A 144,179-nucleotide genomic window follows, 5' to 3' on the forward strand; every position below is an offset into this window, starting at 1 on the left:
CTGCAGACAGATTCCTGATTTACATAATTGGAGCGGAGAGTTTTGTTTTCCCCTTTCCAGCAGAAAGTTTTGTTGTTTTTTTCCTCCCATGGGAATTCAGTGCATGAGTTTAACAACATCAGCCTGGTAGATTGAAATGTGCCTTTTAACTTGGTCTTAAGAGAAAACCTAGAGGAAAAACGTGAAAGAAAAACAACTCTAAATGAAAAGTGCAAGGTAACTGCTACTCCACAGTGGATCATTGGCAGAATATTGTTAAGGTCTGTCGGCATCAGCAAGGCTTGTAATGAAACAAATTGTCAGGGCCTTCAGATAGTTTGTTGTAATGAGGAGAAGTCCTCTGTGGACAAGTCTCTTGACTCTACTTGTTTTTATCCATTTACTGGCAGGGTGTGTTTTGTAGATGAACCATTATTGGCAGATGGCAGACAAGCACATGTGCACTCAGCTGGACACCCAGGAGCCTCAGTAAATTGTGAGATATCCATAAGACCAAAGGAAGTATTGTCTAGGTAAATTTTGGCCATAGGGAAATCTGGTAAAACAACAGTCTCTCACATCCAGGGCCTTGACAAATACTGTGTACATGGGAGCTGATACCTTTATGTTCTCTGTTTTTCTGAGCCTGAGATGTCCCTTGCATTGTTAAAATTCCTAGGGGCATTCTGAGTTACCAGCAAAAGAAAAGAAGCCTCATGGATGTATCCACATTTCCACATTTCTCTTTATGCTGGGAAACCAACAGAATTCAGTTTCTAGCTTATAATCAATAACTCCAATACTACAGTGGGAGAAGGAGCATTTAAATGATTATAGAAATGTAATTTCATAAATGCAATTTGTCTTAGATATCAACTTACACCGTGTGCTTCAATTTCACAAAGTCAGTGCAGTAGGACAGAGGCATCTGGGAATCTCTCCCACTGTGCCCAAGCGCTGTACAGAGGCTTTGTTCTTTTCCAGTTCTCAGAAGTGCAACTCTTACTCTATGCAAGAAAGAGAAGAACATTCTTTGGTGTTTTCAGCTTGTATAGTGCCTCCTTGACTGGCTTGATGCTCTTACAGTAAGAGAAAAAATTAAATTATTTGGTTAAAAAGTTGTCCATCTCTTCCCTCTGCTTTTGAAGCATCCAAAACATGTGCCAGGGAGGAAAATTACAGGGAGTTACAGAAAGATAAAATGGATATGTAATAAAACAGCTTAAAAGATGGCATGGAAGAGTAAGAAAAAGCTGCTCTCTCTGTCTGCAGCCAGAACTTTTCTCCTGGGTTTTCTGAGTTGAAAACACACTTAGATGCAAATTCTTTTGTGTTGGACAGTAGATGATAATAAGGCTGTTGAGATGGATTGCAGACCAACAGTGAGCATGAAACTTATTGGTTCAGAATGGAAATGAAGAGGGTTTTTTTTTTTGTCTTGAGAGTACAGATGGGCAAAGTGCATTGAATTGATTTGGAATTGAGCAGATCCCTAAGGAAAACAGCCCGCAAAAGAGGGCAAACTGAGTGGCTTCCAGTAGGCTCAGCCCCTTGCTGCCAAGCTTGCATGCATATCCAACCCCAGAGTCAGCCATCTGCTGCAGAATGAATATCACCTCCACCAGCAGGAACATCCAGACTTAAATGATTGAAAGTCCCCAGTTTTCATCAAGCCACCCCGTGGTGGCTTTAGAAATCAGAATTTCTGGTGATCTGACTTAGTAGTACCCCCAGTAGTTATTAGGATCAAATTCACCCTCTGAGCATTTCATTTCAGTGCACTGGCACAGGCTGCCTAGAGAAGCTGTGGATGCCCCATCCCTGGAAGTGTTTAAGGACAGGTTGGAAGGAATAGTGGAATAGTGAAAGGTGTCCATGCTCATGGCAAGGGAGGGTTGGAACTAGATGACCCTTAGGGTCTTTTCCAACCCAAACCATTCCATGATTTTATAATCCTTTTATAATATTTCATGGAGAAAATTTCTTAAAGATTAACGGTGATCTCAAGGAAAAAGAAGTTTCTGAGAAGTTACACTAACACCCACAGTAATATGGAACCACTATACTACCATTTCTTATAAAAACGTAAACAAATATCCAAAAAAAGTGTATAAAAATGGGATTTCTAGTAGAAGTACTGCAAGCAAATTTCTAATCAGTTCTGATTCTTAAAATAACAGAGGATCAGAACTACATAACAACAAATTAACTACATGACAAATATAAAAGGAAAAATAAGACAAATCTGGATTATTTTTATTGATGGTTTGCATTCTATACTTGCTAAGTTATTATTTTTTATAATAGCCAATATTACTTTAATTTTCAGGGTCTGTGATAATGCAAATGCACTTTTTAAAAAATAAAAAGTAGATCCCATTGTTCCCTTGTGACAATTTTAGGCAGGATAACTTCAGCTTGCTTAAATGGGTTCACTGGAATGATAAATTGCAGCATTTACAAAAGTAGCCATTGCACCCAAAGGCAGGTGCTGTCCTTTACTACACTGAAGTATTTTGTAAAAACATGATGAACAGTAATCAAATATTATTATAAAAATGATATAAGTTGCATGTTTGTTTATCAAAAAGAGTCTATTTCACATTCTGCCAGAATCCTGGCAGAAACACTGCTAGAGCCATTTAGGAGCATATAAACAAATTAGTAATTTGGAAGACAAGCTCAGATCAATACATGTTAGATCAGCTGGATCTCTCAAAAAAAAAAATTGGATGGAAGGCACAACACAGATGGGCCTCTTAATGGATTGAAAAGGTGAAAGTGATTAGAGGTAAGATTATTCTGCACTCTGATAAGATGTGATCAATGTCTTCGTGACAGGTGATTACTGGTATGGGATAGAAGAGAATTATATTTCCAGTTATTTCTAGAATATCTGCTGGTATAAGAGTTTGTGGAAAGATGTGTGAGCATCTACATGCCAAACATCACCCCACACACACTTTCAACAAGATAATGTTGCAGAAAATGTTGGATTCAGTTTACAGATTCCTGGATTGTATTCACTGTGGTATTGTCAGAGAGATGGGTGACCTTGCATCAAACGCTGTTACTTCTCTATACCTCAATTTCTTCATTTCCAATATTATGACAATCACACTGACTTTGTCATGGACTGTATTGAGATCTGGTGATGAAAAATATTTCATGTTAATGGACTGAAAATCACTTACAGCTATTTCTCACTAGTGTGAGTTGGTTAAAATAAGAGCCATGGGTTTGATTTGTGTCAGTGCCAAGGTTTTTACCTGCTTCTCAGCACACTGCTTTTCACTGAACTTATCTTTTCTTTCCTATGGCATTGTGTTACAATTTAGGAGCCTTATCAGATCACAGCACTTGCACAGAGAACACAGAAAGGTTTCATTACCCCAAAGAACTCAGAGATCCATAATGGGAGTTTTCAGTGCATTTTTGTCAGACACATTTGTACCCTTTAGCATTGATTTCTCCACAACACTTCCAATATTCCAAACTTTCATGTTTTTCCCTGTGAGTCTCAGAAACACAAGGGGAAGGAAGAAAGAAGAGAAACTCTGTGTCTAAGAGCCTGTTCACTGATTCCTTTTCACACTCCCAGTCCAGCAGGCCCTGAACAGCTACCTGCCTGACTGGCCTCAGGATCTTCATGCCCATCAAAAGCTTTATTGTAGGATGGTTATTTGGTACCTTTTTAAATGTTTCCATGTGCCTTTCTCAAAGCAAAAAACAATCTGAATTACACCTGACAGCCAACATATGCACAGTCTGTAGACACAAAAACATTTTCAAATTCTGCTACTAACAACGCAACTATGATCAATAACTTTTCTTATTAGCAAGATATGGAATAGAAAAAGAGTGAGATGAGAATATATGCATGAAGTGGACCTTCTTTCCAATACTCAATTTTTTACTCTTTCCAATAATCAGTTCAGGATGAGATGTGTGAGTTCCTCAGGTTTTTTCTGTATCCCCTCTAAGTGCCATGTTGCATGGGTTTAATGGAAGAAAAAAGAGCCACAAAAAGAACAAATTCCATGACAGCATTACTGTCACCTGTGCAAAGAAAGTATTTCAGTGGCACCTTGCAATGTTGTATCTAGTTTATTGTTTTTTTTGAAGAACCATATTCAAATACTAGGGAAGAATATGCTTATTTTACCTTGTCTGCAGTCTGGAATTTGCAGTAAAGGCTCTTCTCAAGAGTTTCTGAGCTTTATGCTTTAACCTGTACCACAGAGTAAAGGAGGTGAAAACAGAGGTAGAAATGTCAGAACAAACTGTCTGGGACCATTGGGCAGAGGGCATGGAGATAATGCTGGGGAAAAGATGCTTAACTGGTATTAAATTCAAGGATAATTTATGAGCAGCACCAAAATTATTTTTTCCAAATAAAGCTTTCTTAATTCAATTATTTTTCTTCTTTTTCTACTTTTTCTTATTTTTCTTTTTTTCTTCTTTTACTTCTTTTACTTCTTTTACTTCTTTTTCTTCTTTTTCTTCTTTTTCTATGGGCCGTCTTATTTGAGGTGGAATGGGACTTTGAAAATCATTTAGATTGTCCTGAGGCATTTACCTCATAAATAATATACTGCATGCAAAATATTTATATAGTACACAAAAAAAAATTAGGGAGTACTAGGAATGAGAAGACCTTTTCAGTTGTGCTTCTTTCCTTTGTGCAGTTCTGCTCCTACATAGTCACTTAAGCTTTCATTTCATGCTTGCAACTGTTTTTCTCAGCAGGAACCTTTCCTCAAACAAAGAAGTCTCAAGCCTCTCTGGAGAGTGTGTTTAAGCACTCCTGCCTGAGGTCCAGGCCATCAGCTCAATAGACCATTCCAAATGATCTTGTTTTATGTGTTGCTGCACATCAAGAGCCTTACCAGGGCCATGTGGCATGACACAGATGTGCTTTTCCAGCTGTTTTAGACAGAAGGAAAATGAAACTTTTGAAACAGCAAAATAAAATATTGAAATGAAGAAAAAAAAAGATACACATCTGGTAAAATCTAAACAAAAGGAGAGTGTCTAGTGAGGCCTCATTGACTCCAGGGTATACTGATGCAAAGGGCTCTGATTGTTACAGCTCAGAAGATGCATTTCATGTAGTGCACCCTGCTCCACATGGAAGTGTGTTTTTTCTTTCTATAACTGCTTCTTACCAAGGTTTCTCAGCTAGCACATTGCTGCTGCTCAGGGATCACACTTCCTCATGTCCCTGAGCAATGCCAGCACAAATTTTTACTGTAGGAGCTCATCTGATATCAGGCCTTTTAGGGGCCAGTTCAAGAAGACATGAAGGAAGAACAGTTTGATTCCCTTTCTCCTTTTATCTCCTTAAGATATGACAGTACACTGTGCAAAACTCCCTGAGTACAGAACCAGCTCCAGCTATAGCTTAACACTTCAGTTCTTTGGGGTTTTTTTTTACCTTAAGCTTTGACATAATTCTTTTCGTGCCTTAGCAGATGTAACTACAATAATTAGAGGCAGCTCCTGGAATGAGCTTCAAGGATAATTGCCTGGGTACTTGTGAAATAAGGGACAAAAAGGGGAAAAGAATATTTTCTTCTTGGCTTTGCTAAACAGAATCAGTAGCTTCAACATTATATTTGTTTACCTGTGCACTTCCACATAAAGTCATCCTCAGATGTACAGTGAATTTTTATCAGGCTTTTGACTCTTATGTGCATATTAAACAAAAAGGGTGCAGGAAACTGTCCTGCACTTAGGTTATGTAACAGGTGAACAGGGAACTGAGCCAAAGATTTGCTATAATGTTACAAATTAGCCTCTGTTTCTTCCGGCTATTTCATTCAGGATCTAGGAAATGTTTCCCTTTACTATAACTGGGAAATATCCTGGGTTAAATTTACATTGCATAGAGGGTTAAATTAAATTCTCAGTGGGGAAGGAATGGTTACTAAGGCAACAGGAGCATGCATTTGATACCTGTTATTCATTCTGCAACCTCATGCTCATTACCTATCACATTGTTTTTTCCATAGTCACTCTAAAATGGATGTTGCCAGAACCACCTCACTTTGACCTAAGTAGCAGGACATGAACTAATGTGAAAAGAACTTGCACCTACTATCAGTATATTAAAATACTTCTTGAGAAGTAGAGATCTTTTTATCTGAAGAACAACTTTTACTTCCACGGAATAAAAAATATCCAAAAAGCATTTGTAAACACAGTTCTGAAGGAGTTCTGAGATAGAAAACAGCCGACCATATCGTGATTTCCTGAAAAAAACTGTGAGATTAGCAAAACTGAAATAGTCACTACCCCTTAGTAGAGACTGAGCACTGACAGGTCAGAACTGCCTGCAGGAGAAGATGAAGAGCATCTGGCTGTACACATTGTTGAAGACCATGAGCAATATGAAATGTTTGAGATTAAAGTGGAGCACTTGTGTCTCTCTATGTTTTTCTCCCATGTTAAATGAGAATAATACATTTATTATGAGAATATATTATCAGAATGAGAATGTATATGCTAGTTGTGGTTTATAGTAGTTAACAGAGGTCAGGAATGTTATGACAAGAACTTGCAAGAAGCAGTACACATTGTACAACACAATAGCACTTCACAAAGCTCTTAGGACACCCTTGTGTAGCCTCCCATAAGATTACAGAATCAAATACACATAGCAATTCATCTCTAAGCTTATTCAAAACTCTCTCATTCAGAAATTAAATGTCAATATAAACAGATGCTTTAACTTGAACAAAAAAACATATATACTTTGAAAATGCTTCCTTGAGAATGAATTTCTTTTCCCTTCATAATCATCAGATTGTGTTATTTCATTTAATTTAGACTTTTAAACCATTCTAATATAAGCACGTGGTATTATACAAAATGTACATGACACATATGAACACAGTATTTTAATAGCATATAAATTTGACAGTGCAATTAACAATGTCTGTTCATGGAAAGTGTGATCTTTCCTCACTGTTTCTCAACACACTACCAGAAAAAAGTAAGAATCAGCTGGGTAATCTCAGTTTTCTACTTCAGTAACCTTTCAGAAGGCAAGATATTAAGTTAGCCCTCTTGTAAATTAAGCCTTAAATGCCCAATGCTTTCCATAATTTGGAGTCAGGCCTCTAAGTCTGTCACATTTCCTCATCCATGGAATTTACACCTTTGCAGCCTGAATGTTCCCAAGTATAACAGAGACATATCTATCATCCATCTAAAAGAATTGTGCTATTGAAGTAAAGGATCTCATTGTCTGCATCTAAATGAGCCTATGAAAAAGGGAGTACTCAGTTACTGAAACAGAAGGAAATTTCGTGTTCTGAATTACATATTACAGACAAGTACAAAGCACAGATTTGATCTTACTAGATTAATCAATCTGCTTTAAAAAAATCAATACATATTTTGCTTAAGCTAAAATCTCACATCTTATAATATTCTTGACTTTAGATGTATGAAATCACAGTGATTTGAATGCTCCCTGTAACACCACATTGGCCTTAACAGAAGAATCATTAAATCAGTTCAAAAAGTCATTGCAGGAAAAATTAAGGACTTAGTATGGTTCCAGACTTTTTCTTTTGCTTTTATTAAATTCTTGTAAATATTCCATTCTCTAAAAGCAGCTGTCACATGAAGCATGGGTTTTAGTAGCATTTGAAATTCTAAGTCCTTGTTGAGGTCTTTAAATTATTTAGCCCAAACCCCAAAGCCTGCAAAAAAGGGCAAACTGAGTGGCCCTCCTTGACCCTCAAGGAGAAGGCTTGAGATGCTCTGGAGCTGTAAATTCTCAATAGAAATCTCACAGCAGTCAGGGGCAGGGCTGAAAAGAGCATTCATAGAAGTTGTGCTCCCCAGATTTACTATATTGTCTTGTCTTGTACAGTTCTGGAAACTTGGAAAGTGGCAGCACAAAATTTCTAGGTAATTTGGTAACTGGGAGCATTTGAACTCTGATTGCTTGCCAGTGAGTATGACAGTCATCAAAGACAAACAGAAAGTGAGTGAATACCAAATAACTGTAATCAAGTAAGTGAGGTTCCTCAATTCTGTGATGTGTGCAGCTTATTATTTGCACTGAAGACTAAAAAGAAATGTGGACAGGGCTCAGCAGAAAGCAACCAGAAAGTGTAGATTTTCTTGTGTCAGAGATTAAATGAATATTTAGAGCCACAGTCCTGCAAAGGCATGACATCTGTGACTTGTCACCTGTACTTCTCACTGCATACCTGAATTTGCTTCAAAACAAGAGTCCTGGGCAATTTTTTAAATATTTTCTTTTTGACATTGCTACTGTAAGGAGAACAGGTCACTCTTTAGTTGATCTCTACATTAATTCAGATTATTTTAATTAACTGAAGCAATGATGTCTAAGAAAATACCAACAGGTAGAGTTCAAGGGGCTTGGGATTTTAGGGGTGATAGGTTGGTTTTGTTTTGTTTTGTTTTCATAAAAAGCAGAGCAAACAATCTCATGGTAGAAAGAGGAGAGCTAATTAAAATCTGGACAGATAATCTTATTCTTTTTGAAGGGTTGCTTTTTAAAGTGCAACACCACAATTAGATTATTCCACCAAGTTTAATGAAGTGGGTCAGTTAAACCAGTGCCTCTCTGTCTCTTATCTAGTGAAAATCTGGAGTGACTTTTGGAAGGAAAAAAAGTGTCTGAAACAACTTTTAATAGATATTAACTAATTCTGGAATAAAAAAAAATTGAAAGATGTTGATAACGTTTTTGATAATTTGAAAATATTTCTTGCATTCTTGCTTGGCAAAAGAGCACCACCTACTGATCATCACTCTAAAATTCCTGTATGATGTTTCCTTTGCATGTGTTTTATTTGTGTGCAACATCATGAACTTAACTCCAGAAGTTCTGGATGACCCTTGAACACATGAAAGAAAGCTTGTGTACCTTCAGCCATCAGCTGATCCCACTGTGATGTTTGATTGTTTTAGCAGCCAGCAGCACCTTAGCAGCAGGCAGCAAGCTCAGCTTCAGATCCAAGGCACAGAGGGCCCCAGGGAGGATTCTCCCAGCCTTATCTCGCAACCCAGGGGTGGCAGCCAAGGCTGGAGATTCTGTGTGTGCACTCAGGGCCTTAACTGCAGCAAGAAAGCTTAGCTACAAATAGGCTTTCTTTGCTCATTTTTCTGTACTTTTGATAGGATTTGAGTTCTTAAAAAGCACTAGTGGTGTTCTGAGAAACAATTTCAGAAATCTGGTGTGCTGGTGATTGCTGTCATCCTATGAGTGATGGGACTATTTCACCCGTGTCTCACACCTGATGTGATTGTGATGATTGTCTCTAAACCAGAATGTGAGGAGCTGAACCAAGAGCTCCCACAGCTGCCTGCACAGCTACAGCTGGAAATGCCAGCTAGATCTGCATGACTGGCACCCTTGCCCTCTATGGGTCTGGCACAGAGTGGAATTCATTTCATATCTATTATGTGCTCATGCAATTATGCCTCTCTGTGAGTCACTGGAGAATTATATATTCCTCATACATCATCTATTTCTCATGTATTGTCCTTGTCAGGCCACAGCACAGCAGCTAGAGCTGAAAGGTATCATTATTCAATAATTTCTTGCTTGACTCAGCCTCCAATTTTTGAATTTCTAGTCCCAGGGACATGTATTCATGGGAACATCTCAATTGGCTGGGGGAGGAGTTGTTTAAAGAACATTTCTAGATGTTGTAGCTCCAGGGTAAAAACTTAAAGTCATGACTCATTTGCAGTCAAGATACTCCACTACCCTGCCTATAAATAAAATCATCAGTCTTTTGGGTTTGAGGGTTTTTTAAATTATACACTGGAACTTTTATTGAACAGGTTTCCATTTCTCCCGGCAGGGAGATGATTGTTTCTTTATTCCTGTATGCAAAGACTGAAAAATCTCTTTCCTCCATTAAAAGAAAAGCAAAAACCTAAAAGATGGATATGGCACAGCCTCTCTGACCTGCACCATCATCTGACTGCTCTCATGATGAAACAGTTGAAAGCTGAGTCCAAGTCAAATATAAGTTGCTTGTATATATAAATATACTGAAGGAGTGGAGAAAAAAGAATAAAGCAGAGCCATTTACATGGGTAAAACCAGAGGCTCTATGATATGTGATCAGATATTAAGCAGATAAATTACAGCCATCTGTAGGCTTATATATATCACTGTGTGAGATAATTCCAAGGTATATGATAAATGCATAGACAGGGCTTGCAGATCACCTTTTGTTGAAATACAGGATTAAGTTGCAATGCTAGGATGGAATCAATGGCTAAATGGGTCAGGAAATGCAGTTTCATCCATCTACAAGTAAAAGAAAGTGTGGTTGAATTATCTTTTTATTTTTTAATTTAAAGTATTTCAAATTTCCATGGTTAGTTTGTTGGTGGAACATCCCATCATTATTTTGCACATAAAGAGAATTTTGCTTTTATTTTATGTTTTCTAGCTAGCCCTCAATGTCTCTGATTCCCTCTCCTTGTGCCAAGGGTCTTGTGGAGTTACTCTAGAGAGGAGCAAGCCACAGATGTTTAGATTCATATATTTAATTAGAACATCCACCATCAGACCATGCCACAAGAGTAAGGACCACTTTCTCATTTTATTGGAAATGCAGAAACAATCTTCACTGAAGTGGGGCCAGAGTCCTGCACCAGAAGGTGACAGATCCCTCAACTCCAGCCTGTGATTCATTCTGTCCTTCAGCCCTGCTGCTCAGAGACATTCTGTAGGTTTATCTCTTCTGCTTCTCCTGGGGCTCACCTTCCTCATGCTTTAAAGTTTCCTTCTTTCTGCTGAGGAGCACTTTTAGGAGAAGAGGGTGCTCTGGAGTGCACTCTGGAGTTCAGTCTGAGCCCAGTAGTGCCTGACATCTCCCCGATCCAGCTGCTGTTGCAATATGGGGTCAATATGAAACACTATAAGCCAACCACTTCTTCTAGTCATAGCTACATTTGAAAATTTGGCCTTAAATAATCTGACTTACATGGTGAGTCAGGGATGCTTTCTGTTTTTCTGTCCAAAATGTAGTAGCCTATTGATCTGAGAAGTCCAGAGGGCCTTTGGGATACAGCCACCAAGAGGAGACAGAAAGCACTGGAAATTATTATGGAAAAGATATTTTCAACAACTTTAATTAACAATAAACTGCACCACCACCAGGAAAAATTTGAGATGAAAGGCTATCTTTTTTTTTTTTTTTTTTGAGGTAAGCAATTACATTTGAAAGGTCATAAGTCCTACTAAATTTTTGGCAAGCTTACTGCCCTGCAGTTCTGATTTCTTATTACATATTGTTCAATACATGTCAAGTACAGAATACATTGTGTATCTATTGTGTGCTATAATAGTGCATGTCTCCATGGCAAGACAAAAGAGCACTGGATAATTACAACTTCTCAGAAACCTTGAAACCACATCACAGATTATAAAAGATATTTTACTAAAATAAAGCAAAGAAAATGGGCAGAACTAAAACCAAAATTCTCAGATTAAACACAATGAAATTTTTACAGACGTTTTAGTAGATGGTTTTCTGGCTCCATCTGGTGTTTGTTTTACAAAATTTCTATCTCAAGGCAGAAGACTTTCCCTTTCCAGCTGCACGTGGGAAATAAAGAGAGGTATTAAAAAGACAGTTAAACAGACCTATTCTGAGGACTTACATTCAAAGTTGTATATTATTTATTGTGAAAGTAAAAAAAGAATACTTTTTAAAATTAGTTTTTATATCCTGTGACTTAAATAATTTTAATCTCTGAGAAAGGTCTTCTATAGCAAACTTATCATTTCTCCTTAGGATACTGGTTAGAATGCCAAAACACTATTCCTCCCTACCAACCTTGCTTTGCTTGCATGTCATGATGGCTAAATCGATACTACTCCTTTACTCAAATAAACTCTCAGATATTTGCAACACAATTATCATAAGTTTTCACATCAAACATTTTATTGGTGCTGTTTTCAGATCTGACAATCAGATATTTACTGCCTGTACAGAAAAATCAGCTACTTCACTTGCTTTGTAATAGTTTCTAGGAGGAGTTGATCCATCCCTGTCCCAGGGGTTGAAGCCACACTAATGAGTCTTTAGTTTCCTGGGCCTTCTTTTGGGCTCTTCTTGGAGATGTCTGGCATTTGCCCTCTTCCAGTCATTAAAGACATCCTCTGATCTCTATAACTTTTAATTATAAATTTTAATATTATCCACAGTGGCCCTGCAGCAATGTCAGCCACTTCTCTCACTGGGGCAAATTTTGTCCAGGCACATAGACTCATGGGGATATCAGAATATAAACTCTTCTTTGTTAGTAATTTTCACAATATTATGACAGAACATCCTTCTTTTCCACTGGGCCTAACATATAAAACATCCTTGTCCTAGTATGTTCATAACCCAGCAAACTCATTGTAAAAGTGGGGTAAATGAAATGTTACCCTTTAAATAAGATATTCTCAGTTTCCATAGAGTTAAGTATATATGTACTGCACATGCTCTATAAAAATATTAAATCAACATGAATGCATCTTCAAATATGATTTAGCAATTGAGAATAATGCTGAGTAGCCAGTACTTCCTGACAAACAAGCTTTCTGCGTGCCTCAGGGACTTGATTGGACTTGCAGAATACCAGAGTATAGTAGATAACATTGAGAAAGTCTACCTTAGCAGCAAAAAAAAGTTGGTTTGGGTTGTTTTTTTTTTGGTTTAGCTTCTCCCCCCCTGCCGCCCCAGCCCCATTTATAAAAGCATAATTGTTGCATTTATAACTACCAGGCTGAGCTCTTCCTTCCACTAAGTTATGCCATCCACAGCACCACCTTCTACACTCTCTGACCCAAAATGATTCAGCATTGGCTGATGCAAATGGAATAGTTTTACTTTAAAGGAAAAAAATAAAATTGGCAGTCCTCTAAATGTCACAGAGGAAATTTATGGCATGTAGGAAAATAACCATGTAGAGTAATGTTGAGCCAAGACTCAACACATGTTGTATTCATTATAGCCTAAGCATAATAACAACATTTTTAATGAACCTTGTCTCCCTGTGATGATACTGTGGAGGCATTATAACTACTAAATGCCTTGTTTGCCCCATCTGGTTTCTGACATGTGCTTAGGCTGAGTCTAATATTATCTCAGTGCTCTGATCCTGCAGGCATGGAGAAGGCTTCAGTATTAGGAAAATAATTTTTAGCAGCTCATTTGTTCTTCTTTTCAGAACAAAATTCATTTATGAGACCCCAGTAGAGTCAGTCATTCCAGAGGAATGACAAGGAAGCCCAGCCCTGGCTCTTGTGCCACATCCATTCAAATCTTTGTGTCACTTGCAGCTGTCAGCTCTCTCTCAGGGAGGGAAGAACACTACAGCTTTGGGACACCCTGAAATTCAGGAGAAAGTGGTCTGAAGTCCAGGTCCTTACCAGAACAACAACAAAAAAAGGTGTCACTTAGTATCTTTCTGTGCTTTTTTTCCTGAAGTGGGCAGGAGATACTTTACTTCACCAAGGTACCTCCATCAGAAAGGAAGATGCTACAAATTTTCTGTTAGACGGAGAATTGGAGCTATCTGGGAGCTGAGATGTACTGTGAGTTAACTTGCTTTCAGAGTAGTTTCCCAATAGATCAAAAATATACATATCTCATGGGGGGGGGGGGTTGTTTAGTTTTGGGTTTTTTTGTTTGTGGTGTTTTTTTTGTTTTGTTTGAGATGAGGATTAGTGGGATTCCTAAGAGGGATGGGCTTGAAAATTGGTGAAAGAAGCTTTGGGGTTTTGTTTGGTTTTTTGAGGGGGGGTTTGTTTGTTTTGGATTTTTCTTGTTCTTTTTTTTTGTGAGTGGTTTTTTTGAGAGTTTTTTATTGGGTTTTTTGTTTGGGCGTTTTTATTTGTTTTTAGGGGGTTTGTCTGAAATTTGCAGGGGAGGGGGTCGGGGAAAGAGTTTTGAAATAAATTGCGATAAAGCCTGCGATCGCTTACTGACTCGCAGCTAGAGAACTCTTTCTAACTGACATTTACTGCTCAAAACTCAATGAATTAGGTGTAGCCATTAAAAGAAGCTGAACCCAAAGCGATTCACATAGAACAAATACTCATGCGGCTTTAAAAACCCAAAAAAACCAAAAACAACCTAAAACCAAGCAACAACCACCGTTCGGCACGCCCGCGCAGCCCCTCAGGAGGGGCCGGAATGGCGCGGTCGCGGCTTCCCCTCACGCCGGGGCGCGGCGGGGCCGGGTCGGAGCCTTCCCCCAGCCATGGCGGCGAGGGCGGGCCCGGAAGAGGAGCAGCCGCCGCCCGCCTCACTTCCCCGGCTGTCGGGCGGGGCGGCAGCGCGGGCAGCGGGCGGGCACCATGCTGCAGTTCTTGGTAAGGCTCTGGGCTCCGAGGCGCGGCGCCGCGACGCCGCCACAGCACGGCACGGCGGGGCCGCTGCCCGGCTGAGGGGAAAGGGCGCGGTGTCCGGCCACGCACGGCCCCGTGTCCGGCCACCCTGGGCCCCTGTCACCGGGGCGGCTGCGCTCGGTGTTTGCTCCCCGGCAGCGCCCCATCCTTGGGCGGCTTCCCTTCTCCTCCTCCTTCTCCTCCTCCTTCCCACCCGTCCCCCTTGTTCTCGCAGAACGGTGCCGTAAAGCTGCTCTGAAAATGGAGTTCCACCGCTTGTTTTTCCTCCATGCTGTGCTCTTATTTGCCTTGGAGATTGTGCTTGCTCACGGTGATGCTCCCCCTTGCTGCTCAAATTTCTTTGTGTAAGCAGAAATGCCTCTCTCCTTTAGAGTGAGAGCAGCCCATGCCGTTTTGTACACCCTTAAAAGTGTACCGCTGGAGATGTGGGGTTTTATATATGGAAATTAAAGCAAGGAATCGCGTTTCATTACTGCCCCAAAGAACAGCAGAATTATCAGACTGAATATTAGACTTCATCTTGCGTTGGGGTGAGATAATGCAGCAGGCCAGTGAGTTTCATAGCAGGTGTTGATAACAGAGCAAGAAATGATGGCCTGTTGTAAAATGGGATAGTCTTGCCTGGTTTTATATATTAAATAAATAAATGAGGCCTATTTCTCATCTCAGCTTTATAATAACAAGTATGAAAGGCTCAGTCATTTCTGTAGCTGTTTGTAAACCCCTGTGCACCCAATGGAAACCTTCAGTAAGGCTAAATATGGTTAGCCTCTCTCAAAGTTTGTGTTTATCAGCTCTACTGCTTTCTGCTAATGGGGATTTTGTTTTGTTTTGTTTTTTGTTTTTTGTTTTTTGCTAGCTGAAAATACTTTACAATTACAGCTTCTCATGAGTGCATAACCGTTAGACAAAAGTTATACTAATTCTGGGTTTGTTCCCTGCTTGGGTGTAGATTGGATGTTTGACTCTTGCTCTCCCTGGTTAGGGCTGTAGCAGAGAGATAAAGGAATAATCTCACAAACCTTTCGTTTTTGCAGGCCAGAGTTAAGCTTTAAATAAGCTATTTGTTTACAAAGCACCTTGAAATGCTGGGTGGAAACTGGAAGAGCCTGAACTCTCATCAGTCCTGTTGTTTTTAGTGAATATGCACATTTTCATTGGCTGTGTGTTTTGCTTTCCATATAATTGAAGTCTTAAGTAGTGATTTTTTTCCCCCACTGCTGGAGTTGTCAGCTCTTAAAATAAATGTAGCTGGGTGGATGCAGTGCTGGACTTTCCAATAAAGGAGTGCTCTTTAAGGGAGCACTGATCTCAGTATTATCTCAACTGAGTAAGGGCTGTCTCTCAACAGAATATAACATATTGAAGAGGTTCTGGGTTAAAAGCCTAGAACACTGCTAATAAACAAGAATCTGGTTTGTGCTTGCAGGTGGCTTCCCTGACCCTGCTAAAGATACAGGAAATTCTCCTCTTTTAGAGTGATACTCTGAATTAAGAGGAATCACAGGTCTGGTTTTCACCAGTGCATTATTTGTTAGTATCTCCCACAGTACCTACTTAGCTGATAATTGAAACTGCAAGAGCATATGATAACAGGACAGTACACACGAGAATAATTCTTCCCAAATTGTTAAAGCTAAGTTTAAAAAGGTAATTATAGGAATATAAGGACATAATAAATATAAGGAATAAGACCAAAAATGGGTTTAAGAAAATACAGAAGTAATTTGCAGTCAGAGTTCCTTTGACAGCTCTCAGCCAATTTTAGTTCTCTATAGATAGATTTTCCCCAGTGCTGCTTATGGAATGTGGATCACAGAAAGGATGAGCTGTGCTGCTTTGGGCCTGGAAAAGATGTCTGGTCAGTAAATGCTGGCAAAGTTGTTTTGTGGACTGTGGTTTTATTTTCCTTAAATAGTCTTATTTTGACAGCAGTGACCATGAGCAATAACAGTTTTTTTAAGATAGAACTATCCTCAGCTGTTACAAAGAGTGGTTTGTCTGCTGACAATGAAGAAAAGCACAATATTAGTAGTGTCCCCTTTCAAAATAGTTAAATGAGCTTTCATGGTATAGGGCAGATTTATTTTGAAGTGTAAAAACAAAAATAAAATGTAGGATACTGAGCAAGTGCTGAATGGAAATCTCATCACCTGCCTTTGGAGAGAGGAATTTTTTTCACTCTAGAAGTTCTTATGCTTGAGGACTTTCCTCAGCTGTCAGACAGGGTCTGGGCCAGAAACTGTGCTTGTGTTTTACTCTTGCTCTGCTTCCAGGGTGCATTTTTATGGACACCCTTCATCACTATAAATTCACAGTTATCAGAAGAGTTGTGCCCAGCTTCCAGCCAACTGTACTGCCTTGGAGGAGCCCCTAGGTCAGAGTGGATTTGGCTGAGAACTAATTTCGTGGGCTCAGAGGGGTTTGTCTGGAAGAGGCCCAGCTGTTGCTACAGAAGAGAAGAAGCAGGTTTACATCAGTTTAAGTTCATGTTGTGAAGTTTTGGTTTTTCTTTTACTTCATACTAAGACGTTTATGTCCCTTTCCAGTGCTGAGCACTGTTCTAGTGGGGTGTTGCTTTAGGCTTTCCCATCATGGACCAAGAGCTCTGGGATGTGTAGGTCTCTGCTGCTGTCTCCCCTGTTTTTTTAGGAATTACTGCCTTTGTGGGTGTGCAGAGAACCTTACAAGGATGAACACAGCTTGATCCATATAGTCTTGGAGATGTGGATTAATTAACAAAACTGTGTGGTGTTTTGGAAATGATGACAAGGTGTTTCTGGTGAGGAAGATGAGGAAAATTGCACCTCTCTGGATGAAAGATGAGAAATTTCGTAGAAGTAGAGTTGAAACTCATTAAATAACTTGCAATATCCCTTTTTTTTTAATTTTAGCCAATAAGCTTTTGATGCAAGGATGTTAACTCTTCTCCCTTTCTTCCTTTTTAGCTTGGTTTTACTCTTGGCAACGTGGTTGGGATGTATCTGGCACAGAACTATGATGTGAGTATCTTGCAGTTCTCAGAGGTAGACCTGTCCTGAACTGAAAATACATGACTATTTACCCTCAATTAGAATTGAACCAGTCTTTATTTTGATAGTTTATATTATTTGAACAGAATGCAGATCATGCTCACGTGAGTTATAGGAGAACTGAGACTTCTTCAGGAAGAATTGCCTCACTGAAAGAGTGGTCAGCCATTGGAACAGGCTGCACAGGGAAGTGATGGAATCACCATCCCTGGAGGTGTTCAGGGAATGACTGGACATGGCACTTAATGCTCTGGTCTAGTTAACAAAGTGCAGATTGTTCAAAGGTTGGACTCTCTGATCTTGTAGGACTTTTCCAACCTTAATTGCAAAAAAAAAAAAAAAAAAAAAAAAATGTAACCAGAACATCATCTGTGGTAGTGTTGTGCTTAAATCCTAAACTTCTGTTCAGTCCTAGAGCCCAGCCTTCTACAGGCAAAGACAGGAGAAACAGAAAAGGTTTATCAATTGCTCATGGATTTTACCAGCACAAAATACTGGTTTCCTGTCTCAGCCTGTCTTCTTACAGTGTTCTCCACTTAGTATAACTGTTAATAAAAATCCTCAAAGTATGTGAAATGTCTTTCTTCTGGACTCATAATGAAAATAAGTTTTGCCAGCTTTTTTTTGTAAATGTGATACTTTCTCCTACTTCAAAAGTGTATTGACCTGCAATTTTTATTTCCTTCTTTTCTCACAGTGAGAAAAGAAAGAGAACTTTGTTTTTTCAGTTCTCAGTTAACAGTTTTCAATGTGAGAGGGCAGAGGAAAAAGATTTCAAGCTGAGCCTTCAAAACATGCTTTTACTTTCTGCCAAGTCAGCAGAATCCCCTGTAAGAGCAGTGCCACTTTACTTACTGGCTAGAGGAGTTCATAACATTTAACATAGAAATATTTTTAAATTCTTAGGCAATCTGTATTAGCCTTAATAAAAGAAACAAAGTTTTTGAGGCATCATTGGTGTTTATGTTCTGCTTTCTTCTCATCTTCAGTATTGAAGTAATCTTGCGTAGGAAAAAAAAGCTTATATTTTCCTTTGTTTATGCACAAAGTTTGGTGATTTTTTTTTCTGTCAGTCAGTCCTGTAAAAGGACTAATGACAGGCTGTTTCTGTCCAATACATGTTTTACAGTGTTACAAAAATGTAGTCGTAAGAATATATTTGGATGTATCAATATGTATCACAAGCATTGAATGGTGCCTTGCTGGCAGCACTGCTGAAGTATTGCCACAAGAGGGGGACTCAGGCTTTTGATTTGCTGGAAGTAGCTCCCTGGCAATGCAACACTGATTTGCTGCATGAACATGGAAATTTTACTGCTGGTGTTGAAGATGATTGGTTTGAGGTGACATTTAATATAAGCTTGTCATAATGAGGTCCTAATTCTGCAGCTGTGCACACAATGTGCTTAGCAATAAGTACATGGAGGGTTCTGCTGACAGTGGTGGAGTTCTCTTGGTTTAGTTTAAATGTCAAACATGTTACACGCTGGGCTCTTAATTTCATTTGCTCAAACAGATTCATTCTGAAAAGGAAGGTAAGAGGAACTTGTTACCAATTTTGTGAGCCTCAGACCATTTAAAGAGAGAACTGCATTCTGTTTGGATTAACTTCTGCTCTGTGGTCAAGTTACATATGAAGTAAAATCCCAGGATTTTTTTTTTTCACAGCTAAGAGTGGAAAATTTGCTTTAATTTTGTTTTAATCATACATTATTTTGTAAAATCATACATTATCACTTCCCAGTTTTAGATAGTCATAATATTTTCTTTGCTATTAATAACTTCAGCTTTTTTTCCCTTTCAAGTGATCAAAATTTACTGTTGGATTATTTTATCAAAATTATTTTATTTGTAAGAGAAAGCTGAAGATTTGGAGCTCACAAGCAGTAAATTGAATTTTCATTTAAGTGTGAAACTGCAAAAAGGTGCCAATTTGCAATGCAGTAGAATTCCCCAGTGAGGAATTTGGTTTCCCACAAGATGAACCAGAAGAAATATTTCTTAATAAATTTCTTGAGAACATATTTGATGCTCTTGAACATCTCTTTTCTCTTGGGATATGACCAGTATAGTGCAATCTAATTTCCCCTTTGAAATCCTGTGCATCAGGGTTTAAATCTGCTTATTCTTGGCAGTTTGTCTTTTTTCAGTCAGGAAGCCAGACTGGTCATGCTAAATTTCCTGTAAGGTGATCCTTTTTCCTTCCTCCTGTTCTCATCACTGACTTATAGCCTTAATAATCTAAGTATTTCCTGAAGCCTCATGTGAGGTGCTCTCATCTGCTGTTTGCCTGACACTGCTTAGATTTAATCTCTGTGCAAGGCAACAGATACTGGAAATATCTCTTAAAAACCAGTTTAAACTTTATGGAGTTTCTTGCTTTGTGTATGGTATTGTCTTTCCTGATGAAACTCATGTAGCCAGAGATTTTTTATAGTGTGGGGTTTGATTGTTTTGTTTTCTCTTTAAAGATTCCTAACATTGCAAAGAAGCTGGAAGATTTTAAGAAGGATGTGGAAGCCAAGAAGAAACCTCCCAATGACAAGTCCTGAAAGAGAAATGTTCCCCAGGTCAACTCTGTGTGTGCAGCAAGGATGCAATTTTTACCTTTCAGGCAGCAAAGGTCAAGTAGAGGGTTGGCATGGGAGGTTGCTCCACTCTTAGTCTCCTAGAACTGGAATATCCTTTTGAAAGGGTGGCTGTGAACTTTTCCTGGGACTGATTTTCAAGGGTTTCAGAATTTGGATTTGCAACTGATGCGTGACTGGATGGTATCATTTGTATTTTTCAGTATTTCTTTTCCTAATATTTTGTAACCTGTTTTTACCTGATCCAACTGGAGTGCTTTTGGTCCTGTTACAATTGTAACCTCACACTTGATAATACCCTAGCTCTTAGAACAGCACAAAGGAAATTAAATGCATCAAGGAGTAACTTTGAGAGTTTCTTGTCATTTGTTGTGAGCAGTGGTTCTTCACTGTCCTTAAGTCACACACAAGCAAAGCAAAAAAAACAGCCATTAAAACCCCTAGTGTGTAAGAAAACTTATCCATTGTAGAGCTCTTGTCTTCTGTTTGAAACCATAATTCTGCAAAAATCCTGTTGTAAATCCTGAAAGAAAAATTGCAATGATTTGAATAGATGTCAATTTTATTAATTCAAGAATCTATCAAATAATTTTTTTCCCTTAAAATGGAAGAAGTCTATCAACTCTGTAACATGGCTTAGATGACTGAGTGCCCTTGACAGTTTTTTGCAGGACATGAAGAACACAGAAAAGTGCTAGGAAGATATCTGAACTGCTCTTATTGAGAATGCCTGATGATGAAGGGCTGCAGACAAGCACAGAGAATGACCTCCATTTGTTCAGGCTCTAGATTAAAGCATACCTAGAGTGCTTCTCCATTAATGTTTTAATTAGGATGGGTATTGTGGCTTCAAAGTTGTTTGTCCTTTTACTATGTTTTCATTCTCATCATAGTAAACCCACATGGAGCACATGGTCAGCATTCCTCTCAGAAGAGACTAAATCAGAAGATGTGCTTCGATCTCTAATGGGTGTTTAGTCCATTAGACAGGTCTAGGAGTACTCAGAAGGAGAAGAACCCAAGCTCTGGGCACTAATTGCTTTGCTTTGTCAGTGAAATGTGCTGTTTGATATAAACATAGCATCAAAGCTTTAAAGTACAGAACTCTGTGTACCCATTGTAATTTTCACTCTCTACCCCAAAGCCTTTAATTTTTGTTACATCTGAGTGACTCCCAAGTTCAGGAGTTCTCACTGTATCAGTAAAGACACATTTACAGAGTACCATACACCAAACACTTGCATCCTTTGCCAAAGTTTGGTGGTGACAGAGTTCTTCCACAATGCATTCCTGAAACAGAGGAAAGTATTCCTCATGCAAAGATTCTCCTCCTTAAGCAATATAAATATGTATAAGGAATATTTCACCTGTAATTTTAAATCCTTCCTTTCACCTCTGCCCTGAAATGTGTAGCTGACATAAAAGCTTTCAGTATTTGCAGAGAATTACTTGAGAAGTTTAAAAGCCAACTCAAGTCAGACAAACTTAGTAGTGATGCAGCCAATTTTCTCCACAGGAAACACTCCAAGAAACTGACAGGGAGAAATGGTTGTACCACCTGAACCTAGCTATCAGAAGCCCTGTGGTAGCAGCATGTGTGGAAGATACCCAGAGAGATTTCCATTACCTTCAGACTTCAGACCTGACTGAAGGGATTTTCTTCCATGCCCAAAAGTGTTTCCCTAGAGTGATAGTGCTGCACAGCTGTTTAGATGTTTTCATGAGCATGATGAACTTAGGTTTCCCCCAACTTCCTCTCTCTCCCCTCCCTTTCCTATTCTTGAGCATTGAAAAATACTGTCTCTAACCCATTCATTTTTCTTTGCTTGTCATGTAAAATTTTATTAGTGTTTAAAATTGGATTATTTCTTTGCTCAAACATATTTTATGTTCTTCCCTTTCTTTACATGAGGATGAGAAGTGAGATAATGTTCAAAATCTCTGTATTTGTTGCCAAACAGGCCAGTTACTCTAAAAGTGTTTTTGGAGCTGACTCTTCAGCTAAGCATTCCAAGCAGATGTTAGAATTCTTTTTTTTTTATCCCTATCATATTAGTAAGTGAAAAGCTGCAGCTGTAGTACTGTGGAAACAATATCTGCTCATTAATATTAAAGACAAGATTTTTGAGGTGTTTCACACTATTGGCAACACTTTCCATTTTAGCTCAAGCTGGGTTTTTTGCTCCCACATAGTAAACTGTAAATCTGCATAACATAACACAGCTGATGTGGACTTTGCAAATTCTGTATAACACATTTTACCTAGCCTGAGGTTCTCCTAGATGATACTAAAATTTCACCTTACCTTTCAGAGGGCAGAGGGTGAGCACAGATAATGAGTGCTTGATGCAGGACTTGCATCTGGTGGCTCAGAATGCTTTGGATGCACTGGTGTCATAGCAGGGCACAGAAGATGGATGCTCCATGTAGTTACTTATGAGCAAGTTTCCCATTTAACATGGACTCTGTGAATGTCCCTTTCAAATGCCTATGTGGATAGCTAAAGTTGCCAGCTAAAATATGCAGGCTTCCTTCCTTTCCTAAAAACAGTTTTGTTTGTTTATTGATTGTTTTGAGACATATTCTGGAGCTGAAGGTTCAAGGCAAAATGGGAAGAAAGGAACTGACAGACTTCCAAAACATTTACTATGGGTTGAGAGTATTATCCTGTGTTGGAAAATGCTGCCCTAAGGCCCTTCTGCCATTAAACAGTCAAGGGTTAATAACCAAAATATAAACAAAAAGCCAGACAACAAAGCTTATTATTAGCTTATTGGGTGCCAGAACCCAAATAAAGTTGGTGGATGCACCTCACAGAACTTCACTAACATGAATGTTCATTGGTTTTACATCCCAAAACCACAGCCCACTGCCTCATGCATCTGCTTGGTGGGACATGGCAGTGACAAGTGCCAGCAGCTGTGAATGTGGAAGTGTGCCAAGAGCACCAAAACAGGAGAAACAGTCTGTTGGGGAAAGTCCTTGCCTGAGTCCACTCCAAATGCCTCTGTACCAATCTTGTGAGATACAAGCTATGCCAGAGCCTCCTGGAAATGTTTCTGAAGAAATATTGTTTGAGATGTGCAAGAGCTATTTCATTTGCCTCCTGCTATTGCTGTTCTCACTGAAGAGCATTGCTGGGCACCCTGTTTGATTTGTGAGTAATCCCAGGTCTCCCTAAGGCTGGCTGGAATGCCAGCTGCTGGTCTCTCACAAATAAGAATATCCGATGTTTGTATCCCCTGGGAAATCTCTGGGATAGCAAGGTGTGGTGGGAGCTGAGCAGAGCTGAGAAATCAGCATTAGGAAGGCAGAGAGTGATTTGTTGCTGAGCAGCAAAGCAATTGGAAGATGCTGGTGGATGAAGCATGAAGTGAAAAGGATTAGAAGATGAGTGCAAGTGAAAGGTGCAAAGCAGCTAAAAAGCCCTGGGAAGAAATCAAGCCAGAAAATTTATTTCTGGCCCGGGGAGAATGATCAAAAGTAACTTTAGGCACTGTGAACAAAGAGGTTCTGCTTGCTGAGTGTAGGGACAACACTGTTGGCATTGCAAACATGCCCACTCACTGTAGTGCTTGTCCTGGAGGAAGTTGCCTCCAGGTGCCAAATGCTGGTGAACAGACATTGCAGCCCCTTTCTCTCCTGCTCCTGGGGCTTCAGGATGGAGTTCCTGTCAGGGGAGCCCAGAGTGCCTCTGCCTTGAGCACCATTTTGGGGTCCGTGTTCAGAGCAGAATCCTGCTGGGGAGCAGGGAAACACCCAGAGCAGGGAGGGGAGCAGAAAGGATGAGGGGGCTCTGCATGGCATACCGAGGCTGCCCTGAGCTTTGTGTGCTGGAGTGCAGCAGAGCAGCAGGCTCAGGGTGAGGGGAACACAGGAACAGGTGAGCTGGGAGAAGAGTTGGAAAAGTGAGGCCAAGGTCTTGTTTTATGCATCAGGGATGGTTTAAGTGACTGATGCAGAGAAACACTTTGCTATTCAAAAAGAAATTTACAGGAACTACCAGGAATAGCAATTGTTTTGCTAAAGGATGCAGCTTCCTGCTTTTGGAACCATGGCTAAGACATGCTTTTTGTTTTTTTCCTGTATTTCTTTCTCACTTCTGCCAGCCTATGACCTTTTATTGTACCTGTTTATTTTCAAGATGAGTCTGTGGGATCCCTCTGTTTTGACAGACGCAGTAAACCAAAACCTCCTGCTGTCTCAACACTGCTTCTCTAAGGTTTTGGTGGGTTATGGGTGAAATATATCCAATTTGTATGCTCATGGAGCACCAGAATGTGCAGTAGTGAATAATTTATTTTATTGACATTTTATTTTTGCAGGATACATTCACATCTAGAGAGCCTAGATTAAAAGTGGAAAGCATAAAAATTCATTAAAGTGTATGTGTGATTACATGAGATTCAGTCATTATAATATACAGCTTAAATGTATTGACATTAAAGAAATTATTAAAAACTGGACATAATACACGAGAAGACTTAATGAGTGTCACAGAGATCCAGTGAGGAAAGCAGGGCATTCACTTTATTGATAAGAGATAAAGAGATTGGCCTTTTGGCTTAGTAGTTATTTACTTCATGCCACAGTTTCCTACATTTGAAGTTCCTGCTCTCTGGGCTGCTAGAGAGCAGGGTGTGTGAGATTCAAGTGAATGCACAGGATGGGGAGATACACCAGCACCACTCCACTTCAGCCCTCTCCCTTCTTACTCATGGAGCAGCACTGAGTGCCATCAGGAGTGAGACTTTCTCAGTCAGGGGAATCATAAGTGCATAATTAAACAGCAGCCAAAGAGACAGGAGAGTGATAGGGGCTGTTGGCCTGATATGGTTTTGCTGGTCACAGCTTCCCCTGCTGAAAGAGCTCCCACCGCAGTAATGATGAAGAAGGTCTTGAACAAAACTTTCTGTTCCTGAAACTCTTCCTTCCAAAGCTGAGACTGCAAGTACTGCAATATTAGAAATTTATACTAGTGCTGTGTGGGAAAAAAACCCCATATTCTCCTTCCAAGGAGATTTCTCCTTCCTCTCTGGAGGTTTCTATTATCCCTTTGAAGCGCTGTAGCTGGTAGTTGGTAGCTGGATTTCTGTCCAGGTCATACGAGTTAGGTGGAAAAATGGTTTTTGCAAAACAGTGATAAGTCACCTCAAAAAACCAAGAATAATTTGCCTTCAAAAGAAGTAGGCTTATAAAACTCCTCTGGATTTGAGAATAAGGCTCAGCCTACATTCAGTGTAGGAGTCAATAGTAGGACTGAGTCTGCTGCTGCTGAGTACAGCAGTGTCTGTGTACTTGTCTTCTGCCACTGGAGTCCTGCATACAAGTCCTGCATAACTGCTCTAAGGCATGAAAAAGCTATAGGGAAATAACTTCGTGGATTTTTTCTGAGTTATGGTATCCCAGAGAAAGCAACAATAGAGCAAAGCTAATCTCTCCTTTTAACTCACACTGATTTTCAGAATGGAAAAGCTGTTGCCGAAGATCTCCTAGTGGATTTTCTTCATGGTTTTACAATGGATCCTGGTTCAAGCTTCCTTCTTTCTTTCATATGTGAAATGTAGGTTCAATATTTTGTCCTAACTTGCTTTGGTCTTGCACTTTTGCTCTTTTTTTCATTGAAGATTACGTTTGGCTTGTGATGTTGCTGGCTGCTGCCCATTCTGGAAAGGTGTTCAGCTGGAAGAGCCTAATTCCCCACGTGTTGATGGCCACCATGACAACAGCCAGGCCAATCAGATTTACACCCAGGCCAGCTTTCACCTGCAAAAGCAAAAAGCAAAACAGAGCAACTTAATGAAAAAAATGGGTTCTTTTAACATAGGAAAAAAAAGCAGTTTGTACAATTTATACTGACTCATATGTAGTGTGATAATTTATGTGTAGTGATTTCTAGAGCAAAAAAAAAGCATAAATGAGAGCATATGTGTCAGGGTATATGTTGGAGTATTCAGGAATGAATATTCAGGTTAGAGACTGATGCAGTTCATTGTGAACTCCTCTGTCACTTGGACTTCTCAATCAGATAATCAGAATGGGGAGTTAAACCACACATAACAGAGTGATACACGACTTGCTGTGGTGCTATGTGATAAATCTAATTTCTTATGCTCTCTTGTGCTTGTCTTAGTAGGCCAGTGCAAAAAAGATTCCATACTCCTAAAGCTCTTTAGACCATTACATTCATTAAAAAAATACAAATAAGAAATGTGTGCATCCTACAGATCTGTGTTCTTAACCTGACAGCTCTATTGTGTAAGAGCAGTTCAGATATCACTACTTAATATTAGCAGCAATATTATTTTTATTATTATTATTGGTCTTGTTGTTTTAACATTATTATTATTATTATTATTATTATTATTATTATTATTATTATTTGCTTGATGTGGGAGGATACAGCCAGTGCCAAGACTCACCATATCTTTGATCTGGCAGTGCCCATAGCTGAAGACAATGGCATTTGGAGGGTTACCCACGGGCAGCATCACCGCAAATGAGATGCACATGGTGACAGGAATCAGGGTGTATAAAGGGTTGATAAGCAGGGTTTCTGACTGGAAGAACAGAGGGAGAGAAGTGTTTCACCTGATCAATAAAAGTCACAGCTGATAATGGCTATGAAAGGACCCTCTCTGCTGTGAATCACACCTGCCTAATTTCTAAACTGAAGCATGACAGTATTTTTTAGTTGCTTGGGTTTTTTTAGACCAATGCTATAATTTTGAGCTGGTCATGCTCCAGGAATCTCTCTTGAGACATTTCACACTGAGGGAGGGTGGAGCTTGCTACTATTAGGACACATTTGCTCTTTCTCCCTCTTTTTCTCTGTGACATTCTGTTTAACACTGACTGCTGCTTCAGTCTTCATCCACAAGAAGTCACAACAGGTTAACACAAAGAACTTGCTTCTTCTAGTTGCTGAATATGCTGAGACCGTTATGTGATGTCCTCCTGAATACTGGTTAGGAGAACCAGGTGTTCATGGTCCAAATTTGCATGGTGAGAAGGCAGAGCTGATGGAATATATTTTACAGTGGGCTAAAGAATGAAGTTTTCAGTGGTGGTGAAATTTTCCATTTTCATATGCATTGCTTTGGCCCAGTTTTATATGAGAGGGAAAGGGAATGATAAACAAGGCTGCAATCATTTGGGGGAGGGAAGTGTCTGAAGGTTAATTTTGCAATCTGAAAAGAGAGTCTGCCTTAAGATGGCAGTTCACACTACAAGTAGATTACTGCTCTAAATATTTTTCAGGAGAATCTCTTTCTGCACAGAGCAGAAGCAAATCTGAACTCCTAAGCCACAGAAACACAATTGCATCTTGTGATCTGACCACATCTTAATATTAACTCAGAACTGTTCACATAGTATGCTTTGGGACAATCCCATAAAATAGTTATAATGGGGAAAGATGATTAATGACCTCCATTCTTGGACAGAAAAGTTTCACATTATATTAAAAAGAAAAGGAAATTTTCTGTAACTGCTATTCCAATATAAAATTAATTTACTCTCTCTTTCTTCTACCTTTGCCAATAGCATCCTGATTTTTTTCTGCCCCTTACAAACATCTCTGCTTTCCATGGTGGAAGACAGTATGCTTTACCAGATCAACCCCTTGAACACTTCTAAATCTGGAATAAAATTCAGCACTCCATTCTTTTCTCACAAGTAGGGAGCAGGTGACTTCTAAGTAATGAACAACACATTTAAAATAACACTAACAAAAGCATTTCAAGCTTAATGTGAAATTCAACTAATTTGTTAATTCCATAATCACCTTTTCTTGTACCTGGCATATGAATCCTCAGTGCTTTTTGTCTGAGAAGTATTATAAATTCCATGATGCTAAAATATTCTTCTGGCTGCTCAATTATGGTTTTTTCCTAGTTTCAAGACTACAGAACAGAAGCTTGGGAACTGAGAGTGAGTTTCATGTGGACAGAGTGCCAAGACCCTGACATCCTGAAAAATTCCCACAAGCCTGTGAGGAAACAACAGACTAAAAATGTCACTGGTTTAACTCACCATGCTGCATAAAATAGGCAGAAAGATGGTTATGGTTGCTGGATTACTAACAAATTCTGTTACCATGGACACCAAAATGCAAGCCAGCAGAGTTACAGCCCAGGAGGGAAGGCTGCTCAGGGAGAGCATCTGACGTCCAATCCATGTAGAGAGACCAGAGGTCTGGGGAAAGGACAGAAGCGCAAGAATTACTAAATATTTGGTATGTTTGTCAAACAGATTCTTCTTTCTGTGGCAGTTTACATCAGAGAATCCCACCAGCAAATAAACAAAGTTCAGGTCAATGATTTCTGCATTTCCTTTTGCTCAGTAAACTAGATTTCACTGCAGTGAAAGACATATATTAAGTGCAGGCAGTGCTGCCTACTGCATTATGTACAATCTTTAAAGTATCCACATCATAAATCCAAATTGGGAACCATGCAAAGGAATAAAAGAGCAAGTTGATAATATGTTTAGGAAGGAGGATTTAAAAAAATCTACACCAGTACCTTGCATCCAGCAGCTAAGGCATAACCTCCACCAACCAACACTACAATCTCCCAGGGCATGGTCTTCTGAAAGTCCTTCCAGGTAATGATGGGCTCCAGTGTGGTAATTTCTGGTGACTTTTCACCATCTCCTATATGAAATAAAGTGTGTGACCAGTATTATACTGCCCTTTTAGCAAAGACCTTCACATTTTTCACAAGAATAGAAATGATTGAAGATGCATGGGACTACCTGAGAGAGAGGCAAAGAGGCAGTGCATAGGCTTTTTCTCTGGATAGCCTGGCCTCACAAAATGCAGTATATCAATTCCAAACATCCTGACTTTCCCTTGGCTGCAGTGTTAGTGTAAATAGTTGTAAACCCCTGTGTTCTCATGTTACAGCTTTTTGAGGGACTGTGTGCTGTGTTGTGATATGCATGTGCATATATCTGTAGAGCACAGAGATGGTGTTACAATGGGATTATATTATCAAAGAAGGGCTATGAAGTAGGTCATGATGCTTGATAAAGTGCATTTAGGCCCCTAGATTTTTTCTGAGGACATTAGGGGTTTTTTTTCAGTACCTGAATATTTTCTTAAAGGAGGAGTTAGAGAGTGTCATATTTTCCTAAAACCTGTACAATATATGACAGCATAAAAATATATGTTTCTATAATCTTTACATAAGACTGTGCAGACAATTCTACTTTCATACAGCACTGCTGAAATATATCAGCAAACTGATCAAACCACTGAGTGCTACCCAAACAGAAATGTGAAATAATCTCATTATCAAGAAGACTATGAGAGAAGCATTGCACAAAATTGAAACGTTGTCTGGCACTATGACCTGTTTTATGTTTATCTTAAGACATTACAGTGATTTCCATTGTATAAGTGATGAGTAATTTTTTTGCTGGGGCTTATCTTGAGCTGATTTTGCATTCCAAAATAGAGAACTCCATCTAAACCTTTCCCAAAGCTCAGTCCTGAAGTCTAATAACTGCTAGCACAGAAGAAGTGTCAGTCTCAGATTGAAGTTTGTCATCTTCTGGAGGAGACAATTTGAATTACAGCAAAGGAAAAGGGGGTCTAATGTAAGTAGGGCTGGTATTCTTGACTTGCCAACATAAAACTATCTTCTTGGAACTTTTTACAGACAAAAAAAACTCAAAAAATCATTAGACATTGAAAAATGTACCCTTTCTCTTTCTTACTGTCTTCTCCTCACCTTTTCTCCTTTTTCCAAAACATGGCTTTTTTGCTGGAATCAGGAAAAGGAGAAACCCAAGAAATACAGAGACAGTAGCATCAGTCCGGTAACCTTTCCTAGGAAAAAAAATAGCAACTTTTTCATAAAAACAGAAACATTTCCAAACCAGGTACATAGCTCCAAGTACATTTTTGCAGGTGCAGTTGTATTCCCACATCTGAAGTCATACTAACAGCCTCCTAGAAAAATATGCCTGCTTATCAAGGGTACAAATTGGATTTTTTCCCATTTATTAAACTGAATCTGGTACGCAACTTCAATCACAGCTCAACAATTTTCAATATTCTGGTTGAAAAACAAATAATCCCTTTTGGTTTACAAATCTATTAACTTGGAGGTACAAAAAATACTGTGTTTACTGTAGTGTAAGAAACAGTAAACACATTCTGGGGAAAAGCCAAACCCAGGTGATCCTTTAGAAATGAACTGTAGATTGATTTTAAATTAAATGTTTAAAAGGCTTTCTGTAAAAGTATTCTGAGGAGTACCAAATTCCAGTGATCATCAGAAAATCACACTATTAGAAATTGTTTTTCTGTCAAAATTGGAATGGAAAATTAAAGTAATTTTATACAGTAGCAAGATAAAGAAAACTTACATGCAAATCACTTTTCTTTGATGTGCATAGTGTGTTATAGTAAGATTTAGTATAACTTGTTTCAATATTATTTAAAATAAAAGAAAAATTATTTGCTTATTTGTTTTAGTCACCATTCTCAGCAATATTTAATTGAATGGACATTTTCTTGATAAAACACTTTTTGTCAAAAAATTTAATTTTAATTATAGTTGCAATATATTATAGTGAAAACTTCTTTATGAATGCACTAAAATGTTTTAACCTCAAAATCTGACCCTCCTATTCTTTTACATTTGAAATGGTTTAATTTACTTTCTCTACTTAACATACTTTGAATACTGAGAAAGAATGGAATTTTTCACTATAGAAAAATACATAATTTAAGAAAAAAATCATAATTTTTGAATAAAGACTCCATTTTCTCTGCTTCGTTAAATGTGTCTGACTATGTCTTAGGGGGAAAAAAATTGTAGAAAGTCAAAAGAAGCAAAGTTGTATTCCTGTGCAGTAGTTATGGGGATTTTACTCACTTCTCAAAAAAAGATGACCATCCTGGCACAAAGCCAGGCTCACGAGTGAACCACAGCAAGGTCATCAGGATGAAGAAGAATCCGGTCACCATCTCGGGGTAGCTAGAAATAAAAAAACAGAGAAAGCAAGGAAGTAATTCCAGGTCTGTCTGAAAACTCCAGAAGATATAAGAAAGTAGAAACTGGCTTTAAAAAAGGATAAAAAAATATATGAAAAATAGCAAGGGAGATTAGTTTGAATGAAAGAATTCTAGATTTGGCTCCCAGCTGGGAATCATCTAAACCCTGTAAGAAATAGGCTAAAAATATCCATCTGTATTTGCAATGCTATCATTCATGGGCAAGACCTGAAGGAAAATATTTCTAAATGCTCGTTGTGTATTTGCATTATTATCTGATTAAATGTGTTAACAAGGTGAAGTTCATATTAGCATTCCACTGTAAACACATTCTCCTGCATTTTTTAGAAGGATAGAAAGCCTAAGAGCAAATGACAATGTAAATTAGCACAGATGGTGCACACAAGGTGACTTGAGGATACTTGAGGTGGCTTGAGGATTTTTAATTTAGCATAGATTTACATTAAGAGTGATTTCATATTTAGGCACAGCCTGAACAACAGTTTAGTTTCAGAGTTTATCGTATTCAGTCAGTTGATCTGTCAATATTTCAGTTAAACAGCACAAAAATGTTTTGTGAAGAAGGAATTCTGTGCCATATCAGCCCTTTGAAAATGAAAATGTTGCCAAATAATCTTTTCAAGATACATTTCTTGCCATTGTGCATAAATATTATGGGCAACTGAGAAAGCTGGATGACCCATGGCATAGGAAAAAGCCTTTTTAGAACTTATATCCACTAAAATAAGTATGTGCATGAATTAGGAGAAGGGATCCTTTAGAATTCAAAGACAAACCTGGACTCAGATGACCTTTGAACTCTGGAATAAACTTGAAGGTTTCCTTTCTTTTCCATTTTTCCTCAGAAATAAATGAGTTGCATGTTAGCACTCATGCTTGTAACAAAGTCTTTGATTTTAGTTCATTTTTGCATTTTAATCTATTTCCATACTGGAGGGAAGGAAAAAGAGCTGAGAATTTTAGAATAAGCTACAAGACCCCAAGGCAACATGGAGAGAATAGGAGACAATGAGAGACAAATGCCCAAGGAAGGCAGGTCTGGTTTACCTAACATTTCCCAGTTTCTTGTATTCCTCTTGAATTCTTCTTTCTGACATTTCTTCCCGTTTGGTCTTCTTCTTCTTGCTCACAGAGCAAGTCTCTTTAAAACTGAGACAGCATGAGAAAATTAGGCAAGAGCATAAAGAGGGAGGGAAGAAGTAATTAAAAAAATCTCCAGCAATGGGGTAGACTGAAAATTCTGGTATCAGGGGCTGTTGGGAGAAGATGTGACTGAGGCAAGGCCTGATGGCAGCTGAAAAGGAAATTACTGTGCATGCTATTTGATTAATCTGATTTCAAGTTCTTTTAAGATTCAACTCTAGACATAGTTGGAAGGTTCCCAGGGTGCTCTGACTAGGGCTGATTGGTATCACTGAGCCATCTTGAGCCATGGCTGGGCTCCCTCTGCGTAGGCTTCCTCAAGGAGCTGCCAGAAACCTCCCAAAGCTACAGCTAGAATCTATCGTCACGTGGAGAGATTGTGACAGAGTTCAGCTATCAATAGAAGTTTTTCATGGCCTAACTATGCTTTCCTGGGTTATCCAACATATTTGGGGTCTGCTCTGGCTTTTGAGACCATGTTTGCCTTGAGTAGTCAGGATTCATAATGAGGGAAAGCTGTGCTTGGGATCCCATTAGCTGCCACGACCTGTCTGCTTCTGCTTATACTGTCATAGTAACATTTGTTTATAAATCAGGCACAGCCAGAAAAGCACCACAGAGGCCAGGGGAGTCACCCTGGTGTTTTGCCCAGGTGAAAAATGCCTGTACTTCTGCCAGGGACATGAAAACACATTTCCTAGCTGGATATATTGAGCCCCCTATACACTTGTATGGATGTTAAGTGAATCCCTTAGTTTATTCAGTTTTCCTTCATTCTGTAAGAAAGCATGGACATTCTTAATTGAAATTAAGATGCTTTCAAGCTCATTTTAACCCTCTCCTTTTCTTCTTTCCAGAAGTGTTACCTAGCTGTGCTTTGAGCCACAGATCCCTCCTTTTTCCCTCCAGCTGTACCCTCTGTCACACAGAGGTGTAACAGGATCTAAGCCAGTCTAAAAGAGGCAGCAGCAGTGACTCAGGCACCATGGAAGCGCAACTTTTATGGCTCTTTAAGGTGATAATAGATGCTTTTATGGTCCTTGCTATTTTAATTTCTCATTGAGTACCTCATTAGGCACCAAGCTGTAGCGCTGACCAAACCATGGACTGCAATCTCCCTCAATGTATCTGCTTAAGGCCAGATCCTCAAATTCCTTTGCATTGCTCAAGATCCAGACAGGCCCTGTCTAGTCAACAGAAGGGCTTAACCAGGGCTTGCATTTCACATGTAATATGAAATATGTAACACAATTTTTTAGCTCACATAGCATTGCTCTTCATCTATAGGTATTTTAAATTTCCTTGCAAATCTTGCTGTTAGACTTTAGTAAAATCTACCAGCAGGGAGAGACGAGGCTGGAAGAGCCCTCCAGGCTGGAAGAGAACAGCTCTATGGTTTATAAAGGACAGTTCTGTAGTAATTTCCACCCTTAGCTCTTCTCTTCTGGCAATGATCCTTTGATGAGTCCACCCTTGACCTGGTCTAGGGCCCTAAAGTCTGGAATGCTGTTCCAGCTAAGCCAGGCAATAACACATTGATAGCACAGGGCTTCCTAGGAAAATAACATTATGGGAATTCATTAAACATTTATGAAAAAGCATTAGGCAGCTGTTTCAACAGGTTCCAAGTGTTTCCAGGCTCAGGGGGATGTGAAGGCAGAGAATTGAAGCCCAGCTCCCAGCATAATATATTCTTTAATGAAGTGCAGTGAATAAAGTCAGAGATTAAGGAGCCTTGGAATCTACTACTTCTCAAGAAGTCAATAATGCTTCAGTCCCTGGTATTATTTAGAAAAACATTAATCAGCATGAAGTCTTGGATGCAATGTGGAATTTCAATTTTTGTTTTAAAACCAAATTAATTGAGGGTCATGTTAGGACCTGTTTCTCCTCAAGATTAAAAGAAAAAAGTGGCAGAGGGAATTTATATTAGCCTTTTAATTTGGAGCTATAAGACTCAGAGGCTGACTAAGAGGGGCATGGAGCCATTCACCTCTAAATTACTTCTTCAAATCTAGTCAAGGTCAGCAGCAAGCAGAACTCATTATCAATTTATTCATTGTCCTGGGTGAAATAGTGATGTCAATTCAGTTTACTTTTAAGAGTGAACTAAATCAAATTAAGGCAAATTTAATTCAGAGTAAATGTGTCTGCATCACAATTCAATGCAGATTAACAAATCCATTCTAAATGCACACATTTGGCTGTTTTCATTAACTTTGTAAAGACAATATGTGGTACAAATGACCTAGAAGACTGAAACTTTTTCTTATTTTGGGGCTTAGGGACTGGTATTAAATGTATTTGTCTCTTAGGCTGTGAGTCCCTTCCACTTTAAAGAGAAATATATATGGAGTCTATTTACCTTTAATTTTAATTGGTTTTATGTTTATTTCATTGAGATGGAGGCAGATCTGAAAAGTAACTTTTTCACTTGCAGTTTTTTTTCTATTAATCTTTTAAACTGTGCTTTTCCAAAAGGACTTATAACAATATATTTGAGCCATGAGGGAATCGTGGCTCAAAATTGTCATAAGAGTGAAAAAAAACCCAAATCAGTTGAATGCTTAGTATGGATTTCTGTCAGCAATACCTGGGCACTTCAATCTCAAGCAGCAACACTCTGCACTGCTGTCAGTGCAGGGCAGTTAAGTGAGATTTCCTCTAGTAATTTTTCTGGCAACAAGAAGAAAATTGGGCTTTAAATTCTATTTCCCAGTCAAAACTTCTTTGTGAGACACATTTGAGAGGAGCTGCAGATGCCCTGCTTTTGTAATCTGTGTATCTTGAACAACTTTCACTCACTTGCAGCCCAAGAACAGCCAGTGCAGCCAGAACCAAGTCAGCACCAACATGATGAGGGAGATGGGGAAACTGAACAGAAACCAGGTTCCAAAATTCACCACTTCAGCTTTTGGGTACTGGCTGTAAATTAGAAAAGAGGATGCATGAGAAGTTAGAACAGTACAGGGAGAGGAACCTCTAACAGACATAACTGCAAACACATCTATGGGCATATTTTTCTGTCATGGGGTGAGAGAAAAGTTCCATCAGTTTGCATTTAAAAACAGCTGCATTACCTGTGCAGAGTGAAACCAACAGACAAACAGTGCAGCTCTCCAAACTTTTAATAACAGATGGTCTGGATTGTCTGGCCAGCTTCACAAACACTTGGAGATACCTGAAGTGAAACTGCATCCCTGCCTGTGGTTTATATTAAAGCTTCTTTTAGGGTTGGCAGTCTTCAGAATGATTTCACCAGAACCTCTTTCTATGTTTTCTTATGGGCCACACAAATATTGACTGCATTCTGCTGTGCTCTGACAAAGACGCTGGATGTGTGCATTTGGTGAAACTGTCATAGATCTTGGAAAATTCTGTAAAATCCAAATTTTAAACATGGATTAAACATGACTTCTGAACTTGGTCTTCCGTGATACCACCATTTAAGAGAGAGAAATGAGAGATATCAAGGCAGTAGTGGTAGCAGTAGATGGTCAGAATCAGATCTGAGCTTGGATGTGTTTCTGTGCATGAGAATTGCCACCAGTCTCCTGACAGAAAAACATTCCTGTTTCTGACATTGAAACATTCATGCCTTTGAGAGCCCTGGGCCTGTGATAAAGGAGATACTTAGGTGATCACAGAGCTGCTTCTCATCTTCTCTGAAGCAAATGCATAAGGCCACATATCTAAGTTGGTTGTTTGGGTTTTTTTGTATTACAAGTTGAGCAGCTGTTTTTATGACATTTCTTCTTTTGTGAGTATTTCTTTGTCTTCTTTGCTCTATCTTCATAGCTTTAGTGTTTACTTTTCTAGAGTGCCTGCTGCTTTTCATGAAAACCACTATGTCAAATCAAAAGAAGTTCCTGGAGAAACTTCAGTGTTACCACACTGAGGAGTTTTTACTTTGCACGAGAGAAAGACACGGCTACGCAGCAACCTTCAAACATTAACCATTGGTAATAACATTAGAGTAGAGGAAGAAGCAAATTTTCCTTGAGGTAGGAAGTGACCCACAAGGATGATGATGACTCTCACCAAACCCCAGTGCCACTTACTTGTTGAAGTGCTCGAGGAAGATGAGGCTGGTGGAGGTGCCGATGATGGTGGTCAGCCCGCCGATGGTGGCTGCGTAGGAGATGCTCAGCGAGAGGCATTTGCACACCATGTGGTCATGCCTGCTCTGGTACCTGCTGCTCAGCTCCGAGGGCTCAGGGGGCAGCACCAGGATCTGAGCCTGTGGGGGGACACAGTCACAAGCAGAGCAGGTGATCACAACAGCAGCCCAGCTTGCTCTAATGCCAGAGTGACACGGTGTTGCCACATTTCTCTTCACAGAGAAAAGCAAGTACAATTCTGACCAAGGATCTCTGAGATTCACATTCTCTGAACCTCAGAGAAAGGCAAAACACAATTCTTATCACTTGTTGTGCCAGAGTAGAATGCAACATGGAGATTGTTTATCCAAAGTGAGGATGTTTTGTTTCCTTATGTGTCGGGACTGTCGGGTGACAGTCACGAGATTCAGGGCAGTGTGAGCAGTTGTGTGCAGAGTTGAGTGCTTGGCAGATTCAGTTTAGATGAAATATATATAGTATAGTATAATAAAGTAATTAATTATTCTTCTGATATCCATGGAATCAGATGCAACATTCTCCCTCCCCTTTGTCAGAGTCGCCTTTGATTTGCTATAATATGGGTCCCAGAGAAGCAACAGGTTTTAGAGAAGCCAGGTTTTTCTTTACAGGGATTAACTGGGATCAGTCCTGGAAACTTGTCGCAGGGCCTAAAATGGCCTGGTATGTGACAAAAATGTAGGACAAGCAGTAATTAGGCTTCTGGCTAAGGTTTGGGCCCACTCCAGGTCTGACTGGGATATCAGTGGGATACCAAAATCCTTTGAGGGTTACAGGGATGGGATTCCAGCACTGAGCAGAAAGAATCCATAATCCTTGAGGCTTAGGAGCAGCCACCACACAAAGGCTTGGTGAACTTTTCACACTTAAACGAGCTCAGGGCCTCTAATTAGGGATGGAGTGCTGGGGATCTCAAAATGGAATGGAAAAGGCTGAGCAATGAGAATATGGAAGGAAAAGATGCCAGAAAATTTTGCTCCAAAAGAAGCTTTCATATCAGTGACAGGAAAATGTCTATGTTGGTAGATCAAGTCCTTATACTAGGAAAAAAGATAGAATGAGGAAAAAGATAGCAAGTGGTTCAGAAATGTTTGTTACATTTACTAATTTTTGTTTTGATTTATTTTTGAACTGTGAACACAAATTCATGTGTTGATTTTAGCCTATTTTTTCATGCCATTAAGGCATTACAAAATTGTCATCCAAACAGCAATTTCTTCTTGGATCCACTCAAGAGAAGTAGAAATACTGCAATGAATTGATTTAATGGAGGATTTTGAGGCTGGATATTTTGGAAGACAAAAAGGAAGTGGATACTAAGAGTACCCAACAAAGTGGATGAACAGATTAATGGTCTGCTTTTTTCATTCTGAGTAGGGTTTTTTGTGCCAGAGGCTGTTATTTTTGAGTTGGGCTATTTTCCAAGGAGGATATGCAGAAACAAAGTGGCTATTACAGTCAAATAATAAAGGAAACTCGTGATCACGTTACTGGATGTAAAGCTAAATGAATTGTGCCAGCCATTGGGGAAGGGTCTTGTCAACAAACCTGTGATGGGTTCATCTAAATGCGAGCAAGAACTGGCAAAGGGCCAAGCTGGGGCTGTGCTGAGGTGATGGACAATGATTCCTTTCAAGGAAATATTAGGGAGCAGGTGATGTTCACACCTGATTTTTGCCTCACCCCCAGGTCTAACATTTCCTTACCTGAGGCAGGTGCTGCCCATTGCTGGTGGAATTCATTGTTCCAATAGGGTTGGCTATCATGTGCACACCATTCATAGTCTGCAAGGAGGAAAATGCCTTTGGATTAGCCTTTCTTGTGTTCCATGGGGCACTTGTGAATTTGTGATGCTTTGTAAAGGTGACTGGGAGGCAGGCTTTGGGGGCAAAAAAGGAAAAAGTAAAAAAGTTTCCAAAACTACAAGAAAATTCAATGCACTTAAATCAACTGTTAATTTTAAATTGGAGAATAAAAAATAAACTCCCAGCTTTTTTTAATTTTTAAGTGATTTTAAAGTCAAATTATAATGAGATTAGGTCTTCCTCTGGCCTGTCTGAGACTCTAACAGGTCCCTTGAGCCTGTGACTTTGTGATGTGTACAAGCTGCTGCAGCAACTTGAGAATTCTCAGCTTCAGAATCCGGCAATACTGGAACAACAAAAGATCATATCTGGATTTGCTAGAAACCATTTGGAATTGTTTGTTCTCTGACTGGATCTCAGGATCTCCAGCAAGGAGTACAACAGGCTTCTATTGTTTTGTAATTCTCTCTTTGCTGCTTTGGAGCTAATGTTCCCCAATTGATTTGTGCAAGCAAACTGACAGATTAAATACAAAGCAGGACATTCTGCAGTACCTAATATTTGCCAACAACCACCACACATTTGAAATAAAGGGACCAGCAGGTTTTTTTCAGAGCTGTGTGCATTTTGATCTGCTGGTTCCTGCACTAGATGACAGGGTAACACAGAAGATACCACCTATGACAATACCTTTGAGTGCACCAACGAGCTCAAGTCAGTAGTAGTAGCACTAAAAACAAAGAAAGGAAAATATGCTTTAAAAATGTCTGTTCATTCAGCTTCTGCAAGAGGGACACATCATGGGTAGGAGGGGAGAACTAGAATATGAAATGCTGAATACTACTTATTAGAACCTCTTATATGGGCTCTTGGCGAAAAAGTAAGTTATTATTATGTTTCATAGCTCAATCTCTAGCTGTGTAACAGTGGAGTTCCACCTCCATGCAACAAAAAATTGTTTCTTGGTATCATTTACCCCATTCTAGGAGAGGACCCCATTCTCTGTGGAGTGGATCACCAGGCAATCCAGCACCACTGCTGTCTGTTCTAGTCAAGTTCTTCCTCTGCCAACTTTTCCAATGCTGTTTCTGACTCCCCACCTGTACCACATTAAAGCCTTTCCTAAAACCTGCCCTGTGTGTCATGTGGATCATGCAAACAATCCACTGAACTTACTTCCAGAAAATGTGCTACTTTTCCTGCCAAATTTAAAGCTCTTTTTCAAGTAATCCTATTTTAATAATAGTTCTGTTTGAAATATCCCACACATGCTCTTCAACGGGGGTTAAAGGGATTAATGGCACAATGCCAATCTGAAGATTTGATTCTATATAGAAAATATGGCTGGATAAAAAAAGATAAGAGAGAGAATATTGGAGAACCCAAATAGTCTCTAGACTGATGAGAAAATTATTTCGATCTTGCCAGTTAACTTAAAGCCATCAACCTGTACTATTTGAATTATAATATTTGTTTTAAAGCAAATTAAAATTTAAAGAAACTTGTTTCTCTTTTGCTTTGAGCAGTTGCAAACAATGCAGAAGGAGCTCAAAAAGGGACTGTGCAAATTTGTTCTCACACTTCATAAGATGCTCCTCAGAATTGGCCTATAATAAATTTTTAGAACATTGGCTTTGTATACTGTCTTGTATATCTTGAACTGATGCTTAATTAGATCTTTTGACAAAGAAATTATTCTTGTACTTGATTTACCCTTTCCCCTTACTAGATTCTTCCCCAAACAGAAACTGCTGGTGTTTGAAAACTGTGAAGAAATTAATCTACATTTAAAGAGATCTTCTGCAAATTTTGTAGGGGAGGAGGGGTGGTTTTTTGTGGGTTCTCCCTCCCCCCATGTTCCCCTGCCCTCCACTCCCATCTCTCTTGAATGCAGGCAGTTCAGGCTTCCTCCAGGAATGGTCTGTAAGTGATGTCCCTCTGGATATGTCCTGTGGGCAGTTTGTGCTGTACTTGGATCCTCTTCATCACTGTTCCTTCAGGGGAACAGAATAAAAACCTGTGGACAGCCCTTTCTTACACAGCACAAACACAGTTTCCAAAGAGCTTTCAAACCCCTAGAAATATTTTCCTTCTCCCTAAAATATCCATAGTGTTAAAAAATAAATGAATGCTGCAAAGTTTTAGTGAGATCCAGAGCATTGCATTAACCCCATTTATCATGTAAGCCTTCCTTGTCAGTCACATGTGACACATTCACTTGTAAGGTTCTGCTTGCCCTTCCTGGCTCTACTCCTGCGTTCATCTCATTGCAACCTGTGCAGGGCTCAAATGTCCAGTCCTGGTGTACAGGGGTCATTCTTACTCCTCATTGATGAAGATAAGCTCCAGGGAAGGCTGCCCGTGCTTTTCACCGAGACCTGCAACAGAGGAACAGAGAGAGCCCTTGGGGGAACAACTGAGCTCAGCCCCTGGCTCACACCCCTGCACCTGGAGGAGCTCCTGTAAAAATAAAATCTTTATCCAAACACTCTCAGGTGCTCTCTTGTTGTGGCATTTTATTATTTTGTGTTGTACTGATCATGTGCATCTGGCAATTAAAAGACTGTGATACCTACGTGTAATAGACAAGGTTGGACGAAATAATTTTCAGCCTGGAAAACGTAAAGTAAGAGAAAAGAGAGATTCTTTTCTTTCTAAGCCTTCTTCTTCTGGGAAGGAATGAACAAAATGAACCTTAGAGCTTTTATCAATTTTTTATTGTGGGGATTGTCAAGAGAAAACTTCTGAGCCTCTTCTAAATTTCCTGGGCTTTATTCCCAAAGGTTTCCTTCTACCCTGTAAAATCCTACTGCCAAGAGTTTATGACACACAGCTACAGCAGATGCCCTGATTCAGTATAAATAATTTCCCAACTCCTATTCTTCCATCACTTCTAAAATTTCCTTTGAAAGGAATATCAGAGTACAAAAAGGAATATCAGAGTACAAAGAGTACATATCAATGGTTTTGGGAGTATAAGACAGAGAGATCTGACCTGCACAGAATTTCAGTAATATGTATCAACAAGTGAGGTCACTGACAAACAAATGAGCAAAGAGTGAATGCCAATACTGACAAATACCTATGGGCTTGCTTTCCTCAGCAGTGGTGCTGCCTGCAGCCGTGATGGCCTCGCACTCCTCCTCAGCATTCACCAGCTCCTGGAGCACTGCCTCCACGATGGGCATCACCATGGCTGTGCTGGAGGTGTTGGAGAGCCACATGGAGAGCACCGTGGTGCAGCACATAAAGCAGAGCAGCAACCTGGAGTGCAGGGCAGGGAAACACGGGGAGTTGGAGGCGGCAGAAAAAATAGGGGGAGATTTGTAAGCTGTCAGACTCTGAAAGATGGGTATTAAAATGCCCCAAACCAAGGAGCTTTTGCCCATGGATGGGAAGATCAGAGTGGATTCAAGCTGCTGCTCCCAGCCTCAGCCTGCCCCAAAGCCAAGGGTTCACTCACATGCCTGGCTTGGCTCCAGCCATCATCACCATGCGCAGGGCGATTCGCTTGTGGAGATTCCACTTTTCCACAGAAGCTGCCACACAAATCACACCCATGAGGAGCAGAGTTGTGTTCTTGAAATATTCAGCAGCCACCTGCATTAAGGGCCAGGGGGGAAGCAGACAGTTAAAAAAGCAGTAAACACACAGAAATCATCCTGAATGAGAAGAAATATAGCATAGTGCATTTTTGCGCCCTCGAGTAAGAATGACAGGGAGCTGGAGAAAATGAAGAATTCATAAATCAAAATATTCTCTTTAATATTTTTCTTGTTGTGTTTACAAATAAGGCTCTATCCCCTGTTGTTTATAGGCCTCTGAGTTTTGAAGAGATCAAGAGAAATGTTATATTTGCAAGCAGGACGTTCAGTGCCTGCAGTGAGTCAGTCATGCTTAGCTAGGCTCAGATGGAAACAAGCACAGACAAAAGTGGACTGAAGGCAGCTTATTCATGTGCTTCTCTGTTTTTTTCCTTCTGCAGGTACTGTTTATCTTGCCTATCTTTATTCTGTCTTGTTCAGCTTTTGGGAAAAATGTGGCATCCCTAGAACTTACCACATCAGAATAAAAGTCCTTTGGGACTTGCTCTTTGAATGCAATAAAAAAAATGTTGGTATATTTCTGCAGTGATTCACAAATCCTGTATCAAAACTTGTCACATTGGAAATCCATTTCCATTTTATCAGGAAAAGAGGGAAAAGTTTCAAGACTAAGAACTTTTATTTAAAGACAATGAGCAAAAACCGTCACTGGCTCAGGAAAATATTCAGACACCACCTCCAAACAGGAATTGTGGATGTGAGTCTTGCTAAAATATGAGAAAATATTCTGTGATGAGAAGATATTCTGCAAAAATGGCAAATTAGGCAACCCATAAAGTTCTTACTCAAACATACACACATACTTTTGTAAAAACAAACAAAATGGGAGAAAATAAAAATTACAAAGAGATGCTTGGGGTCTAGCAAAATTTTTCATTTCATTTTTATGAAAACCTTCCTAGGCTGTTGCTGGAATATTTTTCAAAAAATGTAATTTCTTCAGTTTAAAACTAGTTCTCTAATGAAATGTAGCTGCCAGCATTTTAAAACTATTAAAATCAGAGGAAGCAATAATTTTTTTCCATTGTCCTCAGTTATACTGATGCTCCTCCATAAAATACAAGAATGACAATAATGTTATTTTGTGAAATTTGCAACAAGTTATATATCTAATGACATTTATTTAATAAATCCCTATGGTGACTTAATAGACTTGGCCATCATAATTGTGTGCCAGAACTTTTAAATATCACTTTTTTTGCTTTCTTCTACTGGTTTCTTTCTCATTAGCTTTCTTTATTTTCCTGCTACCTTTTTGAAAAATAATGAGGTGAAGGAAGGAAATCCATCAATCCAGCAGCATGAAGAATCTGGGTTTTTTTTCTTCTTTATTCCTTTCATAGACATTTTGGAGAAATAAGTGAATGCTAACTTAATACCAGCATACATATATATATGACACACTGGTTCATGCTCTTAAGCCCCTGTGAGTAATTTTGAGCTTAAATAGCAGTAATTTTCTAGCAAGAGTCAATCCAGAACAGCAGATTGGAAATAATGCTCCAGAGTTGTTTACTTTTGCATGCAGGGATTTATTTCAGCTCCTAAAGCAAATAATACATTCCATGCAGTAGTCTTACTGTCACTTTATTTTCTATTGCGTTGAATTTCTCTCAGGCTGACATTAAATTTCCTTCTCCAATGTGCTGCCAAATTTTTAATGAAAATGCCCAACTACTTTACCTTTATGTTAGGAAAAAAAGATTGTGAAAATACTGAATTCTGTTGGTATGAAAATGCATCTCATTTTATTACAAAACTTGGGGGAATAAGCAGTCATTAAACTCTCGGCTCATGCTTTTTCTATCCATTTATGGGTATTCCCAGAGCTAGATTGTGAGAGAAATCCAACAATTTTATGTTTGCTACATATTCCTCTGCATTCTTATCTGTATTACTCATCCTTAAATCAAATGTGCTGTCCCCTCACTCCCCCAAAAAGAGATAGAAAAAGGCAGGGGGAAAAAAGTTGCAGAGAAAATAAAATAAATTCTTGGCATATAATGAAAGAAATTAACATTCAAAAAAACCTCAAGTAAGCAAATTCAGGACTGATGATAGAAACTTTTCTGTACAGCTACTCCTTTGCCTAAAAACTTTTGGCTGCAGTGCAGCAGTACGTTACAGCTTTGAGAAAAGGCTAGACATCCACCTTGATAACAAAATTATCCAGCCTTTTCCAGTAAATGGTAACTTGTTTTAGCATATGTAGCCTCTTGCCTTATATGGCATCCACAATAAATAAAATTGCAAGGAATCTTGACAGTGAATCCTTTGGCTGCTGCTCACATGGATTTGAGGAGGGCAGATGTGACAGTGTTCACAGGGGTCTGATGATGAGGGACGAGATGAGAATGCGACTCCATGTCTTAGAAGGCTTGATTTATTATTTTATGATAGATATTATGTTAGAACTATACTAAAAGAATAGAAAAAAGGATTTCATCAGAAGGCTAGCTAAGAATAGAAAAGCAAGAATGATAACAAAGGTTTGTGTCTCGGACAGACAGTCTGAGCCAGCTGGACTGTGATTGGCCATTAATTAGAAGCAACAACATGAGACCAATCACAGATGCACCTGTTGCATTCCACAGCAGCAGATAATCAATGTTTACATTTTGTTTCTGAGGCATCTCAGCTTCTCAGGAGAAAAAATCCTAAGGAAAGAATTTTTCATAAAATGTGTCTGTGACAGGCAGAGGTGGGATCCTGTGGTGCAATAGGTGTTGGTAATTGTTGGTGATGCAGGAGCTGAAAGGATGGACACCTCTCCTGGCTATTGTAGCCTCTCTCACATCCTACATCTATCATCAGATGAAGAAAGGGCTGGTGGGACCCAGTTGCACCTTACAGGATGAACACTTCTGCCTCCCATGCCTCCAAGTCTTGCTGCTGCACTAAGATCACCCTTGTTCACATAATTAGCTGAGAGCAAGAACATAAAACGATAAAAACACACAATGGTCTGACCTCACTGGACTTCATGACCCCAAAGAGAGGATACAGGAAGGCAGGAACCAAGGCTGCTGCCCCAAGGGGTACTGCTTCAGAGACCCAGTACACAGCTGTCACCACGAGCACGTAGGCACACGAGGCTTCCTGCAGGGACAAGCACAGAGGACGAGTGTTACTGCCCCACCACATGCTCTGGGGAGCCCTGAGAATTTACCCTTAGGATTCTTCAGATTGTGGGTACCCTGGTTTAAAAAAAAAAAACAAAACAAAAAGGAGTGCATTGGGTCCTCCAACGGAGCAGTTGTTTGGGTGTGAAATCTTGGCTACCTTCTGAAAGGAGAGAGTCAGAAGACGATGCTAATGAAAGTTTTCACATATAATCCAAAGCAAAGAGTTGGGATAAACCCATTTATCAGCAAAACAATGACATAAAGTGCATTTGCAAATTTGTTTGTTTTCCATAATCCAGTATTTACCAGGCACTTAATCATGACTCCTCAAATTAGACCTTGTGACCTGTTATCTCAGGATATTTGTCCCTCCAGTCCTGGACAAAGACAGGAACTGGTAGTTTTCAGGACTGTGGCGGTGTTCACAGGGGTTCTTGGATGAGGGAAGAGATGAGGATCTGACTCCATGTTTCAGAAGGCTGATTTATTATTTTATGATATATATTACATTAAAACTCTACTAAAAGAATAGAAGAAAGTATTTCATCAGGAGGCTAGCTCAGAATAGAATAGGAAGGAATGATAACAAAGGTTTGTGGCTCGGGCTCTCTGTCTGAGCCAGCTCACTGTGATTGGCCATTAATTACAAACATCCAACATGGTTTGGATACCCCTTGGATCTTAAATCTGGAATGCTCTAAAATGAAAAATCATTGATTCTTCTTTAATTAGAAGTTATTTTTCTCCTCTGGCAACTGCTGAATCCGATACAGAGCCCATGCAAATATTAGCAGAAGCTAATGAGTTAAAAATTAAAAATATGTTGGAGTCACTAAGTCACAAAAAAGGCCCAATGCTCTGCTTTCTGGGAATGCACCTGTTGCATTCCACAGCAGCAGATAATCAATGTGTACATTTTGTTCCTGAGGCCTCTCAGTTTCTCAGGAGGAAAAATCCTAAAGAAAAGATTTTCCATAAAAGATGTCTGTGACACAGGACCAGATGAGAGCATTCATATTTACCATAAAACTGCCTTGTAATTATTTTGGGAAATGCTCTGGAAACTTGGGGTTGGGGGTTTTTCGTTGTTTTTTTAGTTTGTTCGGGTTTTTTTAGGCAATGTGCAAACACTTTTGTCAGCTGATTTTATTTGCTCAGGTAATTCCTACAGACCTTTGGAAGAAGACCACAGGCCTGAGGGGTTGGAGGCAATGGAGTTAATCAAACAAATTTGCTGCTGTCCAAGGTTCTGGTTGAAAAAGGCAGGAGAGCATCATGGTGAGCAGTGATGGGGAGCTGGGATATGACAGAGAAAAGTGCTATCTGCTGAATATTCTTACAGGAAAATACATCTAGTGAATGAAAGTATTCTGGGCCTTTTCTTTAGAAATGTCTTTATTTATGGCTTTCATTGGAGCTCTCCTTAAGCTCAGTTTCTTATACGTAGCAATAGTTTCTTTACTTAGAGACCTAGAGATGTCTGCTGGTAATAATTACAGAAATTATCCTCAAGAAAAGGTTTTTCCTTTTTTTTCCCCTTCTCAAATTTGAAGCCAAGTCCTGTACTTGCCTTAACCTACTGTTCTATGGCAGTTAATAGGTCTGCACTGATTTTTTCCAGCTATAAATTTATCTGTTCTTCATTTTGCACCAGATGTTCCATGTGAACTTATCAGGCCATATGGAGTCACAGCTCACAATTGTCTATTGTTTAGAAAATTCACCTTTCACAAATGCTATTTGAGTCTCTTAAAATAAAATTTTATATATTATACATCCATGCTGGCTGGATGACTTCTAAATACAGCAGCTTTCAAGAGGTCTCACAAGCGATTCTCACAGATCTTTGTGCAAATCAAAGAGGATGTTTTACATTTCACTGTTTTCAATCAGTTTGGTGAACAAGGTGGTAAAGCCTATTGAAATTATACAAGGATGTGGGTTCAATGGAATTAATCAATAGCTTGTATTTAAATTCATCTTTAGAGATGTCATTTTTTCATTACCTCTAAAAAAGAGCCACAATCAGATGTTTTTGGGTTTTTTTTGAAGTACAGCTTACAGTAACAAGAGGCACAACACAGCCCCGAGAGGAAATTAAGATAGATTGATATGTAGTATTTCCTTTACTTGTGCAAGAATTGTAGCCAAAGTTACTCAGAAGCTTGGATTTAAATTAGCTGCCAGTTCTTGCTCTGACTCCTGCTTCAGAAAAGTGTAACATTAAACAGTTATAATTCAACAAAGCTAGGGTGGGTTTATATTGGATATTGGGGAAAATGTCTTTAGTTGTAGGGTGAAATTTAGCTCTGAATTAGCCAACTTGCTGCTCAGTCACGTTTAACTACATTATACCTCAAGGTTAATATTGCACAGAAAGCAGAGCATGGGGCCTCTTTTGTGACCTAGTGACTCCAACACATTTTTAATTTTTAACTCATTAGTTTCTGCTAATGTTTGCATGGGCTCTGTATCAGATTCAGCAGTTGCCAGAGGAGAAAAATAACTTCTAATTAAAGAAGAATCAATGATTTTTTAATTTTAGAGCAGTCCAGATCTAAGATCCTAGGGGTATCCAAACCATTTTCTCACTCCAAAAATGTACTTCTCTCTAATTTATTTGAGCAATTATGTCATTTTCTATTACCCCTCTGTGTGTGGCAAAAACAGTAGGTTGGTAGTGAAAATGGAATAGGACGGAGGGAATTTGCATCTCTACCAAAACCTTACTGGGATGGGCACTAAGTCTTTGTGTTTCCTATACACAAGGCTCTACCCATTTTCCAAAAGAAAAAACCCAAATAAATTGCATTTTTAAATGGTACAAAACTGTAAGCAAGTACTGGGAAAGCCAAGCTTGCTAATCTCCGCTAAAAACTTAATCGGCTTGTCTGGCAACTTTATTTATTTTCTCTGCTGGTTTCCAAGAGAAACCATATTAATCTCTTCTATTTAATTAAACTGAGTTTATATATTTAATTAATGGTTACCAGAGCTACTAAGTGTTGCACTGAAGCAGTGGCAGTGTAATTTTAACTGTTTCACCCTCCTCATTTGTTGTTTTACAGCTGAAAAATTCTGTTAAACCCACCTCAGAGCTTGAAGCAGGAAAAGGGAAACGTGATGGTTTAGGGACTATCATCTAATTATCTCTCTTCAGTCAGCCCCTTGGGTTAAAATAAGAGCTGAAAGGAATCCATGGCTAAAAACTCCACACTAAGGGTCATGCATAAAACTTCTGTAACTAAAATATCCAAGGATCTCAGAATGATTAAAAGGAAGAATAAATTCTATATGTTGGAAATTTGCCCACTTATTTGCCCATTGCATATCTTGCATGCGGACATGTGGTTAAGCTCTGCAAACAGGTAGTCCAGCCTCTGGGATAACATCTTTGATTTTATGGGACCAGCTGAAATTCCATCCTTCAGCTTGTGTAAATAAAACCAAAGGTGAATGAAAATGAGTCAGCTGTGGCTCTCCAGAGCATGTTCTGTGCTTTAGGGTCCATTCTGCTGATTTGGCACATCAAGGTGCCACCATCCCCTAATACTACATTCTCAGAGCTCTGCCAGCAGGTGACTTTCAGGAGTCATCCAAATGTCCTTGACTGGATGCAGGGTGGCTACAACAACAGTGGGCACAGAAAGCCTGTCCCCAGCTGACTGAAATCATGTGGCATTCCTTGTGGTATCTCTGGTGGCTTCATGGCAAAAAAAAAAAAAAAAAAAAGTGGATAAAGACTACAAAAAAGAAGCAAAAATACTCACATGTCACTGTAAACAATGAAGGAAACAAGGACAGAATAAAGAAGATCCTCAGTTTGGAAAGCACACACTTTTTTTTTTTTACCTGAAAGGCATTTATGTATGTCCAAACATGTGGGACAAGTAAATCATAACTCCAGATGGGGAAAAAGAATTTGAGCAAGTTTTCTCAAATTCATTCTTCACCCATTTCTTTTTACAAAATAATATAAAAGAAGCTGTGGACTTTATTCTCATTAGCAGCATCTACCACCACTCCTTGTGCTCTCTTTGATCTCTTTTGCCACTACACATGTAATGGTCCTTTGACTTTTCCAGAGATGTGCTGGTATCATCAAAGAAACTGCAAGCTGATTCCCTGCAGAAATGCAAATATAAATGACCTGGTAATTTCAATCTCTATAAAAAAGATAAAAAGCGTAATATAATTGTAAAAATACAAGCATGCGAGCAGGCATCAAATTTAATCTTTATATTTAAAAAGTAATCATAGTCAGTGGGTTGTAACAAAATAAAATCTACACAAAAGCACTTGGATAGTGTACTCTTGGCTGAGTTTAAATGGTGTGGATGTTTTCTTAATAGCACTATAAATATTTGTCCAGCTCTTGCTAAGGTTGCCAGCTGTGCTTTACTCTCTGTGGTCACTCACATATCTACAAAGTGGATGTAAATCTCCCCTGGATGGATTTTCACATCACTTTGCAGCAAAGCAGCACCACGAGGTGCAGAGGAACAGTGCAGAGCAGCTTGTACTGTACAATAGCAACTCCTGCAGCAATCCTGTCAGTGAACTCTTGCTTCAGCAGCTATAAGGTGCTTTACAGTCCCCTGGCTGAGCATGCCAGGGAGCATCTCTTCCCATGTCACCCTTCCAGTGGCGTCAGGGGAGATTAAACCCCTCTGCAGAACAAGCCTCTGTGAGAGGGTGAGCCTTTCTGTTCCCTGAAGAGCACAATTGTCTGTTATTCATCCCCTCTCTTGAGATAAAAGAGATGAAAAAGCACTGTAAGAGAACAGCCAAGACCCATGGAAGTTCAAAGCAGGAAAACTCAAAGTGCAAACACACAGAGTTCAGTGGTGCAGGAATATTTCCTTGTTATGAATTCTGGTTTATTTTCCAAGCAAAATGTTACGGTTTTGTTTTTGAAATCATCTATGCAATTTCTAGTCCTTTGCATTTCTATTGGGTAAAGCACCAGCATTCATAAATTCCCTGGTACTTTAAGGAAGAATGAATCTTTAGTAGGGTAGAGGGTGGAATTGGATATTGCTGCACTTTTTGGACAGATTTATGTCTAGGTCTATGAGGAAGAACAAGCTGCAGATTTTTAATACATTGCAGATTTTGATAAATTAAACATCACCACCTCTCTAAGGCAGAAAAATGTTGCTATGGGACACAAAATAAAATATGGACACTGGAACCTCCAAGGTAAAAAAAGGGAAGTTTAATTTCTGACTCCAACATTTATAGATTGTCAAAAGTGACAGAGGATTGGAGGATGACAGTGTCACCTCTCCAATGACACTGGACAAACTAACAGTCCATCAAATTTCTCCTCCTCCAGAAGAGAATGTAAACCAATAATTATTTACAATTATTATTTACAAAACTGTGTGAGGAAGTTCATTACAAGAATGTAAACATCAGAGGGCTTAGAAGAACTGAGAAGAACAGGGCAACAGAAAAACATTGCTATTTTATGAGTTAGAAAGAGATCCAACATTTCTGCTTCAAAGCAGTGCTTTTCTAGCTTCACCTGGCTCTGCTTGTGGCACAAATCAAGGTAGCTCTAGCTCTTAGAGATGGTTTCTCAGTGACCCTCACAGTCCTTCAAAGATGAGTCTTTGATTTTTCTAAGATCTGTGTTTCTTGACATCTTTGTCTTTCCTTCTGCACGCTGCAAACTTAATCAGCAGGACTGCCTGCTGCACCCAGAGGCTTTGTTAAAAAGAAAATGAAAATGTACTTACACTGCTGGGGTATATGAGTGGCAGGGGAAGCAGCAGAAGTGGAATGAGAACAACGAGCAGGAGATTTCTGGATCGGAGGATCTCCTTCATCACTGCCATGCTCCTTCTGGTGCCTTTCTCCTCCTTCAGGTTCTTCTCCGGATCCTCAGATATTCCAATTTTCATGCCACGTTTTCCTTTACCTGTGCCTGGATTTCCCCCAGAAAACTCTCACAACCTCATCTACTGTCCCCACAGCCACCTAAAATATCTTTCTTCCTTTATTTATTCTTCAATCTGTTGTTTTGAAAAGGTTTTTCAATTAAAAATACATTCAGTTTAGGTAGGGCTCACCAGCACATCCGAATTATTATCACACCATAGCATGCAGGGGTTTGCAAGTTGGAGCATAGTGATCTTTTGACAAATTTTCTTTTTAATACAGACTCACAGTTGTAGATGTGTTGTATCCTTATTCCCATGTCTTATAAAGTTTTTTCTTCCATCATCTAGTGGTGTTATTTCCTTTTTCATAAATCAGGCAAGATATGTTTTGAGCTGCTGCTTTTCCTCTTGTTTGACAGTCTGAAAATCTCAAACACAGTTTCTTTTCTTCTGGACGATTACTGAACCAAACAATTTATTTTCCAATGCATAGAAGTAAATTTTCAGGTACTTCTTCTTTAAAGAAAAGACCAAACCCCCCCTCCATTTGCAGGTCCTTCAGATTTTATTTCTTTGCTTCTATTTTGTATCTACCTTTACCCTACTTTTGCCCTGAGCTTGGAATTCACAGGGCAGTAATTCCAACATGGATTATACTTGATCTCAAGACAAACATTTGTTAAAAAGCTACAGGCAACTCTAACTCACCAATGAGGACTGCAGAAGGTAGAAGTTGCTCCACCCATTGTCCCAAACCCAGTCAGAACATTTGAGAAAATCAACAGCCTTCTGACATTTCTACAAATATATAAAAAGACCCTTTTTTAGGTTGCAGAACAGTTTGTTATTGTTGCAAGGTCTCTGTACTGATGATAAATAAATAATTGTTGTTTTCTGAACAGTATCTTTTGTCTTCGTGTTTCTTCCATCACAACCCTTGAATGTCACTAATTCAAAAGGCATGGGCTGATCTCTGTACTGACTCCTTGCCTTGAGTAACCACAGGGTTCCAAATCAAATTGAGAATTTTTAGACTTTCTGCTCTTGTCTTCTAGGGGAAAAGAAACATTTCTCCAACTCTTCTGTTATTAATGCTTTTTTTTTGTGGGGCAGAAAGCACTGGAGATTTAGGTTACATGCACCATCTGTAGACAGACAAATGTATATTTGCCCTGTATCTCATAGGAAGAACACATCTAGGATTTTCCATGCCCCCCAAACTTGCTTGCCTGTCCTCTGCCAGAAATCTAAGATGCAATTATTAGTTTCAGGGAGAATTCACCCTGCACATCAAACTGCTCTGCAAGGCTGCATTTGCCAGGTTTCCAGGACTCAGGGTCACAGAGGCATCACAGTCCAGTCTGGGGAGCTCAGTTTTTCACTGGAAACCCAGCAAATGCAGCCTTGCAGAGGAGTTTGATGTGCAGGGTGAATTCTTCCTGAAATTAGTAATTGCATCTTAGAGTTCTATACCTCAAACCTTCCATCAAGCAACAGAACCTTGAGACCTTTCAGGTAAATTTAACAACTAGATCTGGAAAGAAAGATATACTTAATGTGAAGATTTTGGGTTGGCCAATACAGCTCAGGATCTCTTTTTTTCAATAGTTTCAGAGAAACTAAGTAAATAACAACAAAAAAAGTCTAAAGTGTTTATATAATGAAAATTTGTTTTATTTTAAATGGAAAAAATATAATCTTATTTCGTATTTTTATGACCCATAAGGTCAAAGGGTGGATAAAATGTGCCATTTAGGGGCAATGGTTTTCTAACCTGCCCATAAAGAAGATTCAGTCCAAAGTGATAAGACAAAAATTAAGATAGGGAGAAGACAACCTACAGCTGCATCTTAAGCAATACTGAGGCAGGGAAGTGCCCTAAGCCCAGGGAACTTCCTGAAGGCAGAGTGCTCTTTTCCACTTGAAGCCTGAAAAAAGGAGGCACCCTCATTTCTGTTTATTATCTCCTTCAGAGGGAAGGGCTGTTCCCTCTTCTCTCCAGTACCATTGTTCTCATGTAGAGTTTCACAGTCTGAAATAAGCAATTACTCACGCTGAAGTTGCAAAATAGTAAATCTACTGCTGGAATCAATACAATGCAAAGGCAAGGACTTTTATGTAGAATGTTTTTATTATTACATTGAGAGTTCTCTGTTAAATTAACCTGGGCAGTCCAAGCACTTTCCCAAGGAATAAATCTTTTTCTTACATTACACACAGTAAAAGAAGAAGGGAAACAAACTCATAAAACCTTTATTTTCTGTTGAGGACATAAATGTTTCAGTTACCAATTTGTAAGTATGGTAAGGGATGTATGCCATAGGGAATTATAAAATATTTAAAAATATCTGTAATTCTTTTTTATGGGATATTTTTTGGTTAGTAAACTGTGCTGAGCAGTCCTGTTGTGGGGTGAGAAGCAGGGCTGGGAGGTATTTTTCTGATTGGTGAGACAGCAAGTAATATTTGCTCTAGTTGTCTGATAGCAATTAATACTTGCTCTAGTTCTTGTGATTTTTGCAGATGTGGAGTAGCTGGCTATGAGGCATTTATGAATTGCCCTGGTTCCATTTATGAATTGCCCTGGTTCCACCACTGCTCTTCCAGCAAGTGGTGTTTCAGGGCGCCAAGAAGCAGAGCTGTAAAGGCAGTGTTGCACTCTGTGGCATTTTCCCTTCATGTGTTCACAAAGCATGGAGGGGGGAATAAATCACAACCAGATCATCAGGGTTAAAGCTGAGGGCTCAGAGGGCACGTGGGCAGGAAAGCAAGGCTGCTCTGGGGCTGCTGAGCTCTGTGTGTGCAAGCAAAGGAGACACAGAGGTTTGGGGCACACAGCTTTGTGCCTGAGGTTTGCAGTTTCCTTTGCCATCTGCCAGACAGGCTTTGAGGATGGCCAACAAAATTCTCCAGGTAAAAAAGTGCACTTCTATATTTGTGTGTCTAAGTTAATGTGTACTCTCATACACACAAATCCAGAAACTCCTGGGGGAAACAAGACTGAGTCTGTCTTTTATAAGCCCTTTGTCCAGCTGCTAATGCCATGGCCAGACTGCCCCAAGGCTGCTGTGCCTCCCCAAACCCACAAAATGGGTTTGTTTGCCAAACCCAGGGCTCTGACTGCTTGCACTGTGCTCTGGGTGGATTTTTTCAGCTCCAATCCTTGCGAAACCCCTGTTAAGGGATGCAGAAAAATTAATTCCTTTTGCTCAAGTGATGCAAAAGCAGTTCAACATGATTCAGAACTTGGGCTGGAATCCTTAGGTATGTTTTAGTCTCGGGAATTTGTGATTTGGACCTGCATCCTTAATATATTATGCAATAGAAAAATAGAGAATGATGATATGAAAGGATGAAATAAATGTTCAGCTATTTTCCCATGGTCTGGAAGCAGAAGCACCTCTAATATCAATAGAAAAACAGAGTTTGTGTCTCCTGTGTACAAACATTCAGAGGTTTGATTTAGAAGAGTTTGGATTTTTGATAGCTAGTCACTCTTCTGACAAAATAGATCTCCTTTTTCTGTGCATTTTCCTTTCATGACTTTTTTGAGAGTTCATTATAATTGGTTGCAGTGTTTCTACAGTTTTTCCTTTGCTGGTCCCAAACTCATAATTTGCACCACTGAATTTGTAAATAACCTTTTCTGCCAAGTGGTCAGATGCAATTGTTCACTGACTGAACAATTTGGGATTTTTCTACGTACTGAGTACTCATGTGCACACACATGCATGAACACAGACACACACACACACAAACACAAGGATACTGAAATGAATATACATTTTACTGTTAAAAAAAGAGAGCCACAGTGCCAAATTCAGCACCAGGTATGTTTTAATGCACCTTCCTCCCTTGCCTCCGTGGGATTCTGGAGCATAGGTTTAGATGACCTACATTCAAGTGATAGAACCAGGAAAAATGTGTCATTATTAAATTAAATAGGGCTTTTGTCTTGCCTTGGATTCCACTGAAAATACATGTTTCTTCAAAAAAAACAAAACCAAAAAAAAAAAAAAACAACCAAAAAAAACAAGCAGCAGAAGCAAGTCATGTGCAAATAATGAAAGAATCATTGCAGACTGTTTGGGAGGACAGCTCCAGGAAGCAGGGAATACGTTCACAGGCATTGTTTGCTGCTGGTCTTCACAATGCCCTTTGTCTTCTGAAAATGTTATTGCAATTAAACACTGGCTCAGCCAAATAAAGTGAATCAGAGGGTGCTTATTTATGAGAACATTTGGAATGGATAATATGTGGCATAATTTTTGAAGGCTGAAGGTTATGAAACCTCTTCCTTTTGCAGCAGGCCTTCATCTCTGTGTCATATTCTCTTACTGGCCAGCCAAAACATGAACTTGTTTCCCCAGCTAGGAAAGCAGAACTCTCCAGCATTTACACACCAGCATGTGAGCACAAGCACAGTATATTTATGTATTGCTTATAGGAAACCCAAAGGATGAATCAAGGGTTTGCCTGATCTGTCTGGATGTACACCAAACTGCCTCCTTTTCCTGTCACAGAAGGCGCCTCCAAACCAGCACAAAAATCGAATTCTCAGGACTGAAGACGTTTTTCACCGTTTAGCATGGAACTAGAAAGAGGACTCCACAAGAGGGAGCCAGAAAACGAACAATCTCTCACGAAGCAGGCTATGAAACTCTTTACAGAATAAAGTGGTGGGCGTGCTACGAGGTGTCCTTCACCAGCCAGGGCAGGTGGCTGAGCTGCTGCTCCCCTCCCACTACGAGGGCTGCTTGCCGTATGACAGCATCAAGTCGTTCTTCAGGGCTTTGTAGAGGTTGACAAAGGACTCAGCCCAAGTGTCCTTCTGGTGCCCCTGGGACTGGGCAGCTCTGTAGGCCGTGTAGACCATGGTCAGCACTGTCCTCTCAAAGTCCTCCTTCTTGAGGACCCTGGGGTAGGAGGACAGCCTGCTGCTCAGCCTGCGGATCTCCGGGATGCTCTTGGGGATGATCTCGTTGCAGATGGTGTCAAACTCAGCAGCCTTCCTCAGGGAAGCCAGCTCCTCATCCTTGATGGAGATCCTCTGACCTTTGTCGATGTCGAGCTCAGCTAAAAGAAACTGGTACAAAATCAGAACACAGAAAGCTATTTATTTTCTCCAAGAGACTCTAGACAGAGTACATGTCAACATGTCCTTGGGTCTTTAATTTTTGTCAAATGGGGACAGCTGCACTGTCTGGAGGTGGGGGAAACCAGAAAGTTGCTGTGTGCTCCCACCTTTCTAGTGAACTATCACACAGCCTTGGGTTTACTGCTGGGATGAATAAAAGTGACACAAAGTCAGATAATGGATAACCCAATTATGGGCAGTACCCCCAGTCCTGGTTAAGGTTTAAGGAACCATATACTGAACCTCATAAAGCAGGACCACATCTTCCATCGAGTTCTGTAACACGGGGTTCAGAAAGGCAGCTGAGGACCTCTTGAATCTCTGAGAAGCTGGGAAAAGCACAGCTGGAAAACAGCAATGGGAAAAGAGAGGTTCCATAAGGTGCCAGACACTGACAAGAAGCAGCACTTTTCAACAGCAGAATCAAATAAAAAAATGCCTCTTGCAAAATCTTTCTGTACAGAACGGCCTTTGGCTGTAAATGAAATGTCTGGCAGGAATTGCTTTGGCCTTGCTGACCAAGGATGGAGGTTAGCTGGATCCACAGGGTGCCTAACACAGGGTGCTTTGTTATCCAAGCCTGGGACTCTGAGCTGCACCATCAGAGGTGAAAGGAATAATGATAATTGCAGCATTAACATTGTCTGAAATACAGGCCCTTTTCCTGGATCTGAAGGGGGAAATCAGTACTGATACTCCACAAAAATGACTTTATTTGGTCCATTCTTGTGGCGGTGTTCACAGGGGTCTTAGGATGAGGGAAGAGCCACAGATCTGATTCCATGTTTCAGAAGGCTTGATTTGTTATTTTATGATATATATTACATTAAAACTATACTAAAAGAATAGAAGAAAAGATTTCATCAGAAGGTTACCTAAACTAAGAATATAAAGGAATGATAATAAAGGCAGCTGTCTCACACTCTTTGTCCGAGCCAGCTGGGCTGTGATTGGCCATTAATTATAAACATCTAAGATAGGCCAATCACAGATGCACCTGTTGCATTCCACAGCAGCAGATAATCATTGTTTACATTTTGTTTCTGAGGCCTCTCAGCTTCTCAGGAGGAAAAATCCTAAAGAAAGGATATTTCATGAAAAGATGTCTGCGACCCTTTCTTCTACTGTCATTCTTCTGAGAGTCTACATTTCTCCTGGTTTCAATTGCCTAAAAGTTGATCTCTCCTTATTTATTAGAGTCAGATCCACCAGAGAGTAACCAGCTCATCTGTCCTGGGTATTTGCACTTGGAAGGAGTGACTCACCCAGATGTCTGTGTCACTTCACTGAGCCTGTTACCAGCTTAGACAAGGCAGCTACATCCAGTGAGGTGAATCCCAGCTTAGCGTGTCTTTAGTACTCTGCAGTGTAACTGGAGTACTAACTGGAAAAAACCAGAGCTTGCTACCATCAGGTATCTGTTCAGCACTGTGAAGTGCACTGCACTGTCACAGGGAAATGAGACAGGAAACAGATGTACAGTCCCTGAACTCAGCACCCCAGTGAAATACAGCATGTGTGGAATCAGTGACCTGGACAGTCCAGGGTACAGAAAACATCTGATGCTGCTTTAGAGAAGACCTAAATGCTTTGAGTTATTAACTAGGTTACAAACCATCCATGTTCTGTTAAAAAGTCTAAATTACTTTCAGAGCAGAAGGGAAAAAAATCTCTGTTTAATATTTCATTTGTATATTATTATTTGTATATTATTTAGATTTTGATGTTTGGGTAATCATAATTTGAATTTGTTGGATTTTTTTCTAATATTCAGGAGTAGGAAGGGTTTGGTTTTGTAACTTGCGCTTATGTGACAGTTGGTATGTTTCCCAAAAACTTCACTTTTCAACTTTAACTCTGTTTGCCAATAGATAAATTTGGAAACCAGTCTAAGTAAAAAAGGAAACAAATTCCCCAAATTCTGATAGGCATTATTCCCCTGTCAAAATTCAGATTTTTTAGAGTTATGAGTAACACGTAATGTAACATGCAGCTTACTTTGAATTTTTGGAAGGTTTTAACCCACCCTTCCTCTACCAGATTTTTTTTCCATGAAATATTTTTACTGAATCAATTTTGCCTGGTTTTGCCAAAGTTCTTGTGATGGATTTTGCACGCTGCCTGTAAAAAACCTGAACATCATTTAAAGCTCTCTCTTCTAGGAAAGAGAAGAGGAGAGGAGAGGAGAGGAGAGGAGAGGAGAGGAGAGGAAGAGGAGAGGAGAGGAGAGGAGAGGGAAGGGAGGAGAGGAGAGGAGAGGAGAGGAGAGGAGAGGAGAGGAGAGGAGAGGAGAGGAGAGGAGAGGAGAGGAGAGAGAGAGGAGAGGAGAGGAGAGGAGAGGAGAGGAGAGGAGAGGAGAGGAGAGGAGAGGAGAGGAGAGGAGAGGAGAGGAGAGAGAGGAGAGGAGAGGAGAGGAGAGGAGAGGAGAGGAGGAGAGGAAGAGAGAGAAGGAAGAGAGAGAAGGAAGAGAAGAGAAGAGAAGAGAAGAGAAGAGAAGAGAAGAGAAGAGAAGAGAAGAAGAGAAGAGAAGAGAAGAGAAGAAAGAGAAGAGAAGAGAAGAGAAGAGAGAGAAAGAGAAGAGAAGAGAAGAGAAAAGAAGAGAAGAGAAGAGAAAAGAAGAGAAGGAAAGAGAAGAGAAAGAGAAGGAAAGAGAAGGAAAGGAAAGGAAAGGAAAGGAAAGGAAAGGAAAGGAAAGGAAAGGAAGAAAGGAAAGGAAAGAAAAAGGAAAGAGAAAGGAAAGGAAAGGAAAGAAAGGAAAGGAAAGGAAAGGAAAGGAAAGGAAAGGAAAGGAAAGGAAAGGAAAGGAAAGGAAAGGAAAGGAAAGGAAAGGAAAGGAAAGGAAAGGAAAGGAAGAAAAAAAGACTGGAGCAACTGTAATTACTTTATGGAAAAGCTGTCCCAACTCTCTGACTACATGGTTCATCAGACAATTTGCCTCTTTGGGGCTACCCAAGAAGATCATATATATGAATTTGAATTCCTCTTAATGCAGCCCTGCTTCCTGCACCATTGGCAACTGCTGACTTTGTTATAGTTTGGCTTGTTAATGATATTTAAATTCTAGTAGAGCAAGAAGAGAGAAACCAGAGCCTCAGGACCTTTATTATCCTGTATATGGAAAATGAATCATGATAATGCTAGGTATGAAGCAATTCCTACTTGATGATACAAAGGGTATTTTGGCCATAAATTAGCTAGGGAAAAAGTATTTTGTTGAATTTCAATGAACATTCTGTAGTTAGATAGAGTAGTTAGGATGGGTTTCAGGCATAGCTGCTCCATCCCTGGTGTTTCCTTCTCTTGCTCAGAGCTTTGCTCAGGCACACTGGAGCTGCTCCATTTTTCACTCTTGACAATTCAAGGATGCAACTGAGTGCGTGTGAAGCACTTGAAACTTCAAGCACTAATTGCTGAGTAATTAAAAACTTTTATTACTGGGCAATTAAAACTCTAATTACTTAGCAGCTGGCAGAAATCCAGTCCATAATGATGACTATTCATTTTTATCCCTTTTAGCTTTTAGATGCCCTTTTGGTGAAAAACAGCCTCAGAGCATGGAGTACCTCTACATCTGCAGATGGTTTACATCTCTAATATCCCCTGAGCCATGGGAAAAGTGTCTGTGGCACCTTGTTTCAGTGCTGTCATGCTTCTTGTCATCACACTGATTGCTTTTAAGCTTCAATCCAAGAAGAGATTCCCACCGTGGAGCTGAGCTGGGGGACACCAGCTTCAGCCCATCACCACTCGCCCTGAAAACCTCAGCAAAGGTCTCACACAAAAATGAAAGCCATGCTATTGACTTGCTGAGTCACAAGTAACACCTCAGGAAGAAGAAGCGTTTGTTAGGAGATTCAAAGGGACAAGGGCTTGGGGTACTCTGTGGTGGGAAGGGATTTTTATGCACATCAGAAGCACGCCAGCCTCTGTAGCACTGACTCCCTCGTCTCATTATCTTGTTCCCAAAACATATTAAAGTTTGTTACAGTTCTTAGAGACTCTAGTCAGAAAGTCTTTCAGAGCTCGTTTGTATTTGTCATGGTTATCTGATTTTCCTGATCTGCATTTTATTCAGTCCTTCCCTCTCTCTTCCTTCCTGCTCAGTAGTCAAATCCTTCCACCGTCACTCCCTCCGCAGTCCTCTCCATGAATTCAGGAGTTCCTCCAAGTCTGTATGAACACCACTCTGATTTTCATTGTACTGACTTAACACGTGTGTCAGATAAGTACAAAAGCTGAGATACAGAAAGATTCTCAGTCAGTTTCTGCATTTAATGATTGCAGATTCCACTTGAAGCTTTTTTGCTGACTTTTACTTCTTCCTGCATTTACTTCCATCTCTGACATGAGTAGTCGGGGGACATCAAAGAACAGTAGCAGAGTTTACAACCCTTCACGAATTTCTTTTTCAAGGCACTTCTCTATAAAGCTCTTAAGAAACTGGAGATGCAGAATTTATGTTGTTGCATGATTTTATGTTCATATTGCAGCCAATTCATTTCAATGGAATGAACATCTAAGGAGCAGAGATTCCCAATTAGTATTGACAGATAAAGGCAGTGAAGTCAATGGAGAGTCTCCAGTTGATTTATTGGTTTTTTTTCTCTTACAAATGTGTTAAGACATCTCCAATGTAGATATGGGCGCTTCTGTCTCAAGGGCTGATCTGTCATGTAACAAAAACTTACAATTTACAGAGACAAGTTAGGAAAAATAAGCTTTTCTTTGTCCTTACTGAAAACATTTCTATTGTATATCTATATATAACTGCTCATCCTCTTCCAAATCCCTTCTGCAGAGGGGCCCTGGGAGTTCTGCCTTGCTGCCTGCTCAGGGCTCAGGGCTGGATCAGAGAGAGCAGCATATCTGAGCACATCCATCCCCTCCAGGCCCTCCTGCCTGGCCCTGCATGGCCTGGAGTGCATCACCATTGCCTCTCCTGGGGACTGCAGGCAGCCCACACCTCTCCTGATAAGGATGGTTAAAAGTGCCCTTCAAAACTGGCACAGAAATGTCCATTTTCTTCTGGCTGCAGGAGCCCATCCAGCCTCCTACTGCTCTGTTGACTCAATTCCACAATTCCACTCTCTGACTCAATTCCACTCTCCTTCCAGACTACCCAGGCTCTTAAAAAAAAAACCAAAACATATTTGCCAACTCATTGACCTGCTTCTAACCACTTAGCTAAAGCATCTTTATGGCTTAAACAAAACATCACATTTGAGGCTGACAATAGCCTCATTTTAAAGATGTTTTCATCTCTCTTAAGAGATTCTGCCAGAATCTCCTGCACTTCATTAGCTGTGTGGTAAATATTTGTGATCCTCTCCCAGGTTTTCCCTGCAGTTTGATTGGTGAGGGTACAGATGTTTAGTTTTGCTTTCCAGTCCGTGCATCTGTTCACTATTTCCCAGTTGTTTCCTGTGCTGTGTTTGCTCAATAAGCACAGAGCATAGCTGCAGGAGTTCTCAGTTATTTGTGCATCATCAATGCCCTTTCCTTCCCCTATGAAAAGGTGTGAAACACAATTTGGGACCGGTGCAGACCATTGCTCCAAAGCAAGTACAACTCCCCCGGGCTCTATGGCCTGAACAGTTTAATTGGGGTTAAGACTCAGAAGGAATGATTCTGATTGCTTTATCTCATTTCTTTAGAAGGACACCTTTCATGAAGGACAGGAGGAGCACAGGAGCAAGAAGGATTTGATTCTTCAAGATGGATTCAAGTTTTTGCCAAAAAAAGAAGCAAAACTCAGCATTGTCCATAAAGTGATTGTATAGGCAGATACATCAGCCATTATAATAAATGCCATGCATTTATTAAATGATGAGTGGTCCAGGCTGACTGAATCTATTTTGTTGCAGAGACTGCTGGGCAGTTCCTAGAAGCTGTTCTGGATTTTAGGGCAAATGCCTGAAATGCTCACAAGAGGATTCTTTACTGTGTGGGTGACTGCACACTGGAGCAGATTGTCCAGAGGGGCTGTGAAATCTCCTGCACTGGAGATATTTAAAATTGTCTGAACACAATCCCATGCCATGTGCCAGAGAGGTGGCACCAGGTGATCCACTGGCCCTCCCAACCTGGCCATGGATCTTTCTGGAATCATCTTTCTGGATGATTCTATAACTGCGTGTGGGAAGCAAAGGTTTGAGCTCTCCTTGACCAGGCTGTGCAGAAGACAAGAGGACATGAGTGTCAAAGTTTGCATACACTTGAAAAAATCTTTTGTCTTATGTTTCTCTTTGATAACCTTGCTTCTGAGGGCTTGCACACAGACCAGAAGTATCTTTTATACATAAAGAATTTTATTTCTGTCTAATGACACTTTGGTGAGTCCATGATGAGTTACTTCATTTGAATTGTTACTCGAGTGGGAGTAACAACTCACTATTCCCCATTTGCTGCCTCAGGCTAACAGGGAATTACCCTTGAAAATACCTTGAAAATGGTACGTTTACCCTTCTGCAGTGGTGTCAAAAGCTTCACTTACACCAGGGTGGGGTGATGTTAACCTGTGACAGGTGTGTCAGGCAGTGAAAGTGGTAATGTAAATCACAAAAAGGGCAGGATTGTTAAAGTATTAATGTGTTCTATGCATTTTATTCCTTGTCCTGTGCTTGGCTCATCCCCAGAAGGATGCATCTTCCCCATCTGCAAGATGTTTGCCCTGTCCTGGGCCTGCAGCTGTTGCCAGGACAGAACATGAGCTTTGGCAACACTCCCTCATTTTCTGTATCAAAACACTCCTTTTCTGTATCAAAACGGCTATATTAGAAATCATCGAACATTTTGTCCCAGTGCAGGAGAAATTGGCAGACTGGGGATTTGGAGGAAGAATAAAGGGAATAAAATAGGGGGAATTACATACAAAATCCTAGAAAGACAAGGAACAAAAATGATGCAGTGCTACAGTTTAGCATCTGAAATTTGTGTCTGGATTTGCAGTTATTGACATAAGTAGCTTCTGTGACAACAAGTGCAATGCAAGGACTTTCATCCAAATTTGATACATTTAAATCTCCATCATTGGGGGATTAAATCCCAATGCCCCTTAGGAGAACAGAGCAGTGGGATGGAGAAAACATTTTAATTACAAAACAACATGAATTAGCACATGTTTAAAAGCAGCTACCAAGAGAATATGCCTCCTTTTGCCCTCAGTTCATATCCTTGCTATCTTAGCTCCTAAGGCTAAACTTAATTCATTGCTGTTGACTAAAAGTGAGAATAGACATTAGCATCATATTTAGTTATTAAGAAAAGAAAATATGATTAAATAAAAAGCTTTGGCTTGAAAAGTTTTGTTAATAAGGATACAGGAAGTAGATCTCCCTACAAAAGTTGGCAACAGGCAACATGGCTGAACAAAAAAAAACCCCAAACTTTAAAACACTTAAAATTAATAGCAGATTGTACTTAATTCCATAGTGCAACATATTTTCAGGTTTTTTTCAAAGTAAGTTAGATTTTACTAGTTTGTCTCCTTTTAAAGAAACAAACACATTCTGAAAGGGTGTCTCAGTTGCAGAAAACAGAACCCATTCCTACCGAAAGCTTCTGCCCTTCATAAAAGACCTGAGATGTGTGAGATTAGATTGATGTGCAACAGAATTCCCATTAAAAAAAATAGAGTGGTAATAGCCTGTCTAGCTATTTGGCACAAGTAAGAAATGCAAAAGTGCATTAGAAAGACCAAAAAAACCATTATGCTGGCAGAAATGGATATTGCTAGAGAAGAAAATGGTTTGCCTGAGCCTGCGTTTGTGAGAGGTGGAGGATATTTACATTCATGGCTTAAGTGAAATGGTTTCAAAGATATCACGAGCATCAACCAACTAAAATGGTCTGAGAATTTATTCCCTCATATGGAATTTCCATTATGCAGCATTTTCACCTGTTCCCAGGCTGAAACAATGTATGCTGTGTTATTTATTCTTCCCTTGGTGTCATAAGGGGGGGTGCCCACCTGGAATTATTTATGCTCATAAGCAAACACTCCAGTCAGCCAGGAGAGGCCTTTAATATGCTGGAGTAAAGTCACTGCAGAAGGTGTGAAGAGAAAAAATGCACCCAGAGAAACTGAAGGAAAGAAGAAGTGAAACATATAATTTTCTTATCCTTCAGTTTGCTGCTATATTAGCACAAACTGGGAATAGACAATGGCAAAAACTGTGTAAGTAAAGGGCAAAAATATAGGAAAGAAATATCAACCCTGCTCCACAGGGCAATAAATAATTGCTCATAGGCAATAAATAATTGTGGTAATACAGTTAATTTCAGGAAGAGTCGGGAAATGGGCAAATACTTTATCTTCCTGTCTTCATTGCAAAGCCACCTCTCCTTCCCTGTCTGTGTTGCTCACAATGGTTCTGATCCAAAGGAAAGACACCAAGCAGTCTTAATTAAACTCATTTGAAAAAGTTTCCTATTTCACATTTTCTAGTTTCCTACAAATCAACAGGCAAAGGGATACAAAGCTGCTCCAATCTGCTTCCATTTCTCCCAGGAAGCAGCAGAGAAGGGAGTGAGTGAGGGAAGGAAGGAAGAAATACAAGAAATGCAGCAGGGTGTTTGTGCTTGGTGCTGAGCTGTGGGGAAACACCCCAGGAGCAGAATGAAGCAGCTGCCTCTCCTGTTGAGCAATGGAGAGAGAACAAAGGAAACCAGAGCTCTGCTTCATGAGGAAAGAGAGAACTGAAGCAGCTCCAAGAGATGGATAATGAGATGGTTGGCTCTCACAGTTAAGGGATAACTATTGTGTGAATATTAAGAAAAGCTTTATTAGTGTATAGCTATGTTATTGTAGTTTAGATGCCCTCTGTTCTCCCCACAGTTCCCTTTCCCCCTGTACTGTTGCCATCAGACAGCCTGGGCTGTCCAGGACAGGTACAAAGAAGCTGCACAGGTGTCCCTGGCGTGGGGCAGTGGGGAATGGAAAAGCTTGGTGCTTAAGAAAGCATCTCCACTGATAAATGGCAAAGAAGAGCTGACTGACAGACTTTGGGAGGGCTGGGCTGGCTGATGCAACCCCAGGGGTATAAAAGACTGAGCATCCATCTTGAAGATGAACTGGCCATGTGGTATCTACAAGGGCAGTTCTCAGCACTGCAACTTATTCCTTACGTAGTCCTTTTGTTGTATTTTTGTCAAGGTTTAATAAACCTATTTAAATTTTCAAAGTGAGCAGTTGTTTCTCACAGCACCAAATCACTCTCACCGGTTCTCTGCCCTTTTTATATCAACATCTCAGAGCCCAAAGGGGTGGGCTCAAGCCTTGCAGCACCTCCCAGGTGTGCATTTCCTCAGAGCTGAGTCACTGGGCAGGCAGGAAAGGTATTCACTCAGGAGTTAAGAATGGCTGGGTTTCCTTTGTGTCTTGGCAGGCAGAGGTGACAGCTTGGCGAGGGTTTTGCTGAGCCTGACCTAATGGAGCTGTGGCTGCAAGGGGCAGCTCCTTCCCTCGGTGCTGACACTGCTTTGTGTGGCCACACAGGCACCTAAGCCAGGAATCCGCCTGGTTGTGAATGAAGGGAAAAAGCAAACAACAAAAAAAACCCCAAAACTGTGGTAGCTTTCAGCTGTCTCACTTCACAACACATCTGCTCCGCCAGCAGCGTTTCTACATGTGAGAAACTCCCAGTGAGTGCAGTTGTGCTCTGTGCTTGGTGTAGCTGGTGATGATTCAAGTCCTCAGATGACCTAAGGATGGAAATCAGCCCTGGGAAGGAAAGCAGAAGCCCTTCCTCATGCCTGCACACCCTTGATCTAACCACCAGATGGATAAGATCTTTTTTTTGTTGCTGATGGCCACCTCAACCTGCTAGAGGAGAGGCTGGCTGCAGGACCATCAGCTGCCAAACACTTCATCCCCTTCTATGCTTACACCCCACTGAGCTTTTAACAGAGGAAATTCAACTGGCAGAACAAATAAGTATTTTTTTTTTCCCAGACTGGATGAAGAGAAAAGAATCAAAGGTCCAGTTTGAACCACATACCTAGCAGGGAGTAGTATGAAATTTTTTCACAATCACATTACAGCTCACAAATGCCAGGGACCCTGGAACTATTCACTTAAGCCATCTGTGAATGGTTTCACTGGTAAATAAATTCAAGTGTCTGACAGTGGGTCTAGGAGCAGTCTCTCTATTATTATTTTATTCATGTATTAAATGAAACAACAAGGAACACATGAAACAACAAGGTAGTCCTCATCCTCACTAAGTATGAGTATCACAGCTCAGAACTGAGGAGAAATAAACATTAGATTGACCATATCTTCTCACTCCAGTTGGAAACAACCAGAAATGTCTTCCCTTTGTCTTCAGATTCCCATCCAAATTGAAATAAATGGTTAGGAAGTGAGTACATAAATACCAGTTTTCTGCTTCCTCAGCTCTGGGATTTCACTTGCTCTTCAAAAGCAGGGAAACCCCAGCTGCCTTTCCAGCTGTTCATTGAGCTCCAAATGTCAGTGCACCTGCTGGGGTTTTCTTAATGACATGAATATGTGCTGGATGAAAGAGAGGATAAATCAGCCTTGCCCAGAAAACGAAAAGAATAGGGATACTGGGTCCTTTTTGTACAAAAATGTGCTATTTTTTGGAGGCAATGCCTTTTCAAACAATTGTATGATTTCTAGTAGTGTCAATAAAGGTAAGAAGTCCGAGAAAGGGACTCAAGACCTGAAGATGGATTTAGGTTTGTCTCTGAACTGGACTGCTACAGCTGCTTTGCTACATAAGCAGAGCATGAAGGATGGAAAGCTGGGCTGTATCCCTGCTGAGAGTCAGGGCAAACACATGTTTCTCCTGGAGAGGTGAGTGAGGATCAGCATGGGAAGACACTTATTCTGTCAAGTGAACACCTGTGTGCATGTCTGGGCCCCCTTATGTTAATGTCTGCATCTCTGTGGGAATAATGAAATATTAGTGAAGCTCAAATACAATCCTCCATTAAACCTGATCAGGGGATTTCAATGTGTGCAGATTGATGTTGGGCCAAGACAGTCTTTGTGATATTGCCATAAACATAGCATGGAAATGTAAAGGGTGAATGTAAAACAGGTTGGGTTTAGAGCTGCATCCCCCATTGCACAAATACACACATGGGATTTCCATTTTACAAAGCTGACATTTTTCCAATCTTGTTACTCCAGACTCTCCTAAAACCTGTCTGTTTCAAGATCTTTCAAGTTCCAAGATCTGCTGAAATAAAGCTGAGACTGACAGAAAACTGGATTCACAATTAAATACAGAAAGCCTTGCTAAAATCTGGAATGTTGCAAATTGTTAAAGGCTGCTGGACACTGGGTGAGATCCTCGGATGACCTGAGCTGGCACCAGCAGCCCTGTGATGCTGCTCTGCTGGCAGCCAGGCCACAGAGAGCCCTGTGCTGTGAGAGACACAGAGGGATGTGGGATCACAGAGGAGACAAGAACGGCAGAGTCAGGGTTACAGAAATCTTACAGCCATAACAGAAATCTTACAACAGAATAACCCAAATATCCTGTTTCCTCAGGACAGAGACCTCAAAGGCACAAAATGCTGACAGCTGTGCCTGGAAGTTGATGGAAATTCAAAACCTGCCTCAGTCCCTGACCCTATAGGTGCCATCTCCCAGTGGCTCCCTGCCAATTTGTATTTGTATTTGATGTATTTGATTCAGTGCTCTTCTTCCTTAATGTACACCCTCTCTGGAGCCATCTGAGCTGAACTTGTAAAACAGATTTTGGCTTATGGGAAAATAATGCAAGTAAATGTTTAAGGAAAAAATTACCTCATCTTCTACATTTAGGATGAATAAATTTAGAGAAAGGGAGGAAGGCCTGATTTCCATGAAACTCTTTAGCATGCTGCTGACTGGAACCAGCTGGGAGTCAGTTCCTTGGTTTAACTCCTCTGTGTGTGAAGGCATTGTTACTGTGGAGAAACACTTTCATTAAGATGCTGTGATATTCATTGTAAATCTCATCCTGTTGTTTTCTGCATTAGGGCTTTCTCCTTGCTAGCTCAGAGACTCTGAGGCTTGCATAATGAAATGAGCTTTGTGTGGGTTACATCCTGCTAGAGAAAAATCTTCTGGTCCATCTGCTGTCTGTTGCTTTGACCCACAGAATCAGTCCTTGCCAAAGCTGGACTTCAGCATGTGATCTATCTGCACGACAGATCTTCCTCAGCTTTTTAGTGATGGTGACCTCCCAGCTAAGCTTATAGACACCACCTGGTTATGAATATGTGATTGATACCCATCTTACATCATCTTTATATGGTTTCCTTTTGTCAAGTTAGGGTAATCATTGTTAGAGATGCTGGAGGTCATTTGTAGGGGTAGACTGACATTTAGTATGGCCACAAAATAAGGCAGGGACTACTTGTCTCCTTATTTATAATTCCAAATGCTAGCCCCATTAATCTTCAAGTTCTGCTTTGACCTCTGAGTGCCAAGGATTAAGGATGGATGAAGGAGAACGAAAACTAACTTGTCATGGCTGAGCTCCCTGGATTAGTAGCAGTTAACCACTGTGGTGGGTCACAGAGACAGGCTGCCATGAGCCACTGGTTTATTGTGAAAGGAATGCTCAGAAGGTGATTTATAACTTTGCCTGAATAATACATGTGTTAATTTGTCAGCAAAAGCACCCAGAGGGAAATGCACCAGGCTCAGTAAGGCACAGCTTGCTCCCAGCTGGAACTGCAGTGGGAAGGACTGGCACTCTTTTCCACCTCAGCAGGCAGACATCCAGGGGGTGATGAGCTCCAGCCTCAGGTCCAGCAGGGCATATATCATATAAATCCTCTGGTAGCATGAATTCAGCCAGGAGGGAAAAGCTCCTGGGGGAACATCTCAAGAGGGTGTGAAAATCCAGCTGGGCAAGTGTTCCAGATTGTAATGCAAGATGTATTCTAATACCATCTGTATGGCAGATTGTCTTTTGTCAAGTGGGCAGTTTGCCTTATCTCTCTCTCTGAGTGACCACAATCACTCCTCCCTGGGGAGGAGACATCTGCTGATAACAGGCCATTGAATGTCACTGCATGACTGATAGGAACTATCACATCCCACTGTGAGATGCTCTGCCCAGAGGGAGGAGCCAAGCATTGCTACTCAGATATAATCCAGAGGTTCTGAGACAGCAGCACAGCTTCTCCACTGGATTTCCCAGAGGAACAGCTGCCTCTTCTTCCACTGGATCTTCAGAGGAAGAATACATCCTTCTCTACAGATCCCCCCTGCTCCAACAGAACCACACCTGACACTCCAGGAGGGCTGCAGCCACATTTCCAATTGGACTGCCACCAATACCCTGACCCGCAGGGTGTCAGGTCGGGTTCTGACTCTGTCAGTGTTGTTCTAGTGTACTGCATTGTTTATCCTTTTATTTTTTTTCTTCCCTATTAAAGAACTGTTATTTCCTGCTCCCATATTTCTGCCTGACAGTCCCTTAATTTAAAATTTATAGCAATTTGGAGGGAGGGGGAGGGTTTACATTCTCCATTTCAGGGGAGGCTCCTGCCTTCCTTAGCACACTGCTGTCTTTCCAAACCAAGACAGCATGACACACACATTTCCATCTCTGATCATGAAAACAGAAAGGGACTATTTAAGACACGTGAAAAGTTGGTTACACTGCTGAATTTATGCATGTAGAAACTGAGCTCTTTGCCTTGATGGTGATATTTTACTTCAGAGTCCCTTTATGTTCCCTTGGAGGATCTAAGTGCAGATGTTTTTCGGCTCTGGCATTCCCTTTGGCTGGAGCACACTGGCTGTGAGCAGCACACACAGGGAGTGGGGCTGACAGAACTGGGTGGTGATGGATTGATGGGCTATGGCACATGCAGTTAGTCATTCAGGGCTTGAAGGACATCCAGAAATTCCCAGCAAGTGTCCAGCAGCCTGCTCCCAAAATACAGCTTCTGGCTGGGAAAGGAGCATCTTTCTAGGGAAATACAATTTGTTATGGTATCCCTAACACTTAGGTATTTACCAGGCACATTCTTCAAAACCAGACTTAATCAGCTGAAGCCCACAGCTCTTCCCTGCTGTGAACATGGAAAATGCAGCACCATGGCAGCTCTACTGCCCAGCCTGTCACTGCCCCATCTCTCTCAGTCCCTCTGCTAAACACCTCCATCCTGCTCTCTGCCTTCCTGCAGGATTCCTCCATCCCTACAATGCAGCAGTGCCCAGGCCTCAGCCAAGTGGCTGCTGGCTGCCCTCAGAACAGCAGGATGGTTTTACGGAGAGATCAGATGCTGTGATGCCCATTCATTTCACCCTGGCTTTTCCCAGATGTTATGTGTGTCAACAGAGCCACATCATCATCATCATCATCCTCTCCTGCTAGAGACAGTGTCCCTACCACTTGGGCCTAACTGGGGCTGGTAGATCTGATATTTGCTGATTGCATTTGATCCCTGCTATAGGATAGCCCAGTGTGGAAAAATCTTTGGATACTTTTCTATTCTCATTCCTTTGTGAGGATCCAAATGAGCTTTATGTTTGCTAAGTATAGGTCAAGGTAGGGCAGCCCCTTTGAGTTCTGTTTATTAAAAACCTGGCAGTAGAAAGCAGCAGAACAAGTAGTGTATACATTTTTTATCATTAGACTATTACCTTCCAAAACTTTCTGCCAAATTGGCATGGTAATCTAGGAAAACAGAAGTTGCTGCAACTATGAAAAATAGATGGTTTCACTCAACACATGCTGTACTATATTAGGAGGTCCACAAATAGTGTTTAACTGGAAATGGAGTTTGTTCAGTGCCAAGCCGTGAATAATTACATAAATAAAAAATGAAGCATGTTTTAAATGTCTTTTATTTTAAAAGAGGGCTTTAAACATGAACACTTCTCTGAGACATAAAATCTGTGCTTAATAAATAAATTCAATAAACACTTTGTGTTTCTTCAGAGCCAAGCATAAACAAAACAGTAATGTCAATGCTGTGAGCATTATGAAAACCAGGGAGGAAACTGAGGGCTTTCAAAACTTCATCCATCCCTCCAGGGACTGATAGGGAGCTACAAGGACTTGTGCAGTCGTGGTGCTGTTTTTATGACTGATGTTAATGGGAAATGCTGTAAAACTGCAAAGTTCCTGCAGTTTCTGTGGAATAAAACCAGGCTGTTTCTTGGGTAGTGGCAAGAGTCTTTTTGCCTACATAGTGTGGAAGATCAAAGGGAGGGGTTAAAAAAAAAGTGAAGAAATCCTGCCACACTGATGATTCAGTAGCAGCAACTTTAATTTTTATACTGTGAGTAGAGGTCAATTGCCCAGACTGGAAGATCTCAGTATCCTGTAGGATGAGAGCCTGCTGGGGACTAGAAGTAAACTTGAGTCCTGCTTACATGAGAAAAAGGCAGAGCCCCAAAGGAAAGCAACCATTCCAAGAGGCTGAGAGGCAGATGGGTAAGATGGAGACCAGCTGTGGCACATGGGCATCTGCTGAAGTGTGGGTTCAAGTGAGGATGCATGCCATGCTGACAAAAGAGACAATGCCACTCTAATCTTGATGTGGTGCACTTTAATATTTCCCATCCATATTTATACATTTTCTCTCTCTTTGCACCTTTCCTTTATCTCCATTTTTCCTCCTTTCCACCATTTTCATTTTTACCTCCACCCTTTTCTTTCTCAGCATATCTGTCCTTTGCCTTTGCCTCTGTTTCCCTCTCTGTGGCTCAAACAATCCCTGACAGATTGGAAAGCCTCTGCTCTTCCCAAGGCAGAGATCAGAAGCATCAAGGTCATTTTTATGGCACACCACCACCTGCCAAATGGATGGAGATGATTAAATCCCAGTGTTTGGGCTTGCAGCAGATATCCACATCCAGTCCTTGCTCTCTTTACAATTAGGCAGAACCTATCTGAAGTGTTTTCCTTCCCCTATGTCAGGCAGGTGTCACAGAAGCCCCTGTGAGTTTGGGTCGCCAAGGTGAGACTGAATCACAGCATTGTCCTTCCACTGTCCCATTTCCTCCCAAATAACCTCTGAGCACTCAACAACTTATTTTTCCCTTTCTCAGCATCTTTTTTTCAGTTACCCACCTGGCTCCTCCTGAGCAGAGGGACACTCAGTGGTTTGGAGCCTGGCTCCTGGCTGCTGACCTGGATTCCCTGTGGCCAGGGAGGAATTTCCAGAGGCCCAGTGGTATGCAGGCTGCTCTCAGGGGAACTGGGGGGCTGCCAAACCCAACCAGCAAACTGGGCCAGGAAAGGCCTCACATATGCTTTCACCAGAGGAAAGGAATGTTTGTGGAAACTGGGAGTAGTGGAGCTTTTTTAACTTTGCTTCTCTCCTCCTCCCACTCTCAGCCTCCAGCCTGACACTGAGCCTGTGCTGTAACAAGCCCTGGGACAGGAGAGAAGGGCACACAGGTTATTGCTGCAGCCTGAGCACCTCAGGGAGGGTGAAGGGGGTTACTGGCTGAGGACTGGGCCTGGCAACACCCCAGCCTGTGCTGCAGATTGGGGCTGGTTTCATGTATCTGGATAAGCAAGCATGCTGTAGGGGATATATCATAAAGCTGCCATTGCAACTCTCAAATTAAACAGGATTTGGGTCTAATGAGAGACAGACATGACAAAGACACACAGGATCCCTGCACTGACTTTCTTAACTTCCAGTTAGAGGACAAAACCCAGAGATAACAGTCACCTTGGGGTTTTTGGTTTGTGTTAAATAACAAGTGTCATTTGCAGCTTATTGTCAAGCTGCCTTTTTTTTTTTTTAATTTAACGAGGCTCTGTGGCATTCACATTCTCTGAAAAATCCCTTCACCCAGGATTTTTCTCCTGAGAAGTTGAGAAGCCTCAGAGAAAAGGAAAACAATTCTTATCTCATTTGCTTCTCCTTTGTCTTGCTCTTCTGGAATATGTTTGGAGATTTTTTATCCAACAGGTGATTGTTTAATTGGATTCTGGTGTGAATTGTTTTGAGTCAATGGCCAATCAGGGCCAAGCTGTGTCAGGTCTCTGGAAGAGTCACAAGTTTTCATTATTATCTTTTTAGCATTCTGTAAGTATCTTTCCTGTATTCTTTACTATAGTTTAGTATAGTATTCCTTAATATAATGTAGTATCATTAAATAATAAATTAGCCTTCTGAGAACATGGAGTCAGATGCGTCATTCCTTCCTTCATCAGGGCACCCCATAAATGTAATAATGCTTTGATACATTTCCCCCTCTGTTTCCCAGCATCTGCTCTCTGTACAGCCTGTATGACCCTGTATCCCTTCACCCATTTCAGTGCCATTTTACTGAAAAACCCCTTAAATAACAAATACTTGCTTTGTGCTGGAAGATTTTTAAAAAGCAAGGAGACAAAGTTTCAGATAATGAATTGTGGCCTCACTCCTGAGAGCTGAAAGAACTACTGTTGACTTTGTCATGCTGGTTTGCACACTGAAGTGCTTTTAAAGTTAAAGCAAGGGCCAGGTTTGGGCCCTTCAAACCAAGGCACTCCCAGAGCTCCCTGTTTTGCTGCTGCCAGGTCCATGTACCCAGCTGGCTTCTCTGCATCCTGGATGGACTCAGCTCCCCTCAGCAGAGCCCTGGGCTGCAGGACATTCATAGAGCCCTGTGCCTGTGGGCAATCACCAGTTCCTCCTCCTGGGCTTGCCCTGTGGGTCCTGCCCTGCCTTGAACCCAGGCACAGGCACTGCTGCAGAGTTAATTGCTGCCCCACTCATTTCTTTACCTCAGCAATTTACATCTTGCCTGTCACCAGCTGAACAATCAGAGCCTCTGCAGGCTGGTGATGTTCATTAAGGCCTGCTGGCTTCCCTTTCAATTAGATTGTACCATTCAGTGCTTCTGACAGGATTCCTTTCTGCCTGAGAAGTCATTACGCTCCTGCTGGATTTGGCATGATCCACCCCAGGAAAACAAGAAAAAGCACTTTATGCTTCAGAAACAGAATTAAAAAATAAAATAACCACAGCTCTTAACAATACACAGGACTAAATACACAGCCATCCTGGGGCAAGACAGTTAATGACTCTGTGCCTCACAACAAAAAAGATGCTAATATTTCCTCTCCTTAATTACACTGAAAGTTCTCTGGAGAAGGACTCAGATTGTTTACTCAGATTCTTTTTTATTCTGTGTGTTTGCATAATGCCAGGTGTACGAGTGTATTTTTTGCTGATGGAGTGACAAAACTATTCTTTGTTCCCCTAAAAGGAAAGAAGCCTAGAAGTTTCTTTCCTTGATTAAGTGAAGACACTTTATAAGACTCAGAAGATTTCACCTCAAACTTAAGGACAGCTAATTAGACAAAAGCCCAAAAGCCTCACCTAGGCACTTTAATAGAAAAAGAAGAGAACAAAGAAACAAATTGCTTTTGTAAAGTGTTTTACCAAAACCAAAAAGCTCTTACACCTAACTCAGTTCTTCTGCTTGTTATTTTGTCTTTTATTAAACCTTTTTGTTTCCAGCACTGCAACAGAAGCCACCCTGCTGATTTTTATGCCCCCAAAAGTAGCTAAGCTATCTTAGGTGTGTTATAGACCTCCAAAAGTTTATTAAGCTCAAAGAAGTTACTATAACAGCCAGGTACCATTGAGGTGTGTGAGCCCTGCATTTAAGGTAACCAGGAGGGGACTCACAGTGTTTTACACTCTTTGCATGAGCTGTTTCATTCACCACAGAGCTGCCTCTCCTCTGGAAGAGAACACTGGCTGGCCCAGAGGCACTAAGAGCATTGAGATGGTTGTTAGGGGTGAGGTGGAGGGAGATATTTCCAGGTGAAAGTGGAAGGAGTGGCTTAAAGGGCAGGAGGTGCTTCCCAGATGGGCTTTGCTGGGGCAGGAGAAATTTGGGCAAACTGATCCAGATCCTAGCTTCACCCCTGGAAGTGGGGCATACAGATGTGACACTACAGCATGCAGGAATTTTGAGAAAGATGACCAAAGTAGCAGCAAATGTATGATTTAGCAGCCCTCAGTCCTGGGATGGAACTGGGATCACCAGGAAGATTCTAAGGTGCCACTCTCAGCAAATTGATCTCATTTGGTCTAGGACATATCAAAGAGAAAACAGCTTTACTTCTTGTGTCTTCCTCTTGTTGTTTACTCAGGTTTCCTCAAAATTGTCTAGTTCCTGTCTCTTTTTAACTTTTACTGTGTGAGCAGTAAGCTTTAGCCATTTTTTGGCTGCTTCCTGTGGTGAAGAGTGTCTCAGAATCACTTAGATCCTTCCTTCCTAACAGCATGACTGCTTTTAAAGAGTATAAAATCCATCTGTGATCTAAACTAAAATGTGAAAACTTCTATAATCTATCTTCCCTCTGATCTCATCAGAGCATCTTTCCCCCAGAAGAGCTTGGAAACTTTAATTTATTTGTTTTTAAGCATCCTTTACATGTCTTTCAGGTTCAGGTATCCACTGTGAATTCTGATTCAGGGATCATCCTCCATGCAGCTTAAATTAATTAAGTCTGGCCCTAAAGGAGCATTTGAGGAATCAGGATATGCTAAAATGGATTTTGATTGCAGTCACAACCCTGCCTAACTGGATATTTATCCTACCATGGTTAAAATCCACTCAGAGACTGTGATATTCCAGCTGCCTTTGCAACACCAAGCTGCTTTACTAATAACTAGTAAAAAAACAAAAAACCCCAAAAAACTAGTAAAAAGTAAAAACTAAAAGTAAAAACTAGTAAAAACTAAAAAACTAAAAACTAGTAAAATCCCTCTCCAGACCTTCTTTAAGAGATGCCTTCATCTCCTCACAGACAGAGTTGCAATATTTGGTGCAGAAATAATTTTCATCAGGGAACTCCAGCCCACAAACATGCATTGCCAGGAACTGGTCAGACTCATGGAACAGACTCAGGGTAGGTGGGAAAAGCCCCTGCAGGAGATCAATCACCTTTTGCAGCTCCAGTGAGGCTGTTGGAATGGACCCAACAAGCAGGGAAACTGGGGCAATTGAGGCAGTTTTCTGAGTGATCAAGAGAGCCAGAGGAAAGGGAAATATTGCATTTTCTTCATAAGAAATAACATTCTTTTCACAGACAGGCTTAGAGTTGGTGCTGTTCCTTAGCATTTTGTCTCTTTCGTTTGCACTGCGCATTTTAAGAATTGGATAACAACGTCTTTATAGGAATTTATAGAAATTAAAAGAAGTTGGATACACATTACAATCTAAAAATTTCTGGTAGCTGGACTGGCTGATGTAACCTTGTCACATATCCAATAACACTGACCATAACTTGGTTTACTGAAGGACCACTGGGTACCTCAAAGTGTATGTGTTTGACCATTTTTGTTGCAATTACAGGCTGTGTTCGGGCCACATTCCCTTTGCTCGTGCTCTCCAAGCCAAAAAAGTCACCCAAGAGCTACTGTTGGTGGTGGGATCCCAGAAGCTGTTCAAGCAGGGAGTGCCTGGCCGTAGGGATGCAACATGAGATGCAGCAGAGAAGAGAGGGAAATAGGATGCAAAGGAGTGGGGATAAAGGGCATGCTCTAATTTCTGAGGCACTCAATCTTTGCACACACAGCAGAGATCACCAGCAGCCAAATGACCACAGAGATTAGAACATATCAGACAGTGCTTCCTTACAAAAGTACTGGCTGTCTTTCTAGCAACTGCGGCAGTCACATTGTCTGAAAAATCCCTTCACCCAGGATTCTTCTGCTAGGAAGCTGAAAAGCCTCAGAGAAAAATGAAAACAATAATTATCTCATTTGCTTCTCCTCTGTTTTGCTTGTCTGGAATGTGTTTGGAGATTGTTTACCCACAGGTGATTGTTTCATTGGATTCTGGTGTGAGTTGTTTCACTTAATGGCCAATTGGGGCCAAGCTGTGTTGGGACTCTGGAGAGAGTCACAAGTTTTCATTATTTTCTTGTTAACATTCTGCAAGTATCCTTTCTGTATCCTTTAATAATTTAATATAGCATTAATATAATATAGTACCATAAAATAATAAAGTATCCTTCTGAGAACGTGGAGTCAGATTCATCATTCCTTCCTTCATCTGGGGGCAATGCAAATACAATAACCAACAGCCACTCTCTCTTACTCTTTTACACTTCTACACAGTCTCCCCTCTCCTGGCCCTGCAGAGCTGCCAGCCTGCTCAGGCTAAGCCCACAAGCAGAAGTACCAGGCCAAAGTTGCTCAGGCAGAAGCTGCTCCATCACCAAACCCAAAAACAGCTCCCACTACACCAGAGCAAATACTGAGAGTCTGCAATGTTGTGGGGAAATTAAAGCGGATGGACCTTCGGCTCTTGCAAGCAATTCCTTCTGTAGACAAGCTTTAAGGAGAGCAGACTGTTCCCCTGGTGCTCTCAAACAGCCATTTCACTCTCACCAGCCACTAGAGACTGGGTAGAAAATAGTGCACATGGACCAGAGAGATCTAATGGGACTGTAGTGAGGCTTTTGAGGAGTGTAAGGAACAGCACAAAAACTCCCCAAACGCATGAGACCTCTGTGGTGCTGATATATCCCTTTGACATTGATGGGTGAAAAGCATTCTACCTTCTTATTTTATGTTTTATTTTAACATTTCCTTTTCCAGCCTCCACTAAAGGGGTGAACTCACCCTTGCAGCTGCTCCTGCACTGTCCAAAAACCACAACCATAGGAAATCTGCATCTTCCCACCCTGAGCAAACACACAGCAAGGATGCTACTGTTTGTGTGTCCCATTTATTAGAATCAGGCAGCTTTACAGCAAATAAACTCCTGCCAGCTGAGATGTGCCAGTAAGGATTGCCTTAGGGCTTCTCCTCAGGGAACAGACAACTCTTGTAATGCTCATAAGGCTGGCTTCTGCTCTCCAGTGGATTGGTCCTTCTCAAAGTTTGATGGAAGCAACCAGCAAGCAGTGACACTGGTTGCCATGGCTTCATGGAAGGGTTTTTTTGCTTATTTTTGTTGTTAAAACCCAGGATTTGTTCCTTGGTTTATTCAGAAGAAACATCTCTTTAAATCTGGAATTCTTATTTGGAACCTGAAGAATTTATATAATCTCACCTCTGCCATTGCATAGGGAATAATACTTACTCAGTAGAGACTTTTAATTACCTTTTTTCTTTACCTTTTTTCCCTAGACAGGAGGTTCACAAAATCTGAGAGGATACTTCCATGCAGCTAAGACTACAAAAGGCTCAAGGAAACTTGAGGTGATGACAAGAAAATATTTCATCATCATTCAGGATCTTTTCTTTGTTATTTTAAACACACCCATCCCATCCTAGGTAGTGAGTTTTGCCTGTGACTTCTGGACCTGTATCCACAGCTCAGTCGAGGCAGGCTGAAAAGTATCTGTGAAATTTTTAATGCAGAAGGCTGGGGCAGTTTAAAAAGAAAAAGGAATGAATAAACCCCTCTGTTTTCTTGCCAGAAATGCTTTTTTTTTTCTTTTTTTCCCCCACTCATTGATGCTTCCAAGCGAAGGGAAAAAGGAGTTCCCAGTCAGCACAAGTGTATTCATCTTTTCTCAGGCCTGAGTTCTTCTTGAGCCAAAGCTTGAATGATTGGTTACAAGGGCTGCCCCAGTGCTTCCCATGGAAAAATGGTCAAATGCAGACGTTGCATACAATATTGACTGCTCATTTCTGCTGCAAACAACAACTGCTGGCAATTAAAGCAAGGCCTTTGCCCTGCTGTTTGTAAACAATCTGGATGACAAGTCAACATGGAGACGATACACAGATCTGTCTTTCATTTCCCTCACACCAGATGCTGATCTGTCTTTGGGTTTTCACTGCAAAACTCAAATCAGGACTCAGATAAGGCTCAAATGACTGAAGTTTAACTTAAACAAGACTCAGTTGTCATTTGCTGAGGGAGGGAAGAGCTCTGAGTGTGCAGCAGAATGTGTCATTGCTCAGTACTCAAATTTTATCCTAGGTTTCTAAGCAATTCAAAAATTAAGACAGTGCTTGGACCCTCTCAAGGTACTGTAGATTTGGTTGGGTTTGACACACCGTTCAAGGGAGTGGAGGTTCAGTTACTGCTGAAGGACTTGTGCCTCTAAAACATCTTTAGAGCAGAATAGTCCCAGCAGATGTAGAAAAGAAACCTGGTTTTCTCCTCAGAAAATGCCTGCACACACTATTTGTGACAACTGAACTCCTTATCACAACAGGGAATGAATCTTCTCTTCCCTCTGAAGCCTCCAAAAATAAGTGCTAGAGCTTCCAGCTTGAAAAAAAAAATCTGCTTTCCCAAAAGGCACAATATAGAGTTCTGATGTTTTTCTTTAAATATTCATGGTGATTAAAACTGAACTTTAATAGTTGCATTAATTCCTTTTAGGGTTGTGATGTTGTTTAATTAAAATGAATGTGCTAGCAAAAAGTGAAGGACATCCTTAAATTGAACAGTGATTATTACATGAAATTGAACTCCTTTTTCTTAATTTTTTTCCATTTCTTAGGCAATGTGACATCATTCTTCCAAAGGGTGGGGCTGTGGTTTTTTTTTTCTTTTTTATTAATATATACAGATCTAGTTCTGATTTTCTCACATTTTTGTGGCACTCCTGAAACAACAAATTTTTACCTACAGAATTACAGGATCTTATGACAAATATTGGTGCTATTTCCAGTCTTATGCCAGAAGAGAAAAGTGAGGTACATGCAGGTACAATGACTCATGCAATATCAGCCAAGAGTCTGGTGAAAAAGTTGTGGAAAGAACTTTTGCCATGGTGAGCCCCATGTCAAAGCCCTGCCAGTGAGCTCCCACTAAGAGGGATTTTTGAAAGGAATAATTAAGCATTGTAAGGAAAAATTAATCAGCCTGAGCTGGATTGTTTAGCTCTTCATTAATTCCTTCAACCATTCCCTCTCCTACAAAGTCAAAACCAAACCCAAATGTCAGACTGGACTGGTACTAAATATAATGAGGAGACTGGAATAGGGAATGAGACATTTAAATGCTCTATTTTTTTAGCAGGCTCTGGTTCCTTTAAATGTCTGTGAATCTCAATATCAGAACCAAAGAAATCTTTTGGGAGGTGTTTCCTTTCTCCATTTCCAGCAGCTCCCAAACCAGTGCCAAATACCAGAGGAGAGAATAAAACCAAAAAAGGGAAAGGACATCATCACTAGCTTTGAGGCAAGCATCTCCTGTGCCATCCAGCAGTCCCCAAACATTCCATAGGCTGCTGCCACACTCTAAAAAATTACAAATATGTCACAACTATGTATTGTGACACTGGCAGCTGAAGCCTGATAAGACACCAGGTCACCTCCTCTGTGTCACCTGTGCTCCCCTGCCAGGGTAGGACAGCAGCATTCCCAGGCACCCTGCACAATCCAGGCATTCTTTGCTTTACTATTCTCAGGTATCTTCCTGCCAGAGCAGATTATGCCACCTGGGACTGCACAGGCTTTCACTTTAAGGTTTCATAAGCTATTTTTTTTTTTTTTTGTTAATGCAGGAGAAAAGTTAGAAAGAAGAAGGGAAAAAGCGCAAGAATGTAATTCTGGTTCTTGGGCTATTTTATATATATTTTTAATAACAGAATACATATATCATTTTACCTTTTTGCACTTATTCATGTGTATTTTTTATTTATCTATATATTTTTAGCTGACCTGTTTAACGGAGAAAAAAAATTCCAGAGTTGGAGGGAAAAATTATAATTGTGTATATATATATATATATAAAATATATATCTACATATATGTATAATGCAACATAATTTGAGACCAAATCTACAACTGAAATTTTTCCCTTAAATAGTTTTTCAGGTTGAAATCTTACCTCTGCTCCATCTGTGGGTCACAGTGGCATAAGCACTGCAATAGAACAGCAGCAGCACCAGAGTCTTCCAAAGCATCCTTCTCTTTAAAATACGTATGTCTAGCTGTACAGTAGCTTTTTTTTTATTTTCCCAGCTCCTTTCTTTTCAGGAATAAATGATGGCTTTTCCTCTCCCCCTCCCCCTTTGCAGAAGAACCTGCCTGTTCTTCTGAGTGGAGCTGAAGTCAGCGCACAGCTCCTCTCCCAAACCAAGTCTCCTCGGGATCAGGAAACTTACTTTCACAGACAGATTTTGTTTTTATCCACATCTGGAATGACTCATAGTGCATGTGAGTTTGCTGGCAGCTGGGTGAATAAATATCATTACATTTTTGCAGTTGAGTTTCATTTGTTATATGGGCCAGTTGGAATTTATTTTCGTCCAATAAACAGCCACAAGAAGCTTCATTAAAAGAGACTCTGGAATTGCAGCTACTCCTCTGTGACACAGGGGGCTGCACACTCACTAACCCCTCTCCCAGGCCAATCCCTCCCCTGGAATGATGGACAGCTGCCCTCAGACACTGCAGTCAGGGAGTGGGGCATGAGCTCTGCAAGAACATTTTGCTACTGTGATTCATATAATCACTCCTTTATTAAGAACATACCATGCTGCCTTTAGATTTCAGTTCTAGGCAAGACAGCTCCTGGCATTTTCCTCCATTTGGCCACTATGGATGACAGGAAGGTCCAAATCTTTAACTGGCTCTCCTGAATGGAACTTTGAGGAACACTGAACCGCCCTAAGGACAGGCTACATCAGCCAGGCTGAATGCCTCCACATTCAGCTGAGAAAAATAACGGCTGAAGCTGAGAAAATAAAAAGCTACTGATAGACATCTCCTGGCTGATGCTGGTGCCAAGGACAGAATCCTGGGAGAGTCTATCCCAGGCTGACTCAGCATGGAGGAAGCTGCAGGTATCTGCTGTCCCTTTAGCAGCATCATGGGGTGCATTTTGGGAATACAGCACCAAAACAACAGCAGGCTGATATGTTGGAACAAACTGATAAAAAATAGGAATACAAGAAGTATTTACAAAACCAAGGGGTAGGGGATACTCCATTTAGTACCTAGAAGTGATGGGTCTAATTCTCTTTTTTATGGGTGAGAGTAAGCCAGTAACAAATCCACAGGCATCCATGAATTTACGGTGGTGTAAAACTGGCACATAAGAAAGGAGACTGCAGCTCAGAAGGTATAAATAGAAGGATTAAGGCAAAGGATCAAGAGCTGGAATGACAGAGGGCACTGTGGTTCAGGATTAATGTGCACTGGCAGGAAGGCATGGAGAAAACCTGTTAAACTCCTGTGTGCCTGATGCCAACATCTGGCCTTAGCCTCAGTCCCCTCATTCCTGCCCGTCCCAGCTGAAACACCAACTGTAAAGGAAGGAGGAGGGTCAAATGAGGTTGTCTTGCTCAAGGCAGTTCCACTTCTTTTCCTACATGCACAGATTTTCCTATGCTCAGACTGCCCCAGGTTACTCCCACATGAACAGCACATGAATGCAGGACAGTATTTTACATGCCAGGGAGATGACAAAAGGTGAATTCAAGTGGAGGGTGGCTCAGCAGCTCTCTCTATACACACTGCTGTTACCATGGCATATGAGGGGTGGGTCTGAATGCAGGGGTAAATTTAGGTGTGGGATCACTCCTGTGTCTGTCCAGAAATTACAGAGCTGGAGGAAACTGAGATCTGTCTTCCCTAGAGAGGGGGAGAGAGAAAGAGAAAGGATTATTTGTATTTTGTTCAGGTCACTTAGGATAGGATGAGTTGTTCTTTAAGGAGGTAGACTCAGCCATCAGCTTGCCCAGCTCTGAGGTGATGTGCATCAAGAAGGATGATGTCACAGACATCTTCTATTAAAAATCCTTTCCTTAGGATCTTTTCTCCTGAGAAGCTGACAGGCCTCAGGAACAAAATGTAAACAATGGTTATCTGCTGCTGTGGAATGCAACAGGTGCATCTGTGATTGGTCTCATGGGGATGTTTGTAATAAATGGCCAATCACAGTCAGCTGGCTCAGACTCTCTGTCCGAGCCACAAACCTTTGTTATCATTCCTTCTTTTTCTATTCTTAGTTAGCCTTCTGATGAAATCCTCTCTTCTATTCTTTTAGTATAGTTTTAATATAAGATATAGCATAAAATAATAAATCAAGCCTTCTGAAACATGGAGTCAGATCCTCATCTCTTCCCTCATCCATGAACACACTCACAGGATGATCTTGATGCCAGCATGATCTGGGAACAAGCAGTTTCAAAGTCAGGTAACCAAGGGAGGCACATTGCAGGCTTGAGAAAAGGAAGAAAATGATGAGAGAACCTAAAATCCTGTGGGGTGACTAAGGAACATCTTTACAGCGTTATTTGGAGTGTGGATGGAAACTTCTGAGGTGCTGTATCATGTAATTTCTTACATTTAAAGTAATGAGAGCTGATAAGAGAGGATTAAGGAGGTCAGACAGGCTGTATCCCCCCTAAACAAAATCAGAGCCATGTTCTAGAGAGAGCCCTTTAGAATGGCTCTCTCTTCTGGCTGGCAGCAATGGGACACTTGCCCTGTTTTTTAATTGTCACTGCTTTATGTATGCAGCCTATAAAGGTTGAGAAGAGTCCCAGGAATTTCCTTGCCTGATTTCCCCCCTACTTCCATCTCCTGGAGCAAGGACCCTGGGAGCAGTGGAGGAGTTGCAGCTGAGACAGAAGAGGTGTGTGGTAAAACAGACATATAGATCAAAGGGATATGAGAGTATGAAATAATTACTGAGCTCTCCTTTTCCAGGCCCTGAAGATGTTGCTCTGAAGTTACATAATATATTTTTTAAATTGTTATTTATTTCTCCCTAATCTGAGTCTGGCTACAGAATCCTCCTCTCCAGCAGCCTCTTCCTCATCTGAGCTCAAACAATCTCCACCCACATCCCACACAGCAGTGCAGTCTTCAGGCACTACAGCTTTGAGTGTCTCCCGGCATGTACCCCAAATTTCCCTGTAAGACGGTGAATGATGCTCTCACATCTGTTTTCTTACAGGAAATTCAGCAACTGTAAATACAGGAGGCCCACAGAAAATAAAGAATGCTTTCTCTGTAGCACCTCCTCAAGAAGTGAAAAGTCCCATCCTCCCCTCCTTAAAACTTTAAAATATTTTTCTCTCTTATATGGATATATATACACACACACACAGAGTCCAAGCCTCCCTACTAAAAAGCCCTCCAGAGGAAGCCAGGAAATAAATCTTTCAAGCATCCTCAAGGCACTTCAACTGTATAACTCCTATTCATCTCATGACTATATTTTATTAGATACTTGCTCAATTTCAGCTCAAGGCAGTTCCTGTCTATGCTGGAGGTTTGAATCACTGCAACTATAATGAATGCTGAAGTAGGGTAGAAATCCTCGCTATTTATAAATATTAACCATGGCTACATTGATTTGGAAGTATAAACAGGGGAGGTTTAGAGTGAGGAATTCATCCTGAAAATGCACCCAGAAGGAGAGGGTGCTATGCTGCTGCAGCCAGGAGGCTCAGGGCTGGTGCCTGGACAATATTTAGGTTTTAAATCAGTGTAGTGCTAGACTTCAGTGTCACAGTTATGTCAAGGTGAATATTTGTGTTTTACCAAGTCTCACAAATTCAGGTGTTGGAGCTGCAAGTCCTCTGGTGCTCCCAGTACCTGTGAGACCTCTCAGGCCCAGGGAAGGTGTGACTGCTGCCTCTGGTAGGCTTTTTGAGGTGAAAATGGACATTTCTGTAACTGCAATAACCAGATACTAACTAGCAACTTTTCCATTTGACATCCTGATGCTGTCAGTGACTGCTGTTCCCACACAGTCCTTTGGAAAAACCTGGAAATAAGGCAGGGTGGAAAGCAGTGCATGAAGAGCCAACAGGGAGCTGTCAGCTGCACTTTGCAGCACAGGAAGGGTGAGAGCAGGGCTTTTAGTGGTACTCCAAAGCTCTCTTCCCATCACAGATGCTGTCATGGTGGAAGAACTTCAGCCAGCTGGATACGCAGAAATCCTGAATTTCCCAGGAGATGCTCTGGAGTGACCAATATATCAAGTGGGGTGTCCCTTGTGTTCATTTTAGTGGCTCATGGTGTGAAATAACATAATCTAAAAAGTGACTGGAAGGGGAAGCAAGGCAATGGGTGATCAGGAGCCTGTGGGTCTCCCAAGGAAAATAATCTCTGTTTCACTGGAGAATACCAGCTCATGCTACCAGCTCTGGCTCTGGTGAGCTTCTCCCAAACCCAAGGCAGGATTGCAGCCTGCCCTGACACCCCAGTCACTGTGAGTGTCCCTTGCAAATCTTCTGCCAAACAGAGAGAGTTCTTGGGGTTTTTTTAAGATTTAGCCTATTTCAGTAGGAGAACAGAGTGCATATGGAAAATCCTCTGAGCAAGAATCTCTCTCTGCAGCCAGAGCCCTGCCCTGTGCCATGGGCACTGCAGATCTGCCTGCCAACAGGGTGGAACAACGTGCCTGACACAGACACTGCTGTCCTGCCCACCACAGGGATGGAGAAATGGAGACAGGCACACAGAGTGACTCACACACTGAAGGATCTGATGGTGGAGCTGGGGCAGACACTGAGAGCAGATCCATTATCTGCCCAAATTATAAAGGGTTGCTCTGACATTGCAGGAGCTCACACAGCACCACTGCCATCTAAAAAACAGAGAAAGAGGAAAAGAAATACCCTCTTAACAAGGAGAACAAAGAAAGGGGAAAAAATAGCTCTGCACAAGCTCCTAGGAAAAGAAAATATCTTTTTTAACCAGGCTACTGGCATTTGGACCCCACAGTCCATAATGACTATTGCTGGCCCCTCAGCTGAGCTTGCAGTTTCCTGCAGCAACAATTTGGATGTCAGAATCCCACCAAGCCTCAGAGAAGCCAGGATGGACCTTGTATGACCACACAGTGCCACGAGTTGGAAGTTGGAAGGAACTTCAGGGCACCTTTCAGTTGTCCTTGTGGCCCAGAGCTCCCTTGTTGCCTTCATCCAGCTGCCTGAGCTCCCATTCACAGGAGCACTTAGATGCTGAGCTGATCCTTCACAGATTTACATTTAAATGACTGAAATTTAAATTCTGCACATGCAGCTTTGCAGATATCCGAATTCCTTGTGTGCCTGAGCTTCCCCTGTGAGGCTTCTTAAATGCTTGGATCACTGTATCTACCTTAAAAAACAGAGCTTCTTACTTCCTAGTTCATATTTCAAACAAAATGTTGAGGCTTGTCTTACTACTCACAAAACCATATGAGTGCAAAGGCCCCTCTCAAGCCCCATGTTGCACATTTCAGTTTTTTCCACATTTTCAGGAAGCAGATGGGGAACATATTTTGCTCTGTGACTTGTGTGTTTGAGAAGTTGTCTGCTTTATAAGGTGTCCTGGCTCAGCCCATCCTCTGCCTGAGGAGATGTGGATACACATCACAAAAAAGTCCCCTAAGACCCAAATTACCCAAATCTTCTGGGCTGGAGCTTTTCAGCTCTGCTGCTGAATCACCTACTATCTGTGGGAGGTAATGAAACATTGTGGCAGAGAGAAGGAAAAGGAGGGTGCTGCTTTTTGCCATGATCACAGCACTCACAAGGAAGATGCAGGTTTTACTGTCCAGCCATCTTTTTTATTTGGAAGCAGGACACATTCCATCAGTACTCCATTACTCACCAAGCTCATATAAAAGATGAAAGTTTAAGTTGCCTCAAGCAGAAGAGATATTTGAATCCAGGTTCTTGGTTCTTACTTGAATATGTTAAGTATCTAAGAAAAGCTCTCCTGCTTTAGACAAAAATTAGGGAGAGGACTCATGTTTGCAATGAACACTTGAGCAGAGAAATAACTCCACTACCTTTAAGCTCCAAAGAGACACAAAATTTAATACTCCCCTCTCTTCTTGGTATTTCCTCTTGACTAGCTTAGAGAGTCTCTGTATTTCAGCCTGGATTATGTGAAACATTCTCACAAATCAGGCTTTCTCCCCAGGCACTGTGCAGATAGCCCAGATACTGAAACTGGAGCTGTGAATACAGCTCAGAATGATGCTCAGAGTGATGCTCAGAGTTTCAGCTCAGTTTCACCCCAGCAACAGTGAACCAAAACTTCATAAAAAATGGTGTTTCAGCAAAGCAGCTCTTGTCAAATGTGTGTTAGACTACATAGAAATTAATGATGCTACCTCATGGTGCAGATGCTTTTTGTGTTCAGTGCCTCAAGCATCAGCCAGGGTGCTGCTGCTGGCAGCAATCTGCAGTGGCAGAAGCATGGAGAGAGGAGAAGGAGTCAGCAGTCAGCAGGATCCAGCACAGAAATCAAATGGGAGGCTGATTTCCTTTTCTTGCTGCACCTTATAAAGCGCAGACTGTTAACTTTCCTTGTGGCTGCTTGGGCATTGCTGTGTAAATCACTACAGCTACACCTCAGAGGAACAGCTACGCCTCTCTGAGGATTAATACCAGCTTATAAGCATGCAAACCTTGCTGGCTAAAGCAGAATGTGCCTTTTGGGTTGTTTAACTTTCCACAGATCCCATCAGCTCTGCTTTGTTGCAACCTGTTGGCTGCCAGTGTAAGCTCCAGTGGCACAAGGCCAATGGAAACTCCAGGGCCATGACTTACAGAAAGTGCTGTTAGCAGTGCTACTGTAAAACGGGGTCTGAAATGCAGCAGACAAGAAATATCTGCCACAAATCACTGCTAATATCATAAAGGAAGGTCAGCTATGCAGAGCATTTCCTGCTTTTCAGCCTGCAAAGCCAGTAATGACAGCAGTGAACATTCATGATTAAATCCTCAGAACTGCAGGGGAAAAAAGTCGCCTCAGTAAATGCTATGAAATGTCAAATCCAAAGCAAAATAAAAACAGAGCTTTACAATGCAAACTCAGGAATAACTGGTGCTGTCTCAATAGCAGAGTGAAACACCAAATGCTGAATACAAGCTCATTTCCACTCATTATCAAGAATAGCCAGACCAGAGCATACTAGAGATTTTACATTTTAGTTCAGAGTCTGTGATTCAGCAGCTTATTGAAATTGTGGATAAAATTGTTCTGGGGTAAGGAGAGAGACAAAGACTCTGGCTAGTAATTACAAAATTGAGAGATTAGAGACACAAAAAGGATGGATTATATGGTGATGGTATCAGAAATGGGGTGCAATGAAGTAGCATTGCAGGAAGGCTAAGACGGGAGTGGGATGAGATTGGATCATGCAAAGGGGATGACAGAAGAGGGGAAGGGTGAGGAGTGGGTGCCAGATGCAGGTGAAGTTATGACACCAGCAAACAGACACAGGAGCTGGAGAGAGTCAAAAGGGAAGTGTAATGTGACGTTTGGTTCATGATCTGAAAACTTTCATCTGCTGCTTCTGCCTTTCAACACACTGATATTGCCACTTGTTTACTCCAGGGGAGCACTGGTGGGGTATTGTATTTGTGTTCCTCCCAGACCAAGGAAGAAATGATACATCTGACTCCATGTTCTCTGAAGGCTAATTTATTATTTTATGATACTATATTAATTAAAGAATACTAAACTATACTGTACTGAAGAATGCAGAAAGGATACTTACAGAAGGCTAAATAGATAATAATAAAAATTTGTGACTCTTTCCAGAGTCCCAACACAGCTTGGCCCCAATTGGCCAATGATTTAAACAACCTGGAGCAGAAACCAATGAAACAATCACCTGTTGGATTAACAATCTCCAAACACATTCCAGACAAGCAAAACACAGGAGAAGCAAATGAGATAATCATAGTTTTCATTTTTTTCTCTAAGGCTTCCCAGCTTCCCAGGAGAAAACTCCTGGGTGAAGGGATTTTTCAGAGAATGTGAATGTGACACTGGGGCTCTTCAGGGAAGGGTGGGGGACTAAATACAGGAGAGATGAGAGGACAACTCAAACTATTTCCTTCAGGCAGAAGCAGAAGGGTGGTTCAGCTCCTCCCTTCTTCCTGTGAACAAAGCAAGGAGAGATGCGCCAGGTGGTCTGCAAAGCAATGCCTGACCCTCCAGACACCAAACACTTCCCTCTGGAAAATGAGCATTCTCTACCACACCAAGCCTTTTTACACTGAGAAATCACAAACCAATTGCATTTTCCCTGCAGAATAAAAATTGACAGCTCCTAATCTCCCAAATAAGACCCTTAAACCAGTTTGCAGTAAGGTGGGATGCAGGAAGTCAAAACATCCTCAAAAAATGGGAGGCCTGAGGTGTGTGTGGCACCTCAGATCCACTGAGAATGTGCAGATCTTTAGAGAGGCAAGAGTTACTTTTCCTTGCTACCAGTACACTTGGCTGTCACGCCTCCAGGGAACCAATCCATCTTTTCCTGAAGCAGCAAAGTTTTCAAATATGAGAACAACTTTGTGGCAAAGGTCTTCAAGAGTAATTCAGGGATACTTCCATTTCTTTCTTTGTGTGATGCAGGCAAACATTTGCTTCAGGTAAAAGGCAAACTTTGAGTAAAACACTGACATTTTTTCTGCCTTGTTTACCTGTGAGCAGTAAAGGAAGGACAACACTGCCCTTGTTCCTTTCTTTAGACTCTAAAATCCCTCAGCCACAGCCAGTCTGTGTCACCCTAAGCACACAAATCACCTCTGCTGATGCCCTGGGGTGCTTTAGGTGTCTGACCAATCCCCCATTCTGTGCTGATGACTGCAATGAGCCACCAAAGATGAAGGCAGGGAGAGAGGAATTTTCACTTCATTTTATTCAAACACCCATGAATACAAACACCCAAGGTCCCACCATGAAAGATTCCCAGCTGACATAACCAACAGCAATATTTAGCAAACAGATTTGTTGAGAAGCCTTAGGAGATGAAAAAAGTGACCAGATTCTTCAGATTAAAAGTTAAGACACCTGTTTCACATGTAGAGAGGACACATAAGAGAGACTGCAGATCTACTCACCTCTGCTCACCTTTCCAGGACTTTCTTTGGCTGCCTTTAGTGAAACAGCAACTATATCATAGTGATAAGAGCTGAGACACAGCTTTACTGACAGCACAGAAAATAACATGCAGGTTGGAGAGGAAAAGGAGGTCAGAACCAATTAAGTTTCCTAGGTTGCACAGACTCCAGTAAAAATCAATAACCTGAACCCATTAAGTGCTGGATTTTTGTTCAAAACACATTTTTTTCAGACTTGTGAACCACGATTTTTCCTGATAAACAACTGAAAAGTGAATGGCATCTTAAAGCCCTAGACTGTATCTTGGGCTTCAGGAGAGGACTGAACTCATTGATCTAACAACTCAGGCTTATAGCTAAAATCTGTCCAGATGCAAGATTTGATCAAGGATAAAGAAGCAAAGGTGAGTGGAAAGCCCAGGTAATGCCCTGGCTTTAAAAGAGCCCCCATAACTTTGTACTTTAAATCACTACAACTTTCAAGAGACTCTTCCCTGGCTCTCTGCTGGGGCTCACAGGGCATCCCCTCAGCCTGTGTGCACACAGGTGGTGGGGCAGGGGTGGATTCAACATTCCAGCCATTCTCCCAGGCTCCTGGAGCTGCCTCTGCCTGTCCTGGGGCACCTCCTCATCCCCAGCAGCTGCAGCCACCCAGTGCCACGTTGCATGACAGCATAAAACACTGCACTGTGGTGACACAACTGCCTCAGGGCCTTTATAAAACTGTTTCTAACAGTGCCAGCTTCCTAAAAAAAATGCCAGAATAAACCAAAACAAACAGACTGTGGGAGTGAATAACAGGCACGAAACTGAGTTCTTTCTCTTCCAGAAAAATAATGGATGCATACAGCAGGCAATTCCCTTGCTGGAGAGGTCTGAAACCTCTGAAGTTAATGTATATTCCAGCTAATGGGAGTTGTAATCATTGGCACCAGGCCCACGTTTAGCTCAGTACCAGCCCTAGCACAAGGGAGGCATTCAGAGGCAGCTCACATCCCAGGGCAGGAGAAATGAGCTGCCAATTGTGTCAGACTGCTGCCTCAGGAGGGGGAAACTGAGCTTTTGCTGCTGCTGCCTGCTTCATTTCTCTGATCCCTCCCAGAACAGGCTGCCCCTGCTGTGCTAGCACCCACAAACCACCCAAATTTATAGCACAGCATTCTTAATATCCGCAAGGATTTCTTGACCATGTCACAGTGTAGGGGTGACACAACCAAATACCTCTCTTGCTGCTGAGGAGGGTGTGGGCTGGTTCCTCTCTGAGGTGCTCTCACTTTCTTCTTCAGCTTGGCACAAAAGCTTGAGGGCAAATGTAATGGAAAAAGCAGGCAATTCTCACCTCCTCTGTTTTCCTTGAGGAGCTATAGATGGAGGCATGTACACATGTCTGTGTGTGATCATACAGCAGGACACTGCTGACAGCAGCTTCCTCAGCAAGGGGACAAGCTGTCTTCCATGCCTGTGAATCCCAGCAGTGCAGAATCTACTGCAACCTTCCCTGTCTGAGGGGAGTCACCCATCAGAGGCTGTATCAGCTGCTCCTTTGCACCCTGGGCTGTCTCAGACTCTGTGGTCAGTCACAAGATTTTGTTATCATTCCTTTCCATTCCTTTCAAGCCTTCTGATGAAATACTTTCTTCTATTCTTTTAGTATAGTTTTAATATATCATTATCTTTTAATATAATATATATCATAAAATAACAAATCAGCCTTCTGAAGCATGGAGTCAAGATTCTCATCTCTTCCCTCAGGGCCCCTGTGAACACCACCACACAAAGGTCTGAGTTGAACTGCAGAGCATGGCTGGAGATGAGGAAAAAAGTACAGAAAATCCATTTTAGCACAATGCTCTGAGGATTTAGCCACAACATGACTCTGGAGCTTTATAGCCTCAGGATGCTGGGCATTTCCAGCTTGCTGTTTCCACAAAAGCTCATTCACCAAGGTGCTTACTGCACCATGAATACCCCTACTCCTCCCTCCTGGACACCAGGACAAGCCTGTGCTTCATGATGTACATTTCACTTCCAACAGGTCCCTCTGTGTCCTCACACATGATGCTGGCTGTTGACTGCAGAAATGAGGGGAAGCAAAATTAACCCTGTACTCTTAAGGGCTGGATCTAATGGTTATGCCACAGTTGAGTTAAAATAGGAGAATAAGGGAAGGAGACAGATTAGGCAGAAACAGATTCTGGGGAGTAACAAAGACAGATTAAATGTAAATGTTAATAAATTGGGGAAGCAGGAAAAAAATTAACATAATCCTTTATGAAATTATACAAAGATGGCTGATCCCTTCTCTTTTCCCTCTCTCTTTCTTTCAGCCACTGTCTTCTTTATTTTTATTTTGACAGTAAGCCTAATAGAAAACCAACAGCTGAGCTAAGTTGCTGAAACATTGGACAGTAAAGGGAAAAAATGAAGGCAGCTTTGCAGATTTTACAGGTTACTGCCTCTGTGACAATAACCTCTTTTATTCCCTCCACCCCCTCCCTCTGGGGATGTGCATGGCCTGCTGTCTTTAGCTGGAGAGCAGAAAGACACTGAGCAGATAACTGGTTTCAAGCATGTGTCCCAGGGAGATAATAGTGCTGACGTTATTCTAATTTTTCCTAATAAACCAGGGCTTGGTCCTGAAACACCCTCTTGGGCAAGAGGCCCAAACTTATTTCAGGAGCCCTATTTTAATCCCAAAATATTATTTGCAACAGAGCTGTTAGGTCTTCATGGGTAGCTGAATGGGGCAGAACTTTGTGTTTGGTGTTTGCCAGGCAGAAAGGAGAAAGGACATTGTGAAAAATGTGTATTTTATGATTGGTTTTTTGCAAATATTAAAATGAATATTATATGTGTTGTGTTAGAAAGTTATGCTGTATTAATACTCTTAAGTAGCATGTTAAATATAGTTTTAGGTTACAATAAAATGTTAAAATAGAAACTATGCTATGTAGGATACTTTTTTTTAAGAAAGGACTCACACCGAGATAGCAGCCACAGGACACTTGAATCTTTCAGAGAAAAAGAATTTATTGCTCCATTATCAGAAGAAACAAACTTCTTCCCACCTTGCTCAGGCTTGAAGGCGCTGTTAGGATTCAGAGGAAGTAGTTGACACTGACCAGACAGAATCCTGTGTTTGAGTAGAATTTATGCTTCATGTATGAGATGTATGAATATGCAACAGGCTGTTGTTTTTAAGGGTTAATCCTTTGTTAACATGTGTCCTTTTTCAGGCTTATCTTGCCCAGAAAAAGGTACCCAGACCATCTGTAACTCTTTGTTCTTATTGTCTCATATTGTCCTCATTCAAACTGTCCAAATTATTATTACTCTGATTGTATTTCTATTTTTATAACAATTTTATTACTATTAAACTTTTAAAATATTAAAAACAAGTGATTGGCGGTTTTCTCAATGGTGGAGCAGAGTGTCTCCCACTATAACCCACAGCTGCAAATTAGGGAGGATTCACATTCTCTCCCGCAGCTGTCCATACCTCTGCCTGCCCCCCTGTCCCACAGTCTCCTCCAGCAGTATCTTGCTTTTTCCTGGCATCCAGCCCTGGGGCTGAAGGAATGGCAGGAGCAGAGGCGGGCTGGGAGCCAAGCACTGCACGCCAAATTTGTGGCTTTGCAGTTTACCTGTGGTGGTTTACTCTGCCTCCCTCTTTGCCCAAATGCTCTTCTTAGTTTACTCCTAATTATAACCAATGCCATCTCTCTCTGGTTCCCTGTGGCTTGTTAATTAGCCTGTGAGGAATTACTGAATTGCAGGAGAGCAGAGAAGACCTTTGTGCCAAAACCTTCCCCAGGTTGTCTCTCTGTCCCATGTGGACACCACCAGAGGAGAAGCAGGTGACCCCGTTGGCACAAAAGGCAACAAAAACGTTCAGGACCCCACCCAAGGCTATTGAAGTAATTAGAAGGACGCCCCAAGGCTATTAGTCAGGCTCATAAAGAGCACATACTTTTAAAATTAGTTGTCACCACTGTGGCAGGGAAAGGAAAAATGAGTTTTTATATAGCTGGTGGCTGTGTCAGCCTGAATCTTGTCTGCACAGTTAAAGCAAGATCCGATGTGGAGCAGCTTCTGACCTGGATTAGCAGATTTCCTCACCTGACTGTTGCTCCCTGGGATCTGCTTGGGATTCAGCTGGCATCCTGTCTCCTGGCTCTGAGGGGAGAGATCAACATGTATGAGTGCAGAAGGACATCTCCAGCCCTCAGGCCCTTTCCCAACAGCTCCGGTGCCACTCCCAGCCCCACAAAGGGCAGAATAATTTTCCTGAATTCAGGTGGGAAAGCTCTGTAACAGAGACCTGGGGCTGGGACCACGGGCAGCTGACTCCTGGAGCACACTAACCTGGAATTGCACACCCTGGAGCCAAAGCAAGCTGCTCAGTGCCTGCTGGGTCATGGCACTCCATGTCCCAGCTGGTGCCACTGGGATATACAAGGTGGGAGGAGAAATAGAAGCCTCCTGCAGTGGCAGGAACAGGCTGGGCAGAGGAAGAGAAGCTCTGTGTTATAGATGGATAATGAGATGATCAGCTCTCACAATTAAAAGATCACTATTGTGTGAATATTAAGAAAAGTTGTAGTGATGTACAGTTATGTTATTGTAGTTTAGATGCCCTCTGTTTTCCCCACAGTTCCCTTTCCCCCCTGTATTGCTGCCATCACACAGCCTGGGCTGTCCAGGACAGGTACAAAGAAGCTGCACAGGTGTCCCTGGCGTGGGGCAGTGGGGAATGGAAAAGCTTGGGGGTGCTCCGGGGGGCAGCATGGCAACACCTGACCTCCAATCCAGTGACAAGAAAGCATCTCCACTGATAAATGGCACAGAAGAGCTGAGTGACAGACCTTGGGAGGGGCCAGCATTGGCTGATATCTGTTTTACACCCCAGGGGTATCAAAGACTGAGCATCCATCTAAGACGAACCGGCCACGTGGTATGCACAAAGGGCAGTTCTCAACACTGCAGTTTTTTCCTTATGTAGTCCTTTTGTTGTACTTTTGTTAAGCTTTAATAAACCTTTTTAAATGTTCCAAGTGAGCAGTTGTCTCTCACATCTCTGTGCACAGGTGCTCTGCAGCCTCACTGACACCTGGAAAGGACTCTCACAGAACGTGCTCCTGCTCTCACCACGGCAGGAAGAAGTTCCACTGTGGTTTGGAGGGCCCTTTTTTAAAATGAGGAAAGCTGTGTTTAGTCAAGGAAAAATGCACACTTCTTCCACCCCCACAGAGATTCATTTTCCAGGTTCTCAAACTTGGCACCAAAGTTATGAATCCCATTTAAATGAACTGTTTGTTCTTTACAAGGAAGCATAACATAGACTTTTAATTTTTTTCAAAAACTGTTTGTGGTGAGAAAATGACACCATATTTGGTGTCTGTGCTAGCTAGGAAGTTATGTTGTTGTTTGTTGCATGCTTGTTGCATTTGGTTTTAATTGGAGAAAATTCATGTCATATTCTTTACAGCTTTTACGACCACTTGCCTGGGCCTGGAGCTGTTTTTGTATTTAAGATCTCTTGTCCCACAATTGCATGAAATTCCATTTTTTGTGAAAGGGAGATTTCAATATATGACTGATTGCAAGCCTGAAATTCTGCCGACAGGGTAAAAACCCTTCTAACAGTATCTGTAATTATGTGATGGCTACGTATAGACAAAAGAAAGAAAATATCTCTGAAGTACAGATCAGTGTTTGCAGAACCATTGGAAAAGGTTGAGAAATAAGACAATGTGCAGTGTGAAAACAAATCTCAAATTGTGAGGTGGGAAGAAAATACTGCAGCTCAAGTGAGCAGGAACTGTGCTGGGATTGGATCTGTTGTGAGCCTCACTAGGATGGGTGGCTGCTGCCAAAAGAGGGTGAAGGAGGGACACAGTGCATGGGACTGGGCCCCAGTCCTGATGAAATTCAAGAAATAAACTGGACTTCAAATTCAGAGGTTCTCATTTAATTTGAAAGCTGCATTTTCCACTTTCTGATAGCTCCAGACTTCCAGATTTCCTTAAACTTTTTTTCAGTTTTTGGACCAAGATTTTTCTTACTTCTTCTTGAAATAGGAGACACAAGTTGTGTTTCTCCTGTTTCTCTTCCCATTTTAGGTAAGATTAAAGGCTTGAGTTTGAATCCGTAAGGAAAAAAAGTTAGAAATGCTATTTAAATCATTATTTTGAGCACCACCAAAAATCTACTTTTCCAAAATACAATAAAGCTTTTTAAAAAGTATTTCTAAAATATACCATAATTAAAATGTGAAATTACTTAGTAGCAAGCATTTACTCTATCATGAAACATGATCCATATGCTGTATACTTTAACCACAAGAACTCTATTCTGCTGAATTTGCAGATTTGTACAATTTATTTTATAAACATTTAAAGGAAACAAGAAATTACATTCCTTGTGGCTGGATGAATACAGAAAGAAAAATGTAGATTTGGATATAGATGCAATTTGTTAAGGCTTTTGAAGCCTAAATCTGTTCTGAAATAAAAGGAAATAATAATAATAATCAAAAAATAGCTAAAAAAATAATTACAAAGACTGAACTTTAAATAATACTAAAGTGCTTCCATTCTGAATTAACTAATATTGCATTTCCAGCTGGCTCATGGTGCTTTGCACATACTTATTGCTGGAACATTCCATATTTTAGGACACCCTCCACACTGCCATGCAACCAGATGTTAGGTGTAAAAAATACCAGTGTGTGAGCACTGCTGGAACAGCCACACAACATCCCTGCTGTATTCCCCACTGCTCCTGGCACCTCTCCACAAATCCCAACAATCTGCTGGGTGGCAGGAGAAGGCGCTTTTAGGTAGGGCCATCTTCATGCTTGGAATTTAAACATCCTTGGAATTTAACCATCCTGTCAAATATCAAAAGGAACTTTGAAAGTCCTACAAGGTGATCTATGGCAAAGCATCAGTCAGAAATTTGGGTCCAATCAATTCTATGTTTGCTCCAGTGAGCCTCTAATGATGTGGTTGACTTACACATTTGGGAAGCTGTCCCATCTTGGTAAATGATGCAAATTTATGGTGAATTTGACAAGACTTTTCTAAATTTGTTCCAAAATTCATTTTCCTCATTGTTACAGCTGCTCTACACATCTTCCAGGTGACCTGAAGTTCCTGAAAAAATGAAACAGCGTTAAAGCATTTCTTCATTGTGAGAATGGTGAGAGACAGTGGAACAGGTTGCCCTGTGGAGAAGCTGTGGATGCCCCATCCCTGGAAGTGCTGAAGGCCAGAATGGATGGGGCTTTGAGAAGCCTGATCTAGTGGGAGGTGTCCATTCCCCTGGAGGGCACTGGATGATATTTAAGGTCCCTTCCAAATCAAACCATTCCTTGTTCTATGATTCTGAAGATAACAGGAACATACCAGCTACCTCAAAATCTCTGATCATACCTGTAGCCATGATATTTTTTGAAAAATCCCTTTGCTAGGACTTTTTCTCCTGAGAAGCTGAGAGGCCTCAGGAACAAAATGCAAACAATTATTATCTGCTGCTGTGGAATGCAACAGGTGGATCTGTGATTGGTCTCATGTGGTTGTTTCTAATTAATGGCCAATCACAGTCCAGCTGTCTCAGACTCTCAGTCAGACACAAGATTTTTTTATTCTTCCCATTTTTTTGCTATTCCTTGCTAGCCTTCTGATGAAATCCTTTCTAATATTCTTTTAGTATAGTTTTAATATAATATATATCATAAAATATTAAATTAGCCTTCTGAAACATGGAGTCAGATCCTCATCTCTTCCCTCATCCTAGGACCCCTGTGAACACCACCACACATACCTAAACTCATACATGGCAAATATGTGTCACCATAAAAAGTTTTTCAACCTTTCTGGAAATGAGGAAAATCTCAGCATAAATGGAACCTTCATAGCCCTATGGGTGTTAGAAATGAAAAGGTAAAGAGATGTCCAAGACTCAGAGCACAGTTATGTGAGCCAATGGACACAGGTAAGGTACCCTTCACAGCAGTGTGGTGAAAGAATGTACTCAGTACCACAAACCCTGCTGAGTTCACAGGAATTCATACTCTGTGCCTTTGGCTCTGCCAAAGGCATTTGTATAATACCTCGCACCAGCTTTGTGTTTATGTCTGTGCAAAGCAGACATAAAAACATAAAGCCACTTCAGCCACAGTGGCTGCACTTTCAGAAGGTGCAGCTGAGATTGATATATCTCATAAAACAGTGTCTCATTATCAAGACATCAATAGTTCAATCTGAAGCCACACGGGAAAGAACAAAATGATTTTGCCCATTACTTTTTGCCCATTATCTTTAACACAGGGTTGCCAAGGGTTTCTAGTAAAAAAAAAAGTCTAAATGAAGTCTTCTAGGACTGTTCCAGGAAGAAACTGTTATGGGTTTGTCTGAAAGACAAGCTTCTCTAGGCAAGCAAAGGGCTGAGTTTGTGTTGATTTATTAGATAATTTAGCTCTCAGGTGTTTTAATGTTTGCTTTGATTGCTGACTCAAACACAGGCAAGTTAAGCTTAGAAATGGTTCAGCAGAGAAATGGCAGCAAGAATTGCACTTGGTGCCTTTCTGCTTTCTGTGTTCATTTGTAAATGTCTTATGTTTTAAGACTCTCAGGTTCATTAACTCATTTTGTAATTAAGCAGTATACACACAAAGCGCCTGCATTTTCTTTTTACTTACAGCTTTGAAATTACAAACACCATTGAAGCAGACAGATAATTGATCGTGTATTTCTGGCAAAGTAAGACTGGTAATTTAGTTCTTTATGCCTCAAGATGCTTCATATCTATATAGGAATTGTGGTGAAGCTGTGTTATTACTGCCTTCAAGGCTCCAAAAACTTTTGCAAGGAGCAGTAAACCCATCTGTGTATGGCTCACTTCTGAGCTAGGAAAAAGGGACATTATATTGGTGAGAGAATCTTTTGTCATGCTGGGCTGAAGACCCAGCCTCATGTACATCTTTCCACTGTTAGTTCATTCTTCTGGGTGACCACTGGCAGTCTGACACAGCTCCCAGTATAGGGAACATCACTTGTGGGTCAGAGAATGGGTGAAGAGAAATTTTAACATCTAGGGACTCTGGTTTAACAGCAAAGGAGTTTGTGCCAGGATCCAGAGGCCCACATGGAACACTTGACTGGCATCCCAGTGGAGAATCCTGGTTTGAATAAATGGCGCACCCAATGGCTGGTCAAACCACCAGGTAACTTCACTTTCCTCCCAAGACGCTTTTTGGTTTTCCTTTTTATGAGACCTGCAGGAGCAGATGTTTCTGGGTTCCAGCTCCAGCAGTTACACCTGAGATGTTTAATGCTTCCTGCATTCCTTGGACTTAATTTTGAAAGTATCCATGGTTTGAGGAAGAGAGTAGACTATGTGATTCCCTTTTGGACTGAATTTTTCTATGATTCTGTGACCTCATAAAATGGTGTGAACAGACCGAGCTTAGAGTGTCTAAACTGTCAGGTTACATGCCCATTTTTCTTTTTTTTACTTTTTTAGTTGTTGATGTACTTGGTAAAGCTTTCGATTGTACAAATATGCTGTAGTATGACAGAGGAATTGCACGAGCACAAAGAAGAACAAAGACATTTCTTGGATCAGTATTCCCTGCGTGGGAAATGGTCTTTTATCATTATACACCTCCAATAGCTGATGAATCCCATCTATGTTTCTGAGAAGGATCCTTGTGAAATATGGGAAGCATGGATTCTGGAAATAGCCCTAACACAGGAAATGCCATTGGCTATTAAAGCTATTTAAAGGCATTTTTCTCATGACAGTGCATGACAGCATTCATAAGACGAAAAGCAAGGATGAAATACTTTAATAATTTTCAGCAGGGTAAATCAGTTGCTTTTGATGACAGTCATTGCTAGGCTGACTGCACTGAGTGGAACTATTCCATGACAGCAAGTCTGCACTGTCCTTCCCAGCCACTCAGCAGATGTGCTGTTTCATAGCACCAAATGGCCTTGGGTGTTATATTGCTTTTATAGCAATATCAATAATTGCTGAACTCGGGGGTGAAGAGCATTTTCAGAGCTCTCAGACTGCAATAGAACTAGGTTATGATAATGCATTAAGTGTGGACCTTCTTAAGAGGTGTCTCAGATGCTGAAGAATTGGATGGAAATATGGGATGTAATAGCCTGTTTCATGTGAGACCGTTTTTTCCCTATAATTTTTCTGTGTTCCAAGATTATTGGAACTCTCATGTTGATAGCTGAACATCTCTTTATAGAAAGATTGTAAAAGAAACATCATGAATGCAGAAACAAGGAGAGAACATTCCCATCACTGCCACAGTTGATAACCTAAGATTGAAGTGTTTTATTTCCTTTTAAATCAGAGGGCTTGCTTGATTTCATATGAACCTTGAATCACAGCAGACTTAGGTATTTCCTGCATTGTAACCCCAAGCATAAATTACACTGTATAAAAAGATATTTGTCTTTCACTAGTGCAGTGCCTTCTCTAGTTCTCCCTGCTCTCTGTCATTTAGTGGAAACCATATTTGATGGGGTAGAATGAAAAAAAAATAAAAATAAAAAAATTCCTTTTTTCTTTTTGGCTGCCCTGTTCTGTAAAACTTACTTCTCTTTTAAGACTCATCTGCATTCTGGTCTGTTTCTGCTCCCAGATGGTGCATTTCACAGGCATGGTTCCTGATCATTTTAAAAAGCCTTTTATTAAACCAAAATAATAATGGGGGGGGGAATTAAGCTATAAAGAGAATAAATAAAAGATTCATTTTTCCTTAAACAGATGCTGTTGAAAAAAAGACTGATGGTGAATATGGTGATAAATGCTTTCAGCAGGAAAGGTCAGTGACAACAATACCAAATTCTCATAAAACTCTTCCTTCAGTAAATACAGCAATGAAATGAGAGACGATATTAATATCTGCTATGTGCTTTTAAGACCCATTGCAATAATAATATTGGGCACCTCTTGTGAGCTTGGAGTGGCTATCAGAATGTTTATTGTTGTACTTGTCCTCTTCAAACAGCACTGAAAATAAAAGTGGTATAAATCTGGAAATAAATGTGTTCTTTACATGTCCTTGATTTCAAGTAATTATCCAAACATACCCACAGTGCTACTCTCCAATTACCTTTGGACTTCTATACTGGGAAGTTGAATGTGAATCTTTTATGTGAAACCAAATATAACATCTCTATTCTTTGCATGAAAGAGCTGCCATTCTTTGCATGAAAGAGCTGAAGTATTTAGTAATTTATTTTAAATGTAAATATAAATGTATCTATATGTATAGAAAAAATTCACTGAATTAATTGTTACATAAATTGCTATACTGCTGTATCAGAATCATTAATGGTTGGTGTTGAAGAGACATCTAGAGATCATCTAGCCCAGCCCTCTTGTTAAAGCAGGTTCACCTAGAACATTGCAGCGTTGCTGATCTACATGCTGGTAATTAAGTTACAAACCTCATAAAGCAGTGAACCTAGGCACTCTCTTAATTGAGGCACTGTTATTTCACTTGCTGCATGTTCCTTGGTGATCATCCCAACTCAAACTAAGTAATTCCATGGGAAGGTAACTAGAGAACACTGACTCCACCTGTTACAGAGTAAACAAACCCTAAAAGCCCAGTGTCTGGATAAAAAATGCTGGAAGAGAAAAATATTCTTCTTTTCACATCCAGAAAAGAATACGTCTGAGCTTCATATGGAAATGGTACTTGATGTTTTATATAAGAATAGTTTCTAAGATACCATGAGTGATAGGAACTCTTCCTTAAGCATAGCCATCCAATAAACAGGATAATAGTGGTAGTCAACAGAGGGATGTGTTTTAGTTATTAAAGGAAATATATCTACTTTTAACATGATAGACAAGGAATAACCTCAGTGTGACAATTTTTAATACTCTGTGTCGCAGACATCTTTTATGAAAAATCCTTTCCTTAGGATTTTTCCTCCTGAGAAGCTGACAGGCCTCAGGAACAAAATGTAAACAATGATTATCTGCTGCTGTGGAATGCAACAGGTGCATCTGTGATTGGCCCAGGTTGGTTGTTTCTAATTAATGGCCAATCACAGCACAGCTGGCTTGGACAGAGAGTCCGAGACATAGCCTTTGTTATCATTCTTTCCTGTTCTATTCTTAGCTAGCCTTCTGATTAAATCCTTTCTTTTATCCTTTAGTATAGTTTTAATGTAATATATATAATAAAATAATAAATCAAGCCTTCTGAAACATGGAGTCAGATCCTCGTCTCTTCCCTCATCCTGGCACCCCTGTGAACACCATCACAACTCTGAATCAGTTTTGGTTGATAAAGTTAAAAAAGACTGAAAGAGAGAAGTGAGAATGTGCCTTAATGAGGAATGAGAAAGGAATAAACTAGAAAAATGTGGTGCTATGGAAAAGTTCCCTTTTAAAAGAAGCAAATTGCCTGTGTCAGTGTGTGTGGATAACTGCAGGATGGGTCTGTTTTCAGGTACCAAACTCCAGCTAGACATCTGCTCTGCCAGTCCTGAGATCAGCCCTCAAAGAAGCCCTGAAGCAGGAGAATCTTGTTGAGAGGGTGTGGAGGGCACAGTTTATGCAGTGATTGTTGTGACTCAGGAGGAATCACAACTGAAAGAGCTGTGCTCTCCAAAAAGCAGCAAATTGGAAAGCCTGGAGAATCAGCCGAGGATAGAGACTGGGGAGCCATTTGCCTACTGAAAATCTCAGAAATATGCTGTTCAGCCTGTGCTGGACCTGCTGAGATAGCCTGAGGTACAAGTCATTTGTCCTGATAGTGCAAGGACTGCAGTGCACAGATCTGTCAGCAAAAACCAGCCATGGTGCCTCCCCTCCACACAGGGTCCTTTCAGTGAGGTGATGGCTGGGAAGGGTGACCAGGCAGGCCAGAGTTAGCCTGCCCAGTGTGCAGGTTGCATGGCACTAATCCCTTTAAATCCTGAAACATTGGCCTTGTATTTAAATTGCAAGCTCCTTAGCAGAGGATTATTCTTTGTCACATTTTCCCTTCCTACCCCTGGAACTTCACATGATCGCAAAGCATCCTTCCCACTTGCAGCACAAAAATTCTGCTCTAAACTCAGGTGAGATCTGAGCTCACACTGCTCCTCAGGAAGCAGTGTTAACAGGATTTAATGTGCCAGCTCCAAGGATTGCTGTCCCAAGAATTCCTTGTTCTGGAGGTGTCACACTCGGTGCCACCCTGGCAGGGAAGCACAGAGGGTGACTCTCTCCCCTTCTCCCAGGAACAGAAAGGTTTCCTTGGGCAGGGCAATACAGCAGGCAAGGAGCCTGGAACCTCCTCTCTGCCAGGCACAGATTAGGCTGGAAATTAATATTTGAACATTACATCTGCTTCCCCTTGAAAACAAAGAACCAAAAAATCCCCAGCCTGCACGCATTTCTCAGCAGCTTGCCCTGTGAATGCTCACTGATAACAAGCCCTTGCTCCTTTCTTACCCAAAATCAGCCCAGCTTCCCCTTGCTGCTACAACTGCTCATTGCCAAGTCTGTGTTAGTCTGCAAATAATATGAAAGATTTGAGTTCTCTGAGGTGGGTGTTTCTCGCTTTCCCTACCTGCTGAGATCAGGACACCAGAGAATAGACACTAAATATGAATTACTAACCTGGCCACAGTTCAAAAAGCAACAATAAAAAGCAGCCCTTAGCAGTAGGTAGGTAACTGCTACAATAAGCATTGTTATAAAAAAAGGCAGAAAGATATGAAAATACTTTTAATAAGGTTTTCAACAATAGCAGTTGCTCAGTGACACTAAGCCACGATAAAATAAAAAATTTCAGCCCCTCAGGAACTAAGTAGAAAACCAATAAATAATTAATTGTAAACCCAATAAAAATATGCTTGCTAATGTGTCATAAATAAACCCTCAAGGTGAGGACTTCTTGATGATTTACTGAATGCATGTCAAGGAGCAACACTTGGAGTCAGGTTTATTGCATTTACTGTGGGTCTGAATGCAAAATCCCATCATGTCCCAGGCAGTGCAGTGACACAGGCAGGTGGTGGCATGTGCCCTTCCTCTCAGGCAGGCAGGAAAACCTTGTTCTGGCTCACTCAGCCAGATACCAGAGGATGGGAATCATGATTTTAATCTGATAAAAAGACCCAATCCTGCAGTTAGGAACTGGAGACTTGTCTCTTCTAAGTGAAGGCTTATATTTTCACACAGGTCCTAAAGCAAATTTGATGAGATAGTTATTATTTTATAAAGTAACCCAAAGTATTCAGCCATATAGTCTTTTTCCTCAGTTGATCTCTTTTTTCCTCAGTTGATTCACTTTGCCCCCTTTAATTCAGTAGAGGAATAATGTTTGCTACTTTTCTCTAGTCCTGGCATAGTTCAGTGAGTCCAAGCAAAATCACACCTACATAAGAAAACTGACTAATCCTACTGTGCAGGATGTACCTTAACAACTCTGTGTTGGGAAATTCTGCTGGAATTTCATCAGACCAGCAGCAGATTATCAGGCCATAAGATTATACTTACCTAAATTTCTAAGTCCTTTTGCAGTCTGGGACCTTTAAAATCTTGTGGTTTTGTTCCTAAACAAGAGAAGGCCTTTCAAAAATTATTTTTGGTCTTTCTCTGCATGTTTACATATCTAAATAACTTAAAAGTTCATCCTGATGTAGTGTAAACAGTTTTGACACTTTGTCATTTGTCACACAACTCGTGACTGTCCCAGTCTTTGATCCTGTGGACTGAACACCCAGGGCATTGGCACTGCAGCTGAAACTGGGGAACTGCACATGTGAAAATATTAAGGAACATTTGTAAGTTCAGGAGACTTGCTTTAGGGTCAGGATGCACAATGTCATCTCTGTGCAAACAAAATAATTTTTTTCATGGCCTGTGAGGGGAACAAAGGCATGGAAAGAGAAAAATGAAACTTGGGGGCATCTGTTTTCACTGAGTGCTGATACAAAGAGGGACAGTGCTCTACCATCAGTACAATCATCCTAGGGCCTTGTAGGGGAACAATTGCAGCACTGCTGTGCAGCCTTTTTTCTTTTCTTTACTCATCTGTAGATGAATTTGGCTAAAGAAGAACCATGTGGAAAAAAGATGGATCCAAATTTTAAAAAAGTGTAATCAAAAGACAAGAAAATTGATATGGAGTGTATCTCTTGATGGGAGAACATAAGGAAATTATATAATCTGTGGTGCTTGCAGGTGTCTGGGGAACAGCACAAAGGTTTAAATGTGCATCTGTGGAATCATGAAGGTGTTAATATGACACCTAAATCCAGCACAGATTTTTCAGCACAAAATCCTACATAACATTCAGCCTTTGGAAATATTGGAAATACACTGGCCAGAGCTTGCTTGCTTTGCAGAGGGAAATGAGAGCAGTGAAAAGTTTCACTGATCAGGATAACAATATCTGGCAAGACTAAATTCTCAAGACAGTCTGGGAAACTCCAGCCAAGAAAAATTCTGTGGTCTGCTTCTCAAGAACGATGTGGTTTAATGGACACAGACTGAAAAGTGCCTGTGCAATTCATCCATAGCACAACCTAGCACCAACTGGATCCAGCCTCACAAAGCAGATGCCAGCACCAGGACAGAAAAGGGAGAAGCTCTCTTACACAACGTGCTGGGGCTGGTGGAAACTACTATGAGCTGAAATAAGGTCACCTACTTTTCCTTTCTGGAAGATGAAAACTTGCCAGTCAGGGTAGTTGGAGTTTGGATTTAAAACCTCAATGAACTGGTTTAAGCCATATGATAACTTCTTTCCTTCATCTGCTGGTGGCTGATGGATAAGGTGATCAGTCCCACACCTTTACCCACTTTCTGGGACCTTCATTGGCTCCCCCATGCTGTGACCACGGGCTGTGAGGCTGTGCAAGGGGAAAAACAGCCCATCCCATGTCAAATTGCTGCAGCTGTTTTTTTGTTTGTCTGTTCTCTTTTGTTTTGTTGGGCTTTTTAAATCACCCAACAATTCAAGCAGAACTTGTCACCAAGAAGAGTAGAGGGCAGTTTTCCTAGAGAGTTGGGGCAGGGAGAAGATATGGTGTACCTTAGAAGTGAGCCTGTTAAAACTCCTGTGACCGGGAGGTTGTCAGGACTCTGGAGGAAATGAATAAATCCAGCTGAAAGTCAGAAGAGGCAAGTATCAGTGGACTTATATGTCATTTCTTCATGGGCTAGACTGAAAAACTAAAGGAAGACAATTGAAATAATGCAATGTGTGGATTTGACAGCAACAATTTGTATATTCTGAATATTGGAAAGGAGCGATTTTGTTATGAGAAGCAATCTTATAACAAGAGATGAGAGTAAAACCCTATCCCAAGCTTTGGGAGATTAAAATTGGATCAAATTTGGTGGTTTGGCACTGTCTTAAGTTGAATAGCTTGGACTGGGAAAGGGGCCAGTAGAATGTCTATTGCCAGGAGAAACAAAGAAGGAGAGGTACAAGATGTAGCCAGTGAACATCAACTGGTGGCCCATGACAGCTTATGATGAACTGGGAGCTCTGAACCTGTAAATATTCTCTCTCTTCCAAGGACCTTTCTGTCTGTTCCCCAGCACTTGTCATGGGCTCCCCAAGCTCAGTGAATGATCTCAAGGTCCTTTTTTAGTCAGAGACTATAGGAATTAAAAATGTTTCTTGGTCAAAACTCACATGTTGTTATATTTTCAGAAAGGTCAAAACCAACAGGGAGGAATTTAAAGCAAATATGGAGGAATGTTATTGCATTTTTTTTTAATCACACTAGTTAGGCTGTGCATGAAAAGGAAGCCAAGCAAGCAGGATACAATCAAACATCTGTGCTGAATTGACAAAGAGGCCATTCAGCAGTGGGAATATGTAGTTGCTACTGGTCTGATTAGGTCTTTATTCAAATACATTCCCATTTCCTTCAGCAGAGTTGATGCTGTCATCAGAGGAAGCCCCAATTAATAGAGCTGAAAGCCTGAGCCTTCCTAAGTGAAGCTCACCAATGCATGATTTGTTCAGAACAGGTTTACATAATCCATCTTCCCATGCAAAAAGCCTATTGCAGCATGGTGCTGGAGCTGACTCCTTGCTAATTCCTTGTCTCAGTATCCAGATCCCAACTTTGTGGCTCATTTTCTGTTCTGTCTGCTTTAACAAAGCCCTGCTGCACTTTGCTGCAAAGGCCTTGGTGCTGGTACAGGCTGACACCCTCCTGCACCAGCAGCACCAGCACCTTCATGGCTGCAGGTGCCAAGAGCCTTGTTGCCAAGGCTGGCTTTGCTTTTCTTGCATGCCACTGTGTGCCACAAGGCAGCTTTGGTTGAGAGGATGGTGTGTGATTGATGTTTGTCCTTCTCTGCCCTTCCTGGCAACCCCAAGCAAAGCAGATGCTCTGCCAAAAACCCCAAACCTTCAGAGCTCTCTCTGCCTGAGTCAGCCTGGGGACAGCATTATTGTGGCTCTCAGCACTCTGCCCAGGCTCATGTCAGGGAGTGCTGCCTCAGCAAACACATGAGGAACAGCCTGGCACAGCCAGGACACATCAAGAGGGTGAAGAATGCATTGCTGAGGGCACAAATACACCATGTGCTGTGGCATTCACACCTCTGAAAAAATCCCTTCGTCCAGGATTTTTCTCCTGGGAAGCTGAGAGGCCTCAGAGAAAAGGAAAATAATTCTTATCTCATTTGCTTCTCCTGTGTTGTGCTCATGTGGCATGTGTTTGGAGGTTGTTTACCCAAAGTTGATTGATTGGATTCTGCTGTGAGTTGTTTTCACTCATTGGCCAATCAGGGCCAAGCTGTGTCGAGACTCTAGAAGGAGTCACAAGTTTTCATTATTATCTTTTAGCATTCAGTAAGTATCCTTTCTGTATTCTTTAGTATAGTATAGCATAGTATTCTTTAATATAATATAGTATCATAAAATAATAAATTAACTTTCTGAGAACATGGAGTCAGATGCATCATTCCTGCCTTCCTCGAGGTGCCTGCAAATACAATAATGTGCAGTTTTACTTTGGACTAATGTCAAGGTTTAACCACACAACTGCTCAGTCCCCCTCAGTGGGCTGAGGGAGAGAACTGGAAGAGTAGAAATGAATATCTCTCCTCTTCCTTCTGCTTCCCCTAGTTTATGTGCTCAGCATGGCAGCATTTGGTCTGAGGTATCCCTTTGACCAATTCCCTGTGTCTCCCCTCAGTTGTGTCTCCCCCCAGCTCTTTGTGCACCTCCAGCCCAGTTGCTGGTGGGGTGATGAGAGTGGCAGGAAGGTCTTGGCTCTATGTAAATTCTGCTCAGAAATTACCGAAAAATTCCAGAGTTATCAACACTGTTGACAGCACAAATCCAAAGCATGGCCCCATACAGAAGAACGGTAATTCTTATCTTAGCCCAAACCAGCACATGCAAGTCTAGGGTCTGAACCCAACATCTTCAGTGTCAATGTGGCCACAGCAAACTCCTGATTCAAACTTCAAACATTGCAGAGAAATCCTTTACTTTGCTCTCTGGAGCCTCTCTCTCTGTATTGACTTCCAGGGAACATAATGCCCTGAATCTCCATCTTAGCTGAAAGTTCAGTGCCTTGATTCTTGCCCTACTCCCTGGACCTACTCTCACTTAAAGTAGGTTCTGTCAACATGTTGGACATATCACGTGAACTTTCTTTTTGTTTTGATACTTGACCTTCTTATTTTGTGCTGTCCTTATTCTTGATGTAAAAATAACAAACCAGACTAAAAATTTTCTCCCTGCCATTGAACCCTCCCCTTATATCTCAAGGGACTGTTAATAAAAAAGAGAAGCTTTCCAAGCAGCAAAAAACATAAGTTTTCAGACTTCCTTTTTCGTTGCTTATTAAGACTTCCGACAGTCTCTTATTTTTATTTTTTTTAATATCCTTTTTCCTTCCACTGTTTACCATCTCTCAGTTGTTTTTATATTTAAAGCATATGTGTCCCAAATATGATTTCAGGGCAATGCATCTTGTCCTGACCCAAGTTCTTGTTTGTTTTCTTCTTTTGCATTCAAGAATTTTCTTCCATACTTTGCCTTATTTAAGTGGCTGTGGGAAAGCAGTGCAGCTAATCAGACACATCTGATGCTTTTTCCTGTCAAAGGGTGAGCCCAGCTGTGAAGCTTGAGCAGCTTGGGCTGTCCACAGCTCCTTAACCTCACCCTTTAGAAGCAGTGTGCTGCAATTATTGAAGCACTGTGAGCAGAGGGGCTAAGAGGGGACTTTGGGCTCCCTCAACAGCACCAGGGCCAGGCTGGAACAGTGGGAAAGCACTGCAGGCACAGGAGAAGGAAGGATCCAGCACAGACTGGTACCACCTTTTCTAGGACACTGGGCTGCTTTCCCACTGTTTTTTCTCTACCCCAAAAATTCAAGTCCCTTTTCTCTCATCTTTCCTGCCTCATGGAGCCTCTTGCAGCAGGATTCCTGAGCAACAGCAGCCCAGTAATACTCATGTCCAAATGTCTGTTTGAAAAGCACCACTGTTCCAAGCTATATAAATAATCCAAGGATTTGCTGTAGAGCGTTTGAACTCTGACCAAGACGTTTGTTGCTATTATCTAGGTTTTATTTTTTACTGCTAATACAACAGGATTCTCGTGGATACAAAGTCTTGTGGGCTTGCTATTAGCCAAGAATCACAGAGACTGATGCTCTGATGATACAAGTTTTCTTCTGCCAGTTCTGAGAGTCTTCTTTTCCCTTCATTTTCATTTATGTCTCTTCTGATTCTGATCAATCTGCATATTCTTTTCTTATAAAGGTTCCAAATCAGGATGGTACAAGTTAGCTGGCCTATGCTGATTTGTTTTGGGTAAGAATTAGCTCACTGTGGAAGTTCACAGCTGACTGGGAAAAATCTGCCAGGCTGGCACTTTTCAGTAATAAATCACCTGGCTGAGTTTGTCTTCTCAGAACTACAAAGCCCACATAAGTGTTTAGGTCAGGAAGCAGAATTTGTCTTTTGAAGGTTTTTGTCCTTCAGTGCTCAGGCTGGGCACTTCCCTTTACTGAATATTCCCTCAAATATCTGATCATGGAAGCACCTGCCTTTCATTTTGCATAACGTATGGGAAGGTATGGTTTGATATTTTCTACATTTTCCCACAAGATGGCACAATTTTCTTATGAACAGTGCATGCTAAAGCATGGAATGCTTTCTGCTCCGACAGTAATACAAGGAACTGACATACTCTGCACAAGTCAGGTGCTTTATTTTGCTCAGAATTAGTTGATTTGCCCTGACTGGTTGTCTTGAAGAATTTTGCTTTCTCCCTCAGCTTCTTGTTCTCCTCTCATTGGTTCTTCTCCAAGTCCTAAGAGGACCTGTGTCCATGCCATGACAAGGTGGGCTTCCCAAGGATTGTGGGATGTCTACAAGAAATCTCAGATGCTGTTTTTCCATTTGGAATGGGAGAAAAATAGAATATTTCATAGACTACTGGGTCTTTGATGCTGCTTTGGACAAGTGATTAACCAAAGTCACAACACTGAGTAGCCCTGTCACAGAAAATAGAGAACCCCATAGCAGCATCAGTATTCAAGAAAGTGAGCTGTTACATCCCCCTAGCCCTCTACTTACATTAACAGTTTATTCCCCTTTTCCCCTCATTTAGTCTCAATGAAGAATAATTTTCCCTGGAAAAAGATTAAATTACATCAAGTGAGAAGGAATTATTTTAGGGAGAAGGAGAGAGAGAAAGAGGGAGTTCATTTTTCAGTACCCTACCCAGTGCCTGAGTGTGTTGAGTCGATTTGTGCAGGAGCAGGAGGAGAAGGACCTGGGAGAAGCAGGCAGCTGATCAGCTGCTCTCCTCTTGTCTGCAAGTTGTTTTTTTCCCCTCAGACCTAAAAACAGGCACTGAAAAGTAGGCTCAGGATTGGTGCTTTTCTTTTTTTTTTTTTTTACACACCCTGAACTTGTCTCCTCTTCCTTAAAGTTTACTGTGGATTGTTTTTGGAACAAAACACATGGTGACCTGCTGCAACAAGTTTCAGTGTCTGAGACTCACAATTACTCCTCTCTGGGTAGGAATGTCCTGTTCCTGTGCCTCTTCCATGCCAGTACATCCCTTCTCCCAGACAGAATGACTGCAGGACATAATCATCTCTTCAGAAATATGTTCTACTTGAACCCTTCAAATCCTATTATGTCAGAATTCACATGACTTATTTCTCATGCTCCATTACAGGCCAGACTCCTTTATCCCACCCTGAACTTCCCCTAGGTCACTGCAGCTTCATGCCAAAGCAAGTGGCAAGCCAGGAGCCTGCAGCACCCCTGGCAGAGATATGCTCATTTTGAATTGGCTTCAACTAAAACTCCAACTGAGTTCAGCAACACAAACATTCTAATTTGGGAACATCAACATTGTTCATTTCAGTCAAAAATGTTAAAAGAAAATATGTCAGCTTTCCAACATGTTATTTTAAAAAATGGTAAAATACCAGCATGTGACAGTGTTCACAGGGGTCTGAGGATGAGGGAAGAGATGAGGATCTGACTTCATGTTTCAGAAGGCTTGAATTATTATTTTATGATATATATTACATTAAAACATTACTAAAAGAAGAAAAGGTTTCATCAGAAGGCTAGCTAAGAATAGAATAGGAAAGAATGATAACAAAGGTTTGTGGCTCCGGCTCTCTGTCCGAGCCAGCTGGGCTGTGATTGGCCATTAATTAGAAACAACCGCATGGGCCAATCACAGATGCACCTGTTGCATTCCACAGCAGCAGATAATCATTGTTTGCATTTTGTTCCTGAGGCCTGTCAGCTTCTCAGGAGGAAAAATCCTAAGGAAAGGATTTTCCATAAAAGATATCTGGGACTCCAGCACAGTTCCTCTGGGATGGAAATTGTGATTCACACTTAGCCTGTCCATAGGCATAGAGAACCGTGTGTGAGTGATAGAGAAAAGGACCTTTTGAGGCAAACCAAGGGATGGAATGTTAAAGGGCTTTGCTGTTTAAGGCCTTTGCTGCTGAAGGACTCATCTGGAAGACAGCATCCAGAGAACCAAGTTGACTGTGCACAATGTCACATGATAAATGATGGGGGCAGCTCAGATTTTCATAGTCTTTGGCGCTTGCAATGCCACCACTGTACAGCCCCCTAAATACTTGTTTGAGGTGAATGATAATGATTGAGCAGCCTAAGAGGGATGCAACATTCCTTCCATCAATCCCCCATCTATTCCCAAGTCTGCCAGTCAGGCAGGAGCCAATGGAACAGGGAAAATTTGTCCTTGATTGCTCCACAGAACATTCTGACCCTTGCTCTTGCTAAATTGTCAACTTCTATCTCATTACTTGGATTTTCTCAGGGGTTTATAGACTTTTATTGTTATTATTTTAGTCTTAAGTATTTGGATAACTAAAAGTGAGTAATTCCACATCTCTCTTCATTCCAGTTTTCTGTTGCAAGGCTTTAGTTACCTTTCTGCTGCTACATGACCTTTGCCAGCAAGCTCTGCAGAAGAACAGTGGCTGTAGAGAGGATAAGAGGCCATTTCTAAGACAGACTTTAAGAGATGCTGTTTGGGGATTGATAATTTTCGGTCACCTTAAGAAAATCTTTCCTTCCTGCTCTTCTTCATTCTCATCACTTGGGATTTAAATGTATTCAAGTCATGGAGAGATAAAAGAATGAATGTGATTGCAAGATTTTGTCTCCTGTGTCTCAAGCACAAGCGAGCTTCCTCCTGAGCAAGGTTATTCTTTTCAGGGTGGGGAAGGATAAGGAGATTCTGTTTTGTTTTGTTTTACTCAGGATCCAAATGCCAAATAAGGAACTTCATACAATATCAACTCAGAGATCCCAAGCACAGAATTATAGGGTTTCATCCAACAGTGTAGTTGGATGAAAGGGATGAAAATCCTTGCAGCCATCACTTAGATGTGTGACATTGGACCTGGTAATTTCCCTGCAGCTGGTGGGAGCCAACCTCCAGATCTCCTTGCAGCTTTTAACAACAGAATGAGGAAATCTCTTTGTAGCTAGAACTTTAGAGACAAAATGCTTAAACACAAGGAACAGTGATCAGCTTCTTGACCTCAGGCCAGTTTGCAGGGCGGAGAATTAGGTCCATGCTGAGATCTGAAAGTCACTTAATGAAGCAAATAGAAAGGCACTTAGTGAAACAACTAGACTTTGCCAAGCTGGGGAAATAAGGCAGTCCCAAGTGAAGCTCAAGGAGCATGAATGATGCATTGGCATTGTCAACTTGGTAGAGCATCCAGCATACTAAATTAAATACATTTGAGACAGAAGATGTTAAGAAACTTAAATTCAGGGAATACAAAACATCATCTCATGTGGTGACTAAATTAATGACTTCATTTTATAACTGGGAAGACCTCCTGGATAACCTCTTTTTATCTGATTTTTCAAGAGCAGGCATCATTCACTCTGACAAATTATGTGTAGGCACACTTGAGCAGGGCTGTAGCAGAAGATGAATGGATGTAGTGGATGGGTGGCCATGTGACAGCTCAGAAACCCTGGGAAGAGCTCTGGTTCCACCTCAGAGGCAAACCCAAAATCTCTGCAGCACTGAAATATTGACCCACATTTAAAGCACTGTGTTGTATCACTGATAGTTACTAGTCATTATTAACATTATGTTTAATTGCAAGGAAGATGTGTTGATATGAAGCTTCAGTAACTTTCAGTGGCATTCATATTCTCTGAAAAAATCCCTTCGCCCAGGATTTTTCTCCTGGGAAGCTGAAAAGCCTCAGAGAAAAGGGAAACAATAATTATCTCATTTGCTTCTCCTGTGTTGTGCTCAAGTGGAATGTGTTTGGAGATGTTTACCCACAGATGATTGTTTCATTGGATTCTGCTGTGAGTTGTTTTCACTCATTGGCCAATCAGTGCCAAACTGTGTTGGGACTCTGGAGAGAGTCACGAGTTTTAATTATTATCTTTTTAGCATTCAGTAAGCATCCTTTTTGTATTCTTTAGTGTAGTATATTATTCTTTAATATAATATAGTATAATAAAATAATAAATTAGCCTTCTGAGAACATGGAGTCAGATGCATCATTTCCTCCCTGCCACGGGAGTCCCTGCAAATACAATAAATAACCTTTTGCAAAAATCCTGTTGTGCTCAGTTGAGCTGCCTAAACTTGATATCACACAAAGTTTACAGTTTGGCCTTTGGATACTGAGTAAAACAAACCACATCCAGGTGCCATCTCAATTTTTCCAATGTGACTCCCAACTTTGACAGGAAGAAGACTAAAACTGTGTGTAATAATAACAGTGCCATCCCTTTTTGACATTGTTGTGAATATTAATAACTAAACAACCTTGTATTGGGCATACAGAATAGCACTTTCCAACCAGCAGAGAGAATAGATTGCCTAAAGATGGTAATTCAGGAAGATAAATTTGGATCTCAACTAAAGGGCACCTCAGTAATGTAAATGGTAATGCTTCTCTCTGTGGATTTTACCTTTAAAGAGTACACATTTCCAATTCCTCTGTCCCTCTATAGACTGAGGAAATATGCATTAACATATAGCTTCTTATTGTTCCCATCAGATGCTCACTCTCAGAGCTGCTCTAACCAGGATTGTAGTGGAACTAAATTAAATTTACATATTTCAGAATATATTCCAGCTGTTGGTTTTTGTTTGGTTGAGTTTTAATTCAAGTTAACTTTCTAGAACCAAGTCAGTCAAAAAGAAAGAAAATAAAAAAGGGTCAGTGTAGCAGCAAATCCTTTGCATTGAAACATCCCTAATGTAATATTCTAGACCTCAGCCCAAATGCTAATCCAGGCTTGTACTGTCCCAGTGGGGAAACTTTAGCAATATTACAGAAACCATGGTGAAAATCTTATGAAAGGGAGAATATCTCATGTGCTGAAGAAGGCAGAGTTGCTCCAGGCTTAGAAATGATTGCTCTTTCTGCTTTTTAATATTAGAAATATCCAGGACAATGCAGCAATTTATTTCTTTCTGCTCCTGTAAGGTGGAATATGAAAATCTATCAATGCCCTGCCTGCAGATTTCTCATTTGTGAAACTCTGTATCCAATTAACACCTTTAAGTTTCATTCCTAACAATGATAAAAAAAATACATATTTCTCTTTCATGGTAACTGTGAGCATACAAAACTGCATATAAAAAGAAATACATTCTTGTATTTCCTATAGTAAAGGAAATGTAATTTAAATTCCAGAGAAATAACAGTATTTTTTTTGTGTGTTTTGAAATGGAGTTCAAGTCAGGCATTGTGCCCTCAGTAGAGCAAAGAGAGCAGCTGCTGCAGTTTGCCTTTGACATCCTTCTCAAAAAGTCAAGGTTTAACCTCCAGGATTTTATTTTTTGTCTTCTGGTCCTTTGATGAGGGTTTTTATCATTTACTTTCCTCTGCCAATAGGGTTAAAGATTATTAATGGTGATGTTAGCAAGAGATAACATTCAGTGTTCGAGTTTGGGTGGGGTTTTCTTGCCTTGGTAAGGATTTTTGCTTCCGATAATTGTTTTAAATTTGATAATTGTGCATTTCCTAATTCACTTGAAAACATAATAGAAGAGTCTGAAGAGCCTTTTATTTTCTTTTAATTTACATGAATATGTAGCCCTAGACACTGCTTTAAAATCAATAAGCTGAAAGAAGGACAAGTAAGGCATAAAAGGAAATAATTAAATAATCCAGAGAGATGGATAGCGAGGCATAGTGAAGGCCTTATGTTATAAAGTTACATTTATTTTGGGCAGTTATGACTAACCCTGTGCTGAGTAATAGGATAGGAGGGAAAACAGGATTTCTCCTGGCTCTGTAGTGTTGACAGGCAGCACTTGCACTTCTTGGAGGTGTATAACCTGGAACTGAAAGTCAGGAGTTTCAAGGATATTCTTAGAACTGAGCACTTAGTCCCAAGGGAAATTCCTGACTCCTCATTGCTTATGACATGCTTGTTCAGCTCCCATTTTTCCATGTGCCAAATCAGAGTCTAATTGCAATATATCCTTGTTTTAATCAGCAATCATATGGATTATACAAGGGCAATAACAATCTTGAAGATGATCAGTATTTTTGTCTTGATCTGCCAAAAGCATTAAGAGGAGTCATATCTTCAGCATGGACACAGTTTCCATGAAACAAGCCTGTTGTTCCTGCATACATTTGCTCTTTTGGAGGCAGCAGCAGCATCCAGGGCAGGAAAAGCAAGGGGAAGAGAGCAAGAACAGTGCCTGGGAGCACCATTTAAAACAGTTCAGGAATTTGGGAGCCCATCTGCCACCAGGCAATGACCTGATTCCTCTCTAGCATATTCAACTGTTGCTGTATGATTTTGAAAAGCATGGGTTATTTTGGCCCTTTCTGACCTGCTTCCCAGAAAGCTTTTTGCAGATCCAGGCACTGAGAACAGGAGGGTGCTCTGCTGAGACTGGAACCACTCCTACAGCAAAACTTGCTTGGTAGTCTACTTTTGGAAAACCCAAAAAAGTTTATCACGGTTTGAAATGATTTTCCATCATGAAATTGTTGAAGAGTGCTGTGAGATGATTGCCCATGTTGGCCTGACAGTAAGGTGCAGCTCTGTGCTGGTGGAGCCAAACCTAGGAGATGCCAAGGTGGTACCTGCAGAGGAGCAAGCTGGGCCAAGGGCCTGCAGCAAATGACAGTGCCAAGATCAAATGTGAGTTACCTGACCTGGTGCTGCTCACAGAGACAAGGGTTTCTGACTCTGAGAGTGATTTCTGACTCTGTCTCTGCAAAGCCACAGGTGAGAATGAACAGCTTCACTGAGGTCTCGGTGTAGATGAAGAGCTTCCCATGTCATGGAGCTGAGATTTTGTGGGTGTCAATTTAGGCTATTAATCTGTTGGAAAGAGAGAAGAAATCACAAAAAGGACTGAAAAGAAAAGGAAAACTTTTTCTATGTGTTTCTGGAGTATTTAATTGTATAACCTTTGTGCTTCTGCTTCAAAAAGGAGATAGGATACAGCCTGGCTCAGTCACTGAGCTTTAAAAATAATTTGATTTTAATCTCTGTACTGTCCTACCTAAAAAATAGACTGACTGTCAGAAAAGAAAGAGTCAAACTGCAGGACTTTGAACTGCAGCAATCATTACTGTATCAATATAACAAAAGATGAAACTAGCAGCACTGAGAAACACAGAGACAATTGTGAATAGTCTGAGGTAGGTATGAATTGTGCCACAGATTCCTGTAAGGCTCCTAACAAAGGTACAAGAGATGAGCCACAGACCAAGGCACCATTACTTAAAGGCACTAGAATTGAGAACAATTAGGAGATGCAGCCCAGCATATCCAAGGCATTATGGTAATTTCACAAAATGGGCTTAAATGAGAAGGAAGGATACAAACCCACAAGTTTTATTTCTCCTCTTCTTACTTTTGGGAGGTGAAAGAGCACTGCCTTATTGCAATTGCCCTTTCCAAGCCTGGTTAAGTAAACTCCCTGTAGTACAAAGGGTGAAGACCATGAAGACTAAAGTGATATTTCATTGTTAGCCCCAATAAGTGCTCCTTGCACACCAATAGTCAGGAGATGCTAATTCATATCTCAGTCACACATTTCACTGCAGCGATCTGTCCATCCTGCTCTGCAGCAGACAAACCCAGAGTCTGCAGAAAAATCCAGCCAGCTGTGTGCATGCAGTGAGGCTTTGTGCTGGTCTGTGCTGGACTGCTCTGGGTGGTTCTCCAGGGATGAAGCCTCTGGATTTCTGCAGAATTTATCCCATGAGTTAGATATACAGTGGGAGGACTCTGCATGTAAAAAGGGTTTAAAAAGGAGTTCAAAGCTCTGTTATTGTAATGGCTCTTTCATTGATTTTTTTTTGATTATCACCTCAAGTTTGTAGTAGGACTCAGGGTCCAACAAAATCCAACATGTCAGAGCAGTGGGACAGCAGAAGGGCAGGGAAAACCTTTCCTATGGACACTGATGGAGGGAAATCTGGAAGGAGAGTCTTGGGAATAGCTTGAAAGATTTCACTCCAAGTCCATAGATTTAAACAGAAAAATTTCCAGGTGACAGGCGACCACTCCAGGTGTTAGGAATGCTGATGACTTACCGTCTCCAGATGCATCCTGCCTTGCCCTCAGCTCTTGCAGAGGCAGAAGGTAAGAATACATCAATTTAGTGGTGACCCAGTTGCTGATCTGCTGACCTTTCTCCATAACTGAACCTCACCTTCCCTCCACAGGTCATTGCTCTGCTGTTGGTGGCCTTTCAGACCACATCTCCCCTCTTCTGGGTGGAACAAAATCAGAGAGACCCTAAGAAAAAAGGATCACAAACTTCTTTCCTGTGTTCTTGTCCCAGAACAGGGCAGAGTGAACTCATAAGCACCTTTAAATTGCTCCAAGATGAGCACAGTGGCAGCTTGTTCTTTCCAAAGTTAGCTGTGCTGAGTTGCTCTTTTTTCTCTAACAGGAAAAAAGTGTTGCTCATTGTCAGTGTTGTTCATTGTTAGTGGTACAAAAGCTCATCTCGGAGCTCTGGCAGCTTTTGCAACGTTATCACAATTTTTCATGTAACTGGTATTTGGTTGCATAAGGTAGGAATACAGTAGGAGCAGTGAAGTTTTTAAAGCACAGACTTCCCTGGTATATTGGCTCTTTTGACCTCCTTTACACAGTGTAGTCTTACCTAATGGAGTTTTCTGGGTGCTCAAATATGAACATTTTATATTTTAAAAAATGAAGGAAGAACATTTCATTTAAAACTGAATGTGTGGGCTGGTACCTGAGCTGAGAAATAAATCATTGTATTATTGTTGTCATTCTCCTTAGACCCAGGAGATATAGTGTGTAAGCTGTATTTTAAAAGTTAACAAATTTTCATATGGAAATATAAGGTAATATGTTTAAGCAACTTTTAACACAAAGAACTGTATAGAAGTATTATTCAAAGCATTATTGATGGAAAAAAATTATCATTGCCCCAGAAATGGCTCCTTGGAAAATATTTTCCCTTACTCTGGAAGCATGAATATTGAAAATCTTTTATCATAATCACCATTTTTCCCCCACCATTTTGTTGAGGAGCAATCACCTTAAATTCTGAATGATCCAATTCTTATGCCCGTTTCTCATATCAGTCTGGCATAATTACACTTGCAGAGGGATGAAAACACAGCTTTGTGAGCTTATTGTCTCTGAAGTAATTGCTATTTACCCTGGGATATAAAATTTAAATCACATCCTTTCTGACATAGACCTCCTCACGCACTATAGGACACTCTGCAATCACAAGTGAATAAACAAATCTGATGGTTAGTCAGAAGAACCAAGCCTCCAACTCCAGCTTTGTGTCTCATCTTCATTTCCCAAAACCATTCTAAATACAGAAAAAGGTGTCAGGTTGCCAACATGCTGAAAATAGAAGCTCCCAAAGCTCCAAGTCAAAAGAAAGTACAAACTCAACCAAGTGGCCTTGTGCCTTCCCTTCCAGCCTAGCCCAGCTTGGCCTGGCCCATCCCAAGACATCAAATTTGGGTTTCCCAATACTGCAGATTTTGGGACTGCACTGGGACAGTAGCATGAGCTATAAAAACAAAACTCTGTGCAGTAAAGAGAGACATTTTTTAAAAAATAGAAGTGCTTAATAGGGCCAGTGGACTGATGGAATCATAGCTGGCACAGTTCCTAGCAAGTGTTTACTTTTACAAGCCAAGTGTTTTTTGTGAAGACAAATTGTGTCAAGCAGCATGTTCAGCCCACATACTTGACTATTCCCTGTGAGGATACAAGGGCTGGCCTTGATATCCAAATGAGGTCAGAAGAAAATTTCCATCTCTTGCTGCTTTTAAGAAGTGAAGAAGAGAAAAAGGGACAGCCACAGAGGTCCAGGAGCCTTCTGTGTGCAGCCTGGGCTGCCTGGACAGTGCAGCTGGAGCTGCTTTGCCAAAAGCCTCCCTGGAAGGTGAGGGACACTCAGAGCGAAATCAAAGCCGGCCAGAAGGGACTCTGAGCTTTCAGCAGTAACGTGAGATTGCCAAGGACATAGCTCTGGATGACACACCTAGGGTTATTTTAGCAAATGAGTGTTTCCACTGCAATGTGGATGCTCGCAAAGATGCAGCAGCCTGGAGGAAAACAGCGTGACTCGATCACAGCGTTATGGGTAAGATAGGTGGTGCTGGATTGTATAGCTGCATGAGTCACAAGGTAAACTATCCCACATTGCTCCTAAAACAGCTTCAACTTCATAATCAATCAGAAACACTTTTCCCCCATTTCCTATTCTCATTCTAACATAATTTGTGTGGTAATAGGGCACTGAGGCCTCAATCAGGAAAGCACCAAGCACGGAACAATCGAGGGATTGTTACAATGCAATGTTTGTAACAGCTCTTCCCAAAGTACAATTTTATGGGCAGCAAAATGCTACAATCAGGACATAGAATCTATCAAATAAAACCCAAGTTAGGAGAAAACAGCCTAACTATATTTTCATCAAAAGTACAGGAAGCAATAAGGTTCTCTTAAAGCCTGCCTCACAAAAAGTGAAATGAATCTGTTGTCTGCGTGATGAAGCTGTCCAAGACATTTTTGGGATAATAACGTAGCACTCCTCAGTGCAAATCATAATATATTCTTATGTGCAATAACACAGGCACAGCTAAACTGAAGAATGGCTCAGACACTGAAGTATTGGCCCTTCCAGTCTCTTCTCTTGTTTTGGAAATCAGTTTAGAAAATCAGATTGATTTTCCTGGGCTGCAGGCAGGTTGCAGGCAGACAGCTTTCCTTACTGTTGGTTTGGCTGGTTTTTAATAACATCTTTTTGCTTTTCCTTCCTCTTTATTCACCATCTGCAGGGCTGCTTGGGCAGAGGAAAAGAAGCAGTGTCCTAAGACATTTCTTAGCAAGGAGGGGCCATGTCCTGGAATTTGGGTTGGATGGTTCCATGCAGAAGTTGCTCCTCTGTGTGTGGGTTGCTATTTTTATTTCTTTATGATAGTCAGACTGTTTTAATTATTTCAATAATAACAATCATGTGTGCAAGGAAGGATATTTTTTTTGTCTATTGAAGGAGCTGGACAATAATTTCAAGGAGAGGGTAAAGGAAAGGAAATAGCTTTTTTTATAGAGTTCTTGATACAATTTCTATGGTAATAACACTCAGATTGCTATGTTTGACAAAGAACATATATATATGTGTGTGTGTGTGTATATATATATATATATATGAGGAAAAACACAGGCAGGGCAGGAAAGGTGGCTAAGGAGAGTGATGCATTTAAAATGCCAGGTTTAGTCTGAGAGGGTGGGAATAGGTAAGACAGAAATGGCAGGCTTGACTGATTTCTTCCCTGGATACCTGACATGAGAAGCAGTGTTGGCTGCAGCCCAGCTGATGGGACCATTCCACAGTTTGACTGCCAGCCAAAAGAGCCTGTTGGGTTTCTGTGCTCCATTTGGTTTGTTGCCACAAACAGAGAATAAAGCAGCCAGCAAACACCCAGCAATGCTGACCTCCCCTCTGCAGCTGTTTTATGGCTGCTTCAGCAGATGGGGGCTTTTTGGTGTAAATGTAGAGAGCTTCTGGAATGATGGAATGGTATTTTCGCTGTTTTGTCACACAAGCATATTTGGAGGCATATGGGGGATGTGATCTGGTTCCTCCTGTGTCTGTGATCACTTAATTTCTGCAACACCTGCTGAAGTGAAGGGTGAGATTAATTTTGCTTATGTCTAAATTCCTGCCAGGTATTTCCCCTGGACTCTTTTCATGCTTGCTGGACAGAATTTGACATTTTTAGTGAGCAGAGAGTCTTGATCTCCTTAAGTGTCCCCTTGAGTTTAAGTGAATTATTCAGCATCTTTTTCTCTCCCCTTGACCTCTCAGGGTGGTTAGATAAAGAGCCCAGACATAAATGTCTGTGCTGTAAACAACTTAAATGAGATCCCACAGAAGATGTCTGGGCCTGGCAACCTTGTCTCCCCAGGTGAAATACTTACAAGAAAAACTTTTCAAGAAGACTTTTCCTGGATCATGGCAATAATACCTACCAAAAAGAAAAAAAAAAAAAAAAAGTCGGAATTTAATGGGCAATGCTTTCTAATTACTAGAATTATTAATACTAATGCTAATAATAATGTGTCTTGGCTTGCTATCTTCTCAGTTTGGGTTTTTTCTCCCTGCAAGAAGTCTTTATTTAGATCTTCTGTCACTATGAACTGAGAATGCCAACATTTTGTTAACAGAACTGGAAACACATTTAAAGGAGAAAAACAAACCCACTAACACTCAGAATATAGTTAAATCTGATTCAGCTTGGGTTTATATCTTTTGTGGAGGGTGAATATGGAGACAGCATCTGTGCAGGACTCATGTACGATTTCATGCAAAAAATATTATTTCTCCAGGTTACCACCTAAAAGAGATACTATTCCAGTGTCTTCATTTCCATCTTTAAATTGACATTTTGTTCCCTTGGATTGCAAATGTATTTCAGAGATGTTTCAACTCTCTTTTCTGCTCTTGTCACTTCTCTAATCACAAAGCCTTGTGGTCTTTTAGGCAGCTGGCAGATATACAGGACAGGAGTAATGAGATATCATCATGCTTACTTCAGAATAAATCTCTTATGAATAAAGGAGGATGTCAGAATTCCAGGTTTTACATGCTGTTCTAAATATCTTTTTCAGAAAGTAAGACTAATTCCTATTATAAGATTATATTATGTTTATATACATATAATACATATATGATTATATTATATTATATTATATTATATTATATTATATTATATTATATTATATTATATTATATTATATTATATTATATTATATTATTATTGAAAAAGTGCCTGAGAAAATGAAGTCCCAAAATTTTCAGAATGTGATTTCATTCTGTTTCCATCTGCAGGGAAAAAGGGGAAAATTTTCTTCCCCTTTTCCTGAAGGGAAAGACCTTCACAGGTGTAACAATCACTTTATTTCTGCCTCATCAGAATTTGGATTGCTGGGTTTTGTCCACCCCACAAATGGTGTCAATGGGGTCACCTGTGTTTGATCATTAGAGGGAATGCTTGTCCTTATCTGCATCCCACACTTGACTGGAAGTGCAGGGCTCCTCATCAGGCTGGAAGTGATTAATTCAGTAGGAGCATCCTTCTCTTGATGTCAAGGAAAGAAAGGTCAGTGCCAGCAATTGCTGATTAAGTTTAGCAAAGTGAGGAAAGAAGATTAGCAGGATTGAGCTTTGTCACCTCTTGCTTTTTGGTTCAAGTCTTCAGTGAATGAAAAATCATCTGTGCCTGATTAGAATTCATGTCTGTCAGAACATATTTCAAAGAGACACTAACTTCTACATGGCTCAGGCTGAGGTAAGTCTGGAAAATTCACCTTTCTTTACAGAGAGTTCAGCAAAGACAAATGAACATTGATGAGACTGGAAGATTATTGGTTCAGAGGAAGTCAATGAGAAACTTTTCCTGGAGTTCAGCTGCAGCTAAGGATTCTTAAGGATGCTGTGGATTTTGATTGCCACTTCTCTATTGCCTTCCATGAATAGCATCTGAAAGTAGTACAGAGAAACTTTAACAATAGCTACAAGTCCAGGCTTCTTTTTACATAATTTGATTTTGCCATTATCAGGGAGGTAAGCCCTGGTTATTTCATTCAGGAAATAGCCACACATTTTTTGAGGAGTGTGAAAAATGAACTAGACCCCTTAAAGAAATAAAGCTTTTACAAGAAGAAGAAGGGGAAATATCAGCAATATTAAGCCTGCAAAAATCAAGCTCATTTCTCATGGCCAGTTGCATAAGAGTAAATTTTGGCACAATTTTTAGGGCAAATATGATACAGAGGAGGAGTGGGCATGGAAGCCAGCCTATCTAAGATAACCTGCCTGATACTCAAGGGATTTATTAGCAAATTGCACAGCATGAGAGTGTTCCTGTTGTATTATTGTACCTTCCTTTTGTTAGGTATTTACTGATTGCCGTGTCAGCTTATTGCCCCTGAAGAGCAAAGAAACTGGAAAAGAGAGGCAGCATACTGCTTTTCTCGAAAGAGATCTCATTTTCTGTCTGTAGGTTCTAGAAATGTGAACAACAAAAGAAAAAAGAGAAAATTAAAAAGGGTAAGACAAAATCTTAGTTAAAGTTCCATGTGTAACTTGTTATTAGTTATTTGTACAGTTTTACTCACAGCAATTGTAAAGTGCTGAGAACAAATCCCAGAGGATGAACTCCAAAGTATTCCTTAAGGAATTCTTAACCTGACTTAGAAGGGCTGCAATATCTCACAAGCCATACATGTGAGAGTGAATTCTATGTATAAAATATTAAATCAGTTATTCCAAGCTAGTCTACAGCTCTGGTACAGCCACCACATCTCTCATCTTAGAGGAGCTGCTGATGTGATTCCCTTCCATTGGACAGGCAAAAGCAGTTGTGTGTCCTAGGGCAGAAGCAGCCGTGGTGAAGGAAGGAAAGATTTTGAGTGCTGCTCCCATTCATGAAGTGCTGGTTCCCATAAATCATCAGGAAGGTATGTTAGTGCTGGTAGTGTTGTCATGATTTTAGCCTGGAGCATTTCCCTGTGCTCCTGGGAACCTGCAGACAGAGCAGAGGTGGGAACACCTGGCTACTGACAGCCAAAGCCTGTTTGACCAGCTCTGGGCACAAGTGATGTGACCTGAGCAGGAATAACAAAACAACCTCTGAGAAGTTTGGAAACCAGACTCAGACAAAAGGTTCTGGGAGCCAAAACTCTGGAGAAATAATAATTCCTTTTTGTTTCAGCAATTTCTTTACTCCTTTCCCCTGCCTGGGACTGCACTGTTGCACTTCACATCAGTTTGTCTCCTCTGTGTGTGTTATAACTCAGTTGTTCACAGACGACTCAGGTAACCAGGTAGAATGAGTCACTATTCACCACTGGCCATGTCCAAATGCCTGATTCCATCTGTCATGAAACAGCAGCTGTGAACAGGAGAGCTACATGAATATTACCATGAGGCTTTAAAGGAATCTCTCTTCTCTTGGCAACACAAAAATAGAAGGGCTTCTTACTGCATTGTAGAAATCTCTACATTTGGAAGCTCACAAAGTCAAAGGTACATGCAGATTGCAGAAACAATGAGACAAATTCACAGAAGAATGCTGCCATCAGTCTTCTCCCATTCCTCCTCTCTGCTCTCTACCTTGGCAGGAACTTTGGGCTTCACTCTGAGAAGTCAAAGACTTCATTTCAGAGAACAACAGAGAAAGAACAAGCAATTCTTGTCCTGAATGGCTCTCTGCACTCAGCTGTCTGTGAAAGGATGTGCAACCCTTCACAAGATTGCAATTGCATTACCTTAGAATTCCTGCTTTGAAATAGACACAGCATATTTAAAGCTAAACCCAAACTTTGGAGCAGTACCTTTGAAAGTGATCAGTAAATTAACAGTGTAACCCTGTGTTTCTTATACTGAAATTCTGTAATTCTTCGAGTCCTTTTTTTCCCAAATTTCCCCTTATTTATCTGCTTTGAGCTGAGAATGTGTACAAGACTTGTCAGGGTGGTGGCCTGATGGGAATGCTGATCTCTCAGAGAACTAACAGGAGTGTTTGTATCTGTCTCCATGACTCAGGCACTGATTTTCAGTTATTCCCCTCTGAGGGCCAGAGGCTGCCAGTTCCTGTGCTTTACTATGGAATCTCACTTGCACCCTCTGGCAAGCTCTGCTGCCAAAGGTCCCATTTGGGGATTCCACATTGGTTTCAAGGAGATATTTCATATTTAAGTTCAGTGCTTGCTAAAGCAACAAGTAAAATGAGGTTTAAAGAGAGAAAGACTATCCACTCCATCATGATTTTTTGTTGATTCCACTCCTCTGCTTTGCCCCTAGAGATGCTATCTCAGCACTGCTGTCAGGATAATTCCCTGCTTTCTTTGGCAGCTCATATGGTCTCTCCAAAGTGTGCAGTTATCATCATGGCAAAGTGAAAGGGAAGCAGAGTAGAGAGAGACTTCAAACATCACCCATTTCCTTGTTTTTCTAGTCTAGAAATGTCTGTTATCACAGACTGTAAGGCAGAAAAAGAAGCTGGCACAGAATGTTGTGGTTGTGGTTGGTTCACCCACAGCAGCAGGAAATAAACATCAGCCTCCATACCTGAATGTCCTTTCTCTGACAGTGTGACTGCATTCTTTTACAGCAAACCCAGAACCAATGCTGAGAAGTGTTTTGTCTCTGAAATCTTCCTGTTCTTGGAAATAGACCCAGTGGGACTGGAAGCTGTACCTGTGGGTTTCACAGCCCTTAGGTGATCACTCCTGGAATTTGCTGCTAGGACATGTGTCGCAGACATCTTTTCATGAAAATCCTTTCATTAGGATTTTTTCTTCCTAAGAAGCTGAGAGGCTTCAGGAACAAAATGTAAACAATGATTATCTGCTGCTGTGGAATGCAACAGGTGCATCTGTGATTGGCCCATCTTGGATGTTTGTAATTAATGGCCAATCACAGCACAGCTGGCTTGGACTCTCTGTCCAAGACACAGACTTTTATTATTCATTCCTTTCTATTCTTAGCTTAGCTAACCTTCTGAGATGAACCTTTTCCTTCTATTCTTTTTAGTATAGATTTAATGTAATATATATCATAAAATAACAAATCAAGCCTTCTGAAACATGGAGTCAACATTCTCATCTCTTCCCTCACCTGAAAACACCTGTGAACATCATCACAGACAGACTTCCACAAATTCCTCACACCCATGATTTACCCCACTGTGACAAAGCCTGCCCAGTTCTGAATAAAAGTATAGAAATAGACATTATTTATTTACCTGGGAGCTGGTCAGGATAGAGGTCATTTTTAGTAACTTTAAGCTCTCCAAAGCCTACGTGGTCTGGTCTCAGTTAGCCCTAAGAAAACATTTCCATTGATAATTCCATGTACCTATGATTTTTTTTCCTGGCAGTTCTTTACTTTTCTAATCCTTTTCTGCAGTGGTAAAAAAGCATTTGATCAGCTACTTATTTTAGATGTTTGGTAAGAGAACAGAGTGTAAGAAAGAGAATGGAATATAAATCAGCACAGGATGCTGTTTTCCCCAGATGAATAGCCCTACATAAATGTGAGGAATCAATATTTGCTAATCTAGTTTATTTATGTGGTGAATCATCTTGGACCCTACAATTTTATTTTAAAGACTAAAGAAAGCCACCGCTTCTAAGATGAATTTTCTTTCCCAAATAAGTTCCATTTAAAAGAATCTCATGAGGAAGTTTCTAGTTTGAACCCATCCAGCTGTAGATTCCTTGTCATGCAAAGTTTTAGGTAACAATAAAACATAATTCTCCATTACTGCTACACTTAGACCTAGTTTGACTTCCAGTACAAGCTTTAAAGCACGTGCCAAGCAATTTATTGGGATAATATAAATGAACCTTAAGTGAGATGTTCATTGCCAGCTGCTAACAGCATTTATTCATTTTGCATTTCAGAAATTGTGTAGGTAAAATATTTAATGTGCTTAAGATGCTTTTAGTAGGCCTATCCAGCATGTATAAGGAAGAAAAAAAAATCAGTAAATATAAAATGGAAGAAAAAAATAACATCCTATGAAAATGTAACTTGCTGAAAGGATTTTTTTTTCTCTCCAGTGGTTTTGCATTCCACAGCCTATGGAGTTCTTTAAACAGGAAAGGAGCAGATTTTCTTGGACTTTCTGGCAACTCCTTGAAAGTGAACTCAAAACAATTTAAATCTCTGAACCCTTCAGTGTTGCCAGCCAGATGAATGAGTGCTGCAGCAGGATGCAACACCTGCAGATGTGTTCTCCCAAGTTTGTGGCTGCCTTCCACAGAACAAACATCCTGAAATGGCTTCTGCAGGTGTCCCACAGAATTCCTGCTGTTCCAGCTCCCCTGCCTGTGGAAAATACTCCACACCCCAGCCCAGGCTCAGACACTGCTGTGGGCAGGGCTGACAAGGTTTTGTCAGGATAAAACAGTGTCAGCCAGTGCAAGCAGTGAGGCAGCAGGAATATTCACCTCCCCTCTGTCCCACTCCTCACCTGGGCACATAAAAAGGCTCCAGACAGCCAGGACAGCACTCAGACCTTGATCATTCATAGCCTGGGTGACAAGAGCAGAAGCCTTTTCCTTGGGATGGTGAGCAATCACAGAAAATCAGGGCTGTGAGGGACCTCAGTCTAATAACCAGTTTATTCATCTGCCCTAAGGCAAGATCTACTGGACTACCCTGAAAATGAGAGATGCTAATTTAGCTCTAATGTATTATTAAAAGCTGTCAGCAACAGGCACACCACAACAGCCAGACAATTTATTCCTGTGTTTTGCTGTACTTTCAGCTGCAATTATTACCAATGCATTTTGCCAGAAGCTTTACCACCATCTTTCTCAATGTAATCAAAGTTTAAATTTAAAGTCCTAAGAAATCCCCACTAATTGGCAGGAAGCATATTTTCATTTTCCTTTTATCAGTTCTGGAAAAATTAAACTCTATTTCAGCAGAGGATGGAGCTACCTGAAGGTTCCTCAGTGATCCTTTTTTTTTTTTTTCTTGTTTGGAAAGATATTTTCTTTAAAAAGTCCAGAAGAATTAGGCTGCTAGTCTCAGTAATTTACTGATAAATGTAGGAGATTCACAGGAACAAAACTGGAGAATTAATTCCTTGTTGTTTCCTGTTTTCTGGATATCTTCCACCGGAGTCCAAAGGGTTGTCACCCTTACTGGGGAGGATGTATTTGTTCAATAGTACAAGATTTTTCACCTGAATAGTAGAAATGGGGAGAAAATAAAGGTGATGTTTGGGTTAACCATGCAGTGAAGGTGTGTTGAGTGCAATCTCTGACATTAATGTACTTTATGAGAGCCATTCAAATGAATGAATGCCTTAGAGTAATCTTAGTTTGTATCTGCTCTTATATATCTTCTATAATTCATTATTTTCTCCCTATAACAAACCTGTAATATTTGACTTTATAACTGTAAAACCCTATAAAATGTGGCTCTATAAAAGGAGACTGAAGACAATAATTAACAAAACAGACAATTCCAGGGGGCAGAGTGATCCCACCTGTGACTGTTGTGCTTTGCAGAGGCAGTAGGTGAAGCAATGCCTTCCTAGAGGCTGTAATTCCAAAAGAAGTACCCAGGCATGTCTGAGAACAAAGCACTTTGTTTCCCTTCAAACATTCCTTCGCAATTAAATACATTATTATTTTAAGCCTCCACCTCTTGCATTGGGAAAGCAGTCAATTCCCACTGCAGAGGCAGTGGAACAAGAGACAAGGAGGAACATAAAGAAGAGATGGGAAATCAAGCAAGAATGTGACCTGTTGGGATCTTCTATGGCCAATAAAGTAATTACCAGCACAGCTGTTTGCAGCCAGGTGGAACCAGTTTGCAGTGACCCCTGCAATGAGAAGTAGAGACAAGGAAGTCAGGAGAGCAGAGAAACTGGAGGTTTTCAGCTGTCAGAGGAAAATAAATTGGCTGCTCTACCCCTTTCCACTGAGCTGTTGAGTAGGCACATCTTGTGCTTCCCAGCCAGCCATGCAGGCTGCAGGAAAGGAATGGTTTGGGGACTTTCCATTTTCCCTCCTCAAAATCTTCTGAATAATAATGCAGCATGTTTGCTGCAGAAGCCACAAGAAGGGAACAGAGAAAACAGCTGGTTAGAGAGTGAGGCTGTTGGAAACCACCTGCTGAAAATGGGCATGCACACACTTCCTCATTTTTTATTCATGTGGAAAAAAACATTTATTGCCACTGGAACTTTAAGCTGTCACATCCTGTGATCAGTCTCCTGGGCTACAAGGGTAAGGGAGGCAGCTTGTTCTATTACACTGAACATGGTGATTGAATCTTGTATTCTGAGCAGGACAACTTGGCTGAACCAGTAGTTTTAGGGATATAATCTTGATTAGAGTAATCAAGTGATGGCAACCAGTGAAAACCACGATTCCTTACAGAAGCCTGGCAAGAACTTTGCTTGAGCTATAATCAAGCCAATACACCAAGGTGGTGTTTGCCATGCTGTGTGCTGCCTTACTCTGGAAGGCAAAGGACTGATCCCTGGAATCAGAGAATGAACAGAAAAGGACTTTTTTAATGGTATGAGAAACACAGAACAAGTACAAAAGCAGCATGTTATTCGTTTAAGTTAACACTTCTAAAGATCACATTTCAGTATGAAAGCAAAGCTTTCCACAGAGCAGCAAGAGTTGAGTGGGTTGGGAGAGATCAGAGGTAAGGGTGACAAGCAGTTGTGGCAGCAGGCAATGTGAGGCACTGTGGATATTTTCCTAGGAACTGAACTGGAACTAGCATTTCCTTCAGTGCTTCACAGAATGAGCCATAAATTCATTTGCAAAATTGTCTGAGCATTTGAACTTGAGCATCTTTGGCTTCAGCTGAAACGGAGTTGAAGAGGAAGAAAACTCTAACAGCAAAGATGAGTTATTTCCACCTTGAGGTCCATACTAATTTTGTTTGCTTTGCTACCCTTTCTACCAATCCTGCTAGATGTTAAAAATACTCAACACAGTAAAAATGCAGTCCTTTCCACTGTGGGCTTTGGCATGTGACAATTCCCTCTAGAGACAGCCATGAGATGTGGAATTCCTGAGCCCAGCACGTGCCTAGTGAGAGGCAGAGGAATATGTCTGTCCCCAGTGGAGATCAAAAGGAGATGAAAACGGGGGGGATGCTGACTGTGATGTTGCTTGAAGTGTGGATTTTTTTTGCCCTTCAGAAATAAAAGCCAAAAACTTTTGCTTGTTTATTCTATTACTATTCTAGTGAAGATGTGAAGAAAGATGATAAAAAACGTAAACTGGTAAATAATTCAGAAAACACTTCTAGTCTGAGAGATACAATTTATATCATTTTAGGAGGAAAAAAAAGAGAAAACTGTCATAATCTGATTCCTATCATCTCTCTCTTCTGTAACAGTTTTTGTTGAGGCTGAGACAAGCACATCCTTACAAAAATCTCTGGGCCCTTGATTTTAATATTTCTGGTTTACAGGGTATCTACTCCAATCAACAGATCAATCATTCCAATGACCAATTATTCTCAGATTTTGAGTGCTATTCTCATTAAATTCTGGTTCGCACAATGAAATCTTAATCTATGGTGTGGCAGTTTGGCAATATTTGGAGATATTTGCAGCACTGTCACAATGACGTTGGCTGCTGTTCATTATGCTCCTGACTGGAATAAATCTCAGAAAGAAATGAGTGAGTAAGCAGTTTCTGTAAGGCAGTATGAGCCAAAGCTCAAAGAAGTTTCAGGGATAAAAAGTGAAGGCTTTTGGCTTTAGCAGAACAAAATAAGTGATGCTGAGAGGCTGCCTGTGGATCTGGATACCCATCATCAATATAAGAAGAAAGGTGCCTGCCAGCCTCAGGAACAGCAGCTCAAAACCTATAATGAAAGCAAGCAACCCCCAACAAGGGGAGAAAGATGAGGACTCCATATTATCAGAAAGCTAATTAATTACTTTATCATACTATATTATTCTTTACTATATTACACTATATTACAACTGAATCTGCACAAACATTCACTGCACTCAGAATCTTGTGACTGTCAGCCGACAGTCCTCACACACACGCAGATTCAGTTGGCCAATGAACCAAAACACTCACACCAGAATCCAATCAAGCAAATTCCTTCAGGTAAATAATCCTCCTCAATGCATTCCACTTGTTCCAAAACACAGGAGCAGCAAGTGAGATAAGAATTGTTTTTTCTTTATCTGAGTTTCAAAGAATGTGAATCCCAGAAATATCCTTGGGAAGTTGTGCCTTGCTTTTTTCTGTGAAGAGAAATGTGGCTACAAAAGCCCAAGGGCACAAGCCTCCTTGCCCTGAAGTTGGGTATCCAGGGAATATGCCCTCCCTTCCTTGGCATGCTGAGTATCTGGATAGCTGACCACTCACAGCACCTGACCTAGGCTAGAGGGAGCAATGAAATAGTTCCTGTTCTGCTTTCATAAGTGGCTGAAACAAAGGAGCACCTGTCTGTTAAAGTACAAGAAAAGGGCTTTGAGTTACAGTGAAAAGGCTGAAAGACAGCAGAAGTTGGTGTATGTTCATCACTGTTCATGTCATGTAGCCTTGTTGTAAATCCACATAAGCATTTAGGGTCCAAATTTCAGTAGAACTTAAAAAAATAAATACTATGTAGGTAATCTAATGCTCATATCATAAACTGTCTCATAACCTTTCCATAAAGGCAAATCTTAATTAAAAAAAAAAAAAAAACGAACAAACAGGCAATTATATTAAACTTCTGTCTATATTGTGTTAGATTTTGCAGTTCAGGGAAAAAAAAACCACCCTCATGGTGAGAGGTTGGAACTAGATGATCTTTAAGATGCCTTCCAACCTACCCCATTCTGTGATTTGAGGATGATTCTATGAAAAACAATTGAAAACACAACCAAAGTGTCTATCAAGACTCAGAACATTAGAGGATAAAATAAAGCCTCAACTTGTTATATAATATGTGGGAAAAAAAAGAAAAAAGACACAGTACCCTGATTCATGCCTATCAGGGGTGGGACAGAGGAAACAACACCCCAGAGTGACTATGTATTTAATGTTTGTGACAGCACATATTGCTAAGCTACAAAAGAACCTCAGAGATTTTCAGAAGCATCTAATGGCCCTAAAAGTATCAATGAATTTCCTACAATGGAGACATTCTTCACCAGGAAGAACAGCCTCAGCTTGATAAATCAATATTGGATGACTTGGAGCAAATTGAGAAACCGAACCAGTGAAAAACTGCCCAGATCAGATGATATTTATTCAGGAGCTCAAAGCACTCCAGCTATGGAGCTGCCATGAGATGTGATCTATAGTTCAGCACTGACAAAGTGCTGGAGGAATGAAAGGTGGCAGTGTGGCACCAAACTTACACAAGGGCTCCCTGCCACTGCTGGAAATCACAGAAAAAAATCCCCCAAAGAAGAGAACAAATAGCAAATATTATCTGTATGATCTATGTATCCTCATTCATTTTATCCAAGGAAGACATCCATGTCACCCATCCATGGACACAATCTGTGCTCAAGTGATGAGTTTGCCATCTTCCAAAAATGGTGGCAACTGTGCTCCTTACTGAAAGCTCTTCAGCCCTCTCAGTTGGGAAGGAAAGATTCCCTCAGGGACTGATAGTGGTTTAAGAATTATGAAAGAGAACACTGAACTGAACACAGTGGAAAGGCAGATGTCATGATGCTCCCAGGTTCAGTGCTGGGATCTTTATTCTTTAACATATCAATAAATTACATTAAATGGGCTAAAATGGAGTTAAGGAGTTTTCAGATGAGGCAAGAATTTCTGGATGTGTGGCCTCCAGCTCTGGCTACTGTGAACTGCTGCAGAAGGATTGCATGATGACGACTGACCAAGCAATACAACAGACAATAAAACTCAAGAACAATGATGTCACATACATCTTTTATGAAAAGTCCTTTCTTTAGGATTTTTCCTCATGAGAAGCTGAGAGGCCTCAGGAACAAAATGTAAACAATGATTATCTGTTGCTGTGGAATGCAACAGGTGCATCTGTGATTGGTCTCATGGGGATGTTTCTAATTAATGGCCAGTCACAGTCAGCTGGCTTGGACTGAGAGTCCAAGCCACAAGCCTTTGTTATTCATTCTTTCTTTTTCTATTCTTAGCTAGCCTTCTGATGAAATACTTTCTTCTATTCTTTTAGTATGGTTCTAATATAATATATATCATAAAATAATAAATTAAGCCTTCTGAAACATGGAGTCAGATCCTTGTCTCTTCCCTCATCCTCGGATCCCTGTGAACACTGTCACACAATGACTGTAAAGTAATGCACGTGCAAAAACTAAAACAAGCCCCCACAATTGCCACAGAGACTTTTTCATAGACTGTAAATGAGATATTTTCATTCAGGACAGGGCTGTTCCACACACTGTACATGTTGCTCTGCGAAGCCCAGCTGGATTTTCCAGTAGGTGTCAAACAGGCAAAAATAGAAGGTTTAGCCAAATAAATGTCTCATTGCTGACACAACTTGGAAGCTTTTCTCTCCTAGTCCCTCCTTCTGAGTTCTTCCCTTCATTGCTGTCCAGCCTTCCCTGCTCTTTCCTCCCACATCCCCTGATCCCAAGTGCCTGACCCCTCCGTCTGGTGCCGCAACCTGACGGATCACCGCAGACAAAAGCATTTATTTTTGTTATTATTTAAGTGCCCTTTCTGCCACTGCAGTAAATTGGCTTACTGTGTGTCTGGAGGAGCACCAGCACTGCACAGGCCATCTGGGGTTTGTGAAGCCAGGAGCTGGGGGTGCAGAAGCTGAAAAGAAGGGCAGGACCTTTCCCTCTTGGCAGCAGCGAGCTTTTATCTTGGCTTAAGCTGTATTATGAAATCATAAGCTGGTGCTCATTTCTAAGCATCTGCTCCTGGCCCTGGACAGCAAATTACCTAAATTAATCTTTATTCTAATCCTGCACTGAAATAATTACACTCAATGAATCAGTCTTGGAAAGCAATATGGATAGTTACCTTCAAACAGTGTAGATAATTCTGTGAACAATGTCCCAGAAATTCAATAGCCTTCTCACATTAAGTCATCATTAAGTTCTCCCAGCACTTCTCCCTGTTTAACAAATCATGAGGAAATTTAACTACAGAAGGCTATTATAAATTTTATATATATGCACAGGTATTTTTGACTCTCACAATTTGTTCCTTGTTTGAAGGTGGAATACATCCATCTTTATTGCATTTTCCTCTTTCTGAGCACAGAAATAAATATGTTGCTATATTCCCAGCAGAAGTGTTATAGCTGAACTCATACAGACATTTTGGAAATGATTTCACCATTATTGTGAAGTCCCATGTGTTGCAAAACTCATCAAAGAATGAAATGCTTTAGGGATTAATTACAGGCTCTGAGTCATACTTTTATAAAGCTACCACAAAATGGCGTCCAAGGAGCACTCAGAGATGAAACCATTTTAAGTTTTGAAATCTTACAGCCTCAGATGACTCTACCTGGAGACAGCCTTTATGCCTCTGCCCTGACGTATCAAATCCAAATTTGAAAATATGGGGGCCAATCAGTCAAAAACATCCTCAATTTGGGATGAAGACAAGGTCAGCAAAAGAAAATGTCATTCACAGACATTACCTGCTCTTTCTTCATGGCATGCAAATGCAGGAAAAAAACTGCATAAACTTGAATGTTTAAACTGAGGAAATCCCAGGAAATAAAGAGTCTCTGTTCAATTTCCTGAGAATAAGGCACCTTGCACTACTGTTACTGAGATAGACAGTGAAACTCAGGGGGTCCATGCACAAGGCTAAAGAAGCACAAAAAATGTGAGCATATCACATATCATATATGTGATAACATATAACATATCCAACACCAAGATTTCTGAGTGCTTGTGCTCTAAATAAAAATGAAACATTTAGCAGGTGTGCTAGCTCATCAGCTGCTATGAACACATTTTAAAGACAATCAGGTTTGGCCCATAATACAAATATGGACTTTGGTATGTTTGTGCTTGTGTGGGATTTTTTTTTAACCCTTTTTTTGCTCTGGAATCGCTATGACCATGCTGATCAAAACACCTAGAAGCTTTATGTGCATTCTTTCTGGTATAGCCTGGCAAAGAACTGATCCAAACCATTTCAAGTTGTGCCACACCTCTGTTCCATCAGCAGATCTGTATCCAGGTTAAGTGCAAATATAGCCAGGCCTATATGCACTGCTTGATTTTTGTGTGAACAGGAGGCCAGTGAAACCAGGATACCAGCCTGTCCTAGATGGGAAGATGCTGGAATTTAAATGAGCATTGCAATCCACTGTGGTAACCCTGAGGAAAATAGCCATGGGCAGCTAACAGATTGGTTAAACATGCTTCACCTTCCTGGCCAAAGTGAGCTCTGGGAGTGCATTAATATAAACATTTGCATTTAATGTATTACCTCATTCTGGGGAAATGGTCATGAATAAATACAAACTGACTAAATACAAACCCAAGCACAAATTTTATTCATCTAGTTTATAGTGAGAAAAACACATGATCCTGTATTCTGCTTTTCAAATATCCTCAGCCTGCAGGAGCCCAGGCAGGCAGCTGTGAAGCCATGACAAATTTCTGCTACAAAACATGAACAAATGAGCTCAGGAGCCCAGGAGCAGCACCTGCTGCACATCCTAGAGCTGAGATGGTGCAGCTCTGCTCTAGCTCCCACCTTGCCTTTGACTTTGGATAAAAAGCTGCAGCTTCTGTTTTCTCTCCTGATTTCTGTTTTCCTTCAGTATGTCAGGCATATGATCCAAGATGCAGAAGTTTGGCTGAAAGACTCCCCTGAAAGACCATTTGGGAATTGAACTAAATGTAACTAAAAAGGAAATTTTAGGTCTGAGATTCACAACCAGATACTACCTAGGGCAAACAGAGCTTTAAAAAGGCTTGTCAAAGAAAATAGTTTTCCTAGTCATGTAGCACTGCTTAAGAGAGGCAACTGTTAGAAGTCTCATTTTTCAGTTAATTCTCAGTTTAATGAGACTTTACAAATTTGAACTTTAAAAAAGGGCATCTTTGTAATCTGGCAGTTCAGCATATGGGCGCTGGGGGAAGGAAAGCTATTTTGCATGTCTATAAAAGCTGGTAGCAGAAGCTGACAGTTATGAAATGTGTTTCAAACAGAGCAGAAGCTGTTGGTCTGATGGTCGGTTGTGTGGGGAGCAGGGGGAATATCCAGAAGTGAGTGGGAGGGTTCAGCCTGGCTTCAGCTCTGAGATAATCACAGCTGATGTGAGGCAGGAGTGATCAAAGGCCAACACCAGACAAGGGCTGGAAAGAAAATGTTGCCCATTGATATAAAACACATTTCTTCTTCACTCCCAACCTCTTAAAGGACATACAATAATAATTTTATTTTAATGGCCTATGGAAGGCTGGGGTGAAGGAATGATCCCCTGTGTGGTTTTTGACTAGTAACATTGTTATAGCTTTGGTGGCCAGAGAAAGTGAAGCTTGGAGCAGAGCTAATATCATTCATCAGAGCAGATATGAAACATTTTCAAAGCACAGAGTCACCTGCAGAGCCTCAGAACCTGGCAGCATACCTGATTTTTCCAAATATATCAGCAAGGCTAGTAAAAAATGTTGTCTCTCCCTAGAGATCTTGCTTTTCTGAAAATATTGTTCTATACTTTTCTACTATAACAAGTTACAGCACAATTAAATTGTGCAAAAAATGAGGTCTGGGGAAATTCTTGTTCCAAGACTGAATAGAACAAGGAACAGAGAATAACTGCTGATGGACACATCAACTTTTTGCTTCTTAGCAATGTTGAAGGGACACATCTTTTAGAGTTTTGTTCCCTCATCTACTACTGGGTTCAGTGGATGTGACCCAAATGAGACAGAAAGAATAGTCATTCTTACTATAAAGCAGCCATGAATTTCAGAGGGAAATGCATTCTTAAATGAAATGAGAGGCCCCAGTCAGCGCTAAGCCAAGTAACTGCTCATTTTGGGTGTCAGTGGAGTTATGGCAGTTTGTCAGACAAATGTGATTCTTCTCACTTCTCCAGACACTGCCTTACAAAACTGATTCAGGAATACAATGATTAACACTAGCAGCAGTCATTGAAATTCTTTTCTGACATTTGCCATGCTGGCTGAATGATTTCCCACTGGGGCAGGGAGCCGAGTGACCGAGAGCAGAAAGTAAACCCAGGACACCAGAAAGCCAACAGGGGGGGAAAAAATATGAAGGAAAATGAAAAGTAAAAAAAAGTAAATAATTAGTAAAAACACCATCAAAATCAATTTGCCTGTTTTGTTACCTGCTGATCCCACTTCTTCCCAACCAGTGCAGGAGGCCACAAGCCAAGCCAGGGTAAATCTGTTGTGCTCAGGAGTGTGTTTATTCCCTTGATCACAGCCCCTTCTCACTGCTGGAATTCATGCTATGAAGCTGGGTCTAACAAACCTCTGAAAAACACCTCCCTAGACAAGCAGAATGTGACAAGAAACCAAACTCAGTTCTCCTTTATGAGTGATTTTCCTTTAACCTCTGTCATCTTTGAAGGAAATACCAGAGTGGCAAAAGTCACTTGCTAAAGTCAAACACCTTCTGAAAGTAGATTCTAAAACCTGGCCTTCCAAAATAGTCCCAGTCTCTGAAAACTGGCTTCAAAAAGTGCAGTAAACCAGGCAGCCATCCATTCTCAGCTCCTGTCACAGTAACTCAGAGATACACAGCCATGCTGACATGCTGAAAGCCAGTGAGATTCCAGAGAAGGCCATCTGCATGCAAAGCTTGCTCTGTTTTTGCGTCTCAAGTAAAGCCTACTTCTATTTTCTTAAGGGATTTTTGTTTGTGTGCCCATGTGTGGCTTGCAGTAGCACTTGCTTGAAACAAGCACAGAAGAAAAGAGGTCTCAAGCACAAGGCTGGAAAAATGCCCCTGAGCACACCCACCCTTTTTGCTCCAAATTTCTTAGCAGTGTGGTCATTGCCAGGAAAAGATCATATTTTAGGACTTGGTATTTTTTGTACCTTAAAATAAAGAGATTTATAAGCTTTTATATCCTGATTTCATCCAGTTTCTGTTCCCTCTCTCCTGGTTGAGCCTTTGCTGCTGTTCTTATGCCTACACCTCCTCCTCCTTTTCATTCCATTTCGTGACTATTTTCTCTGGCGCTCTTGAACTATATCTTCTTCTAAAATATTCTGAAAATAATTTATTCTGAGAATAATTTATCTAAAATTTTGTGTTCTATGCTTTAAAGTATTCTGGCCATGCTGGCACAGAAGATTTCCAAATCCCTGGTTCAAAGAAATGGGGATAAATGGAAGAGTTGTCAAAAATAATGGCGAAACAATTCCAGTGTTCTGTGTCAGGAAGGAGGCTGCTCCAGAGAAGCAGGAATTGCCATCACTTTAAGGGACAACTCACATTGTATTTTTGGTAAGAAAAGGATCCACAACTGTCATAGCATGACTGCACTAATCTCAAAGCAAGACAAAAGCTGAATCATTATAATTTAGCCTCACAAAAAAATGCATTTCAGAGTCACCCTCCCTGTGCACAACCCACATGCACTATGTTCCTTCCCTGAAAAAAATCCAAGTGCTCTATTATTAGCAAAGGGCAGCAGCAGAGCAGGGAGGGGAGCACTGGTGGGGCTGGAGAAGGCAGTGCCTGCAGCTGAACACATTTCCTTGCTCTCCAGTGAGCCTGGCCAGGACTTGCACAGCTTTTGGGACCAGCAGCCTGAAGGGACAGGCTCCACAAAGCTGCTCTGTGCTTATTTAAGCAAAGCTCTTCCTCTGAGGCAGAGTCTGAGAGCTCCCCATGGGAAACGTATTTACATATTTGAGTGATACCTCACTGGGTTGTGCGAGCACTTCTCAGGACTGTGAATCCTGTAGCTAGGCTAAATCTGGGATCTTGCCATGGTTTCTTTGCTTCTTCCCAGTTACAGGCAGAGAAAAATTCCAACTGATAAACTCTTTTAAAAGCAGCTCTTTTTTTATTACTGCTGAAGGAGAAAGAGGAGCAAGATGAGCCTTAAGTTTCCATCCATCTGGTGGTGAAGTTTGTGACTGTTTTTAGCTCTTGGACCACAGACCATAGGCTTTGAAGACTTGCAGGCCCACACAACTCTCTCTTTGAAAATTGAAGGGGAAAAAACTTCTTTCTTCTAGCTAACAAGGCTGTTTTGAACCACTGAACAGGGCAAATCTATAAAAATCTAGTTGAGGTAAGGTTGGGGAATCAGCTTTTAATATGGAGTGGTATGGAATGGAAAGTCAATGTATTCTTTAAAGCACAGGACTCAGATTGTGAAAAACGCCAATCACTTGGTTTTTTTAAAATTTTAAAAGTTTAATAGTTATAAAATGTTTATAAAATAGTAATATAATTAGAGCAATAATAATTTGGAAAATTTGAATTAGGAAATATGAGACAATAGAGACAAAGAGTTATGGACATCCGGGTATCTTTTTCTGGGCAGCACGAGCCGGAAAAAGGACACCCGTTAACAGAGGATTAACCCTTAAAAACAACAGCCTGTTGCATATTCATACACCACATGATGCATAAATTCCATTCAAACACAGGATTCTGTCTGGTCAGTGTCAGCTTCTTCCTCTGAATCCTAACAGGGCCTTTGAGGTGAGAAAAAGTTTGTTTTTTCTGATAAGAGAGCAATAAATTCTTTTTCTCTGAAAGATTTAGGTGTCCTGTGGCTGCTATCTTGCTGCAAGTCCTTTCTTTAAAGAAAGTATCCTACATGGCATAGTTTCTATTTTAACAATTTTTATAACCTAAAACTATATTTAACACACTACTTAAAACAATTAATACAGCACTACTTTCTAACATAACATATATAATATTCATCTTAATATTTACCAAAAGCCAATCATAAAATATGCATTTTTCACACAGATGTTCCAGGAAAGGTCACTGGACATCTGTGTCACACATAGCTTATGCTGCATTGGACTGGAGGACCGACACAAATGTAAGGGAGGTATAGGAGAGGAGATGCACGGGTAAGAGAGCAGTGCTGGGAGTTTATCAGCAGCAGCATCCTGCAGAAAGGCACTTCTAGAAAAAACATAGGACTGAGCTCTATCCCCCACACCCTTTGCAAAGTTTTAACAAAATTCTCTTTTTCTTTTGTGACTGAAATGGAAACCTGCAGAGCCGCGGGTCAGAGGCCGGCTGGGAGCTGTGGTTCACAGCCAGGAGCGCTGCGGTCCCCGGGGCTGCAGCAGCACAGAGCCTGTGGCCACCACAGCAAGGGCAGGCAAGGACACTGCACAGCACCTCGGGGCCACAGCTGCTGCTCTGTGCACACAGCAGCTTTGCAGGGTGGAGCCCTGTGACCGTGGTCACAAGGCTTTTGAGGTGAAGAGAGAGATGAGAACGTTGATTTTATGATCAGAAGGCTTGATTTATTACTTTATGATATATATATTACGTTATGACTGTACTAAAAAGAAGAGAAGGAAAAGTTCTCAGAAGGCTAGCTAAGCTAAGAATAGAAAAGAATGATAACAAAGGAGCTCTCTCTGACTCTGTCCCTGAGAGAGCTTGGTCCTTGGTTGGCCATTAATTGTAAACATCCAACATGGGCCAATCACAGGTGCACCTGTTGCATTCCACAGCAGCAGATAATCAATGTTTAATTTTTTTTTTCTGGGGCCTCAGCTTCCCAGAAGGGAAAATCCTAAAGAAAGGATTTTTATGAAAAGATTTCTGTGACAGAGCCCTTTGGTGGAAACCCTCAGCAGCTCTGAGCTGCTGCAGGAGCTGCACAGGCACTCGGTGGGGATATGCAAACACCCCTGGGCACCTTGCTGGAAGGGCTTTCCCGTGGAAGCAGATTTCTTCTTGTTCTTCAGAACACAGAGGGAGCACAAGGAGCCCTACAGGAAGCCATCAGCAGTCAGAGCTGCCCTGGGGTTCAGAGGGGAAGGTCACACACCTCTCATTTTGCTGATGACTTGTTTTCCACAGGGATGCCACTGCTGATGAATTACTCAATAGCACTGTCCAAAGCCCTGTGCTGTATCTTGTTGGGAAGGATGAAAGTTTGACAAGAAAGTCTCACAGATATGTATGCTTAGCAGAAAGATTTTTAAATGTAGAGTCTGATGAAGGGATAGAGATGGAAGCAAGTTTTGATATAGAGGAAAAGAATTGCTGAGCCAGTCTTACTGGATAACGAAGAAGGCAAAGGGTCTGTTAATTAGAAGGGGGTTTTGTGACTTAGAGCAAAGGATAAACACACCTCAAACAAGAAGATGTTTTTACCAAGCAGAAAGATAGCACAGGTAAACAAGTCAGCAAAGTTGCAAGTAGAAAAAAGGTCTCAGAATTTTCCACTGCAAGAAAACTGAAAGACAACTTCTAGCTTAAACTGTAATGTATTAACTTTCAGTGATTGGAGAACAGTAACATGAATATGTTAATTATAGTGGTTATGATAGGCTATAGATAATAGTTAAGGTATAGATTGGCTCTACTGTATTAAGATGCTCAGCAAAGAAAAGTATATAAAGCAATGTATCCAAAACTCAGGGTCTCCAGGCCTGGCTGCAGCTGAAGCTGACAGCTGTGGGCACAGCTCTGTTACCCACCACCCTGGGCTGCTGTAACATCTTGGATAGAATAAACTGCATTTTAGAGAGATGCCTGGAGTCCTACATCCCTCATTTCAGCTCTTACAGTATCTCCCCAGTCTGGGGCTGCTTCTCTCTCCATAATTGTGCAGACCCTGGGAGCCAGGGCTGGGAAGCTGAGGGAATGATCAGATTACTGCAAGGCTAGGCAGGGGAGAGCAGGTGGAATTGTAAACAGGCAGAGGGAGAAGGCAGAAAGACCTGAGCACAGAGCTGCTGTTTCCAGCTACTGGCACGGTCAGGTTATTCTGTTCAAGGCCAAAATTACAGCTGAGGCAGAGTGTCCCAGGGAATCCATTATTACTGGAGAAAAGAGGAATTGGCACCAGCTGCCTACAAGCATTTGTTTGAGGGAAGTGAGGGCTGGCTGATGACAGAATTCACCTGTGACCTGGCTGGAGAGAGGGACAGAGAATGCCAGGGACAGTGTGGAGCAGGCCTGAAAACAAAGAAAGAAAAAAAAGAAAAGATAAAAGAATGAAGGAGGCAAAGACACCAAAAAGGAGGGGTGGGAGAAGGAGTAAAACCACTTCAAAATCCAAAGTGTGTGTTCATCCAGAACAAGAGTACATTGCCTTCTGTCTGTACATACCCAGCTCTCACCTGAGATGTACAGCAAGATAAGGCCCTGTCCTTGGCAAATCCCTTTATTTTGCTGTGTGTTGTCTGCCAGCTGGAGATGCCTGCTGGCTGTTCTTTTACCATTGTTTGCCTGACTAGGCTGTAAACTTTGAGGTGCTCATGCACCATGTCTGGCAGCAGTCATGGTCCCTGTGCCTCAGAGGAGCCCAAGGAGCTGCTGTAACACAGCAGTGTCACAGACATCTTTTATGAAAAATCCTTTCCTTAGGATTTTTCCTCATGAGAAGCTGAGAGGCCTCAGGGACAAAATGCAAACATTGATTATCTGCTGCTGTGGAATGCAACAGGTGGATCTGTGATTGGTCTCATGTGGTTGTTTCTAATTAATGGCCAATCACAGCCCAGCTGGCTCAGAGAGAGAATCCAAGACAGAGCCTTTGTTTTCATTCTTTTCTATTCTATTCTTAGCTAGCCTTCTGATGAAATCCTTTCTTCTATTCTTTTAGTATAGTTTTAATGCAATATATATCATAAAATAATAAATCAAGCCTTCTGAAACATGGAGTCAGATCCTTGTCTCTTCCCTCATCCTGACCCCTGTGAACACCATCACACATCAGTCCATGAGTTCGCTTGAATGTTCTGGTGCCCTTCAGCTGCAGCAGCAGCAGCAAGTCCAGCAGCATCCAGGGGGATGTTGCTGAGGCTGAGGATGTTCTAAAGCTGTTAATACCAAAGCAGGGGAGAAAACAAGTGAAGGAACAAGTGAACTTTCATCTTCATGAGTTCTTAGCATGGAAGGAAGGAAGGAAGAAGAATGGACAAGCGGATAAACAGCACTGAAGTGAACAAAGCAGTATGATCTACTGAGGACATGCAGATTTCTGTACCCCAGAAATCTGGAGTACAAATAATCAGCTATTTTATGCTCCCAGAGCATCCACACTTCTTGCTCAGGCTTTGGTGAGCTCAGGAGCTCTCTGTATTTCTTTTCTTTAAGGCCCTGTAATGAGGCCAGCATCATTACTTCCAGTTTACAGATGAGGAAACTGAGGCAGAAGGAGGAGAGGTGAGTGAACCAAATATGCAGCTTGATCCAGCTACAGGCTTGCTCAAGCTCCTTTTATTATCTCTTCCAAAGAAAAGATAGTATCATGCCATCCAGGAGTGCACACAACCCAAACTTATTTACTTGCTTCATCAGCAACAAACACTGCAATGACATCAGCTACTGACACTGTTTTCTGAATGTTATGGTTTGAAGGGATGGGTAAAGTGTTTTCCAAAATCTACAGAGTGCACTAAGAAAGGAAAAAAGAAAATAAGATCTGCTCTACATACAAATTTCACATCAGAGACAGAGCTAATGTTTCCTATGAGCTGGGAAGGGGCAGAGCATAATCCTGTTAAGCAGAGGATGGAGTACAACCCTGTTGAAAGTCTTGTTATGATGTTTAGTTTAACAGTTTCAAAGTGAAATGGGAGGGGAGGTGTTTTCGCTCGGTCTGTGGTTTTATTCTTAAGCAGTGCTAAGGTTATGGCAATTCCCAGGCTTGTTGTGATCTCCCTGCAGAGTTGTGGCTTTGTGATGGAGATCTGAAGGGGTGAAGCTCTGCTTTGTGCAGACTGTTTTTTCACCAGATTGTGGGTGTTGCTGTTCTCTATTGTACTGGTTGTTTGGTTTCACCTGCCTCTCTCTTATCAGAAGAGCCCAATCTACTCTGGCAGACTGCATAAACAGGACCAGAACCTTCAAAACCAGTAATTTTGGT

At 40.9% G+C, this 144,179-nt stretch overlaps 3 protein-coding genes across 3 annotated transcripts; 1 reads left to right on the forward strand and 2 right to left on the reverse strand.

Moving 5' to 3' along the window:
- The first annotated feature begins 14,200 nt into the window (after window positions 1–14,200).
- Window positions 14,201–20,358, forward strand: STMP1 (short transmembrane mitochondrial protein 1). Its single transcript, XM_064737801.1, has 3 exons — window positions 14,201–14,356; window positions 17,341–17,394; window positions 19,896–20,358. Exons 1-3 carry the CDS (start codon window positions 14,342–14,344, stop codon window positions 19,974–19,976), a joined length of 150 nt encoding a protein of 49 aa, XP_064593871.1. The 5' UTR covers window positions 14,201–14,341; the 3' UTR covers window positions 19,977–20,358.
- Window positions 20,359–24,293: 3,935 nt separating this feature from the next.
- Window positions 24,294–51,379, reverse strand: SLC13A4 (solute carrier family 13 member 4). The gene is made up of 16 exons (XM_064737791.1): window positions 50,603–51,379; window positions 44,704–44,832; window positions 41,592–41,728; window positions 41,211–41,392; window positions 40,452–40,506; window positions 38,819–38,858; window positions 38,030–38,107; window positions 36,246–36,424; window positions 34,990–35,109; window positions 32,089–32,190; window positions 30,902–31,003; window positions 29,750–29,847; window positions 28,538–28,668; window positions 28,047–28,208; window positions 26,435–26,572; window positions 24,294–25,778 (listed from the first exon to the last, which is right to left on the reverse strand). The coding sequence occupies exons 1-16, from the start codon at window positions 50,765–50,767 to the stop codon at window positions 25,641–25,643; spliced, it is 1,956 nt and encodes a 651-aa protein (XP_064593861.1). The 5' UTR covers window positions 50,768–51,379; the 3' UTR covers window positions 24,294–25,640.
- A 4,070-nt stretch (window positions 51,380–55,449) lies between these two features.
- Window positions 55,450–80,791, reverse strand: FAM180A (family with sequence similarity 180 member A). The gene is made up of 3 exons (XM_064730540.1): window positions 80,629–80,791; window positions 56,127–56,227; window positions 55,450–55,832 (listed from the first exon to the last, which is right to left on the reverse strand). The coding sequence occupies exons 1-3, from the start codon at window positions 80,702–80,704 to the stop codon at window positions 55,491–55,493; spliced, it is 519 nt and encodes a 172-aa protein (XP_064586610.1). The 5' UTR covers window positions 80,705–80,791; the 3' UTR covers window positions 55,450–55,490.
- Between the last annotated feature and the right edge of the window lie 63,388 nt (window positions 80,792–144,179).

The sequence above is a fragment of the Zonotrichia leucophrys genome, chromosome 1A (assembly GCF_028769735.1).
Source record: "Zonotrichia leucophrys gambelii isolate GWCS_2022_RI chromosome 1A, RI_Zleu_2.0, whole genome shotgun sequence".
NCBI lineage: Eukaryota > Metazoa > Chordata > Aves > Passeriformes > Passerellidae > Zonotrichia > Zonotrichia leucophrys.

What these genes read in the sequence shown, in the direction of transcription:
- STMP1 (XM_064737801.1), top strand. An exon ending in ATCTGGCACAGAACTATGAT is followed by an intron (nt 17,395 to 19,895) that starts GTGAGTATCTTG and finishes TTCTCTTTAAAG; the next exon opens with ATTCCTAACATTGCAAAGAA.
- SLC13A4 (XM_064737791.1), bottom strand. Translation starts at nt 50,767, where the DNA reads ATGAAAATTGGAATATCTGAGGATCCGGAGAAGAACCTGAAGGAGGAG. An exon ending in TGGTCATCTTTTTTTGAGAA is followed by an intron (nt 29,848 to 30,901) that starts GTGAGTAAAATC and finishes TTTTTTTCCTAG; the next exon opens with GAAAGGTTACCGGACTGATG. An exon ending in TTTTGGAAAAAGGAGAAAAG is followed by an intron (nt 28,669 to 29,749) that starts GTGAGGAGAAGA and finishes TATTTCATATAG; the next exon opens with GAGATGGTGAAAAGTCACCA.
- FAM180A (XM_064730540.1), bottom strand. Translation starts at nt 80,704, where the DNA reads ATGCTTTGGAAGACTCTGGTGCTGCTGCTGTTCTATTGCAGTGCTTAT. An exon ending in GACCCACAGATGGAGCAGAG is followed by an intron (nt 56,228 to 80,628) that starts GTAAGATTTCAA and finishes GCTGTTTTCCAG; the next exon opens with CTGTGCTTTTCCCAGCTTCT. An exon ending in ATGTGGTCCTGCTTTATGAG is followed by an intron (nt 55,833 to 56,126) that starts GTTCAGTATATG and finishes ATTTTGTACCAG; the next exon opens with TTTCTTTTAGCTGAGCTCGA.